General features: G+C 41.2%; 1 protein-coding gene across 3 annotated transcripts; it reads left to right on the top strand.

The window, feature by feature from the left end:
• Window positions 1–23,048: 23,048 nt before the first annotated feature.
• On the top strand, window positions 23,049–64,128 carry rhoh (ras homolog family member H). Of its 3 annotated transcripts, none has more exons than XM_063042146.1 (2): window positions 23,049–23,393; window positions 62,622–64,128. In XM_063042146.1, the coding sequence occupies exon 2, from the start codon at window positions 62,747–62,749 to the stop codon at window positions 63,311–63,313; it is 567 nt and encodes a 188-aa protein (XP_062898216.1). In that variant the 5' UTR covers window positions 23,049–23,393; window positions 62,622–62,746; the 3' UTR covers window positions 63,314–64,128. The 3 variants fall into 3 exon arrangements, with proteins under 3 accessions (XP_062898216.1, XP_062898217.1, XP_062898218.1); XM_063042147.1 differs by lacking the exon at window positions 23,049–23,393 and adding an exon at window positions 23,798–23,941; XM_063042148.1 differs by lacking the exon at window positions 23,049–23,393 and adding an exon at window positions 62,127–62,207.
• The last annotated feature ends 57,768 nt before the right edge of the window (window positions 64,129–121,896 follow it).

The raw sequence follows: 121,896 nt of genomic DNA, 5'->3' as shown, positions 1-121,896 counted from the left end.
CCAATGTTCAAGAAGGACAGCAATGACAACCCATGGAACTACAGGCTGGTGAGCTTGTCTTCATTTGTAGGGAAGCTACAGAAGGTATAGTTTGAGGGTCAAGATTTACCATCACTTGGATAGTGGCATGAGTTACAGGGCAATAGAGACATGGTGCAGTTAAAACAGAAAGCAACAAATACTGGACCAAGAGTGTTGTATTTGAATGCATGCAGCATAAGGAATAAAATGAACAATCTTGAAATTCAGCTACAGATTGGCAAATATGACGTTGTGGCCATCTCTGAAACTTGGCTAAAGGATGGCTGCCATTAGGAGCTGAACGTCCAAGCATATATGGTGTATCGGAAAGATAGGTTAGTTGGCAGAGGGGGTGATGTTGCCTTGTGTATAAGAAATAATATTAAATCATTAGAAAGGGATGACATAGGATCAGAAGGTGTAGAGTCTCTGGGTTGAGTTAAGAAATGGCAAGGGTAAAACGACCCCAATGGCAGTTGTATACAGGCCTCCAAACAGCAGCCGGATGTGGATTACAAATTACAGCAGGAGATAGAAAAGGCATGTCATGATAATTGTTGTGGATTTTAACATGAAAGTGGATTGGGAAAACCAGACCAGTACTGGACCTCAAGAGAGAGAATTTGTAGAATGTCTAAAGGATGGCTTTTTAGAACAGCTTGTTGTTGAGCCCACTAGGGGATCGGCTGTGCTGGATTGGGTATTGTGGAATGATGCAGAGGTGATACGAGACCTTAAGGTTAAGTAACCCTTAGGGAACAATGATCTCAATATGATTGAGTTCACATTGAAATTTGAGAGGGAAAAAATAAAATCTAATGTGTCGGTATTTCAGTGGAATAAAGGAAATTACAATGGCATGAGAAGGGAACTGGCTGAAGTTGAGTGGAAAGGAACATTTGCAGGAAGGACAGCAGAGCAGCAATGGCTGGAGTTTCTGCAAAAATGAGGGAAGCACAAGACAGATATATTCCAAATAGGATGAAATTTTCGAATGGAAGAAGGACATTACCATGGCTGACAGATGAAGTTAGAGCCAAAGTAAAAGCAAAAGAGAGGGCATACAAGGAAACCAGAGCTAGTGGGAAGATAGAGGATTAGCGAGCTTTAAAAAAACTTGCAGAGGGAAACTAAGAAGGTCATTCGGAAGGAAAAGATGAATTATGAGAGGAACCTGGTGACTAATATCAAAGAAGGTACTAAAAGCTTTTCTAAGTATATAAAGGGTAAAAGAGAGTTGAGGGCCGATATAGGACCAATACAAATTGATGCTGGAGATATTGTAATGAGAGATGCAGAGATGGCAGAGGAACTGAATGTGTATTTTGCATTTGTCTTCACAGTGGAAGATGTCTGCAGTATACCGGACATTCAAGAGTGTCAGGCAAGTGAAGTTTGTGCAGTGAAAATTACAACTGAGAGAGTGCTCAGGAAGCTTAATGGTCTGTGGGTGGATAAATCTCCTGGACCTGATGGAATTCACCCTCAGGTTCTGAAGGAAGTAGCTGGAGAGACTGCTGAGGCATTAACAATGATCTTTCAAGAGTCGATAGATTCTGGCATTGTACCAGATGACTGGAAAATTGCAAATGTTACTTCGCTATTTAAGAAGGGTGGGAGGCAGTAGAAAGGGAACTATAGACCTGATAGCTTGACATCAGTGGTTGGGAAGTTGTTGGAATCGATTGTTAAGGATGAGATTACAGAGTACCTGGAGGCATGTGACAAGATAGTCCAAAGCCAGTATGGTTTCCTGAAAGGAAAATCCTGCCTGACTAACCTACTGCAACCCTTTGAGGAAATTACAAGCAGGGTAGACAAAGGAGATGCAGTAGACATGGTGTACTTGGATTATCAGAAGGCCTTTGACAAGGTGCTGCACAAGATAAGAGCCCATGAAATTACAGGGAAGTTACTAGCATGGGTGGAGCATTGGCTGGTCGGCAGAAAACCGAGAGTGGGAATAAAGGGATCCTATTCTGGCTGGCTGCTGGTTACCAGTGGGGTTCCACAGGGGTCGGTATTGGGACCGCTGCTTTTTACAATGTATGTCAATGATTTGGACTATGGGATTAAAGGATTTGTGGCTAAATTTGCTGATGATACAAAGGTAGGTGGAGGAGCAGGTAGTGTTGAGGAAACAGAGAGCCTGCAGAGAGACTTAGATATTTTAGGGCAATGGGCAAAGAAGTGACAAATGAAATACAATGTTGGAAAGTGTATGGTCATGCACTTTGGTGGAAGAAATAAATGGGCAGAGTATTATTTAGATGGGGCGAGAATTCACAATGCAGAGATGCAAAGGGACTTGGGAGTCCTTGCACAAGATACCCTAAAGGTTAACCTCCAGGTTGAGTCGGTTGTGAAGAAGGCGAATGCAATGTTGGCATTCATTTCTAGAGGTATAGAATATAAGAGCAGGGATGTGCTGTTGAGGCTCTACAAGGCACTCGTGAGACCACACTTGGGGTATTGCGTCCAGTTTTGGGCTCCTTATTTTAGAAAGGATATACTGACATTGGAGAGGGTCCAGAGAAGATTCACGAGAATGATTCCAGGAATGGAAGGGTTACCATTTGAGGAATGTCTGGCAGCTCTTGGACTGTATTCCCTGGACTTCAGGAGAATCGGGGGGGGGGGGGGGGGATCTCATAGAAACATTCCAAACGTTAGAAGGCCTGAACAGATTAGATATGACAAAGTTATTTCCCATGGTAGGGGAGTCTAGGACAGGAGAGCACAAATTCAGGATGGAAGAACGTCTATTTAGAACAGAGATGCAGAGAAATTACTTTAGTCAGAGGGTGATATATCTGTGGAATTTGTTGCCACGAGTGGCTGTGAAGGCCAAGTCATTGGGTGTATTTAAGGCAGAGATAGATAGGTTCTTGATTAGCCAGGGCATCAAAGGGTATGGAGAGAAGGCAGAGGAGTGGGGATGACTGGGAGAATTGGATCAGCCCATGATTGAATGGCAGAGCAGACTCAATGGGCTGAATGGCCCACTTCTGCTCCTATATCTTTTGGTCTTATAATCTAAGTCCTGATCAGGAATAGTCACCTTGTTTTTGTGCATGTGAGGTCACGTCTGATCAATCCTTTGGAGTTTTTCAAAGAGGTAATTAAAGGGATAGATGCAGGTGGGACAGTGGATGTTGTTTATGTGGATTTTAATAAGCACTTTGAGAACAGCCTACATGGCAGGCAGATCTGCAAGTCTAAGTCACGTGGGATTCAAAGGGAGCTGGAAAGGTGGATTCAGAACTGGCTTGCTGAGAGGAAGCAGAGAGTGATGGTTGAAGGTCGATTCTCTGAATGGTGGCTTATGATTAGTGGGGTGCCCCAGGGATCAATGTTGGGACCTCTGTTATTCATTATGAATGTAAATTATTTGAATGTACATGACACAATTAACAAGGTTGCTGATGATACCAAATTAAGGGTTCTTGCTGATAGTGAAGCAGGTTATGATGAATTGCAAAGAAATCTTGATCAGTTTGGGAGATGCACTATGAAACGATAAGTGGACTTCAACTTAGGTAAGTGTGAGGTGATGCATTTTGGACAGTCAAACCTGGGTAGTACTCATACAGTGAGTGGCAGGATACTGATCGCGTTTTGTGGAACAGAGGGTCCGGGGGTACAAGTGCATAGTTCTCTGAAAGTGGCCCCACAAGTAGACAGGGTTGTGAAGAAAGCGTTTAACATGCGGCTTTCATCAGTCAGGGCCACAAATTTAGGAGTAGGGACATTATGTTGCAGTTCTATAAGCCATTGGTCAGACTGACTTGGTGTATTGTGTACATTATTGGTTACCCTGTTACAGGAAAGACATTGTCAAGTTGGAGAAGGTGCAGAAGAGACTTACAGGGATGCCATCTGAGTTATAGGATGAGGCTGGCCATGGGGAATCTTTGTTCCCTGGGCTGCAGGAGAATGAGGGGTGACCTCACAGAAGTTTATAAAATCATGACGGTTGTGGATCAGGTAGGTGATCATAGACTTTTCCCCAGGGTTGGTAAGCATTAAACTAGAGGGCACAGATCCAAGATAGGAGATCTAAACAGGACCGGAGAGGTAACATCCTTAACAGAGGGTAGTGAGTGCCTGGAACAAGCTGCCAGAGGAAATGGTCAAAGCATGTACAATGCATTTGGATAGGTACATGGAGGGGGACGTCTTGGGGGATTATGGGCTGAAAGCAAGCTACTGAGACGATGCTACAGGAAGGATGCTGTGGTCAGCGTAGACCAGTTGGGCCAAAGGGCCTGTTTCTGTGCTGTATTACTCAATGTCTCTATGACGATGAGTTAGCGAAAAATGATGCTTTGTACAGGGTAAGACTGAATGATCTGAGTAAAAACAAAGGCTTTCATGGTTCTGCATATAAGACAATAAAACCAGCACCTCAGTCAGTTGAGAATGAAATAGTTAGTTTAGATTTCTAGTATTAGGTTGACAAAGTGGAGTTTCCTCAATCTTTAGTTGTAAACATAGCAGGTGATGGGGACCGCAGTAAAATGGCAACTATTTTGACAAAAATTCTACCTCAAAATGTTAAAAAGACTGATGAGATTTTTAATACGCCTATTTCTACAAATGGTTTCACTATTTTTATTTGTGTGTTGATTGGATTCTGTGACCTCCTGAACAAGTACTTAACTGAAGAATTATTGCAGGAATTACCTAGTGCAGACGTTTATGGATAACACTTCATCAGTCCCAAACAACATGCAACAAGTGCAGCTGTCTCCTTCGCAAATGGAAAACGAAAGAATCTCCCAACCACAGATGTGTTGAAATGCAACTTACTCATTATGTTACTGACTACTGTCGGCTACTTGCATACACAGGAGTTACCATCACTATATAAGTCACACCTATATCTTGGAAATTATTTCCACATTTTTCCTATTGGCCCTCATAACTTAACAAAAAATATTAAATATTTTGTATGTGTGTTGCTTGAAAACTCATGGTGGCACAAATATACTTGGTGCAAGTATTCTTAAATAGTTTCTTGACATCTGGCTTTGTTATTCATCTGCTGATGTTAATGAATACCACAAAGTATTGCCACGTTGCACAAGGATGTGACAGGAAGCAAGCTTTGTGTAATGCCTCGTAAAGCTGGCTCTCGTTTTGCCACTGCAATGATCCGAAATTATTCAGACCCTTTAAAATATAAAAATATTCCCTTAAATTTTACTGAGAGTGATTCATGTAGGTCGGGAGGTTTGAAAATTTTCAACAAGTGTAAATGTAGTAACGGAATCGCCTTAGAGCTGGATTAAAAGGTAGAGCTGTTTACGAGGAAAGTGTGGGCTGTGGGCAGAGGGAACGCAGAAAAGTAATGGAGAATAGGGAGAGTGAGGGAGTGAGGTGGGGAGAGGACTGGCAGGTGGGCAAGTGGTAGTGAGGTTGAGGAGATGGCTATAGATATGGGCAGGAGATACATGATGACAGGAGGCCAGAAAGAGGAAAATGCCTGGAATAAATATGATACTTCAGTGTGGAGGGTATGATGGCGGGGGGGGGGGGTGGCACAGTTAATCAACAGCTTGTGAAGTCCTGAGTGAATGTGACAGAAGATCTGTAAACATGGATGATGCAGTGGGGGAGCTTTGGGGTTCTAATGTTTTTCTGTCATTTATTCTTTGGGGGAGTTTTCCTTCTGTTTCATGGATGTCGGTGAAGAGCAAGAATTTCGGGTTGTATACTGTATACATTCTCTGATATTAAATGGAACCATTGAACCACTGAATGTCTATGAGGGCTATCCGCTAGGGAAATTCCAGGCCGTCTCTAGATTAGGTTACCTGGTCGGCACAACATTGTGGCCGAAGGGCCTGTAATGTGCTGTAGATTTCTGTGTTCTATATTCATAGGGGCAGAAAGGGATAATATTCAAAGTAATCTTATTCTTCAAAGTGTTCTTCTAGTAGATGTATTATTGTGGTCTTACCTTTCCTACAGCTGAATCAAAGGGAAGTAGGTGACTTTATAAGAAATGTATAACTTGACCATATAAGTTTTAAAACTGAAAATAAGCATTGTTAATGTATGACAATTTATGAAATGAGCAGGTAACGTCTCTTCTGGAAATCCAATGAATACCCGATCTTTTGAATGACATTTAAACAGTACAAACCTTGGAAGAATTATTATTAAAGGTAACATGCAATTTCCATGATTAGTAACACAGAAACATTTTCCTGAACTGAACAGAGTATAAATGGGCTCATCTAGATGCTGTCAGTTTGCTTAATTTCTTGTAAACATTGCGGTTTCATTCTCTGACGAGTAGAATTCTGGCACCAGCACATTGCTTAGCATTGACAAAACTTAATACCGAGACTACTCTTATCATTGGATTCTTAAGAAAACACAAGGCAAAAAACTAAGTAAGAAACAGTCCAAGCAGAAGTCAGTGAAACTTGTTTGACTCACCGGGTTCATAGAAAATTATTTGGAAATAATAAGCAATAATACAAGAACTCAATTGCAATGCCAGCAAAGTGATATTATTTTACTATAGACTCATCGTTTTCTGATCAAGGTAAAATGTGCATGCATGCCAGTCGATTTGCCAAAATAGACAGGAATATTTTTATTCTCAGCCATGCATTTGTGAAGAGAACAGGTACCAACTCTTTTTAAATGATCCATGTCACTTAAGGTTACTTGGACTAGAAAAGTTTAATCAATAGTAAAAAATCTTGTTTTAATTGCATCATTAATGTTGTAGGTAAGTGCACATTGAACAGTTATAAGCAAAGGCTTATGTATTGAGTTGTAGAGTCATACAGCACAGAAAATTGCCCATTGACCCCCATATCCATGCTGAACCTATCTACACTGATCCCATTTACTAGCACTTAACAGATTGCTTTCTGCTTGTTAGAATTTCAAGTGTTTGTCCAGATATTTGATAAATATTGTCAGTCATCCACCTAAGCAGTGCATTGAAGAATCCAAGTGGGTGACCAAAAGCCTCCTCACCTCCCCTCTAAATATCTCATTCTTTACCCTAAACCAATGCCCTTCAGTTATAGACACCTCTGATCTAGTCACCATTTCCTATTATCTACCTTATTTATGATGCTCATAATTTCCTATACCTCAGGTCACAGCTCAGACTCTTCTACTTCAAGGAAAACAAACCCAGTCATAAGATCATAAGACAAAAAGCTGAATTAAGTTATTCAACCCATCAGGTCTTACCTGCTGATATCATGACTGATTTAGTTTGCCTCTCAACCCCATTCTTCTGCCTTCTCCCAGAAACCTTTGACACCATGGCTAATTAAAAACATATCAGCCCCCGCTTTAAAAATGCCCAATGACTTGGCTTCCACAGCCATTCTTGCAATCAATTCCACAGATTCATCACCCTTCCTCCCCACCTCTGTTCTAAATGGACATCGCTTTATTCTGAGGCTGTGCCCTCTGGTCCTAAACTCCCCCACTATAGGAAACATCCTCTCCACGTGCAGTCTATCTAGGCCTTTCAATATTCAATAGGTTTCATTGAAATTTCCCCCTCATTCTTCTAAACTCCAGTGAGTACAAACCAGGGCCATCAATTGCTCCATGTACATTAACCCTTTCATTCCAAGTCTCCTCTGGACCTTCCCCAATGCCAGCACATCCTTTCTTAGATATGAGGACAACTGCTCACAATACTCCAAATGTAGCCTGACCAATGCATTATAAGGCCTCAGCTTTTATATTCTATTCCTCCGGAAATGAATGCTAACATGGCATTTGCCTTCCTTACTATTGACTCAACTTGCATGCTAATCTTTAAGAAATTCTGCACGAGGACTCCCAAATCCCTTTGCACCTCCAATTTCTGAATTTGCTCTCCATTTAAAGTAGTCTATACCCTTATTCCTTATACCAAAGAAAGTATCTATCTGTTGTTTTTGCCCGTTTTCCTAATTTGTCCATGTCCTCTGCAGAATACCTGCTTCCTCAACACTGCCTGCCTCTCCACTTATCTTTGTATCATCTGCAAGCCTGGCCACAAACCAATTAATTCCATCATCCAAATCACTGACATATAATGTGTAAAGTGGTCCCAAAACCTACCCTTGCCAACCACCACTAGTCACTAGCATCCAACCGTAAAAGGCCTCTTTTATTCCACTCTTTGCCTTCTGCCAATCAGCTGATCTGCTGTCCAAGCTACTATCTTTACTGTAAGATTTCTTGAGTGGCACCTTGTAAAAGGCCTTCTGAAAATCCAAGAAATTTTCATGTCAAGTCCAAAATGATAATTTCTCCTACCCTCATATCAAATTAAATAGAAAGGGTCCCAGCATAGGTCTTGTTCTACATCATATGAGAATTATGTCTGATTATTTTTCTCTTACACTGATTAGGAAATTACCAACATGAAACTGTATACCTCTTTTCTGCTCTGCAGCCCAAATCCTTAACTATATTTCTTTCACCTCCAAAACTCTATTGCTTTCACAGAATCACAAATAAGTCACAGCAGTTGGCCTGTTGAGTTTGTACCAGCTCAATGCAAAATTCTTATCCCATTCTGCTTCCTCTTAGGTGCTCTCCCAGTTTCCCATTGAACATTAATATTAAATCTGTCTTCATTGTTTCTCTGCAGCGCATCCCATATTCTAACCACTCACTGCATATTCTATCCTAATGAAAATACTTGCTGTTTTTCAAGCTGGGATTAGTAGTAATCTATTCATTTCCACACAGAAAATATTAACTACCTATAACATAACTCTTGGTAAACATATATACATTCCAACAAATCTTAGCTGACAATTATTCTGGTTTTTGAGTGTGAGTGCATAGACAGCATTAATTGTAAATTAAACTTTTCCACACTGAAAAGTCCCTGTAGTAAATTCAGTGAATATTTTCTCAAAGTACCATTCACATAATTTATTTCAACATTTTGAGTGGCTTTCTGGTTGTGTAATTTCCCTGACCTCACTGATGAGAAAATCTAGATGCTTGGCACAATTCTTCACATACCATTCACTTACTCACTTCCACCATCTATTCATTTTACCTTGAACTACAGTCACCATAACAACAAAATGTTTTGATTTGTTAAATCTACAGATTAAGAAAAAAACAGTGAGAAACTTCCCAAGTCCTCAACAAGCTATAAGTTTAAATACCAGGAAAAGAATTAAGACTCTAAGTGTAAATACAGGTCACCCTTTGCTGCAGCATTTCGGGTAACAGAAATATGTCCTTATGGAATTCACAAATCAGCGCCAAAAAAATCTGAGTGGCAGAATAAAAAAATGCTCTCATTGAATTTATTGGTCAACTTTTACTTAATTTTCAACCTGCATATCTTGACACATGGACAGGTGGTGTGGCTTTGTGTCATGGAAAATTGTGAAACAGACAGTTTTCTGAGAAAGCATTCCTCCCTGTGTCAGGCCTACTCCTGCCGACACCTCCCAGCCTGCACAAGCAGGCACTTCCCAGTCGCCGTCCAGCTAATAGGACTCCACTTCCACTCGTTCCAGACTGCCGCCTTATTTAACCCCAGTCCTCATTCACAGGCCTTGTTCACTCACTGAACCAGCCAGCTGCTTCTAGCTTTCACTATCCCTGACTAAAGTTTACCATGTCGCCTGTTGTATTTAGTTTCTGTTCTCTCTTGTTTTGTGGTTCCCTGTGGCTTGTTACTTTGTGGTCTATTACTAAAGTTATTACTCACTGCTAAATTGTCTCTGCTGCTCTGCTTTTGGGTCAAGCCTCCTCCGCAATTCCTGACACCTTCCCCATATCACAGATGTCACCTGTAGATTAAACTGGTTGGGCTAAAGGGGTTGGATTTACAAACTGCAGGGCCCAATGTAGCCCAGTGGGTGCATTGGTATTGAAGGAATCATTCTGTTGAAAACGCAAAATCCAGTCCATAGAAATCCATGGAATTGGAGGCAGTTAGTCATCTTGTTAGGGATAATTTAGATTGTAGGAAGCAGAAGTAAAGCTTATGTGTAAATAAGCAAATGGATCTCGAGCCAGAACCTCAAATTTTCTCTATATATAAGTGACTTGGATTAGAGAGCTCCATATCTAGGACTACTGGCAACACCAAGTAATGTAAGTTCCATAGATGGGAGGCAGGATTTGAAATTGTGTATTGATAAATGAAGTATATTGACATAACTATGACAGATGGTGTCTAAGTAAGGAAAGAACGAGTTCACACACAAAATACTGGATGAACTCAGGAGACCAGGCAGCATCTATGGAAAAAAGTTCACTCGTCGTTTCAGGCCGAAACCCTTCGGCAGGACTTTTTTTCCATAGATACTGCCTGACCTGCTGAGATCCCTCAGCATTTTGTGTGTGTTGCTCAGATTTCCAGCACCTGCAGATTTTCTCTTGTTTGTGGAAAGAACGAGCTCATCCACCTTTTAACCTAACAAAGAGGTGTAGAGATGGCTTTCTATGTAACGAGAGGACATTGATTGTGAATGATTAGCAGAATTTTGGGGTCAGATTTAAAAATCATTGAAAGAAGGGGGACTGGTATAAAATAAATAAAGTGTAAATACAAATAGAATGCTTAAATGTATCTCAGGGGTGTTAAAATATAGCAAGGTGGAAATTATATCACAGTTGTATAGTGTTCTGGTTAGGCGACATTCAGAATACTGTCTGGTCTGGGTATTGTATGTTATGAACCTTTAGTAGCCTTATTTATTAATCTTAGAATGGGTGCAGCATAGATTAATCTTGCTGAGGAAGTATTAAATTGTGGTGGTTCATTATTCCCTTGAATATAAAAAAAGTGAGGGGAATCTAATTGGGGTTTACAAAGTGATCAATGAAATTCTTAAGAAAGATTGGAAGAGGGTTCCCAATCTGGTGAATGGAACAAAAAGACAATCTAAGGTTTGTACTCTCTTTGCTAAATTTACAGTGCCTATAAAAAGTTTTCACCCCCCCCACCCCTTGGAAGTTTTTATGTTTTAATTACAGTGGATTTAATTTTGCTTTTTTTGACTCTGATCAACAGAAAAAATACTCTTTCACGTCAAAGTGAAAACAGATCCCTACAAGGTGATCTAAATTAAATACAAATATAAAACACAAAATAATTGATTGCATAAATTTTCACCCACTTCAAGTCAGTACTTAGTTGATGCACCTTTGGCAGAAATTACAGTCTTCAGTCTGTGTGGATAGGTCTATATCAACTTTGCACATCTGGACACTGCAATTTTTCCCCATTCTTCTTTACAGAACTGCTCAAGTTCCATCAGATTTTATGGGGGTCATGAGTGGGCAGCCTTTTTCAAATCCAGCCACAAATTCTCATTTGGATTGAGGTCTGGACTCTGACTTGGCCACTCCAGGACATTAACTTTGATGTTTTTAAGCCATTCCTGTGTAGCTTTGGCTTTATGCTTCGGGTCATTGTCTTGCTGGAAAACAAATTTTCTCCCAAGTCACAGTTCTCTTGCAGACTGTATCAGATTTTCCTCCATGATTTCCCTGTACTTTGCTGCATTCATTGTACCCTCTACATTCACAAGCCTTCCAGGGCCTGCTGCAGTGAAGCAGCATGCTTCATGGTAGGGATGGTGTGTTATTGATGATGTGTGGTGTTTGGTTTAAGCCAAACATAATGTTTAGTCAAAAAGCTCAATTTTGGTTTCATCAGACCATAAAACTTTTTTCCAGCTAACTTCAGAGTCTCCCACATGCCTTCTGGCAAAACTCTAGCTGAAATTTTCTGTGAGTTTTTTTCAACAGTGGCTTTCTCTTTGCCACTCTCCCATAGAGCTGCGACTGGTGAAGCACCCAGGCAACAGTTGCTGTGGGTGCAGTCTTGCCCATCTCAGCCACTGAAGCTTGTAACACCTCCAGAGTTGTCATAGGTCTCCTAGTGGCCTCCCTCACTAGTCCCCTTCTTGCACGATTATTCAGTTTTTGAGGACAGCCAGCTCTAGGCAGATTTACAACTGTGTCATGTTCTTTCCATTTCTTGACGATTGACTTAACTGTACTCCAAGGGACATTTAGTGACTTGGAAATTTTCTTGTATCCATCTCCTGACTTGTGCTTTTCAATAACCTTTTCGCGGAGTTGCTTGGAGTGTTCTTTTGTTTTCATGATGTCGTTTTTGGCAGGATACTGACTCACCAGCAGTTGGACCTGTGTATTTTTACTATATCAGTTGAAACACCTTGAGTGCACACAGGTCTCAAAAACAGATAACTACTTATGAGATTTCTAAAACCAATTGGCTGCACCAGTGATGATTTACTGTGTCATATTAAAGGGGGTGAATACTTATGCAAACAATTTTTTGTGTTTTATATTTGCAATTAATTTAGATCACTTTGTAGAGATCTGTTTTCACTTTGACATGAAAGAGTCTTTTTCTGTTGATCAGTGTCAAAAAAGCCAAATTAAATCCACTGTGATTCAATGTTGTACAACATGAAAACTTCCAAGGGGTGGGGTGGGGGGGGGGTGAATACCTTTTATAGGCACAGATTTCTAATGGAGCACCAATAAGTAGCTAGAAATATTGATTCTCTGCAAAATTAGCTATGAGACTTTGCCTGTTTAATATAATTATTACAGAAGAGTATCAAAATGTTCTGATGAATGTGATTCCCTTTTGTTAATTCCACCAATAGTGGCCCTGGAGTACCATAAACCAAGTTACCACGTACTGTATGTGTGCCTGGAGAGTGAATGTTGGCTTTTATGTTAATGGCCTAATTTTCAATAGAAGGTATTGCAGGTGGACTTGATCTTGCCTTCTAACAATGTTCTTGGATGCGTTCTTTAAGAGAAAGATCATGAGGTAGCATCCACCCACAGAATTTTTAAAATCTTAAGTCTATATGTCTGTCGGGCAGGTGGAGCTCATCGGTCTTGGACAGCAGCCCACCTAGGAGAAGGAAAACTCTGATTTGGAACCTCTGCTGCCGTTTATGGCCATGGGAAAGGCTTCGGGAGTAAACTCCAAGGAAGAAATTTGGAGCCGGGGTCCCAAAGGCAGTTTGTTGTTGTTTACAACTTCACTCTGGCAACCTCTGCGACGACACTGGTGCCAAGCTGTATCGCTGCTTGCCCTTCCCTTGGATTACATCAGTGACATGGAGAGGGGGAACCTGCTGCATGGGCAACAGCCAGTTCTTCAATCTTCCCACCCAGGCTTGCTCCCTGGAGAGGACACAGTCCCCCAGAGGCACAAATCCACGATTCCCTGGGATCGATGGCTGCCTACTACGTCTGTCATTTGACATTTTATTAAAATCGTTCTATAACTCTTCTGTAGATTTCAATTATTACAGAAGTGATTATTCATGGTCATAGAAAAGAACAGCACAGAAACAGGCCCTTCAGTCCATCTACTCTAATGCTGAGCCTTTAAACTGCCTACTGCAATGGACCTGCACCTGGACCATAGCCCTCCATACCCCTACCATCCATCTACCTATCCAAACGTCTTTTAAATGTTGAAATTGAGCTTGTATACCTCACTTGTGCTGGCAGCTCGTGCCACACTCTCACACCCCTCTGGGTAAAGAGGTTTCCCCTCATGTTCCCCTTTCACCTTTCACCCTTAACCCATGACCCCTAGTTATAGTTCCACCCAGCCTCCGGGTAAATGCAAGCAGGCTTTTTCCACTATCTGTACTCTCATAATTTTGTATACCTTTATCAAATCTCCCCTTAATGTTCTAAGTTCCAGGGAATAAGGTCCCAGCCTGTTCAATCCTTCCTTGTAACTCAGCTCCTCCAGTCCAGGCAACATCCTTGTAAATTTTCTTTGTACTCTTTCTACCTTATTTACCTCTTTCCTGTAGACAGGTGAATAAACTGTACACAATACTCCAAATTAGGCCTCACCAACATCTTATACAATTTCAACATAACATCCCCCTGATCTCCTGTACTCAGTACTTCGATTTCTGAAGGCCAACGTGGCAAAAGCCTTCTTTACAATCCTGTCTACCACTGATACCATTTTCAATGGACTATGATCCTGTATTCCCAGATCCCTTTGTTCTATCACACTCCTCAGTGTGTAAGACCAACCCTGGTTGGTCCTATCAAAGTGCAACACCTCACATTTGTCTGCATTAAATTCCATCTGCCATTATTCAGTCCATTTTTCCAGCAGGTCCAGATCCCGCTGCAAGCTCTGACAGTCTTCCTCACTGTCCACTACACCCCCAATCTCTGTGTCATTTGGAAATCTGCTGGAACAGTTACCAACATAATCATCCAGATCATTAATATAGATGACAAGCAAGAAAGGACCCAGCTCTGATCCCCGAGGTTCCACTAGTCACAGGCCTCCAGTCAGAGAGGCAACCATCTACTACCACTGACTGGATTCTCCCACAAAGCCAATGTCTAATCTAATTTACTACCTCATCCTGAATGCTGAGTGTCTGAATCTTCTTGACCAATCTCCCATGTGGACCCTTGTCAAATAACTTGTCCATGTAGACACCTTGCCTAATAACTTCCTCAAAAAGCTCTATAAAATTTGTTAGAAATGACCTACCACGCTTGAAGCCATGCTGACTTTCCCTAATCAGTCCATGTGTATCCAAATACTCACATCTGTTCCCTTAGAATACCTTCCGATAACTTTCCCACTATTGATGTCAGGCTCACCGGCCTGGTCTATTTTCAGAGCCTTTCCTAAATAGCAGAACAACATTAGCTATCCTTCAATCAAAGAAGATTACAATACAGAAACAGGCCCTTCGGCCCTTCAAATCTATGCTGAGCCAATTCAGGTTAGTAATACCCATATCACATAAAAAGAGAAAAAAATCTTATTTGGCTTAAAGTGTTATATTTTCATATCAGAACATATAGAACATTACAGCACAGTACAAGCCCCATTAAACCCACAATGTTGAGCCCTCTATTTTTCTATCATCCATGTGCCAATATCATCCATATTGACTGAGCTGTAGGGATTTAGGCTCATTTTAGTGTAATTGAACTAATCGTGGACAACTGTGATGCAGGAGCAATGGAGGTAACCTAAGCTAAAAAGAAAACGAGCCTCTGGTACCCTATCCATCACTAAGGATGATTTAAGTATCTATGCTAGGGCCCCAGCAACTTCTGTACTTCCCTCCCACAGGATCTGAGGGAACACCTTGTCAGACCCTGGGGATTTATCTACCCTCATTTGCATCATGACAGCAAACACCTCCTCCTCTGTTATCTGTATAGGGTCCATGACCTCACCGCTGCTTTGCCTCACCTCTATAGATTCTGTGTCCATCTCCTGTCTAGATACAGATGAAAAAAATTCATTCTTCCATCTCTTTTGTCTCTATGCATGGATTACCATTCTGATCTTCCAGAGGACCAATTTTATCCTTTGCAATCCTTTTCCTCTTAACATATCTGTAGAATCCATTAGGATTCTCCTTCATCTTGTTTACTTGGGCAACCTTGTGCCTTCTTTTAGCTCTTCTGATTTCTTTCTTGAGGGTTCCCTTGCTTTTCTTATACTCCACAAGTACCTCATTTGTTCCTTCCTGCCTATACCTGCTATGCACCTCCTTCTTTTTACTTAACCAGGGCCACAATATCTCTTACAAAACAAGCTTCCCTAAACATGTTATCTGTACCTTTTATTCTGACATGCACATACAAGCTTAGTACTCTCAAAATTTCACTTTTGAAGTCCTCCCACATACCAAGTACACCTCTGGCAGATAAACAGCCTATCCCAATCCACTCTTGACAAATCATTTCCGACACCATCAAATTTGTCCTTTTATTCAATTTAGATTCTCAACCCGCATACCAGACCTATTTTTTTGCATATTTACTTTGAAACTAATGATGTTATGATCACTAGATGCAAAATGATCCCTGACAAAAACTTCTGTCACTTGCCCTGTCTCGGTCTAACAGCAGACCGAGTATCGCATGCTCTCTCATTGGGACTTCTACGTATTGATGAAGGAAACTTTCCTGAACACATTTGACAAACTCCATTCCATCTAGTCCTTTTACAGTATGGGAATCCTAGTCAATATGTGGAAAGTTAAATTCACCTACTGTAACAACCTTATGGTTCTTGTAGCAGTCTGCGATCTCTCTATAAATTTCTTCCTCTAAATCCCATGGACTGTGGGTGGTCTGTAATATACTCCATTAACATGGTCATTCCTTTCTTATTTCTCAGTTCCATCCATAATGCCTTACTTGATAAGTTCTCCAGTCTATCCTGATGGAGCACTGCTGTGACATTTTCCCTGATGAGTAATGGCACCCCTCCCTCTTTAATCCCTCCTGCTCTGTCATGTCTAAAACAGCGGAACCACGGAATATTGAGCTGCCAGTCCTACCCTCCTGCAACCAAGTCTCTCTACTGTCTTTAATGTCATAATTCCAGGTGTTGATCCATGCCCTGAGTTCATCTGCCTTTCCTACGATACTTCTTGCATTGAAATATTAGATTAGATTAGATTAGGTTCAACTTTATTATCATTTCCGAGTACAGATACAAAGCCAATGAAATGCAGTTAGTATCTAACCAGAAATGCAAAGAATAGTGTTATTTACAAAATAACTGCAAATAAAAAGTAAGTGCTACAGCACACAAATATAAAAGTACTGAGACAGTACAATACGGATGCAATACTGCTTAGCGCTGTGATGTGAGGTTCAGCAGGGTCACAGCCTCAGGGAAGAAGCTCTTCCTGAGCCTGCTGGTGCAGGAGCGGAGGCTCCTGTAGCACCTACTGGATGGGAGGAGAATAAAAAGTCCATGGTTAGGGTGAGATGCATTCTTGATAATGGTTTTCGCCCTGCCCAGGCAGCGTCGATGGTAGATGTTCTCAATGGTGGGCAATTGGGTGCTGACAATCCGCTGGGCAGTTTTCACCACACGTTGGAGTGCCTTGCTGTCCGATACGGGACAATTGCCATACCACACTGAGATGCAATTGTTGAGTATGCTCTCAATGGTACAGCGGTAAAAGTCTGTCAGTATCCTGGGACGGAAGTGAGCTTTCTTGATGCTCCACAGGAAATAAAGGCGCTGTTGTGCTTTTTTGATCAGGATGGAGGAGTTCAGGGACCAGGTGAGATTCTCGGAAATGTGGACACCAAGGAATTTGAAGCTTGATACACGCTCCACTACAGCTCTGTTGATGTAGATGGGGACGTGAGTGTGGCTCCTAACATCCCTGAAATCCACATTGATCTCCTTGGTCTTCTGGGTGTTAAGGGTCGGGTTGTTATCGGCACACCACGCAGCCAGGTGCTGGACCTCGTCCCGGTAGGCCATCTCATCATCCCCTCTGATCAGACCAACCACCGTGGTGTCATCTGCAAACTTGATTATGGAGTTAGAACCATGTACAGGAACGCAGTCATAGGTGAAAAGGGAGTACAGAAAAGGGCTCAGCACACAGCCTTGAGGCATGCCGGTGTTCAGGGTGAGAGTGGAGGGGGTGAGGTTGTCGAACTTAACTGATTGGGGTCTGTTAGTCAGAAAGTCCAAGGTCCAATTGCAGAGGGATGAGCTGATACCAAGCTGGCGAAGTTTGGCGATCAGCTTGGAGGGGATCACAGTATTGAATGCCCAACTAAAGTCAATGAACAGCATTCTGATGTAAGAGTTGAGGCTGTCCAGATGGGTCAGGGCAGAGTGAAGTGCCATGGAGGTGGCGTCCTCTGTTGACCTGTTGGTGCGATAGGCAAATTGATGGGGGTCCAGGGTAGTGAGCAGACAGAATTTCAGATGTGATAGAACCAGTCTCTCAAAGCACTTTGCAATGATGGGGGTGAGTGCAACTGGACGGGAGTCATTCAGGCTCGTGGCAGTGGAATGCTTTGGCACTGGCACGATGGTGGCAATCTTGAAGCTTGTGGGGACAACTGCCTGGGCCAGGGACAGATTAAAAATGTCCATGAAGACCCTGGCCAACTGCCCTGCACAGACTCTGAGCACACGGCCAGGTATTCCATCTGGACCAGCTGCCTTCTGTACATTCACCCCGCTCAGGGCGGCGCAAACATCAGAGGTGGAAAGTGAGAGAGGCAGTTCACCAGGTGGGAGATCCGCTTTGAGGGTGACCTCCTTGTTCTCTCGGTCAAAGCGAGAGTAGAAGTAATTGAGCTCATCAGGGAGGGAAGCAGAGCTGGAAGGGGGCACAGTACTAGGTGGTTTGAAGTCTGTAATGACCTGTATGCCATGCCACATGTGCCGGGGGTCCGAGGAGTTGAAATGCTCCTCGATTCTCTGTTAGTATGTGTGTTTAGCCTGAGAGATTCCCCTCCTCAGGTTGGCCCTGACTGAGCTGTCAGCCTCCCGGTCTCCAGACCTGAAGGCTGAATCACTGGCTTTGAGCAGGAGGCGAACTTCTCTGTTCATCCACGGTTTCTGATTGGGGGAAAACTTTTATTTGTTTTTGAGATGTCACTCTATCTACACACTTGTTGCTGTGCTCAAGGACAGAGTTGGTATATAAATCGATGTTAATCTGAGAGTCTGTGGTGGCATGGGCAGTAAACACACTCCAGTCTGTGTGCTGGGATTGGTGCTGAAGAGCAGAGTCAGCCCCTCCAGCCAGATCTTAATAGTCTTCATTGTGGGTTTTTCACGTTTAATGACCGGGCTATACTTGTGAATCAGAAACAATGAAAGATGGTCGGACTGTCCGTGGTAGGGGAGGGTAGTGGCTTTGTAAGCGTCAGCCACATTTGTGTAGACACGATTTAAGGTTTTATTTCCCCTTGTGGTGCATGATACATTTTGGTTAAATCTTGGAAGCACGGTATGTAGGTTACAATGATTATAGTCCCCAGCGACAATAAAGGCTCCGTCTGGATACAATGTCTGCAGCTTGCATCATTGAGGTCTTTCATGGCTACTTTAGCATTAGCATCCGGTGGTACATAAACTGCGACAGCAATGATGCATGTAAACTCCCGTGGTTGATAAAAAGGTCTGCACTTAATGATCAGGTATTCCAGATCAGCAGAGCAATAAGTGTCAGCAATGGTAGAGTTCGTACACCATGATCGATTCATGTAGATGCATAAACCACCTCCCCTACTTTCACCTGTTGCTGTTGCAGCTTTGTCAGCCCTGAAGACCGTGCACCCTTCCAGTTCGCTCAGGACACTAGTTGCAACATGCTCAATCTTTTGATTCCTGACTTTGTCTGAGGTCTTACCAACATCTTTGGTTCTGTCTTCACTAAGGAAGACATAAATAATCTTCCGGAAATAGTAGGGGACCAAGGGTCTAGTGAGATGGAGGAACTGAGGGAAATACATGTTAATAGGGAAGTGGTGTGAGGTAAATTAAAGGCAGATAAATCCCCAGGGCCAGATGGTCTGCATCCCAGAGTGCTTAAGGAAGTAGCCCAAGAAATAGTGGATGCATTAGTGATAATTTTTCAAAACTCTTTAGATTCTGGATTAGTTCCTGAGGATTGGAGGGTGGCTAATGTAACCCCGCTTTTTAAAAAAGGAGGGAGAGAGAAACCGGGGAATTATAGACTGGTAAGGCTGACATTGGTGGTGGGGAAAATGCTAGAGTCAGTTATCAAAGATGTGATAACAGCACATTTGGAAAGCGGTGAAATCATCGGACAAAGTCAGCATGGATTTGTGAAAGGAAAATCATGTCTGACGTATCTCATAGAATTTTTTGAGGATGTAACTAGTAGAGTGGATAGGGGAGGACCAGTGGATGTGGTATATTTGGATTTTCAAAAGGCTTTTGACAAGGTCCTACACAGGAGATTAGTGTGCAAACTTAAAGCACACAGTATTGGGGGTATGGTATTGATGTGGATAGAGAATTGGTTGGCAGACAGGAAGCAAAGAGTGGGAATAAATGGGACCTTTTCAGAATGGCAGGCAGTGACTAGTGGGGTACCGCAAGGCTCAGTGCTGGGACCACAGTTGTTTACAATATATATTAATGACCTAGACGAGGGAATTAAATGCAGCATCTCCAAGTTTGTGGATGACACGAAGCTGGGCGGCAGTGTTAGCTGTGAGGAGGATGCTAAGAGGATGCAGGGTGACTTGGATAGGTTAGGTGAGTGGGCAAATTCATGGCAGATGCAATTTAATGTGGATAAATGTGAGGTTATCCACTCTGGTGGCAAGAACAGGAAAACAGATTATTATCTGAATGGTGGCCGATTAGGAAAAGGGGAGATGCAACGAGGCCTGGGTGTCATTGTACACCAGTCATTGAAAGTGGGTATGCAGGTACAGCAAGTGGTGAAAAAGGCGAATGGTATGCTGGCATTCATAGCAACAGGATTCGAGTACAGGAGCAGGGAGGTACTACTGCAGTTGTACAAGGCCTTGGTGAGACCACTCCTGGAGTATTGTGTGCAGTTTTGGTCCACTAATCTGAGGAAAGACATTCTTGCCATAGAGGGAGTACAAAGAAGGTTCACCAGATTGATTCCTGGGATGGCAGGACTTTCATATGAAGAAGGACTGGATCGACTAGGCTTATACTCGTTGGAATTTAGAAGATTGAGGGGGGGTCTTGTTGAAATATATAAAATCCTAAAGGGATTAGACAGGCTAGATGCAGGGGACATCCAGAACGAGGGGTCACAGTTTAAGGATAAAGGGGAAGCCCTTTAGGACCGAGATGAGGAAAAACTTCTTCACACAGAGAGTGGTGAATCTGTGGAATTCTCTGCCACAGGAAACAGTTGAGGCCAGTTCATTGGCCATATTTAAGAGGGAGTTAGATATAGCCCTTGTGGCTAAGGGATCAGGGGGTATGGAGAGAAGGCAGGTACAGGGTTCTGAGTCGGACGATCAGCCATGATCATACTGAATGGCGGTGCAGCCTTGAAGGGCCGAATGGCCTACTCCTGCACCTATTTTTCTATCTGTCTCCAGAGCCTCTCCACTATCTGTTCTGACTCTCTGATTACCATCCTACTGCAAGACTAGTAACCCTCCTCCCAACTAACAAATCCCCTATTACCACAGCTCACCTCTTCTCCCCCTCTTCCGTTCTGAGTCACAGAGGCAGACAGTGCCAGAGACCTGACCACTGTGACTTTCCTCTGCTAGGTCATCCCCCCAACAGTATCCAAAGTGATATACCTGTTGTTGAGGGAGTTGGCCACAGGGGTACTCTGCACTGGCTATTTAACTCTTTTCCTCTTCCTGTCACCCAGTCTCCTGTGTCCTGCACCTTGGGTTAACTACCTTAATGTATCTCCTGTCTATCCGTCAGCCTCCCAAATGATCTGGAGTTCATCCAGTTCCATCTCTGACTTCTTAATGCAGAGGGTTAGTAGCTGCAGCTGGATGCACTTCTTGCAGGTGTAGTCATTAGGGACACGGCCTTCCCACATCCTGCAAGAGGAGCATTCAACTCTCCTGGCTGGCATCCCTACTGTTCTAACTGAGCAAATATAAAGAAGGGAAAACAATAAATAAACTGTGGGGGAAAAATCTACCTACAGCTTCTTGCTTTCTCTGACTGAAGTCAGTCCTCACTGAGACCTCAAAGAGGCTTCATATTATTCATTTTACATTTGAATCAAAATGATACAGAATATGTACTTTGATAATACATTTACTTTGAACTTTGATTTGAGGTTCATCCCTTTTCATTAACAAAGGTAGCCAAGTAACTAGTTCTATTACTGGTTACATCCCATTGCCCCTATCTTTGCTGTCCTTTTTAACATGCAATATTAATTTATTAGTATTTCCATCTCCATCTTGCACTTCTATCACCGAAGGGACGCTGAAGGACAAAACAGAACCATTTCCAGAAAGCAAATGTTTCAATGATTCCTTTCACACATCAAAATTGCTGGTGAACGCAGCAGGCCAGGCAGCAACTCTAGGAAGAGGTACAGTCCTGACGAAGGGTCTCGGCCTGAAACGTCGACTGTACCTCTTCCTAGAGATGCTGCCTGGCCTGCTGCGTTCACCAGCAATTTTGATGTGTGTTGCTTGAATTTCCAGCATCTGCAGAATTCCTCGTGTTTGCAATGATTGCTTTGTTGGTTTCCCAGGTTCAGAGTTCGGTATGCACCGTAAATCATACCAGTTCCTCTGTACAATTATGTATCTGTTTATTTGCTTATGTTGCAAACATGAATGTAAGTGTGTCAAATCACTCCTGTGAGTGTTAAGGTTGAAGACAGTGTGGGCAATCGTTCTGGCATCCATGGTGTTGAGTTTTTGTTATATGTTATTGCGGCCTCACCTATCCAACTGAATATTTTTGTAAATATTTCTGTGTTCAACTTACTTGAGACTTGGAGTATTTTATTCCACCACGCTCCAATGATGCACTTTGGGCTGTTTTACCTCTTTAAAAGGGCTTTATAACGCAAATTTTACAACATGGTTGTAGAGGACAGAGGATTTGATGGGTCAGGATGTGAAAGGGTCATCAGGGAATATCCAGCCTTAAATTATCTACATGAGGACAAACTGAGTCTGTTTGTGGTGAGTGGTGGCCCTGGTCTAGAAGATGCTGATTATGACGTTGATGTCTATGTAGGTCAAGAGGAAACAGCCGTACTTTGTTTGGGATACTGGTTGCTTGTCACTATAATGGTATTATTGATATTGTTTAGCAAATACATTCCCAAAGTGTTTCTGATCGATACGATTTCTGACTAAGTCTTTGATCTGAAATGTTCTCTTTCCACTGATGACACCTGATCTGCAGAGTGTTTCCACCATTTTGTGTTTTCCCAGTTACATTCGTCACAGAATGTTAGATCTGTTGAGTATTTCCTGCATTTTTATTTAAGTTGTTTCCCATTACCAGACTCCTGCCTGACTCGCAAGTGAATTGTCCGGAACAGTTGAGAGCTTCGTGGGTCTTGTTTCACTCGATCCATTTTCAAATCTCACGCAGGCGTGTTGGCAGCGAGAACTATGGTACCAATTTTGTCACATGCTGGAGCTAAAGCAACGTGAGACATTATTGATTGGCATCCACCTTGTAGCAGTTGTCTTTTAGCATTTCTGCGAAGCACAAACCACAAAAAAGGTTTTGTGAAGCTGCTGCTTACAGCTCTATTGTTTACAACACAGGATGTGCTACTGAGCTAGAGTGGAGGAGGCTTGCAGAGAAGTCAGCCTCCAGTTCCGACATCGTAACGCAGGGGTGCTCCGTTAGATGCTCCCTGTTCACTGCTGAGATGCTAGGTTTTCTTTGGGAACTAGCACTCACGCCGATCTATGTGTTGCCCTGCACGAAGGACGGGCCAGGTTACCCGTAAATGAGAAAAGACAGACTGAGTCTGAGGGCAGGTTCACCGGTTGGAGAGTATTCAACTGCCTAGATTTGGTGGCTGGGGTGTTCGACGCTAGTGGGGAGGACAGCGGAGGTAAGTCAGAGAAAGAGTGAAAAAAAATTGCAAAAGTATCACAGGCACGTGTGTACTGACAAATACAGAATATAAGTTATAAATTATACAAGCCTGTGGAATAAAGAAATGAGATACAAATCAGAATCAGTAACCAAGCCCTTCCTTCGGTTCCCTGGGTTTTAGCGGTAACATGTGTAATGAGACGCACTCCAAATTCAGGGTTAGGGTCTAAAAGTAAATTGTTTATGTGAATTTAAAAAAAACAATCTGAATTGAGTTTTAATTTAACCGTGGTTGTTTTAAAATTTGCTAAATAATTATTCGTACTGCTGGAACGGAGAGGGGGAAACGGAAATCAGAAAGAAGGTACTGCTCTATATAGTCAGGGAAGTCAATCCGGAGGCAGCCGAGCAGATCAGCGCTCGGCTTCTGTCTACCTCAGTAGCGGCGGCGAGGCGGGGTAGACGGGAGCTCGAGACAGTTTACAAATCCCCGGGCTGTCAGATTACGGTGGAAATCAACGTGGAAAGCTGGAAAGATTAGGTGTGGCAAAAAGAAAAGACCAGGTAGGATGAACGTTGTCATAATCTGCACGGATGGGATAATTTACAACACTAAAGAAACACCGATGAGTGTCCATATTGTGCACCATATTTGGATTTTATAATATACATTAAGTTTATAGTGTCCCACACCAGAAACTCAAGCCAGTTAATTCCACACTTAAATCTCTTAGATGTTTAAGAGACTTATAAGTACTGGGTAAACCTTCTAACAGTAATTATATATACTGTTATTGTTGAGCATTTTGCTAAATCAGTCCAGTTTGGTCGGAGGAACACATGTTTATTAATTCCTATACCCTAACTATTCATTCCCTCCACCACAACTACTGTGGCCTGCCTACATGTGTACTATTAACAAAGTGTTTTTGTATTTACCGCTCCAGTAACTCCGATGCCCCTCCCAAGCTCATTTCTACCAAGCAGGCCAAAGGAACACCATCACCTGCTTGTTGGTCAACATCCTGACTTGGAAATATGTGCTGCTCCGTCCTCATTCCTGGGTCTAAATCCTGCAGCTCCCTACCCATTGATACTGTAGGTGTAACCTTCTCCAAAAACACTACATCATTAGATAAATATGCCAACCTTCTTTTGTGGACCATCTTTGTTCATCTCATATGAACTTTCATGTATTACTGAGGATTAAATACAACATGACATTTGTTCACGTAGGCCTTGCTGCAAATGAACTAGTCTATTGGACAGTAAATGCATGTAAAATTATACTTCTTTAGGCTTGGTTTGTGTAGTAATGAACAATATAAATTGATCAATCTAAACTTTTTAATTTCCAGTAAGAGATTATTTTTGATGTTTTATTACATTGACAGTTCTTTTAAAGAATATTGGTAACTTAAATAGAATTCTAGACTATTGAGTCCAAACAGACGGTAACCAACATTAAGAACTGAAAAGAAGTGTGCTTTTCAAATATTTATATGTATATTAAAATGAACTATTTTACTGAATTAATTTTATTTTGCTTCGCTTAAAGACTGTGCTTTGCAGAGTCAGATGCTTGTAAGAAGGTTTGATGTGCTTATCATATTTGTTGTCGATGACTGTAACGCAGGAGGCTTATTGCGTATAAAATTCCATGGCCACTGCAAATGCATAGACATGTGGGTGGCTCGCAGTACTCTGTTGTTTAACATAAATGCTTTTTCCAAGCAGCTAGAAGACAAAAAATGGGTTAAGATGTCTAAAGTGTGATAGGTATTTTGGTTAACAAAAAGGAAAAGAAAATTTGTTGTGGGTGCATTGATACATGACAGGAAATCCATTTTGTTCATGATAACTGAAGGAGACATCTGTTAGAAGAACTATCTTATTAGAAGTCTCCAGCTGTGTTTCAGTAACTTGCCTTTGCCAACTCATATTTCAGGGTGTATCAGATTTCTTCAGTCTGCCAACATAGCAGGCTGAAGCAAATTGAATGGATTCAGATCTGAAGTATTGTAAATGTTTTGTAAAAATATCTTCTGTTGATGTGTATGGTGTCATCTGATTAGTCTAATAATGACAGTATAATTTGGCTTAATATTGGACAGTAGATGTAAAATTCTGAGTTGCTTTGTACAAAGTATTTTTGATAAACCTCATGCCTCTCAACCCCTTTTCCACAGTGAATGAGCTACTACATGCTAATAGTTCAGGTTTTAAAATTCTTTTGGAGGAGAAATTCATTTTTGTGCCTCCAACCTGTTGGGATTTGATTGGAATGGGTATTTATATCTGGAAAGGAGTACAGATGCTACATTTCCATTTACGTTAGTGAACAGTGTTTAATTTGCATTTTATTCTCATAGTTTATTATTGAGGATGGTTATATAATCTGGATTGTAGTATTTTTTAATTTTAAAGAAAATAAATTTTCATTATGCACTCCACGTCTTGTGTTCTGTCCCATAAACTGTAGCACAAAAGATCTTGAGCTCATAAATACACAGGCAGAAATTGTACAGGAAAATTTCTCTTAACACATTTTATATGGAGATTATGCTATTTTGATACAACAGCATGATTTGTAGATCTATAGTGACTTTTGAAGAACAGTTGAGATGATTTAGAATAGATATTAATATATTGCTTTATTTATTGTTAATGCATCTAATTCACAAGCAAAACAAGGAAGCAATTGAATCTCCATAATGTTATTCGAACTTTTCGTTGCCACTTTATTCAAATGTTTCAGTGCTCTTCTGACTCCTTTCTCAGGGAATCTGTGTTCCTCTAAAACTCTACTAGCTAGCACTGTACTTAAAAAGTAATTTACTTTTCATTGAGTTATAAAATGATACAGTACGGAGTCAGGCCATTTGCCTGAACTAGAACATACCAATCACTAAGCCGCTCTTTTACACTATTCTGACACTAATCTCTTTTTATCCTCCCCACAGCCCCATCAACACTTGTAGATTCTACCACTCATTTACATGCTGTAAACAATTTACAAATGAATACAGTCAGGGCAAATATATTTAAATAAATCCTTCAAACACTAATTACAGGACCATAAAGCTTTAGAAAGGCTATATGTTTTGACTCATAGGGGTTACTTCATATGAAAGTACTATGAGCTAATTAATCTCCAAACCTACATGTTTTTGGAATGTAGGAGGAAGCCAAAGGGAGTTGGTGGGGAGAACATGCAAACTCCATAAAAATGTCACTGGAAATTAGGGTCAGACCTGGATCGTTGGTCCCATGAGGAAACAACTCTACTAGCTGTGCCCATGTGCCACTCAAAAGATCCACACCAATAGGTTTAGGAGCAGGTATTACCCCTCAGCCATCAGGCTCTTGAGCCAGTGGGGATAACCTCACTCAACTTCACTTGCCCCATCATTGAATTGTTCCCACAACCTTTAGATTCACTTTGAAGGACTGTTCATCTCATGTTCTTGATATTTATTTTGTATTTGAACAGATTGTTGTCTTTTACACATTGGCTATTTGTCCATCCTGTTGGGTACGGTCTTAAATTGACTTGTGTTTCTTGGATTTACTGAGTATGCCTGCAAGAAAACTAATCTTAGGGTTGTATATGGTGACATATATGTACTTTGATAATAAATTTGCTTTGTACTTGATATCAGATAGACACTGAATCAACACTTATAGCCCTTCTAAAGCTTTATGGTCCTGCAGTTAACTTTTGAAGGATTTATTTAAATATATTTGCCCCACTGTATTCATTGATTATTGGATATTTATCACATATTAATGTTTCCATTGTGTACATAATTCATTGCTTCAATCCGAATATATATTAATCACACTGTCACACATAAAATTGTACATTCCATTGTATATGTTGCTCAATTCTGCTATGGTGTCCAGGTCATCTTGAAAATTTTCAGTCTTTATTGTTGACCAAGTCTTATTCTTTTGTGTTGTGAGTACATTTTGAGATTGTTGTCGGTGTTTGAATAAAATTAATCTGCAAGTATTTGGGACAAAGAAATAACTTGCTCCGCTTGCTTCCCATAACCCGTATCATTGATAGATTGATTGGCTACTATAACTCCCCTGAATATAGATGAATGGTCAAAACATTGGGTTGTAGTTGGGAATGTTAGAGAGAGAGAGTAGGTACGAAGAAATAAGTGAGGAATAGGATCACTGGAATTACTGAGAGAAGTGAAATGGTCATAAGAAATGATAGAGTACAGAAATAATGAGTTAATCTTTTGATCCAAATATCTGAATTGAATTGACTTTATTACTTACATCCTTCATATACACGAGCAAAAATCTTTACATTACGTCTTCGTCTAAATGTGCAATGTGCAATTTATAGTAATTTGTAATAAATAGTATGTAGAGCAGTACAGTCAATATCACACAGATATACAATTCCATCAGCATGAATTAATCAGTCTGATGGCCTGGTGGAAGAAACTGTCCCGGAGCCTGTTGGTCCTGGCTTTTATGCTGCCACTTTTGTTTTTGGATGCCATTATTTGCTCAACTTTGTCAGTACATAACAACATCAGCATCGCCCACAGAAGGCAGTGGGTGGTAGTAGATGGTCTGTCTGGAGGTGTTCTGCCAGGAACTGATCAGGGACTTCTTTTCTTTGTGATTTTTATAAATGACTTGTATATTGTAGAGCCTGCACAAAGATTGCTGGTGTTGAAAGAAGGTTGCCATTGGGTACAGTAGGAATCAGAGTTGGAGAGAAGTGAGATGGAGTTTATCTGTAGAAGTGTGAAGTGATGCACTTTGGAAGATTGATCTTGAGGGCAGAGTACAAGGTTAAATGTCAGAATTCTTAGCAGTGTGGAGAAACAGGAATCTTGGGATCCAAGTCCATAGATCCCTCAAAGTTGCTGCACAATTCAATAGGTGGTTAAGAAGCCTAGTGGTGTGCTAGCCTTCATTTGTAAGGGGATTGAGTTCAAGAACCGCGAAGTAATGTTGTAGCTCTATAAAACTCTCATTGCATCACATTTGTAGTATTGTTCTCGGTTCTGGTTGCCTCATTGTAGGAAGGATGTGGAAGTTATAGAGAGGATACAGAGGAGAAGTTGCCCGAATTGGAGAATATGTCGTATGAGGAAAGGTTGCGCATGGTAAGGCTGTTTTCTGTTCGGAGTGATGGATGATGAAAGGTGACTTGATAGAGGTCCTGACGAAGGGTCTCGGCCTGAAACGTCGACTGCACCTCTTCCTAGGGATGCTGCCTGGCCTGCTGCGTTCACCAGCAACTTTGACGTGTGTTGCTTGAATTTCCAGCATCTGCAGAATTCCTGTTGTTTGATAGAGGTATGTAAGATTATGAGAGGCTTAGATAGAATGGAGAACCAGCATCTTTTCCCCAGGGCAACAGTGGCTAATACCAGAAGCCATCTTTTTAAGGTGAGTGGAGGAATGTTCAGGGCAGATGTTGGAGGTAGTTTTTTTTACACAAAACCTGGGTAGTGCTAGAGGCTGATACCATTCAAGTATTTACCATTAGAAAGGCATGAAAAATAGAGGATTATGGGCTGTGTAGGAGGAAAGGGTTAGATTGATTGTGGAGTAAGTTTGAGTTGGCATGACATCATGGGCCAAAGGACTGTCAAAGGTTTCAAGAGTACATTTAATGTCAGAGAAATATATTAAATATACATCCTGAAATTCTTTTTCTTCACATCCATCCATGAAAACAGAGGAGTGCCCCAAGGAATGAATGAATTAAACGTTAGAACCCCAGGTCCCCCCCCCACCAGCTTCTCCCACCCACGCATAAGCAGCAGTAAAGCAACGACTCCCCTCCCCCACCAGCAAAAAAGCATCGGCGCCACCCAGTGAGCACTCAAGCGTGCTGCGAAGCATCAGTAAAGACACGGAGTTGCAGTACCCCAAAGACTACTCGTTCACCTGGTAATTTGACATACCACAGGCTCTCTCTCTTCTTACTAAGGGAAAAAGAGGTGTCTCTGTTTCACAGCGAGGGGAAACATAACAAACTGTGGTCTATTTGCAGGAGTAGGCCATTCAACCTTTTGCTTTGCCATGTAGTACGATGATGAGTGATGCTCTCTATGAACCATACTCTTTCCCATACCTACTGTCGTCTCATACCTCTTAATGTACTTTCTGTCTAGAAATCATTCAATAACCTGGTATCCACTGCCCTCTGCACGAGAGAATTCCATAGATTCATCACCCTCGTGAGTGAAGAGATTTCTCTTCTTCACCTCAATTCCAATGTCTTGCCACAAATCCTGAGACTGTGACTGTTGTTTTAGACATGGGAAATGTCTTTCCAGGATCCAGTCCGTCAAGCTTTGTCAGAATTTTGCTCATGCAATAAGATTCTCATTTATTTTTCTAACTTCTCGTGAATATGGGCCTAGATGACGCTATCTCTCATCGTGTGATGATCTGATCTCCCCAGAAGCCAGTCTTGCTCTATAGTAAGTTATCTTTTGATGAGGAGACCGGAGCTGCACACAACGAGCAGAACTGCTGGCTTGCCATTCCAGTGGAGCGACTCAAGTTCAATCCTGACTTTCAATGCTGCTTGCGTGGAGTTTACACATTCTCCCTGTGACGGGGCAGGTTTCCTCGTGCATCCTAAAGATACGCGAGTCGGTAGTTTAATTGGCCAAATGTAAATCGCCCCTGGTGTGCACGGAAGTGGTAGAATCTCAGGAGAAGTTTAGGAAATGCGAGTTAAGGAAGAATGGGATTGGTGTAAATGGTTGATGCAGATTCGATCGTCAAAAGGCCTGTTTCCTGTGTTGTGTGACACTACGACGGTGCTCTAGGTGTGGTCTCATCAAAGCTCGTCATCAAATGTTAGACTTCCTCGTTTCTGTACTTAAAACCTTTTTTGCAGCGAAGGCCAACTTACCGGTTGTCTTCTCATTATTTGCTGCAGCTGCATGTTTTCTTCCAGTACATTGGCACCCGGATCCCTTAGTGCATCAACAATTCCCAGTTTATCACTGTTTGATTAACACTCCCAAGTTCACATTTCTCCACATTACACCCACATCTGCCATCTGTTTGCATAGCTGCTCACCTTAGTTATCTCATCTTGAAGGCCCTCTGTGTTCTGACCATTCACAATCCCACATTGATTTTTTTATGACTTGGTCAACTTAGAAGTATACATTTGGGTCCTTTGTTTAAAATCATTGAAGTACTTTTGGAACGATCTTTTGAGCCTGATTGAGGTGATTGATAAGGGTAGGACTATGAAAACAAGGTGTTGTTTGACAAGTCCCATATGATAGGCTCATCCATAAGATTGAGATGTGTGGAATCCATGGTGAAATGGCCACCTGAGTTCAGACTTGGCTTATAGAAGGTATAGGGTAGTGGTAACTAAGAGACTTACTGAGGCAGGAGGTCTGTGACTAATGATCTTAAATAGGTGTCTGTATAAGAGGTTTGTGTCTTCTGCATTAGTGTCTGTGCAAAAGAGCAAATTTTAGATTTCCAGAAGTTAATTTTCCAAAAAATTAAATGTTAGAGAAATATTAGCACTTTATTAAAGAAGGGAACATTTTCGTAATAGACCATTTTTCAGATAAAAACATGATTAGTTCATAGGCATGATTAAACAGACAGGTGCTGATGATCTATGACAGAATGAATTAAATGAACTAAACTAATTAACTGAAACAGAAATGGGTATAGAGGGAATCAAACTGGGTGAAGGACAACCAAACTAAAGAGTGAGGGTGTGGTAGATGTGACAGTTTAACCTTCAAATTATCAAGTCGTGCACCATGGCAAGAGTGAGCATGGCAACCAGACACAACTGGTCATCCTGCATCACCAAGGTCTCTCTCTCCCAAGTAAAAGTTTGACTGCAGACAGGAGAGCTTTAAGATTTAAGTTGCTGGTGAACAAAGCGTTCATCAGCAACTTTGATGTGTGTTGCTTGAATTTCCAGCATCTGCAGAATTCCTCGTGTTTGAGCTTTAAGATTTGTTGTCCAAGCTCTTCTGAAGAAGTACAAAGAAACAGGCAAGGTTGAGGACTAGAAACTCAATGGTTGGCCATGGAGACTGAGTGCAGCAGAGGAAAGGTACATCAAACTGACATCCCTTCTGAATTGGAAGAAGCCAATTTATCCAACTGCTATCGGCTCCGAACTCATTAAAACCACTGGAACCCAAGTACACCTCGTGACAGTCCAGAGAAATCTTGCCAGAAGTGATCTTCATGGAAGAGCTGCTGCCAAAAAGCCATTCCTCTGAAATGGAAACAAAGCCAAGAGACTCACCTATGCACAAAAAGACAGGGACTGGTGCGCGAAACAATGGCGGCAAGTGCTCTGGACTGATGAGTCAGAACTTGAAACTCTTGGCTCAAACAGGAGGCAGTTTGTCCAAAGAAGAGCTGGAGTATACTACGTTGGTGAGTGTCTGTTGCCAACAGTGAAGCATGGCAGAGGTTCCTGCAGGGTTGGGGCTGTACTTCTGCAAATGGAATTGGTGATCTGGTCAGAATTAATGGAATTCTCAATGTTCAGAAGTACAAGGAGATTCTCATTCTTCATATGATACCATCAGGGAGGCATTTGATCAGTCCCAACTTCATTCTGCAGCAGGAGAATGATCTCAAACTCATGGCCAAGGTCATAAAGAAAAGAAACAGATGTTATGGCCTCCACAGAGCCCTGATCTCAACATCGTCAAGGCTGTGTAGGATTACCTGGGGAGACAGAAGTAAGTGAGACAGCCAAAGACTGCAGAAGAACTGTGGCAAGTTCTCCAAGATTCTTCGAACAACCTATCAGCCGATTTTCTTATAAAACTGCACAACAGTGTATTTAACAGATTCAATGCAATTTTAAATTCATAGGGTGTTCAAACCAAGTTTTGATTTGATTTAAGTTTTTACTGTTTGCTGCTCTTTATAATAATTTTTTGATATTTAGAAACTTGTTATTTAATTATTTTTAAAAGCATCTTTGCTTTACAGAATGTTTGCGTGTCTAAGATTCTTGCACAGTACTGTATATGTGTATATATGATATATATTATGTATGGACAAAAGAAGCTAGTTTAGTAGTTTTATTTATTAGTTTAACAACACATAAAATGTTAGAAGAACTCAGTGGGCCAAGCAGCGTCAATGGAGGGAAATAAATAATCGATGTTTCAGGATGATAATGAGTCTTGGCCCAAAATGTTGACTGTTCATTTCCCTGCATAGATGCTGCCTGACCTGCTGAGCTCCTCGAGCATTTTGAGTGCGTTGCTCAAGATTTCGAACATTTACAGAATCTCTTTGTCTCTGTACTTAATAGTTTAATTAGTTCAACATCATGGGCCAAAGGGCTTGCACCTGTGCTGTTCTATGTTTTAATAGCTGGGGCCTGCAGTACTTCACTAGTCATCACCTTCCATGCTGAATGTCCTTCTCTGTTTTCTGTGAACTAGTTTTCAATGGTTCCTTAAGATCGTTATAGACAAGGCTGGTTGTGGGGATAAATTCCCACTACTTATTAGATGCTCCCTATAGTGTGTGTCTCAATTAGCCCCTGACAACCAAGTGCAGGGAAGCTTCTAGCCTTCACATGTGACTTTGCTACTAAACCCAGTGGAACCATTTCTAATGACAGGAGAAGGGCAAAGCTGGGTTACCGGTGCCTTAAAACCAGTTGCTTTGGGCAGATAAAGTTCGGCTGCTGTGGTATGCCGCTCATGGAGGAGAAAGAAAACTCTGATCTCAAACCTCCACTGCCTTGCTCTCATGGGGAAGGCTTTGGAAATAAACCCCAAGGGGAAAAATGTAGAGCTGGACTCCTTACGGCAGTCTACGTTGAATTTAATGCTGACTGGCAACCGTTGTGATGCCACTGATGCCAAACTGTATCACTCTCTGCTATTCCTTCGGATTCATCAAAGAGGAGTCTGCTACATGGGCAAAAGCTTGCTCTCCATATGGTACTGCCCTGGCTTGCGTATCATGTAGACAGCTGGCACACAATATCCATGGTCGACCTTGGCCAGCTGAGGACCTCACAAAGCTTTCAACCCGTGGCAGTATTTTACACCTGACCTAATGTGCTTTCATTTTGTACAGTAATTCTTTCGTGCAACTTCACCATTGGCCTTCTGAAAATCAAAATACTGTACACCACATTTCCTGATTCTCCTGTATCCATTCTGCCAGGTACATCCTTGAAAGACTACAGTAGGTTTGTCAAATGCAACTTCCTTTCTTAATAATACAACAAAATGGAGGAGCTCAGCAAGCCAGGCAGCATTTATGGAAAGGAGCACAGTCGATGTTTTGGGCCAAGACCCTTTATCAGGACTGGAGGAATAAAAGATCTATTTTGACTTTGCCTAATCCTGTCGATAGTTTCTAAATATCTTTTAATCTTGTCCTTTAGAATAGATTTGTTTTATTAATAATTTATTTAGAGAGACAGCAGAGTAACAGGAACTTCTGGCCCAATGAGCCTGTGTCGTCAAGTTACATTCATGTGACGAATTGCCCTCCTAAACCACACGTCTTCCCCATGTGGTCAAGGGAGAACATATAAACTCCTCACAGACAGCGGCAGAATGGAACCCTAGTCATTGGTGGTGTAATAACAAGATCCTTCATTCAGTTGATCATGAATGTTGCATCCCAGCTGACTTGATTATATATGCAAGCCAGTACGCAAGCAGGGGCAATACGATATGGAGAACAGAGTTTGTTCACGCAGCAAGCTCTTTCTCTCCATGCTGCTGATGAACCCAAAGGAACGGCAGAAACTGATACAGTTTGGCACCAGCAGCATCGCAGGAGTTGCCAGTCAGCATTAAACTCAATGTAGGACTGCCATAGGGACTCCAGCTATGGATTTTTCCGCTGGATTTAATCCCCTAGGAAATATCCAACATTAAATACAGGTCGACCTTCACTAATCCGACTACCTGTAATCCAGTTCCTTTGATAATCCGGCGCGGATTATGCTTAATGTGATCCTTCTGTAATTCGGCATTTTCACTAATCCGGCACTCCTCAGGTCCCAATGGTACCGGATTAGTGAAGGTCAACCTGTACTATCATCACTTCAGAACTAATCAATAAGCTTCAAGTCCTAGACCTCAGTACCTCTGAGTACAAGTGGATTCTTAATTTGCTGAATTGCAGACCCTAGTCAATTAAGATTGGAGACAACATCTCCTCCACAATCTCCTTCAGCACAGGTGCACCACAAAGCTGTGTGCTTAGCCCCCTGCTGTACTTACTTTATAGTTATGACTGTGAGGCTGAGCACAGACCCAATACCACATTTAAGTTTGTTGATGACACCACTGTCATTGTCTGAATCAAAGGAGGTGATGAATCCGTATTTAGGAGGGAGACTGAAAATCTGGCTGAGTGGTGCCACAGCAACAACCTCTTACTCAATGTCGGCAAGACCAAGGAGATGGTTATTGACCTCAGGAGGAGGAAACCAGAGGTTCATGAGCCAGTACTGCTCTGGGGATCAGAGGTGGAGAGGGTCAGCAAATTTAAATTTCTCGGTGTTAGAATTTCAGAAGATCTGTCCTGGGCCCAGCATGTAAGTGCCATTACCATGAAAGCATGGCAGCACACCTACACATTCTTAGAGGACTGTGAAGATTTGCCATGTCATCTAAATTTTTTATAAACTTCTGTAGATGTGTATACGTTGGTTGCATCATAGTCAGGTATGGAATCACCATTGCCCTTGGACAGAAAAGCCTACAAAATGTAGTGGATATGGCACAATCTATAATGGGTAAAGTTGTCCCCACCGTTGAGCGTATCTACACGGAGCACTGTTGCAGGAAAGCAGCATCCATCATCAAGGACCCTGACCATCCAGGGCATGCTCTGGTCTCACTGCTGCCGTCTGGAGGAAGGTACAGGAGCCTCAGTACCCACACCTCCAGTTTCAGGAACAGTTATTCCCCTCAAACATAAGGCTCTTGAACCAGTGGAGATACTCAACTTCATTCACTCCATCACTGAACTGTTCCCACAATCTATGGACTCACTTTCAAGGACTCTTCATCTCATATTCTCAATGATTTTGCTTATTTATTATTATTTTTCTCTTTTTTTTGTCTTTCTCTTTCTTATCTGTACAGTTTGTTGTTTTTGCACATTGGTGGTTGTCTGTCCTAGTGGTTGAGGTCTTTCATTGATTCTGTTGCGTTTTTAATATTTACTGTGATTCCTGGCAAGAAAATGAATCTCGTGGTCGTAAATGGTGATATATACAGAATGTACTTTGATAATAAATATAATTTGAACTTTGAAGCCTTTCTCATGAATGGGTGTAGCCACAAAGCAGTGGAGGCTGGAGATCAGAGTTTTCCTTCTAGATGAGGCAAAGAAGTGGCAGATGGAATACAGTGTTGGGAAGTATATGCTCATGCACTTTGGTAGAAGAAATAAAAGGATAAACTATTTTCTTAATGAAGAGAAAATTCAAAAATCCGAGGTGCAAAGGGACTTGAGAGTCCTTGTGCAGGATTCTTTAAAGGTTAATATCAGGTTGAGTCAGTGGTGAGGAAGACAAGTGCAATGTTAGCATTCATTTCAAGAGGACTAGAATATCAAAAGCAAGGATGTAATGTTTATAAAGCATCGGTGAGGCTTCCTTTGGAGTATTGTGAGCAGTTTTGGGCCCCTTTTCGAAGAAAGGACATGCTGACATTGGAGAGGTTTCAAAGGAGGTTCACGAAAATGATTCTGAAATTGAAAGGCTTGTCATATGAAGAGCGTTTGATGACCCTGGGCCTATACTCACTGGAATTCAGAAGAATGAGGGATGACCTCATGAAACCTATTGAAACAGTGAGCTACTTGTTTCCCCTTTTACTGTGGAGGGACTGATACTGTGCTCTCCCTTGTTAGTGAGAGAGGGAGAGCCTGTGGCAGGTCGAATTGTTGAGTGAACAATGGTTTTTGATGGACTGCAGATCATGGTCTCTCTTTGGGGACTTTGCTATTGCTTGCTTGGTGGGTGGTGAGCGCTGATGCTTCCTGCTGGAATAAGAAAAGGGGAGTGTGACGGTTGATGCTCTTGCTTCTGCTTGTCTGTGGGGGTTGAGGCTGTGGGGTTCTTGCAATTTTTTTTGTCGTTCATCATTTGGAGTTTTTCTTCTATTTTGTGGATGTCCGCAGAGAGTAAGAATTTCAGGTTGTATGTGTATTCTCTGATATCAAATGAAGCCATTGAACCATTGTTGAAGGGCCCCGATAGAGTGGATGTGAAAAGGATTTTTCGTATGGTGAGGGAAGTCTAGGACCCCAGGATGCAACCACAGAATAGAGGGGCATCTTTTTAAAACTGAGGTGAGGAGGAATATCGTTAGCTAGAGAATGGTGAATCAGTAGAATTCGTTGCTACAGGTGGCTGGGGTAACCAAGCCACTGGGTGTACTTAAGGCAGAGGTTGATAGATTCTTGATTAGTCAGGGCAGAGCAGACTTGATGGGTCAAATGGCTTAATTCTGCCCCTCTATCTTATGGTCTTATGACTTGCCAACTTTGGCTGATGAGCCCCATCTGCCTGAAATGACGGGTCTTAAGGCACCTGTGACCCACCTTTGCCCCTTCTCCTGTCAGTAGAAATGGTTCTGCCGGGTTCAGAAGCTAAGCCACACATGAAGACCAGGAGCTGGATTTGGTTGTCAGAGACCATTTGAAACATGCTACTGGGTGCACTTAATAGGTAGAGGGAGTTTATCCCACCACCCCCACCGCCTCCTGGCTATGACAACCTTGGGAACCTTGAGGCAGCGTAATGGCATTATGTTAACCACTGTGCCACTTGCAAATTCTTGCATTTTCTCTATTTTTAACTTTAGGCTAACCACTCTGTAGTTCCCTGTTTTCTCTCTCTCTCCTTTGCAGTAAATGAGATTACAGTTGCTATTCGCCAATCTGTGTGAGCTATTCCATAATCTGTAGGATTCTAGAAGATGACAACCTGTTCATACACTACTCACTGTTGGCTGTAGTCCCTTTTTCAAAAATCCATGTTGTTGAACGTGACTTGCTTTTAATCACCAGGCACAGTTAAGTTTTAAATAAAAAAAATGTCTTTGTTTTTAAACACAACCTCTGGATAGTATTCATCTCAAAAACAGAATTGATTTTCTTTTGTATACAAAAGCAGTGGCTGGTCATGGTGATTATCAAAAATTTCATGCTGATTTGGCGGCTGACTAGAATTGTGTAAAGATATCACAATGTGGCTCCGATTAGGATGCTCTATCATTTTGCAGCTGTATTGCATGTCCCAGAAGAATTTTCCCACACTATTTCACCAGGTTAAAGCATGATTTTGGAGAGAGTGTAGAATATGTGATAATTAAAAAATAATGGCACTGCTAATTTAGATCATTACTCCAAAAAGCTACAACTGTAATGACTGTATTTTAGAAATGTGAACAAATAGTTCAATGTTTATATACGGTACATTCATATTGATTTATTATTTGAGTGGTAAGAAATCCTACATTTTTTCTCATTCCTTAATTGGAACCTTCCTTTCAATAAATGCATAACTGCTACAAATGTTGCTGTGAGTGAATGCACGGAAACAAATAAGAATAGTGTGAATTTGAATTTTCTTCCCCTCTCAGAATTTGGTAATAGCCAACAGTGTGCATGTTTGCTTTATTTTAACTGTCATTTGAAGTGTCGCTTTAAATTCATTCACTCCCAATTTAACAGCTGTAGGTTTCAATTATGATTTTATTATGGTTTTCAGAATTCATTGCATAATCATATGCTGCATCATGCCTGGACATGTTTCTACAGGGATAAGATCAGAATTAAAACCAGCATTCTAACTCTGATGACTGGACGTATTTCTACAAGGATCATGTTGTGCAATGTCCATTAATTCAACTATTGATGGACATTACACAATATGATCCTTGTAGACATATTTACAAGTGGTAAAGACACCTCCTGTGAAGGGTTGGAAATGCACTCATTTTCCATTTTGTCAAACCTTCCCCTCTTGCCAGATAGTAAAGTAATTAAACTATCTATTTATAGTATATTGGGTAAAGAAATGAAAATATATTTTTAGATGGATGGTGCTGGAAATGTTCAGACAGCTTATGAGGAAAGAGAAACCATTAACTTAATTCATGGAAAGCAACTGTATCAGACCAGTAATGTTACCTGAGATAGATACTGCCAATAACAACAGGATTCTGTTTGTATTTCAGATTTATAGCATCTTCAGATTTTTGATTTTTCAATAAAAGTACATTGGTAGAATGATACTGTAATACTACTCAATCAGTGAAAGTCAGCTTTTGGCCTGCTGGCACCTACACGGGACGTCCGTGATTACAAATAATCTTGTTACTTTCAATGTTCATTAAAGTAATTTAAATAACTCAAGTCATTAACAATTAAGTAATATGAGATTATTACAGAGTGAAGGATTAGCAAAAATTTAGTCAGATAATTCCCACAAAGGCAGTTCTTACAATGAACAAAATATACTCAAAAACAAATTAGGGTTCAGATCAGCTTCATAAACATTGCCTTTCTCTAAACAAAGCTTTCTTAAAATACAGTATCTGCATGTCAAAAATATGACTTGTCTTCAAATTCAGAAATATGTAGCATTTCAAGTAATTGTTTCTGAAGCATGTAAGCCAGACATAAAAGTTGAGAACAAGCTTATGGTGAATCAATTAAAATATATATTTCATAGTATCAGTACGTTTGTTTAGTACCACATCCACAGTGATGGAGTGTAAAGTCACACATTCAAAACGCTGGAAGATCTCAGCAGGTCAGGCGGCAACTTTGGAAAGGAATTAACAGTTGACATTTTGGGCTGAGACCCTTTATTAGGGGTGGAAAGGAAGGGGAGGAAGGCAGAATAAGAAAGTGGGGGGGGGGGAGGAGGAGGGAGAGGAAGTCCTTTAACATCTGCCAGACGATGCTGAGGATATTCTACCAGTCTGTGGTGGCCAGTGCTATCATGTTTGTTGTTGTGTGCTGGGGCAGCAGATTGAGGGTAGCAACAGAATCAACAAACTCATTCGTAAGGCCAGTGATGTTGTGGGGATGGAACTGGACTCTCTGAGGGTGGTGTCTGAAAAGAAGATGGTGTCTAAGTTGCATGCAATCTTGGTCAATGTCTCCCATCCACTACATAATGTATTGGGTGGGCACAGGAGTATATTCAGCCAGAGACTCATTCCACCGAGATGCAGCACAGAGCGTCATAGGAACTCATTCCTGCCTGTGGCCATCAAACTTTACAACTCCTCCCTTGGAGGGTCAGACACCCTGAACCAATAGGCAGGTCCTGGACTTATTTCATAATTTACTGGCATAATTTACATATTACTATTTAACTATTTATGGTTCTATTACTATTTATTATTTATGGTGCAACTGTAATGAAAACCAATTTCCCCCGGAATCAATAAAGTATGACTATGAAGCTAGGTGATGGGTGAAGCCCGGTGAGGTGAGGATGGGTGGGGGAGGGTTGATGAAGTGACAAGCTGGGAAGTGGTGGTGGGTGGAGAAGGTGAAGGGCTGAAAAAGGAATCTCAGAAGAGAGTGGACCATGGGAGAAAAAAGAGGAGGAGGGCACCAGGTGGATGTGAGGTGAAGAGGAGGTAGAAGATAAGAGGGGAGCCATTGTGAGGAATGGAAGAAGAGAGAAGGGGGAGGGAGAAAAATGAGCAGAGATTAGAGAAATTGATGTTCATGCCATCTGGTTGGAGGCTATCCAGTTGAAATATGAGGCGTTGCTCCTGCAGTCTCCAGTCTGATAGTGATGTCATTGTGGCAGTAGAGGAGACCATGGACTGGCATATTGGAATGGGAATGGAGTTTGGAATGAAAATCACAGATTTTCCAGGTGAGAGCATCCTTCAAGATGGTGAGCCCACAGAAAGCCTCCAGCCCAGATGGGGTACTTGGTCAAGTACCAAAGACCTGTGCTGATCAGCTGGCTGGAGTGTTCACTGAGATCTTTACCCTTTAGCTTTGGCAGTCTGAGGTAGCCACCTGCTTCAAGCAGGCTTCAATTATACTGGTGCCTAAAATGGGCCTGGTAATCTGCCTATATGACTATTATCAGTAGCACTTTCATCTACGGTAATGAAGTATTTTGAGAGGTTGGTGATGAAACATATCAACTCCTGCCTGAAAGGCAACCTGGATCCGCTCCATATTGCCTACCAACACAACAGGTCCACAGCAGATGCTATTTCACTAGTTTTTCACTCAAACCTGAAACAGCTGGACAGTGAAAGTGCATACATCAGGATGCCCTTTATCGACTAGAGCTCAGCATTCAATACTATCAACCCCTCAAAACTCATCAATAAGCTTCAAGACCTTGGTCTAGATGCCTTCTTGTACAATTGGACCCACAATTTCATCTCTTGCAGACCCCAGCCAATTTGAATTGGCAACAACATCTCCTCCACAATCTTATCGGCACAAGGGCACCACAAGGCTGTGTGCTTAGTCCCTGTTCTACTCACTTTGTACTTGTGACTGTGTGGCTAAGCACAGCTCCAGTGCCGTATTCCTGTTTGCTGATGACACCTCTGTCATAGGCTGAATCAAAGGTGGTGAAGAAATAGCATATAGGAAGTAGACTGAAAATCCAGCAGAGTGGTGCCACAACAACATGCTCTTACTCAAAGTCACATGACCAGGTGCTGCGTGTTGACTTAAGGAGGAGGAAACCACAGGCCCGTGAACCAGTCCTCGCCGGAGGATCAGAGGTGGAGAGGGTAAGTAACTTTAACTTCATTGGTGTTGTATCAGGGGACCTGCCCTAGGCCCAGCACGCAAGTGCAGCTGTGAATAAAGCACAACAGTGCCTCTACTTAGAAATTGCGAAGGTTCGCCCCGGCAGCTAAAGCCTCTATAGGTGTGTGGTGGACAGTATATTGACTGGCTGCATCACAGCCTGGTAGGGAAACGTCAATGCCTTGAACAGAGAGTCCGACAAAAAATGGATATGGCTCAGCCCACCACGGTAGTGCTCTCCCCACCACTGAGTGTTGTCACAGGAAAGCAGCATTCAGCATAAGGGATCCCTGTCACCCAGGTTATGCTCTCTTTTCACTACTGCCACCAAAAAGAAGGTACAGGAGCCTCAGGACTCACAACACCAGGTTCAGGAACAATTATTACCCCTCAACCAGCGGGGATAACTTCACTTGTCCCATAACTGAACTGTTCCCACAACCTATGGACTTACTTTCAAAGACTCGTCATCTCGTTCTCAATATTTATTGCTTCTTTATTATTTTTTTTCTTCCTTTTTGTATTTAAACTGTTGTTGTCTTTTGCATACGGGTTGTCTGCCCTGTTGGAGTGGTCTTTCATTGCTTCTATGATGGTTATTGTACTTATTTAGTATGCCTGCAGGAAAATTAACCTCAGGGTTGTATTTAGTGACATATGTGTACTTCAGTAATAAATTTACTGCGAACTGATGAAAGGTCTCGGCCTGTAACCTTGACTGGTTATTACTTTCCATAGATGTTGGCTGAACTGCTGAGTTCCTCCAGCATTTTGTTTGTATTACTCTGAATTTCCAGCATCTGCAGAATCTCTTGTGTTTATGATGGAGTGTAGAGTGAGGATACAACTCAGATAAGTTCTGCATTGAATTTTGGAATGTGCAATGGAAAATGAAGTGGACACTTCATACTGCTTGCAAGCAATCCTGTGGGACATCCTGGGCACTTTTTAATCTGAAATTGTTTAAAAAAATTGTTATTGTCCTATCTGAGCTGGATATGGATTATTAAGCATTTATAGGTGGCTTTATTTCCTTACACAAGGAATAGCATTAAGTCTAATTATGTTCAATCTGTTAGTCTTGGGTGAGTAGTTCTGCATAACTGCAACATAAGGGTTTGTGTGGCAATTTTACAGTTGTATCTAAAAGCATTTCATCAGGGAATCAAACCACATTACTTGAGTAAATCACAAACATGAGAAAATCTGCAGATGCTGGAAATCCAGAGCAACACACACAAAATGTTGGAGGAACTCTGCAGGTCAGGCAGCATTATATAGAAGAGTAAACAGTCGACATTTTGGGTATGCTTACAATTTGCTGTGGAATGTTAATTTAAGGTCTTTTTATATCATCCAGTGAAATGTCTGTTACCCATGAGAAGAACCTTTTTGGACGAAAAGGGATTTCTGAATTGGGTGTAGTATCACTGGCATACATCGTGAAATTCAATAGGTTCAATAGGTGCATTTGATGTCAGAGAAAGGTATACAACATACATCCTGAAATTCCTTTTCTTCGCAAGCATCCACGAAAACAGAGGAGTACCCCAAAGAATCAGAATCAGGTTTATTATCACCAGCATGTGACGTGAAATTTGATTAACTTAGCAGCAGCAGTTCAGTGCAATACATAAACTAGCAGAGAGAGAGAAAAAATAATAAATAAAATAAAACATAACAATAAACAAATAAATGACAGTTAAACGTTAGAACCTCAAAGCTGCCCCCAGCTCCCCCTCCCATATACAAGCAGTAGCAAAGCAACAATACCGCACCCCGCAACCAGCAAAAAAGCATTGAGCACTCGAGTGCAGCAAAGAATCAATAAAGACACAGATTTGCAGTACTCCAAAAACTGTCCTTTCAACTAGTCATTTGACATACCACAAGTGCCTCTTCCTAATAAGGGGAAAAAAAGGTGTCCCAGTTGCACAGCAAAAGAGGAAGCATAACAAACACCTCACTGATTTATCATGTTAAAACTCTGTTGTGTCACTTTTTCTGAGCTCTGTGCCCAGAGAGTCAGCACCAGGGCTCAGCTGTCTGGACACACTGCCCATGGCTGCTAACCTGCTGCTCTCGATGTTCCATGTTCTCCCACGATGCCTCAGTCAGGGGTACCGGCCTTGAATCAGCCTGTCTCCAGAGCCATGAAAATCGGGCACTCTGAAGGCATGCTAATATTCCAGGCCGCGTTCTTGGGATATCAAAAAGTGGCTGGTCGTGAGGCCCTGAGAGTCAGTGGGTCCCATTTCTGCAAAGAACCGAAGAGTGTAACTCCAGGTCAGGGTCTTGAATAAAAGAGATATCAAAGATAGAAATAGAGCTGTTTCCGAAGATACAAGCAAAAGAGTCGCTGTTTAGTGCCATTTGCTGTTACGCGCCAGCATACATTGCAGTGCGTAATAAAAACTGTAAATTAAGTATACAAGCATTAAAAAAGTTAAATGAGTAGTGCAAAAAGAGGAAAAAATAACAGTAGTGGGGTAGTATTCATGGGTTCAATGTCCATTCAGAAATTTGATAGCAGAAGGGAAGAAGCTATTTCTGAATCATGGAGTGTGTGCCTTCAGGCTCCTGTACCTCCTCCCTGATGGTCGCAATGAGAAGAGGGCACGTCCTGGGTGATGGGTACCACCCTTTGAGACATCGCTCCTTGAAGATGCCCTGGGTGCTGGGGAGACTCATGCCCATGATGGAGCTGATTGAGTTTACAACTTTCTGCAGCTTATTTCAGTCCCATGCAGTGCCCTCCCCACCATACCAGGTGGTGATGCAGTCAGTTTGAATGGTTTCCACGGTACATCTGTAGAAGTTTGCGAGTGTCTTTGGTGGCGTACGAAATCTCCTCAAACTCCTAATGAAATATAGCTGCTGTTGTACCTTCTTTGTAACTGCATGTTGAGCCTAGGATAGAGACATTGACATGCAGGAACTTGAAATTGCTCACCCTTTCCATTTCTGAGGATGGGTGTGTGTTCCCTCGTCTTACCCTTTCTGAAGTCCACAATCAATTTCTTGGTCTTATTGATGTTGAGTGCAGGGTTGTTTCTGCAACATCACTCAACCAGCTGATCTCCCTCATTCCTGTATGCCTTCTTGTCACCATCTAAAATTCTGCCAACAGTAGTTGTGTCATCAGCAAATTTATAAATGGCATTTGAGCTGTGCCTAGCCACACAGTCGTAGGTGTAGAGAGAGTAGAGCTCAGCGAGGTAGAGGTGTTATTTCCAATTTGCACAGATTGTGGTCTTCTGATGAGGAAATCAAGGATCTGGTTGCAGAGGGAGGTACGGAGGCCCAGGTTTTGGAGGTTTTTGATCAGAACTGTAGGAATGATTGTGTTAAATGCTGAGCTGTAGTCAACAAACAGCAACCTGACATAAGTATTAATATTGTCCAGGTGATCCAAGGCTGCATGAAGAGCCAATGAGATCACATGTGCTGTAGACCCAATGTGGCAATAGGCAAATTGCAGCCTGACACTGGCCTCTGAAACAGAGATCATAGGGTCACTGGATGCTGCAACGATCCTCATAGCTGTAGTTTTATTCCCCTTTCAAAGTGAGCATAAAAGGCGCTGAGCTCATCTCGGAGTGAAGTATCACTGTGATTCATGATGTTAGAATTCACTTTGTAGGAAGTAATGGCCTGCAAACTCTGCCAGAGTTGACATGCATCCAATTCTGCCTCTAACCTCAGTAGGAAATTGCTCTTGAGATGTCCCTCCATAAGTCGTATCTGGCCTTCTTGTAAAGTCCTGGATCACCACACTTGAATGCCACCAACCTAGCCTTCAGCAGACTACTAATCCCCTGGTTCATCCACGGGTTTTGGTTGGGGTATGTATTATATGTTCTTGTAGGCACACACTCATCCACACAGGTCTTAATGAAGTCAGTGACAACTGTGGTGTATTCATTCGGGCTCCAAGTTGAATCCCTATGTATAGTCCAGTCCACTGACTCAAAGTAGTCCTCCTCCGCCTCCCTTGTTCATACCTTCTTGGTTCTCTCTGCTGGTGCTGGGGTCTTCAGTCTCTGCCTATAGTTGGAGTAGAAGTACAGCCAGATGATCAGACTTTCCAGAGTGTGGATGTGGGATGGCGTGGTAAACACTCTTGGTGGTAGTATCACAGTGGTCCAGTGTTTTGGTTCCTCTGGTTCCACAAGTGTTATGTTGATGATAATAATTATTCAGAGACTTTTTCAAGCTGGTATGGTTAAAATCCCCCAAGATGATGCGGAATGCATCAGAGTACGCTGTTTCATGCCTGTTGATTACGTTGCTCAGTTCATCTAGAGCAAGGGTTCCCATCCTGGGCTCCATGGCATAAAAATGTTTGCGAAACCCTGGTCTAGAGCCTGTTTGACACAGGCCTGAGGTGGAATGTGCATTGGTACCAAGATGATGGCTGGAAACTCCCAAGGCAGATAAAATGGATTAAGCTCGATCGCGAGATGTTCCTTAAAATGGACGTTGCTTGATCGCGAGATGTTCCATAAAATGGGGGGACGATGCTCGATCGCGAGATGCTCCATGAAATGGACGATGCTCGAATGAGAGATGTTTCATAAAATGGACGTCGCTTGATCATGAGATGTTCCACAAAATGGACAATGCTTGATTGCGAGATGTTCCACAAAATGGACGATGCTTGATCGCGAGTTGTTCCACAAAATGGACGATGCTCAATCGCGAGTTGTTCCACAAAATGGACGACGCTCGTTCGCGAGATGTTCCACAAAATGGACGACGCTCGATCGCGAGATGTTCTTCCTTCAAATCACAATTTCTTATGAGTCAGATACGGTTGTTTCAAAATTTTATTTATTTGATTTCTGAGGTGCCTAGTAGAGATTGGAAGAAGTGGCAAAGTAATCTCAACTCCTGCTAATAGTGGAATGGTAGAAAGATTTACTGTGTAGCTCATCATGTTTACCCTAGACAAATGGAAGCATCCTAGCTTGCTCCCATATTCCAATACCAGGTCTGCATACCTGCGGGTCATGGTTCCTCAAGTAACCTCCAAATTTTGTTTAAAGGTCATAGAGCTATGCAGCACAGATACAGGCTCTGTGCTCAACTCACCAATGCCAACCAGTTTGCTTCACGGAGCTAGTCCCATTTCCCTGCGTTTGGCACGTATCCTTCAAAGCCTTTTCAATCCACATACCTGTCCAGGTGTCAATGTCGCATTTGTGCACACCTTTTCCACTTCCTCTGGCAGCACACCCCATAAACTCACCGCCCATGGTTTGGAAAATGTACCCTTTTAGTCTCTTGTAAGTCTTTTCCTTCCCACTTTAAATCTGTGGCTGCTTGTTTCTGACACCCTGTCTTGGGAAAAAGAGTGTGGCTATTCATATTATTTATGCTCCCTCATGATTTTATAAATCTCTGTAAGGTCACCCCTCAGCCTCAAACAGTCTTTATCAGTGCAATCTCTTTTTGTAACCCAAGCCCTCCAGTCCTGGTAACATCCTTGTTATTACTTTATGCATCCTCTTCAGTTTAATGACATCCTTCCTATTGCTAGAACTGCAGGCAATACTTCAAATGCGGCCTGTCAAATGTCTTGTATAATTATAACATGATGTCCCGACTCCTATGCTCAATATCCTGACCAATGAAAGCAAATAGCCAAATGGCTTTTTCACCAACCTGTCTATTTGTGTGTGAACTTCAAGAACTATGCCCTTGCAACTAGTTTTTTCTGTTCCTCAGTGCTCTCCAGGGTCCTACTACTTACTGTGCCAGTTCTGCCCTGCTTTGTCTAACCAAAGTACAACCCCTTGTCTTTATCTGGATTAACCTCTGCCTGCAATTCCTCGGACCACTGGCTCAGTTGATAAAGAATCCTCTGTGATCTTAGATAACCTTCCTCACTGTCCACTGTACGACTAATTTTAGTGTCATCTGCTAGCCGACTAAGCACACCACCTACTTTCTCATCTAAATCGTTCATATAATTGACTGTAAAAGCAGTGGATTCAGCACCTATCCTTATGGAATACTGCTGATGTCAGGCCTCAAATTGGAAATGTAACCCTCCACCACCGTTTCCTACCATTCAGCCAATTTTGAATCCAGTTGGCAAGCTTGCCCTGGTTCCCATGTGTTCTAATTTCCAGACTAACCTATTTTGTGGTACCTTGTCAAAGCCCTTCCTAAAGTCCATATAGATAATGTCCACTGCACTTTGCTCATCTGTCTTTTTGAATACTACGTCCAAAAAAAACACTCAACCAAGCTTGTGAGGCACAATTTCCCACATGCAAAGCCATCCTGACTATCTCTAACCAGTCCTTGCCTTCTAAAACCATTTAATTTTATCTCCCAGAATCCCTTCGTCACTTCAGAATCAGTGACTTAACTATCGCAGATATTAGGTTCACCAGTCTGTATTTCCTCGGTTTTCCTTATAGCCTTTTTTTAAGATAAAAGCACAACATTAGCCACTCTCTGGTTGTCTAGCAGCTCGCTTGTGGATGTCAGTGACACAAATATCTCCACCAGGGGACCCACAATTTTTTCCTTTGTTTCTCACGACTTCCTAGGATGTACCTGATTGGGCTCCAAGGATTTCCCTGCTTTTATGCATTTTAAGAGCTCCAGCACCATGTCTTTGGTAATGTGGACTCTCCTCAAAACACTATTCTTACTTCCCCGAGTTTCCGCGGGGAAGCGGTAATGAGGACCTCTGCCTCTACCACCCTTTCCAGAGGTGAGTTCCAGATCTCAGTTTGAATGAAACTGCTAATCCAACCTGATATCATTCTATTGATTATTTTAAAGCACAAAATCACAGAATGATCTCTGCACAGAGGTGGCAATTTGACTGTGTGTAAGAGCAGTCCAGGTCATTTGAGACTCTGACTCTCTTTCTGTGGCTCTGCAAGTTCTTTGTTTTCAGATATTCATCCAGCTCCCTTTTGGACACTACAGTTGTATCTACCTCCACTTGAATTTCTACAAGTGAAGAGCAGACCCCTCTAACAGAAGAGCAGACAAACCTTTTGCTGTGTAAAGACCTGCCCTGCCACTTTCAAGAAACATAGATGTGTACTTCTCTGTACTTGCCATCCTGTTGCATGAACTTCATATCCCTTTAGAATTGTGTTCTCCCTTTATATTGCCTCTTACTCTCCTAGTTAAAAATGTTAAATTGTCAGCATTAAATTTCATCTTTTGCTGTTCCTCCTAGCTTTCTGATCATTCTTTCTACCTTTAAGTTCTGTGTCATCAGCATATTTAGAAATTATGTTCTGTACACCCAGGTCCAAGTCATTAAGATGTATAAAGAAAAGCCTTGAACTGTCCATGGGGAGACTCCTAAGATCACTTCCCTTTGGTCTGAAAAAACAACATTTTACTACTACCACCATTATTCTTGCTTCCTGTTACTTAACTAATTTTCTATCCCTGCAGCAACAACCTCTTTTCTTTTTCTTCCCCATGAGCTTAAATCTGAATTATGAAGCCTTCGGCATGGCACTTTATCAAACACCTTTGAAAGATCATATTTACTGTATCAGCTGCATTTTCTATCTTGCAGTATTCCAACTGTTGGGCACTACTACTGAATCATATTGTCCCAATATGTCCAGAGCTTCTGCAATACCCTTACCAAGTGGTTTTATCAAACAAGCCTGGATCATATCTTTGGTGAGGTGATTTATTGAATTTAAGTACTGATTTCCATTTCTTCCACATTAAAACTTTTTTGGCTGGATCAGAAGTTGAACTATCACATTCTATCTCTCAGTTTACATTTTGTTGGCAGTATGACTCCAGTTTGTGTAGATGCATGCAGCACACTCATTTGGTGCTTCACCTAGTCCAGATGAAGATCTCCTTTTAGTGTCTAACGGACTTGCACTTCTGTTATTTTGCTTTATTATTTATATGTTAAAAAAAGATCTTTCAGTTTATCGTTAAGAGCTTTGCTGTTCTACATTCATAGTAGAGCAGTCATAGAGTCCACTCTCACGTACGGATGCGAGACATGGACACTCACCAAGACTGTGCGAAAGTCTGTAGATGGTTGCTATACACAAATGTCCCAGATGGCTCTTGATGTGAGTTGGCAACAGCACATGATGAATGTCGAGCTCTATGATGGCCTACCGATGCTCACCAATAAAATCGAGGCGGGAAGACTGCAACTAGTGGGGCACGGTCTAAGCCACCCCGAGCTACCTGCCAGCCTAGTCATCATATGGGAGCCCAAGCATGGGAGGATGAACCCTGGGCGCCCTCCCAAGACTATGGTCAACACGCTCCTAGAAGACAGCGGCACGTCTAATGTAGATGAACTGAACACACTGATGAGGGAGAGGGAGAAGTGGAGAGTCTGTCATCGTGCCGGACGCCGGCCCCCTAGGCCTGAGTCAACGTGATGATAGTAGTAGTGTATTACATTTATTCTGGATGTATTTTATACTGATCAGAGAAATGGATTTGCTGGAAAGGCTACCTTCTACATTCTTGAATGCATTCACACCAATGCACCCCCATCCCAAGCACAGCAGCTGAAAGTAGATTTAATGAGATCCCTTAAAGTTCCAGTGTAGTAATTGAAAATACCAGTGATTATCCCAAGATGAGATTCCGTTGTTGCATTAGCTTGAGGCACTCGGCCCAAATGTGGAGACTTCATTGCTATGCGCTATGTATTGGACTACCCTGTATAAAACAGACTGCATGCTGATGCCAGAAGATGAGCACCAAAGTGACTTGGAAATCAATGGCCATGAAATGGAGACTGAAGAATAGCAGGAGCAAGAGGGCTATAAAATAAAAAGAGCAAGTCCGACAGGTTATTCTCTCGTCCAGCATTTTTTTGCCTTCTCATCAAGTTGTGCAGATGTGGAAAGCATTGTCTGAACAGGATAGAAGGGACTCGCTTGATAGGAAAACACCTTTGAGAAATCTGCAAAACCATTGCCTTCAGTGTAAGCTTTGTTGACTGTCTCTCACTCCAATCAATACTACAAAACGTAGCATTCCAATTACTAGCTAAGTATTATATATTTTGCAGATTTTGACATAACATTGTAATGTAATCCCTACTGCTATTACATAAATAGTTTGCCACAACATCTCTAATTCGGATACCCTACCCCTAGCGTATGTTATCTTCAGCACTTATTTAATGGATCAGGATCCCTTTTGGTGGGTGTGAGAGGTGTCACCTTCTTTCCTGCCACCTCTATCTCTTCCATGGCAGCCATTGTGCACTGCGGCTGCCTGGCTGCAGTGGGATTGTGCTTCTAAGAACTGCACTGCAAGCTGTTGGGAGCTGCATTTAATTGAGTCGTGTCTTGTGCGACTCTGCAAGTCCAGTTTCCTCTGCTATTACTCAGCATAAACCATCCTAAGGGGTTTTACTGGGGGGTTTTTCTGGTCACTGAATTATAGGAAAGATGTCAATAAAATTGACAGAGTACAGAGGAGATTTACTAAAATGTTGCCTGGGTTTCATCTCCTAAGTTACAGAGAAAGGTTGAACAAGTTAGGTCTTTATTCTTTGGAGTGTAGAAGTTTGAGGGGGGACTTGATAGAGGTATTTAAAATTATGAGGGGGATGAATAGAGTTGACGTGGATAGGCTTTTTCCATTGAGAGAGGACATGAGTTGAGAGTTAAAGGGCAAAAGTTTAGGGGTAACATGAGGGGGAACTTCTTTACTCAGAGAGTGGTGGCTGTGTGGAACGAGCTTCCAGCAGAAGTGGTTGAGGCAGGTTCGATGTTGTCATTTAAAGTTAAATTGGATAGATATATGGACAGGAAAGGAATGGAGGGTTATGGGCTGAGTGCAGGTCGGTGGGACTAGGTGAGAGTAAGAGTTCGGCACGGACTAGAAGGGCCAAGATGGCCTGTTTCCATACTGTAATTGTTATATGGTTATATAGATCTCAGCCAGTTTCTGTGTGTGTGTGTGTGTGTGTGTGTGTGTGTATGTGTATGTATGGGGTGGGGGCTGATTTATCATGAGTCAAAAATAAATGTACAGTCATCCGTCGGTATCCATGGGGGATTGCTTCCAGGACCCTCTGCGGATACCAAAATCTGCGGATGCTCAAGTCCCTTATATAAAATGGCGTAGTATTTGCATATAACCTACACACATCCTCCTGTATACTTGAAATCATCTCTAGATTACTTATAATACCTAATACAATGTAAGTGCTATGTAAATAGTTATACTGTATTGTTTAGGGAATAATGACGCTTTGAAGGAAGCTCAATAATACTAAGGTCAGGATCTGTGGAGGTTGAGCGCTGAGGATCTTCAAGCATTGAAGGTCGAGGCTTCACAATTGCAGATGCTTTAGTTAAAAACATTGTTATAGGAAGCTGTTATCTTTTTTTTCCTTGCATCATCAAACAAATCTTGCAGTGGTTGTAGGCACGTTGTTATCCCTCGGGTGAAACGGAGTCTTCGTTCCATCGAAGGATCATACTCAAGGATCATATCCTTTAACACTTGCGTCTGTTGAAAAACTGCTGCAAATTTTTCAAGTGTCCAAATTGATGGCTCTGCCACCTCTAAATCTTCTGCATCATCATCATCTTCTGTAGAGGATTTCAACAGATTTTTGAGTTCCTCGTTGGTAAGGGTTTCTCTATGCTCTTCTATGTATTCCTCGACGTCATCCTTGATCATGTCAGAGAAGCCTTACCACCAACTTCCCTTGCAACATTCAAGATATTCCTGACTTCTGCATCAATAGTAGGGAAGCCCCTGAAATCATTGACTACCTCACTCCATAATGGCTTCCAACATACATTGACCATCTCGGGCTTTAGGGCATCTTTGGCCTCTGCAATAAGTACAATTGCAATTGCAATTGTGAAGCTCTTCCATAAATCCATGATGCTGCAGAATGAAGACGTTTCATCACAATTGAAGACTTGCTCTGGATGGTAGCCTTTCTCTTCTGTGAGTTTCTTGAGCTCCGCTGGGAATGTCGATGCTGATTCTCCCGTGATCTTTAAGTCCTTGAGCCTGTAGTGCTTGACATAGCTAGCCAGCCATCCCTTACTAGCCTTAAACTCCTTCCTCTCGCTCTCCTCAACCCCCTCACAGTAGTGCTCATAGAGGCTAAGTGCTTTTTCACGCATAATTTTGCCATCAACAGGGATATGCTTCTGTGACATGTCCTCTAGCCACACACTTAATGCTTTCTCAGTCTTTGCAAGCACTTTATCATAAACAAGAGAGACAATTTTTTCCATTGTAGGGGTAGCACTAACACTTCCACGAATTTCAGCTTCTTTCTGCTTTATTGTGTGAATGCTCGATTTGTTCTTACTGACCTTACGGCCCACTTAGGCAAGTGACATGTCACTTTTCAAAAGATCTAAGATTTTTATTTTCTCAGCAAGAGATAGCACTTTAGGCTCCCTCTTAGCCTTTGAGGAATTGCTTTGACCAGTTAATTGCTTTTTAGGAGCCATTTTTTCACAGAAACAATGGGTGCACAGATGCGAGGCGAACAATGCTCAAACAACGAGTGCTGGAGAGAGGCTGAGGATCTGTGAAATGGCAGGAGGTTACAGCAGAATATGCCTAAACATCAGTTCATTCGCGTGGATTAAATGTAGTGCTCTGCACACGGCAAATTCAAGTTTTGTGTTTTGGAACTTCCTGGAATTTTTTTCGAATATTTTTGATCCATGGTTGGTTGAATCCGCGGATGCGGAACCTGCGGATATGGAGGGCTGACTGTAATCCATGTCCTAAGTAATAAAGTCTTTCCAGGTTCCTAGGCACCTTCCCTTCCACACAGGCTACCCAGTGTAGCCATAATCTTGTTGAATGACAGTCCAGGTGGCCTATTCCTGCTTATATTTCATATTTCTTGCTGCAGTTCAGAAGTGCTGAGCCCAACTATATATTGTTGTGAAAGATATAAAATAATTCAACCATGAACAAAGATCAAATCTGGGTGTTTTCTGTATACTAACCAGTATGTTGCACTTATTCATTAAAACCGCTGAGGGTGCAATATCATATTCTGTCAAAAGTAAAAAGTACATAAATGCCATTCACAGTTGTAGCTTCCCACTACATATCAACTTCACCACATATACTCCCTGCATTGCCCACCTCTAGCTTTGATTCATTTTTGTTGCTGATACTCTCAATGCTTGACTACAATAACCCTCTACTGGCTGACCATATATTTTTGTGACCATACAACACACTGCTGTCCAAAAGTCATCATTGGTTCAAATGAAATTCAAAACTTTCCATACCATATACTGGTCGTGCCTTGGTTCAAAGGTACATTTTATTATTGAAGTAGGTATGCAGAATACAACTGAGATTCGCCTTCTCCAGATAGCCATAAAATCCAGAAACACCATAGTAGTTGAAAGACATCAACCCCCCCATGAATCGAAAAAGAAACAAAAACCCGCAAACCCCCATCCCCTCCCTCACAAAAAAAAACTAATATATGCCCCATACAGAGAAACAGCAACAAGAAATCAAACCCCAAACCCCTGCTTCATACAGAAAAATAATATATCTCCCACATGGCAAAACAGACAAGAGCATCAAACCCCAAACCCGTTCCTTACATAAAAAAGCTAATATATCCCCCATACGGAGAAACAGCAACAAGAACATTAAATCCCAAACCCCCCCTCGCCAATCGGCAAGAAGGAATGGGTAAGAACACAAAAAAAGCATAGAACGAACTGAAAGAGGCCAATTTGAACTACAGTCCAATCCATAAATTTCAGAATTTCGATAATATCTCCGAGAGCATCGAGGAGAGCGACCTTTTGCACCCAGCGGTCTTTCCAAGAAGAGCGAATCGAACCCAAGGGCCCTTCCGAGAATAGTGCCTCGAACCCAGCGCCCCTGAAATAAACAACAGATTTTGTCTATTTTGTTTTTCTCAACTGGCATTTCTTAAGGATTAGCAGATAATGTACCATTTTGTTTTGAGTGCTACATTCATTTTGTTTTGAGTGCTACATTCATTTTGTTATCTAGCAGTTCTTTTTTCCTTGAGAATTTTCCATGTTATATTCCACCAAAATGTTTGAACCAAGGCCAGCAAGTTTAATTACAAGTTGTAAATCTAAATAATCACTTTTTTGTTATAAATTAAATCATAAAAATATCTTAAATATATTTGACTTGCCTTTAAAATTGTATGTATCCATTCAGACTGAAGGCTGGAAGGTGATATGTGGAAACACAAGAGGTAGCCACTTGCAGATTACAGTAACTGCAGACACTTGTGTCTCCAAACACAGTAATGCAAAACCCTATTTCCCATTAACCGCAATGTTAGAAGTGGAGATTCATTCTGTCAGGATTTTTTTCCCTCAGCAGTAATGATAGTACCACGGTTACTGGTTCATGTGGTGGTTGGGGTGGGTAGAAGGCACTTAAGAGATCTCTTTTGAAAAGTAATAAGACTATATTTTAAGTAACATCATGAAAAATTATGATATAGAGGGTAGGAAGGTAACCATTCCGTAACAAAGGACCATGTGTACTAGTTGATGTTAGAGCAGCTTATGTGGCTGTTGCAGAAAAAAACTTTACAAATGCACATTTACAATCTCAAAAGAAAACCTAACAGACTTCAGTTAAGTGCTTCACTTAAGGTGAATTAATACAAGATGTGGCGATGCTGTCAATTAGACGGGCAATACGCTGCTCAGTTTGTTTCTTCAAAAAGTAGAAAACATTTGATGGGTGTTCCAGTTTTTATATCAAGTACAGGAGCCTCAGGTCCAACACCGCCAGGTTCAGCAACAGTTATTATCCCTCAACCATTAGGCTCCTGAATCAGAGGGGACAATTCCACTCAGCTTCACTCACCACAGCACTGAACCTGTGGACTCACTTTCAAGGACTCTACAACTTATGCTCTCGATATTTATTGCCTTTTATTTTCTTTCCTTTTTGTATTTCCTCAGTTTGTTGTTTTTTTGCACATTGTTGTCTGTTGTGTGCGGTCTTTCATTGATTCTATTATGGTTCTTGGATTTACTGAGTATGCCCATAAGAAAATGATTGATTCTCAGGGGTATATATGGTGACATGTATGTACTTTGACAATAAATTTACTTTGAACATCAATTGGATTAAGGGTGACTACTGTTTCCTGTCAGTATTGTATCGGAAGTGTCAGCTGCAGATTCGACATGCAGCTTTGCTCAGCCTTAAGAGAGTGGATAACCATACAGAGGTGCGAGAAAGTTAGTGAACTCTGTCGAATTTTTCTCTACTTCTGCATAAATATGACCTAAAATGTGATCAGATCTTCTTGTAAGTCCTAAAACTAGATAAAGAGAACACAAATAACACTAAAACATTATACTTGTTCACTTATTTATTGAGAAAAATAATTCAATACTACATGTATTTGTTGGAAAAAGTATGTGAACCTTCTACAAAAGCTATTTGGAGTCAGGTATTCCAATCTATGAGATGAGATTGGAGGTGTGGGTTGTAGAGGTGCCTTGCCCTATAAAAAAGACACACAAAGTGAGGTTAATGATAGACCCTGCTCTCCTCAAGAAAGATCAGTTTATGTGCACCAAGCCTTGATCAAAACAACTTTCAGAGGACCTTAAAAGAAGAATTGTAGAGATGCATGAAGCTGGAAAAGGCTACAAAAGCATTTCTAAGAACCCAAGGGTAACAGCAAAAGACCTGGAGAAATCTCTAGAACTAGCTAAGGTCTCTGTTCATATGTCCACTATAAGAATAACACTGAACAAGGATGGTGTTCATGGAAGGACACCACTGAGGGAACCACTGCTCTCCCAAAAAAAACTGCTGCAATTCTCACGTTTGCAGAAGTTCACCTGGATGTTCAACAACTCTTCTGCGCCAATGTTCTGTGGACAGATGAGACAAAAGTTGAATTTTTTGGCAGAAATGCACATCGCTATGTTTGGTGGAAAAAGGGCACTGCACACCAACACCAAACCTCATCCTAACTGTGAAGCATGGTGGAAGGAGCATCATGGTTTGGGGCTGCTTTCCTGCCTCAGAGGCTAGACAGTTTGCAGTCATTGAGGGAACAATGAATTCAAAATTGTGTCAAGACACTTTACAGGAGAATGTCAGGGTAGCAGTCTGTCACTTGAAGCTTAATAAAAATTGGATAATACAACAAGACAATAACCTGAAAGACGAATAAATCAACAGAATGGTTTAAAAAGAAGAAAATTCATGTTTTGGAATGGCTCAGTCAAAGTCCTGACCTTAATCCTATGGAAATGTTGTGGAAGGACCTGAAGCAAGCAATTCATGCAAGGAAACCCACCAACCTCCCAGAGTTGAAGCAGTTTTGTAAGGAGGAATGGCCTAAAATTCCTCTATGCTCATGCACAGGACTAATAACAGTTACTGGGAACATTTGGTTGAAGTTATTCCTGTATAAGGCGGGTCACACCAGTTATTGAAAGCGAAGATTCACATACTTTTTTCAACAAATACATGTCATATTGGATCAATTTTTCGCAATGTAACACACAGTAAGGTTTCAGTGCTAATGTACTAGCTGCTCTGTAATGTTCTACTACTAAGGTAATGGTTTCTCTGTAGCAGCAATGTTTGGGTTATGCCTAGAGATAATGGGGCCTTTGTATGTTAGCCAATGAGTGGGATGTTGTTCTTCCTTGTGGGCCTGGGAGAAGAGTCCTTTGTCGGCAGGAGATGCAGAGAGAAGACGCGTGTGGAGAGAGTTGGTAGACCACCAGATGGAGTAGATAGGGAGCGAGCGTCCGAAGGTCAGCGACGCTTGGAGGAGGTCGATGGTGGACGAATGGCCTTATCAGTGAGCTCCAATGTGCACATTGGACTTTTTCTTTAAAATGGGCCCTTTTTCTTTTTATTTTCCTTACTAACCCTATACTCAAATTGAGATTTATAAAGTTCAATCATTTAATTGCATATGGTGTACTATCTGATATTTTGTGGTGCAGATTTGTAACCGGGCAACACATCACATAGCATCCATGCAAATAAGATTTCTCGGTTTGGTGGGACCAGAGGCTGTCTTCCCCTAGACAAACACATGCTCGCCGAACCTGAGGGTTACATCAATAAAAACATGAACAAGTATGTTTTTTTATGTTCTTTATTTAATTGGGTTCTCTTTATTTAGTTGTCAGACTTGCGTGAAGATCTGATCACATTTTAGGTCATGTTTATGCAGAAATAGAGAAACTTCTACAGGGTTCACAAACTTTATAGCACCACTGTTTGTGGCATTTGTCCCTTTGGCACATGGTGTGTTTGTTATGTATAATAGGCCTGATTTAGTAGCATGTGCAGAAATGTGCTTAGCTGGTTTTCTCTGTGAGGATCAATGCCTTTCTTCCCTAATCTACTGGCTGAAAAATGCAGAATATCATTTTCAGGCCTTAAAATTAGAAATAATTTCTCTTTTGAAACTTCGACTGACTTTCAAATGCCTCTTTTGGACTACTTCCTGATGCACAGCACAGCACAAACCACAAGTTCACAGAAAATCTAACCATGCTCAACAAACCTGATAATAGATTCGACTAACTCTGCTCTTAAACGCATCTCCCCCATTTCACGTACATCTGCTCTCACTCCATCCTCCCACCACCCCACTAGGAATAGGGTTCCCCTGGTCCTCACCTACCACCCCACCAGCCTCCGGGTCCAACATATTATTCTCCGTAACTTCCGCCACCTCCAACGGGATCCCACCACTAAGCACATCTTTCCCACCCCCCCTCTCTCTGCATTCCGCAGGGATTGCTCCCTACACAACTCCCTTGTCCATTCGTACCCCCCATCCCTCCCCACTGATCTCCCTCCTGGCACTTATCCGTGTAAGCGGAACAAGTGCTACACATGCCCTTACACTTCCTCCCTCACCACCATTCAGGGCCCCAAACAGTCCTTCCAGGTGAGGCATCACTTCACCTGTGAGTCGACTGGGGTGATACACTGCGTCCGGTGCTCCCGATGTGGCCTTTTATATATTGGTGAGACCCGACGCAGACTGGGAGACCGCTTTGCTGAACATCTACGCTCTGTCCGCCAGAGGAAGCAGGATCTCCCAGTGGCCACACATTTTAATTCCACATCCCATTCCCATTCTGACATGTCTATCCACGGCCTCCTCTACTGTAAAGATGAAGCCACACTCAGGTTGGAGGAACAACACCTTATATTCCGTCTGGGTAGCCTCCAACCTGATGGCATGAACATTGACTTCTCTAACTTCCGCTAGGCCCCACCTCCCCCTCGTACCCCATCTGTTACTCATTTTTATGCACACATTCTTTCTCTCACTCTCCTTTTTCTCCCTCTGTCCCTCTGAATATACCTCTTGCCCATCCTCTGGGTCACCCCCCCCCCTGTCTTTCTTCCCGGACCTCCTGTCCCATGATCCTCTCGTATCCCCTTTTGCCTATCACCTGTCCAGCTCTCGGCTCTATCCCTCCCCCTCCTGTCTTCTCCTATCATTTTGCATCTCCCCCTCCCCCTCCAGCTTTCAAATCCCTTACTCACTCTTCCTTCAGTTAGTCCTGACGAAGGGTCTCGGCCTGAAACGTCAACTGCGCCTCTTCCTATAGATGCTGCTTGGCCTGCTGCGTTCACCAGCAACTTTGATGTGTGTTGCTTGAATAGATTCGACTAACCTCTTTCTTTTACCTCAATGATATCCATGTGGATCCTCTGAATGCAGGAAAATTGTTTTATTATATCTATGTTTCCTGCCATGGTTGCATGTGTGAAGACCACTATGATTCAAACAGCTGATAAAACTTCTGCCACAATTTATAGTATCTCTTTAGGGCTGGAATGGGTATAGCACCTCTTGAGATTATTTCTTTTGAGGATTATGTTTCTATTTGGTTAGGTTTATCTTTACCCTAAAGGATCCTGAGCCACACCCACAATGAACGTAGAGGAGTGTATCCCCACAAAATTATTCCTTTTGACACCCTAGAAGAACCATGAGTTCCACAATTTGCTGAGGCCAAGATCATTGACATTCAAGTCTGGCGACAAAGTTGTATACAAGAAGTCCAGGTACAGTACGATCTCTGGAAAGCCATCTCACGTGCAAAGTGGCAATTCCAGACCAAACTTGAATCACTGAAGGATGCTCGACAGCTGAGGCAGGGCTTGAATGCTATCACCTTCTACTTAGTGAAACCAGGCAACATACAGTTGGTGACAACAAGGGTTCCTTCCTAAATGAGCTCAATCCCTTTTATGCATCAAAACGTGGAGGTACCTTCACAACCTTCCACAGCACCTGATGACCCTATGATTTCAGTCTCTGAGGGTGACGTGAGAGCATCCTTCAGGAGGGTGAATCCATGGAAAGCATCCGGCCCAGATGGGAAACCTGACCGAGTTCTAAAGACCTATGCTGATCAACTGACTGGAGTGCTCTCTGATATCTGTAACCTCTCACTTTCGCAGTCTGAGATATCCATCTGCTTCAAACAAGCTTCAATTATATTGGTGCCTAAGAAGAACCTGCCTCAATAACTATCATCCAGTAGCATTTATGTCCACTGTGATGAAGTGCTTTGAGAGGTTGGTGATGAAACGTATCAACTCCTGCCTGAGAAGCAGCTTGGATCTGCTCCAGTTTGCCTGCTGCCACAACAGGGCAACAGCAGATGCCATTGGCTCTCCACTCAATCCTGGAACATCTGGATGCAAAAGACGTATACATCAGGTTGCTCTTCATTGGCTATGGCTCTGCATTCAATACTATCATCTCCTGAAAACTAAATCAATAGCCCATCACAGGTAGAGCCCTCCCAACTATTGAGCACATCTACATGGAGCCCTGTTGCAGGAAAGCAACATCCTTCATCAGGGATCCCCACCAGCCAGGCTTTGCAATCTTCTCATTGCAGCCATCAGGAAGAAGGTACAAGAGCCTCAAAACCTGCACCACCAGGTTCAGGGAGCGGTTATTACCCCTCAACCATCAGGCTCTTGAACCCAAAGGGAATAACTTCACTCAGATAACTTCAGAATCCTGCTGAAGGGTCTCAGCCCAAAACGTTGACTGTACTCTTTTCCATTGATGCTGCCTGGCCTGCTGAGTTCCTCCTGGGGGGATGTGACTTCACTCACTCCATCTCTCATCTGTTCCCACAACCTATGGACTCACTTTCAACCTTTTCATCTCAGGTTCTTGATAGTTGTTGCTGCTTATTTGTTTGTTTATTTCTTTTTCTTTATTTATTTACTTAGTTTTTTTTGCAGGTTGTCTGTTCTGTTGGATGTGGTCCTTAATTGATTCTATTGTGTTTCTTGTATTTACTGAGATTGCCCACAAGAAGATGAATCTCATGTTTGGAAATGGTGCATTATGTACTTTGATAATAAATTTATTTTGATCTTTGAGGTTTGTTTTGCTGTCCATACCCTGACAGACATTTTCCTATCACTTGTAGTTCATGCAGACAAATCAATGTCTCATTTTGAGCATCAGTTCCCAACAGATCTCATTCAGACTGATATCATTTCCTATAGCCTATATTGGAGCTAATCAATGTTTTCTGGCACTTCCTTAAAATGAAAGGTGCTTTGCTCTTTTCTTCTGAAAAGCCAGTTCCTCTTCCTTTGGGATTGGTGGGCAGGTGACTCTACTGGAGAGAAAGCTCCAGTTATGCTGAGTGAGCATCTGGTACTACAGCTCAGATGACTTGGTGCTTAGCTAAGGTACATTTTAATAGTGCTATTTCTGTATTGCTTTTTCCATTGAAGAACCCAAGATTTTATTGGATACATTTTGATTATGATTCTTGCTGTTACTATATTTTGTAATTTTTAAAGAAATAACTATATTTTACACTCCTTTTAGAACTTAGTTATTGGAACAATAAAAGGGATGTATTGGTTTGTAATGCTCAGACATTGACATATATACAAATCACCCTGAAACATTTTATAGAAAACTGCAGACAAAAGTATTCTGGCCATAGTTTGAAACAAAATCTTGATTCCTCTGCTGTCTTTTTACCTCCCAGAAATATTCTGAAGGAACAGTTATTGTTAGTAAAGTAAGCAGTTACCCAGAGATCAATTCTTAGTAGATTTGTAAGATATTATATTTCTCCTTTTATAATTCACTTTTGAAAGATTAACGAGGTCACGGTGTGGGAGGTGTGTAGAAAGTACATTGAATTCAATTGTCAACACTTTAATATAACCTCAACAGCAATCTAGAGAATCTTAATAAGAGAACACAGAGTAAATCAAATTTGAAGAGATGTTAACTGTTGAAAGATATTGTCACTGTAGGCATTAAAAAATACTGAATCTGCCTCTCAGTTGGCCTAGATAGGAGAGGTTGCCATGTTTGTTGCCAAGACTGCATGTTAGGGACTGCTGAAATAACCATACGGTCTTGATAGGAGCAGACAATTCAACATTATAGATCTTGTTGGAAGGAAGTTACCTCTAGGGCCGACACTGTCACTTCTTACAGTTGATCTTTATGTTAGGGTGTCAGAGGAGAAGCATAGCACATCTGTGAGTGATACCTCCTGTATCATCATCTTCCTGATGTGACAAATAGGGATTCTTTTTCGGTGAATGATTTCAACGTTCTTTATCATACCAGAAGAGGGAGGGGTTGGGGGAAATGGCTCTGAATCCTTTTCCTCTGCAGTGGAACTTTACCTAAGATTTAATCCCCACTGCCAAATTTCCAGAAATCAGTAGAGGATCCTGATCGTGATGTGTCTTTCTGTGAAAAGCAAACATTTCAAAATGGAGCAATATAACCGGCATATAAAAGGAACTGTCTAAGTTCATTTCCTCAGAACCTGGTACGTCAGAGTTGAATATTCTGGTCTGTCTGTTACTAAGGTTACTAGGAAGGAAGAGCACGTATATATAGAAGTAACGAGCAGGAACACTAAAGTGTGAAAGCTTCAATCCATTAACAGAAGAACATGCTGCATGTAGCTCTATTGCCAGAGCCTGTAGTGGAGATCCTTGTGGTTTATTAGAGGTAAAAACTGAAGAAGCACTATTTAGTTATGTTAAATAACCAGTGATTTTGTTAACATTTAAATTTCGGTAAACTTAGATTTCTGTTAATGACAACGTACAGCATAGAAGCTTTTAATCAATGTGCACAGTGAAGCTTTCTCATAATAGGATTTTTAACTGAGTAGTTGAATTTATTAAGTTACCTTCTTCATTTTCTTCATATTACAAACTTTACTGGCCTGTCTTTTGTGCTATTTTTTCATTAGTTTGAAAATTGTCTTCCTTCTTATTCCTGCAATCTGTAGACTTCAATACTAATTTTTTGTTTTTTCTGATACATCTATCCTAAAAATTTGCATATTGAAAGTGAAGTATCATTTGGATATCACAATTTTCTGGAACATTTTTTAATGTTTCTTTCTCTCTTCAACAGGTAGAAGAAAGTGTGACCGTTCTGTATGAATAGTATCATTAACTGCTGAGCTGAATACATTTGAAGAGCCTTGTTGTGAAAATTTGTGAGGACTTATACAACGCACTTTTGGCATTGAAGACACAATGAGCGCCATAAAATGTGTGCTTGTGGGTGATGTAAAGGTGGGAAAAACATCATTGCTGGTAAGATTTACTTCAGAGACTTATCCAGATATTTACAAGCCCACAGTTTATGATAACACCGGAGTGGATGTGTTTATGGATGGAACTCAGATCAGCCTGGGACTCTGGGACACATCAGGAAATGACTCGTTTCAAGGGATCCGACCTCTTTCTTACCAGCAAGCCGATGTGGTGTTAATTTGCTATTCTGTAGCAAACCCCATGTCATACTTGAACGTTAGGAATAAATGGGTGCCAGAAGTCCGAAACTTTCTACCGAAGACCCCAATATTGGTGGTTGCCACACAAACAGACCAACGAGACATGGGGACTTTTCGCACCATCACAGCCGTCGATGGTAAGAGGCTGGCAAGAGAGGTTAGAGCACAGCATTACCTGGAGTGTTCAGCCATTGCTAATAGAGGAGTTCAAGAAGTGTTTGAATGTGGAGTGAGGACTGCTGTTAGATATATAAAAAAGCAAAGCAGGAAGAAGATCATAGACCTCAATAACTGTGTGATAGCCTGACTTCTTCGACTTGACTGATACAGTAATTTGAATTGTTTGATTGCCCAGTTTCCAACAGTTGCAAACTGTCATCAACAAAACATTCAAGCTGGCTACGCTGATCGTGGTATCTGGGCTTATTTTGTTTCTTGTCCATTTATGATCCGTAGTAGTAAGGCTCTGATTAACATCTGCTGGAGTTCTTTAATCCATTAGGAAAGCACATGAACAATATATCTGAGAGGAACAAACTTCAGATTTGACTGACGTGGTAGTTAATCACTATGGAAAGATGTCTGCCAGTCTCGTTTTGAGTTATGAACTGTATTTAGTTTGAACTATACAGAGCACCATGCCTGACATCTTAAGGACGAAGACAGTGTATTAATGACTCGCTAACCAGCAGTCAGAAGAAATCCCACCATGCACACAGGGAATTTAATCTGAAAATAGTCTCAATATCAGGAATTATGAAATGACTGGATTATCGTAAAACCGTTCTGGTTCACTAATGCCTATTGGAGAAAGAGCCTGCCATCCAGATCATTCAATCCAGCTGCCTCAGTTCATGGACAGTAAGAGATGGACAGTAAATTTCAGAACTGCCAATGATGCTCACAACTTGTGAAGAAATGCCTACAAAAGCATATAGTGTAAGACTGTACTTAGCACTTTCTGTAAAGTGCGGCGAAAGTAGAAATCCATACTGAACTTCTGGTTAACTGTTCAGTTTTGTTGACTGATATTTAATAATTTTATACTTCATCTTGTTTCTCTTGAAGTAGAATTACTGGTTTAACATTTTACTTTGTAATACTATTCCATTTGTTTACAGAATGCACATGAATAAATTAATTGATTTTAGCTAATAGTTTGTTCCACTGATTTCTATATTAGTAAGTTGGATTTGGTACTAATGCGAGGTCATGCAAACCAAGAAGGATAAACACTGAATTCCACATTAGGTAGTTGCTCTCCTTTGCACCCTACTGGATTAGAGCTGGGAAATTAGATGGGAAATGACTTTGGATGATGTAAAAAAATGATCCATACTAGGAGGTGCATCTATGTGGTTTTTAGTGAGAAGGTTCAATTTGATTGTCAGGTCCCTCGGGAATTATTTTCGTAACATTTCCTTCAAAATGACTTTGGTGGGCATTAGAGATAAACGGAGCTTAAGGATCTGGATAAATAATGAAGGTGCAGAGGATATTTGTGGTAGGAGTTGGGTTACAATTTGTCATGATTGCAGCATATGTGAATAAAATGCTAGGGCATGGGAGTTAAATGCTAGTGCTTGGCAGATGCCGGAAACCCAGCAATTCTGAGCACTCGGCAGACTTTCTTCCAAAAGAGAATGATGGGCTTTATAACTGTTTGGCAAATTAATTTTTACATTAAGTGTTAGACACTGCACATCATCTGCATGTAAAGCTGAAAGAAGTCTACTTAGTTAACACCTTGATCACCAAATCTAAACAGAGTATGACGGTTATAGCATCAACAACAATATGCGTTTAAATAGAACCCATTAACTGCCCTAACCTTTTTTTTGGGAGGGAGGGACAGAGACAAAAATGGTTACCAACCAATGCAAAATAATTTTGGTGAGAATTGATAAGGAGGTAGATTTTGCAGGGCTTGAAAGGTGGGGGTGGGGGCAGTAAAGATAGAAAAGCTGAGGATTTCAGGAAGGAGATTACAATGGGAGGGGAAGATACTTGAACACTGTCCCCCACTGGGATGCAATGAAAGGGATGCAAGGTGCAGGAAAGTTTCAGTGCTAAACCTGACAAGCTGCAAAAGGAATAAAAGATTGAATTAAAATACTAATGTGATTGGGAGAATGGAATTGCTATGAAGGTGAGTAGGTGAACGAAGTGAGTTTTATGTAGGTGGCAGACTTTCGCTTTGTATGAAGTGTGCAGAATAGAAACATGTGAGTCAGTAAATGTGGATGGGAAGCTGGGGTTAAAGTGGAGATGTCCAAAATATGAGTTGACCTTGTTTTCCAACAGGAAAATTTCCATAGCCAAATGAAGAGACATAACAATATCTGTATTTGTATCAATAATTTTGCAGCTGTTAATAGTGACTGATTGGGCATCTCGAAGCAAAATTGGTTATATTCCCAGTGAAGTGTTATCTTCAGTTCTGGATCAATACAGGCTTAACTTGGAAATAAGGTTATACAAACAGTAAAACCTGTAGACAAATCCTTATATTTAATAAATGACTAAAAAAAATCAGAATGAAAAAAGTTGAAAAGGATCGTCTTGCACAAAACAATCTTATACTTGTATATATTTTGCAATACACAGAAGGATTCTAGAAATAACAAGGCTGTTAAGTTATAAGGGCAAAATAAGGAAGTTTAAGTTTCGTAGGTGATAGTGCCATTCTAAGGTTATGTTACTGAAACCAAATATTTCGCTATAATTCTAAAGTCATCATTACCTGGATTAAAGGTCATATGCTATAATGAAAAAGGACGAACGCTGGAGCGGTGAAGTTTACTAATTTTGAGAGACATAGACAGAGTAATCGTCTAATATCTTTTCCCCAGGGTTGAAGTGTTTAATAGTAGAGGATGTGCATCTAAATTGAGAGGAGAAGTTCAAAGGGGATGTGCAGGACCAGTTTTTTTATTAATTAGAGTGTGCAGGGTGCCCGGAATGTGCTGTCAGTGTGCTGGAGAGAGATCAAATAGAGACATTTAACAGGCTATTAGAGAGGCACATGAATATGCAGAAAGTGGGAGGAATATGGACCATGTGTAAATTGAAGGGATTAATTTAATTAAGCATCATAGCATAATTAGGCTGTTCCAGTGCTGTACTGTTCTATGCTTTAATGTGGAATCACATCCACAAATTCAGTCAGATTAAAACCTACATCTAAAATCTAGCAGCTACTGTATTTAACAATTCCCTCAGAATAAAGTGTGATTAATTCCAGCTTCCTCAAACACATGCTGTTGTGTCATCCCGCTGTGGTTATTTTCAGCTTTTTAAAAAAAAATGCTAAGAATGTTCTGCACTATTTCACAACTTTAACTTAGAAAATAAATCAAAGAAGCAAAAAAAAATTCCAGTGAACCAAGGAATACTTTGTGGTCTGGGTAGCTGACAAAATGCCACAGATGACAAGGTGAAAAGAATGGAGGATGCACGAATTGTAAGGACTACGGAAATGAGGCATGGGAAGTCCATAGAGGGATTAAATTAGTAGAATCAGATTTTAAAAAATGAATTGTAGCAGGATCAGAAGCTAATGAACATGAGAAGGATGTGTACAGACAAATTGTTGATAATGAGGGTCAACAAGAGGGAGATTGGAGTGTGTGAGTCTGGAGTGAACTAACACATGATGGATTTTCAGCTGGCTGAAGTCTGAGGATGTGCCAGGAATTTAAGGGCAGAACCCAAGGAACAGGGTTCAGGCCCTCGAGCCTGGTCCACCATTCATTTTTTTTTCTCCAAAAGCCCACCTTTCTGCTCCCTCTCCACATTTCATGAAACACACTGGTGATAATAAACACGCTGATTCTGAATTTAACCCTACTGATTAAATGTGTGTCCATCTTAGCTTTAAGTATATTCAATTGTTTAGCCAAATATAAAAAATTTCAAAGACTCACAACACTTTGAGAGGAGAAATCTTGTCTTGTTCATTTTTAAATAGGAATCCCCTTAATTCTGAGACTATTCCCTATGGTTCGTAATTCTTCTGGGGGAAAGTGGGAGCGGACACCTTCCAGCATCAAGCCCCTTAGAATTTTAAATGTTTTGGTAGGGTTGTTTCTCATTTGTCTAAAATCCAATGACCCAGACCCAACTTTAAACCTTTCCTTGTGAGGCACTTATCCTGTAGCTGGCATTTTCCAAGTGAAACTTTCTGGACTGCCTCCAATAATGTAATTTTCCTAAAATCAGAAACTACTCATGCTGCCGTAATGTGGCCTTTCCAGCGCCTTAGAGTTGTGTCATGACTTCCCTACATTTACACTCCAGGACTCTTGAACTAAAGTTCCATCAGATTTCCTTATTACCCATTGCTTTCCGTGTTTCTTGAAGGAAAAATCACTGCCCTCTGACTAAAGGCATTCTTGCACATCACTGTTCTAAATGGATGTCTCTCTATTCCAATGCTATACCCTCAGGTTTTAGACTCCCCCACTGTGGGAACATCCTCCCCACATCCCCTCTTTCTAAGCCTTTCAACACTCGATAGGTTTCGATGAGATCCTCACTCATTCTTATGAACTCCAGGGAATACAGGCTCAGAGCCTCTAAATGCTCCTCATGTGTTAACCCTTTCATTCCTGGGATTATTCTCGTGAGCTTCCTCTGGACCCTCTCCAAAGCCAGCGTATCTTTTTTTAGATAAGGGGTCCAAAGCACTTCATAGTACTCCACGTGCGGTCTAACCAGTGCCTTATAAAGCCTCAGCATTACATCCTTGCTTTTGTATTCTAATCCTCTCAAAATGAACGCTAACATTGTATTTGCCTTCCTTACCACAGACTCAACCCGCAAGTTGACACCAGTCATTGCAGTTCTGCCATCTTTCCTGCTAATCAACATTGGCCAGCTCACCTCTCATATTTCTGTAATTACCTTTACTCCACTGTAACATTGATACATCCAATTTTAGCTTCTCTTCCTCAAACTGCACGGCGAATTCTATCATTTTATGATCACTAACGTTTCCTTTACCTTAAGCTCCCTAATCAAATCTGGATCATAACATGACACCCAATCTAGAATTGCTGTTCCCCTAGTAGGCTCAACCACAAGTTGCTCTAAAAAGCTATCTCGCAGGCATTCTCCTGGATCCATCAGCAACCTGATTTTCCCAATCTCCCTGCATATTGAAATCTCCCATGATTATTGCAATATTGCACTTTTCACATGCCTTTTCTATCTCGCTTTGTAATTTGTAGCCCATATCCTGGCTGCTGTTGGGAGACCAGGATACAAATCCCATCAGGGTCTTTCTACCCTTGCAATTTCTTAACTTTACCAACAGGGATTCTATATCTTCTGATCTTATGTCACCTCTTTCTAAGGATTTGGTTTCACTTTTCTTTTTACCAACAGAGCCAGCCAACCCCTCTGCCTACTTGCCTGTCCTTTCCATACAATGTGTATCCTTGGATGTTAAGCTCCCAACTGTGATCTTCTTTCAGTCACTACTCAGATGCCCACAACATCATACCTAAAGATGTCTAGCTGCACTACAACATCATCTATCTTAATCCATATACTGCATGTATTCAAATAAAACACCTTTAATCCTGTATTCATCACCTGTTTTGATTTTGGCCCTTCCCCCCCATTACACTTTAATTCACCCTACTGACTGCAATTTTGCCCCCTCATCTGCCTGTCCTTCTTCACATTTCTCGCAACACACTGTGTATAGTTACATGCCAATTGCCTCATCTTCAGCCCTGTCATTCTGGTTCCCATCCCCCTGCTAAATCTCCCCAACAGCTCCAGCAAGCCTGCCCGCAAGAATATTGATCCCCCTTGGGTTCAAGTGAAAACCGAACTTTTTGAACAGGTCATGTCTTCCCCAGAAGAGATCTCAATGATCCAGAACTCTGAAATCCTGCCCCTGCACTAATTCTTCAGCCATGTAGTCAACTGTCAAATCATTCTATTTTTCCCCCTCACTGGCACATGGCACGGGCAGAAATCCAGAGATTACTACCCTGGAGGTCCTGCTTTTCAGCTTTCTACCCAAATCCCTGTACTTACTCTTAAGGACCTCCTCCCTTTTCCTACCTATGTTGTTGGTACCAATATGTACAGTGACTTCCGCTTGTTCACCTTCACCCTTTAGAATGCTGTGGACCCAATCCGAGAGATCCCTGACCCTGGCACCAAGGAGGCAATATACTATCCTGGTGTCTCTTTCACATTCCAGAATCTGCTTTCTGCTCTTCTAATATTGGATTCCCTTATCATTCTCTTCTCCCTCCTTCCCCCTGAGCCACAGAGCTAGACTGAGTGCCAGAGACTCAGTTGTTGCAGCTTGCCCTTAGTAGGTTGTCCCCCAGGCAGATCCAAAGTGGTATGCTTATTACTAAGGGAAATAGCCACAGGTATACTTTGCGCTGGCTGTCTACTCCCTTTCCCTCTCTTAACAGTCACTTCAGTTACCTGCCTCCTGCAACTTAGGGATGACTACCTCCCTGTAGGTCCTTTCATTTTCCCATGTGAGCCAAAGGTCATCAAGGTACAGCTCCACTTCCTTAACAGGATCTCTAAGGAGCTGCAGTTTGATGCACTTCATGCAGATGTAGTTATCAGGGAAACTGGAAGTCTCCCACAGCTCCCACATCTCACACAAAGAACAATATCTCTGGACTCATTCTCAGTGCACCAGCTATGTACTAACAGGGGGGAAAAAAAACTTACTAGAAACTTACTTAGAACCTCTGCCTGTGCTTGCCCAAACCTGTTCTCGCCTAAGCCTGTTGAGCTAAAGCCAGACTACTCTTACACTGTCCTACTCACACAATGACCGCAGCCGCAACCGCAATCTTTCTTTTTATTGGCCGAGTGCAGTTTGTAGCCTGCTGAAAAAGAGCCAAAAAGCACCTGAGCTCTTTTTAAACCTCGCTCTGTGTCACCAATGAATGACCTCTCGCACTGATTGAAGCCTGCCGAAGTGCCTTTGATTAACTTGTATAAGACATTGGTGAGGGCAAATTTGGAATATTGTGTGCAGTCCTGGTCACCTAACTACATGGCTAGGATATCAGTAAGATTGAAAGAGTGCAGAGAAGATTTACTAGGATGTTGCTGGGTCTTCAGGAGTTGAGTTACAGGGGAAGATTGAATTGGTTAGGACTTTATTCCCTGGAACGTAGAAGAATGAGGGGGGATATGATAGAGTAAGTGCGAGTAGGCTCTTTCCACTTAGATTATGAGAGGACATGGCTTTAGGGTGAAAGGGGAAAGGTTTAGGGGGAAGATTAGTTTAGATTATGAGGACACACTGTCCTCTTTATTGTCATTTAGTAATGCATGCATTAAGAAATGATACAATGTTTTTCCAGAATTAGGGGGAACTTCCTCACTCAGAGTGGTGGGAGTGTGGAATGAGCTGCCATCTGACGTGGTAAATGCGGGCTCCAAGCTTCAATGCTTGCAACTGCAGTGAACGAAGCAGTTCTGAACTGTCTTGCTGCTCATTTCTCACCAACTATCAGTAACAAGAATCACTGCTTTTTGAACACAAACGCACACAATTGATGAAAAACCTTCACTCGAAGCACAGTGTAGTGTCTAACAATCACACAAGTGCGTAACAAACAAGCCCAAAAGCAGGAAATGAATGGGTGACTGCCAGGTAAGGTAGAAAGCAGCAAATAAAGAAGTTCCCTGGAGCTGCCCCTCTAAATGATTTGGCCTCTACAGCCATACATGGCAATTAATTCCACAGATTCACCACCCTCTGGCTAAAGAACTTCCTCCTCATCTCTGTTCTAAGGGGATATCCTATTCTGAGGCTGTGCCCTTTGGTCCTAGACTCTCCCAGTTTTGGAAACATTCTCTCTAGGCCTTTCAATATTTGTTATGTTTCAAGAAGATTTCCTCCTTCCACCCCCATCCCTCCACAACTCTTCTAAACTCCAGTGAGTACAGGCCCATACATCCCTTAATTGTTAAGCATTCCATTCCTGAGATCATCCATGTAAACCTTTGCAGGACCTTCTCCAATGCTAGTATATCCTTTCTTAGCTAAAGAGCCCAAAACTGCTTACAATACTCCAAATGTGGTCTGGCCAGTGCCTTATAAAGCCTCAGCATTACATCCTTGCTTTTATATTCTAGAAGTCTTGAAATGAAATGGTAACATTCCATTTGCCTTTCTTACCATTGACTCAGCCTGCAAGTTAACATTTAGGGAATTCTGCATGAGGACTCTCAAGTTCCTTTGCACCTCTGACTTCTGACATTGTTTCCAATTTAGGAAATACATCAAGGATTCAAAGATTCAAGATTCAACATACATTTATTATCAAAGTATTTATACAGAATACAGCCCCGAGATTTGTCCTCCCATGAGTAGCCACAAAAGAAAGAAAAACACCTTGGAACCTGTTCAAGAAAACATCAAACATGCAACGTGTGAAAAAAGAACAAATTGTGCAAATGTCAAAAAGGGAGTGAGCACAAAAAATATCAAACATCAAACCAGGTGTCCAGAAGTATTCAGTTCATTGCCGTCGGCTACAGGACTTTCTTTGCTGAAGTGCCTCAGTCTGCATCGATCGTCCAGATCAAACAACTCAAAACAGCAAAAAAAAAGTGACCAGAATGCTAGGCTTTGCCTTTATCCCTTCCACCAAAGTGCATGAGTATACACTTGCCTACACTGTATTCTGTCTGCCACTTCTTTGCATGTTCTTCTAATCTGTCCAAGTTTTTCTGCAGACTCCCAGCACCTCAACACTACCTGCCCCTCCACCTATCAGCTTGTCAGCCACAGTTGCCTTATCTTCCTTTTAGAATGCTTCTTCTTTGGGATGAACTGATCCTGTGTCTTCTGAATTACTCCGAAACCCCCCACCATTGCTGTTCTGATGTCATCCCTGCAGGTATCCCCTGCTGATCAACCCTGGCCAGCTCCTCTCTCATACTTCTGTTTTTTCCCCTTTATTCCATTGTCATACCGATACATCTGATTTTAGCTTCACCCTGTCAAACTGCAAGGTGAATTCTATCATGATCACTGCCTCCTAAGGGTTTCTCTATCTTAAGCTTCCTAATTAAATCTGGTTCATTACACAACACCCAGCGCAGAATTGCCTTTTCCTAGTGCACTGACCCATGACCCAAAAGTAATCTCATCGACATTCTACAAATTCCTTTTCTCGGGATCTAGCGCCAACCTGACTTTCCCAATCTACCTGCATATTGAAATCCCCCTTGAGCATCATAACTTTGCCCTTTTTCCTGCCTTCTCCAGTTCCTATTGTAATTTGTACCCCACATTCTGGCTGCTGTTTGGAGACCTGTATATAGTTCCCATTGAATCCTATATGTTCAATCCTTTGTCAATTCTTTCAAAGGACTTGATTTCATATTTTACTAACAAAACCACTCCATCTCAATCAGATAACATAAGTTCAAGGTGAGGTTAAGAAGGAGCCAGAGGAATATTATTTTTCACTGAGAAGGTGGTTGAATTAAAACATAGAATATAGAACCTAGAACAGTATTACACAGGAATGGGCCCACAATGGCCCACAATTTTGAGCCGAGCCACATAAATTAGTAATCAAGTGGCTAATTAATCTAATCCCCTATGTCTATACAATGTCCATATCCTTCCATTTTCTTCTTGTTCATGTGCCTATCTGAACATCTCTTTAAAAATCTGTCATGCATTTGCCTCTACCACCATGCCAGGCAGCACATTCCAAGCATCCACCACTCTCTGTATAAAAACCTTGCCCTCACATCTCCTTTGAAATTACCCCCCTCACCTTAAATGCACACTCTTTGGTTTTAGACATTTTAACCTGGGGGGGAAAAGATACTGTCAATCCACTCTATCTATGCCTCTCATAATCTTATAAACCTCTGTCAGATTTCCCATCAGCTTCCATCACTCCAGAGAAAACAACCCACGTTTGTCCAACCTCTTGTTATGGCCCATGGTCTCTAATCCAGGGTGCATCCTGGTAAACCTCTCTGTAGCTTCTCCAAAGGCTCGACATCTTTCCTATGATGGCGCTACCAGAAATGTACGCATCACTCCAGATGCAGCTGAACTAGAGTTTTATAAAGCTGCACTATAGCTTACTGATTTTGAACTCAATGCCTTGACTAACGAAGGCAAGCATGCCACATGCCTTCTTAACCATCCTATCAAGCTGTGTAGCCACTTTCAAGGAGCTGTGAGATTGGGCCCCAAGATCCCTCGGCTCCTGAACAGTAGTAAGGATCCTTTTCTTTGTAGTGTACTCTCTCTTTGAATTGACCTACTAAGGTGCAACACTTCACATTTGGCTAGGTTAAACTCCACCTGCCATTTCTTTGCCCATATCTGCAACTGAACCATATCCAGCTGTATTCTGTGCCCGTCTTCCAGGTCATCTACAGCACCACCAATCATCATGTCATCTGCAAACCACCCATCTACAATTTCATCCAGGTAATTTATATATATCACAAACAGCAGAGGTCCTAGTACAAATCAGAATCAGGTTTATTATCCCCGGCATGTGACATGAAATTTGTTAACCTGTGTAACACCACTAATCACAGACCTCAAGCTACAATAAGTCCCTTCCACCACTATGCTCTGTCTTCTATGAATAAATTAGTTCTAAATCCAAATTGCAATTCACCGTTGATCCCATGCATTTTAATCTTCTGATGAGCCTCCCATGAGGGACCTTGTGAAATGCCTTACTAAAATCCATGTAGTCTAGACAATCATCCACTGCTCTACCTTCATCAATCACCCTCGTCACCTCGTCTAGAAACTCAATCAAGTCGGTATGATATGACTTGCCCTGCACAAAGCCAAATTAGCCCATGGTTTTCCAAATGCTCATAAGTCTTTTTCGTAAGAGTTCTCTCCAGTAACTTTTCTGCCACTGCCAGAAGACTCACATCGGTCTATGGTTTCCAGGATTATTCTTCGATCCCTTCTTCTTTTCCAATATTTTTTAATCGATCCCTTCCTGAATAGATAAACATTAGCTAGTTGCCAGTCTTCCTGGACCTCTCATGTGGCAAGAGAGGGCACAAAGATATTGGTCAAGGCCCCAGCAATCTCTTCATTAGGCTCTCTCAATAACCTGGGGGATATCCCACTTTAATTCTCTTTAGGAGACCCAACACTACATCTTCCTATACTTCAAAATACCCTAGCATATTAATAATCTCTGCACTGATCTCCCTACCCTCCATGTCCTTTGTCTTGATAAATATTGATGTAAAGTACTCACTAAAGATCTCACCCACATCCTCTACAACCAAGGAAATGTTCCTCCCCTCCCTTTATCCATGAGTGGTACTGCCATCTTCCTAGTTATCTTCCTGCTTTTGATGTATATATAGAATGCTTTGGAATTCCCTTTAATCCTACTTGTCAAGTACTTTTCATGGCCCTTCTGTCTCTCGTAATTCCTTTCCTGAGTTCTGTTCTGGCTTCTTTATAATCCTCAAGGCTCTGCTTGTTTTTAGCTTCCCTAGATTTACATACTTTTCCTTTTCAACTAAATTCAACACCTCCCTTGACATCCAAGGCTCTCTTACCTTGCTTTGCTTGTCCTTCCTTCTTACTGGACTTAAACAAGAACAGCTTTTCTTTATTAACTTTCCCTAATTCCTGCTTAGTGCTCTCTAAATTTGCCCTGCTCCAATTTAATACTCTCCCACTAGGTTCATATTTAGCCTTATCTATAGTTTCCTTAAAACTTAAGGAGCTGTGGTCACTGTTCCTTAACTGCTCATCCACTGAAAGGTTGGTCACTTGCCCAGGCTCATTACCCAACACCAAGTCCAGTACAACCCCTCCTCTTGTTGGACTATCTACATATTGATTTAAGAAATAATCATGAATGAACCTAACAAAATTTGCACCACATAAACCTCTTTCACTAAGGCCCTGTTTATATTAGGGAAACTGAAGTACCTCATGACAACAACCCTGTGGTTATTACACATTCCTGAACCTACCTGGATATCTGTTCCTCGATGTACTGGTGGCTATTGGGGGTCTGAAGTACAATCCCATCAGAGTGATTTCACCTTTCCTATTTTTGATTTCTACCCATAGAGACTCAGTGGATGAGCTCCCCAATATGTCCCCTCTGACTGCAGCTGTGATACTGTCCCAGAGGGTTAGTGCAACTCTGACCCCCCCCCAATCTTCTCTAAAACATTGAAACACTGGAGCATTAACCACCTATTCCCTCTCCCAACCAAGTCTCTTCACTAGCCACAACATCATAGTTCCATGTTCTACATTCATCACCTTTACCCATGATATTCCCAGCAATAAAATACAAACACTTCAAACTATCCATCCCATCGTACCTAATACTTTGCTCCTGTCTGTTCTTATTGTCCTGACATCTGCCTTCCTCTCCATCCCTCTGCTTGCTAACTTGGTGCTTTGGATCCCAACCCCCTGCCAAACTAATTTAAACCCTTCTGTGTAGCACTGGAAAACACCTAGCCAGGATATTGGTTCCCCTCCAGTTCAGGTGCAACCCATCCCTCTTGTACAGGTCACTGCTGCCCCCAGAAGAAGTTTCAGTGATCCAAGAACCTGAAATCCTGCCCCCTACACCTGTTCCTCCAACACTCATGTACAGTATCTGTGCTATCATCCTATCCTGACCTGATTAGCACGTGGCACCAGGAGTAATGCAGAGATTACTACCTTGGAGGCATTGTTCTTCAGCCTCTTTCCTAACTCCCTATACTCTCGCACAGCACCTCTTTCCCCCTTTCTACCTATGTCATTGGTGCCAATGTGTACATTTGTACATGCTGACTGAGAAGATGGTTGAGGTAGGTACTCTTACATTTAACAAGCATTTGGATAAGTGCCAGAATTGCCACCATTTTGTAGCCACAGATCAAGTGCTGATAAATAGGTTTAATACAGACAGATTGTTGATGATCAACATCTAAATCTTTCCTATCTATCCACCAGTCCACATGTCTTTTAACTATTGCAATTGTACCTACCTCTACCACTTCTTCTGACAGCTTATTCCTTATACCCACTACCTTCTGGGTAATAATGTTCTTGCTTAGGTCCCCTTTAAATTTCCCCCCTCTCATCTTTAACCTATGCTTTCTTGTTTCCCCTTCCCTAGGAAAAATAGTGTAACCATCCATTTTGTCTATGTGTCTCATGACTCTATAAACCCCTATACAATATAGTCACCTCTTAGTCTCCTTAACACCAGGAAAAACAGTCCCACTCTATCCAGTTTTACCTTATAGCTCAAGTCCTCCAGTCCCAGCAATATCCTTGTGTATATTTTGTGTCCCGTCTCTAGCTTAGTTACATCTTTCCTAAAGTTTGACAACCAGAACTAGGCACAATACTCCAAGTGTGGTTTACCAATTTCTTGTATAACTGCCACATGACGTTCCAATCTTGTATTCAGTGTCCTGACTAATGAAAGCAAATATGCTCTATGCCACCTTCCCCACCTGTCACCACTTTCGAACTATGTACTTGTACCCCAAGGTCTCTCTGTTCTACAACACGCCCCAGGGCCCGTTCATTCACTATGCATGCCCTGCCTCAGTCTGGTTCCCAAAATGCATCACTTCACACTTGCTTGAATTAAATTCCATCTGAACTTCTCTTGTCCATTTTCCTGGTTGATTGGATCCTATCTTCACTGTCGGCTTCACTGAAGAAGCCTTCTTCACTGTCCATTACACCACTGATTTTGGTGTACTGCACAAAAATACTAATCATGCCATCTACATCCTTATCCAAATCATTATTATGTTTGACAAACACATATAGAAACTGAATACTATGCCCTTGGATAATATTGATAAGGGGAAAGCATACAATTGTGAAATTGAAAGAGGTGAGATTGAACTTAGAAGATAAATGGCGCATGAGTCAAAAGGGACCCATTAGGAAGGTCAGAGTGGAAGCAAATGAGGTCCGTCTAATTGAGCTGGACAAGAGAAGAGTGAAGTTTGAGGTGTGTGTCAATGTTGCAAAGGTTCCAAAGAGGGTCATAGAGGACGAGGAAGAAAAGAGTCGGTAATGGTGGAGAGCAGTGGATCTCTTTGTTAACATCAAAGCAGACCTTGAGTAATTTCACCATTTACTGAAGAGGATGAGAGTGGAGGATACAGGGAAGGTATTGAAGGAAATGTTCAGTAGTGGAAAGAAGAACTTGGAAATATTTTGCTCTGTAAAATGATCCTGAAATATTGAATGATTTTGGCAGAGTAGAGTTTATTTTGATAATACTTACCATGTTGCAATTTTTAAAAATGGTCTCAATTTAGAAACTTTCAAATGACCCAGCATCCAAGTGTCCCAGGTTTCCACAAATGTTCATGAAGAAACATGCAAATGACTTCACTCTTCAATGGTATTGCTCTAATTTTCTGTTTGTGCTTCCTTGTTCTAGACTCCTGCAGCAGAGCAAATAATTTAGCTGTATCTACCCAAATGAATTATTTTAGATAGTACAGATCCAACTCTAAACAATCTTCTAAATTCAAGAGTGCATAAACCTAATTCAGACAATCTGTTCTCACAATTACTCCTTTTATGTATATTATCATTGGTTTGACTTGTCCTTAAGCAACTTGAGGACCGAGATGAAATTCCCTGATGTGGATATGTGCTCCATTTGACGCCTTTTGGAGGACAGATAATGGGAAGTAATTACCACACATTTACAGAGGGAAAATAAAATGAAATTTAAGTTTAGAAAATATTTGAAGTGATGGTTGCCGAACAAGGTTCCCTCTAATTTTTTTTACAGTTGCGCGGACCAACTATTACTCTGGGCAGGAAATTTTTACAGGGTCTGAAAACTGCGGTATTTTAAATGTTTTTTTTTGTAATATGCATACAAAGTTACTAATCATGCCATCTATATGATGTTACTGGTTATATTACAGATTGGAGCATTTGCTGAATAGCATAATATCACTCACTTGGTCCAGCATGACGTTTACATGCAGCGCTGATGAACTGCTATATTATCTGAGTGCTGTCTTTTGAATGAGACACTGGCTTCTAATTTAGATACAATTAATAAACCCAATTTAGCTAAACTATAAAGAGCAGGGGAAATACTGATTCTCCCAACCTTACAACCTTTTGTTGTATGGTTTATCCATGCAATGTTAAAATAGTGAAGCCAAAGAATACTGTATCCATTTCTGGGCAGCAAACCCCCTATGGCAAGGTATCAAGGGCTGGGAGATAGAGAAAGTGAGTTTACTAAAATGACATCGATAATTATAGACTGCTATTGGTGTCTTTGTAGTAAGGAAGGGCACATTAGGATGAATTGGAGGTTAACATTTTGAGAAATTAAGTCCATTGAATATTGAATGCTTTGTAAAGTGTTGCAGATATGCAATAACATTTCAGGTGTTCTCATTTTACAACTTTACAAAAGTTGAACTGGTTAAAATATAGAATTTGTATTTTCATCCTAAAGTTAAGATACCATTAGTTTTCACATGGTTTAGTTACACCCACAGATTTAGTGAATTATATATTTGTGTATAAAGAAATGACTCATTACTTAGAAAAAGGTCATTTCTAAGGAAACTATTAACTGGCATGAGTGCTTATGAGTGGATAATTATGATGATGTCATAGAGTACAACTTAGCTCTAGTGGGCTGTCATGCTCTGACTTCTAGAATATTTCAATACTCAGCTGATTTAAGAGATTGGAGGTAGATAACAAGTAATAGATTTGATTTTTTAAAATATTCTGTTAATGGGTTTCATTGGCAGTGCCTGGATTTAATTCCTGTTCATCATTTGCTCGTGAGAAATTGTAAGCTACTTTCTTGTACCTCTTCTAAACTCATGGTGAAAGTACTTCCACAGTGTTGTTATGTAAAGAGTTTCAGGATTTTGTAGCTCATGCTATTGTAGTTTTTATTTGTGAAACATGAGGAGCTGGTAAAAAGAGTCATGCAATAACCATGCAGGATTTTACAATTCATAGAGCAGGCATAACAATCTGGCAGAGGTAGTAGGGAAACTGAAAGCATAGAAAGCATTCAGGCATTAAAGGGAGCTTTTAGCACATTGGTCTTCATAAATCAGAGTTTTGAGTGTAGGAGTTGGGATCTTATTTTAAAGTTGTATGAGACTTTGGCGAGGCCGAGTTTGGAATATTATATGCAATTCTGGTCACCCACTTATAGAAAAGGTATCAATAAGCTTGAAAAGGAGTGCAGAAAAAACCTACAAAGATGTTGCCATGACTCGAAGACACGGGTTATAGGGAATAGTTGGGTAGATTAGGATTTTATTCCCTGGAACACTGGAGAACGAAGGTAGATCTTATAGAGGTGTACAGAATTATGAGGGGTATAGATAGAGTAAATACTGTACATGCAGGCTTTTCCCCCTCAGGTTGAGTGAGATTAGAATTAGAAGTCATAGGCTTAGGTGACAGGCAAAATATTCAAGGGGAACTGGTGGGAAACCTCTTCACTCAGAGGGTGGTGAGAGTGTGGAATGAGCTGCCAGTGGAGGTGGTGGATGCAGGTTCAATTGCAACATTTAGGAGAAGTTTGGATAGGTATGTGGATGAGAGGGGTATGGAGGGCTCTGGTCAGGATTCATGTAGATGGGTCTAAGCAGAAGAACAGATGGCACAAACTGGATGGCTAAAGGAACCGTTTTTGTGCTGCAGAACTTTATGACTTTATGACTCTATTGACTGGACAATTATGGAATCAAATAGACAGCAGGCTACTTTGTATATGGTTTTGTGAAATATGAGTTATTTAGTGATCCTCTGGACAATACTGATTGTCATATCACATGATAGAGTTTTACACACATTTGAAGCTGATGTCTGGCTTAGAGTTAAATCTATTAAATACATGTATATGAGGGGTGAGTTGGCTAATATAGAGTGGAAAATTAGGTCAAAGTGACTGAATGACTTTTTTTTAGGTGATCCCTTGGGTTCAAGGGTGGTGACTGCTTATGTTGTGGTTCTGAGTTCAATCTGGAAAAGGTAGATTGTTCCATTGATGGGGCAAGGGGTAGCTGAAAAGGTGCATAGACTTCATAGTTTGTAAATTGATGTGCTGCTTCTGCTGTCTATATAGGGTCCCCTTGTGCTTCAAATGCATGGTCTCAATGCCATCTAAATGCTGCTCCTCCTCTTTGAGAGGTCATGGACTAGAGGTTCCAAGGACTTAGTGGGGATGTTACGTTTCTTCAAAAAAGCTTTAAACATACCCTTGATTCATTTCCTTTTCTCCACTGCTAATCTCTTCCTTCAAACAGAGCTTGGTGCAGAGTGACACACACAAAATGCTGGAGGAACTCAACAGGCCAGGCAGCTGACTGACCTGCTGAGTTCCTCCAGCAGTTTGTGTGTGTTACTTGGATTTCCAGTGTTACGTACCCCGTAACTGGGTTGCCAAACCAGCAGAAATGGACCACTCAGTTGGAGTCTGGATTACTGGAACTAAGAAAGTTTTATTAAAGAAATAAGCCACACAGTACTCTAATAGTAAGGATATAAATGCAACTGGTTAGCAATGAATAAACACACATGTACACAGAACTAGGATAACAGGATCAATCAAGCTCTATCGCAGTCAAGGGGTAAATGACCAGTTTCAAGTGACGCAAAGTTCAGTTCAATTGAGTTCAGTTCAGTTCGCAGTAATCACTGTTGTGCCGTTGGGCGGGGAAAAGGAGAGAGAGTGAAAGCGAATGAATATTCAAAACGGATTCCACACAGACCTTCGATATCCCTCGTAGTTAGCTTTCGGGCGAGCCCTTTGTAATGTCTTCTGAGGTCACTGACTGTGACCCTTCCGTTCCAGACACGATCGTTCTTCAGCGGTGAACCCGGCACCCAGGCAAGGGCGGACACACACCAGGTTCCCGCCGACCGTATCTTTCCACCCTGTGCGTCTATGGCTGGTCCTGTGACCAGACCTCCAAAACTCCCACCGACTTGTGGGGGTGCACCGCTTCCAGGGTCTCGTTACCTCGTGGTGTCGTGTGTGGTGTCTCAGCGAACCTGCCCCTTTTTATCCCCCTGCTGGGGTATCGCCTGTCCATCACACTTCAAACAGTTCAGGGTTCAAAAGAAGCCGGTCTTGACAATACTCAGACCGGTGTCTCCTTCCGTTAAACTCTCTCGTCTCTTCATTAACATTTCCAAATGCTGTTCCATTGTCTTACTTATCTCTCTCTCCTGAAGACAGGTGGCAAATCAACTGTTGATCTCACTGGTGCTAGCACAGGACAGTTAACATCTTAGTCTATGTGTACTTTTGTAACCCTCTTTCGTCACACCAGCATCTGCAGATTTTCTCTTGTTTGTAGGTATGGAGTGTCTGCTTTTGGGAAGCTAGTCTGGCATGCAAGTAATGACAGACAAGCAATGGCTAATATTTAAAGAAAAATCTGACATTTTGCAATATACAATTTTTACTTTGACCACCTAGAAGTAAGAAATCTCCACAGGAAGTGAATCATCAGCAGCTAATTCAAGAAGCTGAGTTTAGTATTAGAGTAAAAGAAAAGGCTTATACTGTTGACAAGAGGAGCAGTAAGACTTAGTGCTGGGAGATTAAGATAAAAAGTAAAGAGAATAAAAATAAACCAGAAATAACTATAAAAACAGAACTATGAACACTTCCACAAACATATAAAATGGAACAGTTTGGTTAAATAAATGTGGGTCATTTCGATGCAGATGACAGAAAATGCTCATCGGAAATATAGGGGTCAGAAAGGTCAAATGAGAATGAGAATTTAGACAAAAGACCATAAGACATGAGCAGAGTGAGGCCATTCAGCCCTTTGGGTCCATCATGGCTGATTTATTATCTCTCTCATTCCTGCCTTCTGCCCATAACCTTACTATCAATCTCTGCTTTAGATATACCCAGTGACTTGGCCTCCACAGCCACCTGTGGCTATGAATTCCACAGATTCACCACTCTGAGGCTAAAGAAATTCTTCCTCATCTCTGTTCTAAAGTGATATCCCTCTATTCTGAGGCTGTGCCATCTGATCCTAGACTCCCCTCTATAGGAAACATTATCTCTAGGTCGACTCTGTGTAATCCTTTCAAAATTTGATAGGTTTCAAAGAGATCTCCCCTCATTCTTCTATTCTTCAGCAAGTACAGACCCAGAACCATCCAATGCTCCACATACATTAACCCTTTCATTCCTGGGATAATTCACATGAACCTCCTTTGGACCCTCTTCAATGCCAGAATATCTTTTCTTAGATAAGGGGTCCAATGTAGTCTGGCCAATGTCTCATAAAGCCTCAGTATTACATCTCTGATTTTATATTCTAGTGCCAGTGGAAGTGGTTGAACAATTACAATGTTTTAAAGATAGTTGGATAGAGATATAGATAGGAATGGTTTAAAGGGATATGGGCCAAACAAATGGGACCAGATCAGGTAGGCGCCATGGTTTGCATAGACTTTGGGTTTCAGCGCTGTACAGCTCTATGCCTCTAATATTAGAAAATACATAAATGCTGAATAATTAATGTAAATGAAAACCACCTCAGGACCTGATGACTTGCATATGGATCTATAAAAAATATCTGCAAACTTTGTTGTTACGACACTAGTCAACCAGTTGACTTATCTCTTTCTTGTATGCCACCTCATCACCATCAGTGATTCTGCCCACAATAGCAATGCCATTGGTGAATTTGTAGATTGTTTTGCCATGCAGTATATAGAGAGTAGAAAGTTGGGGGGGGGGTTCCACCCACAACCCATGTTCAGTGTGAAGGAGGTCAGGCTTCCTGTCTACAGGGATTGTGGTCTCCCAATGAGGAAATTCAGGATCTAATTGCCGAAGGGAGTACAGGGGTCCAGGTCTTGGAGCTTCATGATAAGTTCAGAGAGGATAGTGGTGTTGAATGCTGAGCTGTAGACAATGAACACCAGCCTGCTGTCTGTACCTGTTGGATAAAGGCTGTGCAAAAAAAAAGTGGAAGAATACGTTCTCAACTTGGCATGCTGCAGCTAGTGGGTTGTTGATAAGGGTCCCAGCAATCTACAATTCATTGCAATGACATAGATGAAGGGACTGTATAATTGATCTAAGTTTGCCGTTGATGTAAAACTAGGTAAGAATGTAAGATGTGAGGACAAAACAAGGAGTTTTCAAAAGAATCAGTTAGAGCGAGTGGGCATGAAGCTTGATAAATGGATTACTTTGAGATGAATCATAACTTCTAAAGAATTGAGAATCAATAAGCTTGCCAGCTACAGGAAACCAAAATCTTTAGCAGTGCTTTGTTTCAAAGGTTGCAATGACAGGGCACATGATTCAATTTCAGCTTAGTTCTGTAAAGAAACATTGCAAGCATTGTACTTAATGCACTATGATGTTGCCTGCTGTAGAGGAGAAACACATAGACTGTAGACATGTCAAGTATGGTTCTCCGGATGTCATGGAAGATGGGAGAACCTCGCAGCTGACACTAAGTAGGCGTAGGTGAAGGTGGCCACAGATGTTGAAAGCAGGCCTGTGTTCGATCATTCCTCGATTCAGTTCCTGAAATGATTTAGATTAGATTATGAGGACACACAGTCCTCTTTTATTGTCATTTAGTAATGCATACAATATTCCTCTGGTGTGATATCACAGAAACACAGGACAGACCAAGACTGAAAAACTAACAAAATCCACATAATTATAACATATAGTTACAACAGTACAACAATACCATAACTTGATGAAGAACAGGCCATGGGCACAGTAAAAAAGTTCAAAGTCTCTCGAAAGTCCCACATCTCACACAGACGGAAGAATTTAGTTCATTAAATCAAGAAAGGAAAGCAAATTGGAACGTTTTCCTTATGTCTTCAATATGCATGTTAATCAAGTAACCTTACTTTAGTTTCTTAACTCAGTTTTAGCACATCATCCCTCAAACCTGCTCACCCTGGTAGGTACATCCTCCCAGGCACCGGGTCTCAACTTAATGATGCATTATACCTCTTCTCTCCTCCAAAACCATTCAGCCCTGCACCAGAGGCCTCTTCTTACACAGTAAGAGAGCACAGCACGTCATGAAGAGGTGGAAGAAAGTGTGAGGTTTGGCAGCTGTGCTTTGCTATTTGGTTTTCAGTGAACAAGATTCATAAAATGATGTTCCTCCATGGAAAGGAGTGGTGTTCTGTAGCACCACACATGCCCTGCCCTGTCCAAGGGGCTCATGATAGGAATGCCATCTTCAATAGAAATGCAGGCATTCTAGTTCTGTCCACTGGCCTGCGGCAAAGTGCTCTGCATACTTCCCTGCAGCTCACTGCTGGCTGGGAAACGTGGGAGGGACAGAGGGTGTGGATGGGTGGGTCACCTCCCCTGCTCACTCATTGTCAATGATCCCACCTCACAACCTCACATTGTCCTGGCTGCTCTAATGGCTGAGCCTTCCTCCTCACAATTACAGTGGATTATGGAAGGCCCTTCATTTAACACCTGGATAATATTGATCGAGAGTATCATAGCTGGCAGACGGGATCTGAGCATCTTGTCACTGGGGTTTCAACACACAAGGCTTTTATGGAGGGAAGGTACATCTTAGTACTGGCAAAGCTGATAATTTTACTACTAATATCCTCTCACAATATTCTCTAATGTTTCCAAAGACCTAATAGAGCTCTTGTTATGACAGCCTTTCACAGGGCCATAGAGCGAAGCAGCTATGAAGCCACCACATTTATTGTCAGATTGGAACATCAAACCTGTCCATCTGATGGGGCCCTACTGCTGGCATGGCGAATTTCAAGGAGGTCAAGAAATTTGTAGGCCTTTGTCTAAGTTTACAAACCACTGTAACCTTTTCTTAATCAGCAATTAACATAATTAAATTGGAAATCTGTCTCTCTCAGGAGTAAGTAGGACTTGCTTGCTATCTTGGTTCCCTGGGCTAAATTTCAATGTCATCAACTTGAGGCTTTTTCAGCAGAACCTGATGTTTCTGTGGATTTATTGAGAAGTTCATCCATACTCTGGGATTAAAACTACCTCCTGCATTTCTCCTGTCCTCATCAAAATCACTACAATGTGAGAAATACATGGAAACATGAGGTTATTTTCATGATGGAAGATCAGAAGCACAGAATATTTTTTAAATGATGAGTAATCATTTAACCTTGGTATACCAGCTTTGGTTCTTGCATACAAAGCACAGGAAGTTAAGATCAGGTATGGCAAACAATTAAGAAAGGGGTTGTTAGGTCAACCTTTATTGTAAGGGGCTTGACTGCAAGACAAAAGAATTCTTGTTAAATTTATATACTCCTTTAGTGAGCACTTGTGTTGTTGGGCCTCCATTTCTAAGAAGCCATGCGACCAAGACTCATTAGGTTGATTCAGGGAGTTAAATTGAATTAGCCAGTAATCCTTTAACTTTCAAAGAATGAGACATAAAATTGTGACTCAGCAGAGTACATTATAAAGGGCTGCTTACCTTAGCTGGAGAGACTAGAACTGAGGGGCATTGTTTATATATGGAATATGTTTGCTAAAAGACATGACACGTATGGCTGTATCAGTGTAATCAATACCATGGTATACTTACATCTGCAAACAAAATTTACTCTAAAATTGTTTGTAGCTTTTTTACACCTTTAAAAATAGTGAGCTCATAACAGTAAACTCAACACAAAATTGCTAATTATATTTGTTATTTGGCAATTTAAAATATTTTAATATTTTATGTTCACTGTAAGTAAATAAACTGTAATCACAATTAACAAGCTAATTATTATGCAATTTATTATGTATATTAGCCTCAAATAGCCTCTGACAACCAAGTCCAGCTCCTGGCTTTCACTTGCTTAGCTACCAAGTCCAGCGGAACAGTTTCTACAGATAGGAGAAGGGGCAAGGGTGGGTTATTGGTGCCTTAAAACCAGTCGCTTTGGACAGATGAGGCTTATCAGTTGTGGTTGGCAGCTCATCTAGGAGAAGGAAAACTCTGATCTCCAACCTCCGCTGCCTTGCGGCTATACCCACTCATGGGGAAGGCTTTGGGAGTAAACCCCAAGGGAAAAATCCAGAGCTGGAGTCCCTAAAGCAGTCAGTCTTACACTGAATTCAATATTGACTGGCAACTCCTGTGACGCTGCTGGTACCAAACTGTATCGGTCTTTGCCATTCCTTTGGGTTCCTCAGATGTGAGGAGAACAGGAGCTTGCTACAGGGGCAACAGCTTGCTCTCCATATTGTAATGCCCAGGCTTGCGTATCTGGACAGCTAGGATGCAGTACCTGTGGTCACCTCTGACTGACAGAGGCCTCAGCTCAGCAGATTAAATGTGTTAAATTAGCATCCCTGGCTAAAACAAAACTTTGATAGAGGAGAATGAATACCACAAATTTAATTTTGATAGTCCTTGTGTCTGATTTATAATACTCACAATTTTCTGGTCATTATTTATACAGTTCTTATATTAGGTGTGTTAATTTTAGCATCTAAATTACTGATAATGTATTAATTTTCTGAATTTGATATGTTAAATAATGGAATAGTATTCCTCAGACTAATTATTGAATAGAAAATTTAATTATGAGATAAAAATAATAAAAAATGGCTAGATATGGAATATAAAGTCCAAAAAGAAAATGTTGGAAATGAATGGCAAAATCTTCTATAAACTCTATAGATCATAATCCATTTATCCTGTTTAGTGCATTTTGAATAAGATTTCTACACAAAGTATGAACCTCATTTCAAGTGCAGACTATATATATTCACTATTTTTTAAAATTTTAGTTTTGCCTTTTGATAATGCAGACATCAGTGCGGGATTTCTTCCATTATCGTCTTCTGCTGCATTGATGTTTAAAGACGTAGTCGATTTACTGCAGATGTTAGAAATTTGAAACAAAATAGAAAATGCTGGAAAAATCTAATTAGTCAGACAGCAAGAGAGAGTTAACATTTCAGACCACTGACCTTTCAGTAGAAATGGAAAAAAATAAGAATTTACGTGAGAGTAGTGTTGTGGAAAGAAAATTTTACACATTTCAAAGAGTAAACATTCGATACTGCTTCATTTCAATTTAAAGAGTTGGTGAGGGATATTTATTTATTTATTTAGAGTGCAGGTAGAGTGGGTAGGACCAGCAACCCCTACCCTTTCCTGTTGAACAGAGTGACTGGCTAGATTATTTCTGAGAGTCAGTTGCATCACTGTTGGTCTTGACTCACATACAGGCCATTCTTTCCTGAAACATCTTTAGGTGGTAGAAAGAGAAAGCTTGCACTAATATCTATAGTACTGTAATGCAAAAACAATTGAGTTATCTCAATTGCATTTCTAACAGCACATGTGAGCTCCCATAAGCAAAGGTTTGAGATTTATCTTCAGTTTTTATCATGGATGTTGAAACAGCTGCAGCCACTGAATTCAGTTCAACCTTTTGTTTCTTCATTACAATGTTTTCACCTGTTGTGAAGTGGTGTAGTCCTCACCACCGTTCCACTAACTTTGAGTACAGGTTTCAATCTCGCTCTGCTGTTCTGGGCAGGAAATTGGTTAGTTTGTCGCTTCTCTCATAAGCCCCAATTATGCCAATGACTATAATGCTAGCGCTTCTGTTGAACAGCTTTGAGAAACCGCAAGAAAAGTTATGCTTAACAGTCAGTTTAACCCACCTCTTGTCAGCTTTTTCAGTAAAAACTGAATCCATGTTTTGAGCCTCCCTCCTGTTTAATAAAGAGGTTAAATAAATCATGGATTTTAACTATTTCACCTGTTTTTTAACCATAATTTATTATTTCTCCTGTTTTACATTACGTTTACCTACTTTAACCTTTCTCATTAATGAGTGATTCTGCAGGTGCTGGTAACTCATCATGACCTGCCTAAATGACCTTTCCTTTTCCAGGAGGAAGAGGTCAACATAACTGAATTCACCACCCTGGATCAGAGATTATTGACAGCGAAACAAGATCCATAACTGAATTCACCACCCTGGATCAGAGATTATTGACAGCGAAACAAGATCCATAACTGAATTTACCACCCTGGATCAGAAATTATTGTTAGCAAAACAAGATCCATAACTGAATTCACCACATTGGATCAGAGATTATTGATAGTGAAACAAGATTATTGCTGAATCTTCAAAATTGCAAGCCTGAAACGTTTCAAAAATATTTGCGAGATCTCTTTTGCTTTATTATAACTGATTGTATATTATTGTGTAGTTTTTAATATCTGTAAGAGTTCAATTCCTTTCATTCAAAGTTATTGCATTGCATTTTACAAACCTCAGAACCAACAATAGAATACTAAAACTAACTAACAGGAGCAACTTTCCTTAACTATTAACAACATACATGTAACTTCATGTTTGTAGGTGTCTGGGTGTACAAGTGAAAAGAGGTATTTGTTAAATTTTCACCTCTGGCATTCCAGCGCATTTATCAAAAGAACAGATCAGGAATTACAGCATTCACTGGTTGTAATTTTCTTTCTAACATATGCAGAAAATGTTTGCCCAAGTTCTCGATATACATGTCTGAACATAGAACATAGAACATAGAATAGTACAGCACAGTACAGGCCCTTCGGCCCACAATGTTGTGCCGACTCTCAAACCCTGTCTCCCATATAACCCCCCACCTTAAATTCCTCCATATACCTGTCTAGTAGTCTCTTAAACTTCACTAGTGTATCTGCCTTCACCACTGACTCAGGCAGTGCATTCCACGCACCAACCACTCTCTGAGTAAAAAAACCTTCCTCTAATATCCCCCTTGAACTTCCCACCCCTTACCTTAAAGCCATGTCCTCTTGTATTGAGCAGTGGTGACCTGGGGCAGAGGCGCTGGCTGTCCACTCTATCTATTCCTCTTAATATCTTGTATACCTCTATCATGTCTCCTCTCATCCACCTTCTCTCCAAAGAGTAAAGCCCCAACTCCCTTAATCTCTGATCATAATGCATACTCTCTAAACCAGGCAGCATCCTGGTAAATCTCCTCTGTACCCTTTCCAATGCTTCCACATCCTTCCTATAGCGAGGCGACTAGAACTGGACACAGTCCTCCAAGTGTGGCCTAACCAGAGTTTTATAGAGCTGCACCATTACCTCACAACTCTTAAACCCTATGCCTCGACTTATGAAAGCTAACACCCCATAAGCTTTCTTAACTACCCTATCTACCTGTGAGGCAACTTTCAGGGATCTGTGGACATGTACCCCCAGAACCCTCTGCTCCTCCACACTACCAAGTATCCTGCCATTTACTTTGTATTCTGCCTTGGAGTCTGTCTTTCCAAAGTGTACCACCTCACACTTCTCCGGGTTGAACTCCATCTGCCACTTCTCAGCCCACTTCTGTATCCTATCAATGTCTCTCTGCAATCTTTGACAACCCTCTACACTATCCCAACATCACCAACCTTTGTGTCATCTGCAAACTTGCCAACCCACCCTTCTACCCCCACATCCAGGTGGTTAATAAAAATCATGAAAAGTAGAGGTCCCAGAACCGATCCTTGTGGGACACCATTAGTCACAACCCTCCAATCCAAATGTACTCCCTCCACCATGACCCTCTGCTTTCTGCAGGCAAGCCAATTCTGAATCCACCTGGCCAAACTTCCCTGGATCCCATGCCTTCTGACTTTCTGAATAAGCCTACCATGTGGAACCTTGTCGAATGCCTTACTAAAATCCATGTAGATCACATCCACTACATTACCCTCATCTATATGCCTAGTCACCTCCTCAAAGAACTCTATCAGGCTTGTTAGGCATGATCTGCCCTTCACAAAGCCATGCTGACTGTCCCAGATCAGACCATTATTCTCTAAATGCCCATAGATCCTATCTCTAAGAATCTTTTCCAACACCTTTCCCACCACAGACATAAGGCTCACTGGTCTATAATTATCCAGGCTATCCCTACTACCTTTCTTGAACAAGGGGACAACATTCGTCTCCCTCCAATCCTCTGGTACCATTCCCGTGGACAATGAGGACATAAAGATCCTAGCCAGAGGCTCAGCAATCTCTTCCCTCGCCTCATGGAGCAGCCTGGGGAATATTCCGTAAGGCCCCAGGGACTTATCTGTCCTACTGTATTTTAACAACTCCAACACCTCCTCTCCCTTAATATCAGCATGTTCCAGAACATCAACCTCACTCATATTGTCCTCACCACCATCAAGTTCCCTCTCATTGGTGAATACCAAAGAGAAGTATTCATTGAGGACCTCGCTCACTTCTACAGCCTCCTGGCACATCTTCCCACCTTTATCTCTAATCGGTCCTATCTTAACTCCTGTCATCCTTTTGTTCTTCACATAATTGAAGAATGCCTTGGGGTTTTCCTTTACCCTACTGGCCAAGGCCTACTCATGCCTTCTTCTTACTCTCCTTAGCCCCTTCTTAAGCTCCTTTCTTGCTACCTTATATTCCTCAATAGACCCATCTGATCCTTGCTTCCTAAATCTCACGTATGCTGCCTTCTTCCACCTGACTAGATTCCTCACTTGTCACCTATGGTTCCTTCACCCTACCATTCTTTATCTCCTCACCGGGACAAATTTATCCCTAACATCCTGCAAGAGATCCCTAAACATTGACCACATGTCCATAGTACATTTCCCTGAAAAAAAATCATCCCAATTCACACCTGCAAGTTCTAGCCTTATAGCCTCATAAGTTGCCCTTATCCAATTAAAAATTTTCCTGTCCTTTCTGATTCTATCCTTTTCCATGATAATTCTAAAGGCCAGGGAGCAGTGGTCACTGTCCCCCAGATGCTCACCCACTGAGAGATCTGTGACCTGACCCGGTTCGTTACCTAGTACTAGATCTAGTATGGCATTCCCCTAGTCAGCCTGTCAATATCTTGTGACAGGAATCTGTCCTGGACACACTTAACAAACTCTGCCCCATCTAAACCATTGGAACTAATCAGGTGCCAATCAATATTAGGGAAGTTAAAGTCCCTCATGATAACAACCCTGTTATTTTTGCACCTTTCCAAAATCTTCCTCCCAATCTGCTCCTCTGTATCTCTGCTGCTACCAGGGGGCCTATAGAATATTCCCAATAGCGTAACTGCTCCCTTCCTGTTCCTGACTTCCACCCATATTGACTCAAAAGAGGATCCTGCTACATTACCCACCCTTTCTGTAGCAGTAATAGTATCCCTGACCAGTAATGCCACCCCTCCTCCCCTTTTTTCGCCCTCTCTATCCCTTTTAAAGCACTGAAATCCAGGAATATTGAGAATCCATTCCTGCCCTGGTGCCAGCCAAGTCTCTGTAATGGCCACTACATCATAATTCCATGTATGTATCCAAGCTCTCAGTTCATCACCTTTCTTCCTGATGCTTCTTGCATTGAAGTACACATACTTTAACCCTTCTGCCTACTACCTTTACAGCCTTTATTCTGCTTCTCTTTCCTCAAAGCCTCTTTATATGTTAGATCTGGCTTTACTCTATGCACTATACTTGCATAGTTCTCGCATGACCTTTATCCTCCTCCACCTCACTATCTGCTCTAACACTCCGGTTCCCCTCCCCCTGCAAATCTAGTTTAAACACTCCAGAGCAGCACTAGCAAACCTTCCCACAAGGATGTTAGTCCCCCTCCAGTTCAGGTGCAACCCGTCCCGTCAGAACAGGTTCCACCTTCCCTGAAGTCAAGGCCCAATTGTCCAGAAACATGAAGCCCTCCTTCCTGCACCAACTCCTTAGTGACGTATTTAGCTGCATTATCTTCCTATTTCTAGCCTCACTAGCACGTGGCACGGGTAGCAATCCTGAGACTGCAACCCTGGAGGTCTTGTCCTTCAACTTTGCACCTAACTCCCTAAACTCTCTTTGCAGGACCTCCTCCTTGTCTGGTCTATGAAGCTATAAGCATTGGCATTCAAAATGTGTTAGAGACTAAAGTGAGACTAAACTGAGACTAAACTTCAAACTTAGCTCTTGGGGAAAAACAGCAAATGATTGCACATCAAACTCTTCTTAACCAAATAACTTAGTGGTCAGTACATTTTGTCTAATTGTTAGTTGAATTGCAAATAAATATTACTATTAATATTTTAATTATAATTTGACAAAATCTGCAAATGTTTCACATCTACCATGTCTAGGTCTTTCAATATTTGGAAGGTTTTAATGAGATTTCCCCCCCCCCCATCCTTCTAAATTGAAACATGTACAGACCCAGAGCTATCAAGCATTCCTTGTATGATAACCTTTTCATTCCCAGGGATGTTCAAATATCCTAGTCAAAAACTCCAAATAAAATCATCATAAAATTATTTATTTTAATTTTCATTAATAATATAAAATCATATTGCAGACTTTCTCTCACTATGCCAACAGCTATTCCAATTTCACTCCTAGGTATAGTAGATGGAAATAGATTTGGAATCACAACTGATTTCTCTTCACTTCTGCCCCATCATGTTCTGTTAGAGACACAATCATAACCTTTCCTGTCTCCTAAGCTGCTACACCTGCATTGTGAATGATAAAGATACCATCAAGGTTCTCTTTATCAGAGATTAACCACACAGACTGAATAAGTCTTCAGGTTGTCATCAACAGTATCCTGTCAGCATTGATACACAGACCTCTAGTATTTTTCAGAGCGATCTGCTACTTCCTGAAACTGCTTAGTGAAAAGGCATAATGGATTCTTTTCTGCCTGACCATCCATAACACCAAATACTCCAGATCAACAGCTTTCAGATAACGTGATTAGAAATTAATGTAATATAGAATGACCCTGTGGCCAGAGTAAGGTTTGGTATTGTTGGAGTTGCAATACAGAATGCAAGAGTATTGATCTGGAGATATGCGTTTGAATGCCATTGGGAAATAAATTCAAATAACTTAAAAATAGAATTAAGAAGTTCAATTAGTGAGCTTTTTTTGGGTTATTCTTTTCTACCATCACCCAACTTATAGTAAGTATATAGAAATGCTCCCTACCGAATTTATTTATCTTTTGTACTTAAAATTCAGATCTGTTGCTAAATTACAATAAATACCTGGCACAAAATAGCATTGCTACTGTTCCGAGTATTTATTTCCTTGTTCCTAGATGCCAGGAGGGGATTAAAAGTCCCATCACAAGCCAGAAAAACTCTGCAGATGCTGGAAATCCAAGCAACACACACAAAATGCTGGAGGAATTCAGCAGGCCAGGCAGCATCCTGCTGAAGGGTCTCAGTCTGAAATGTAGACTGTACTTTTTTCCATAGATGCTGCCTGGCCTACTGAGTTCCTCCAGCATTTTGTGTGTGTTGCTGTGGTCCCGTGTAATGTAAACTGGGTTGGTACATGAGGAAGACATAAAGCTGTGAAATATAATTGTTGAGTGTTCTTTCAAAAACCTAGAAAAGCAACAGTTAATCTTTAAAATGCGAAAACAAAGAACTAAAATTAACTTCAGGATAAAATAAACAACAGAATGTCCCATATAATGCATGTAATATACTAAAGCCTGGCTATGCTGTTGGGTGAAGTAACGAATAGGGGAACCAGGTCCTTCACGTGGAGATGGTGAAAGAACGAGGGTACTTGAAACTGAACTGTACAACCCTTCAACCTCCAAAAGATGGGTGACACTCTCATCTACAAGTTGAGAGGTTAGAACATAGAACATAGAATAGTATAGCACAGTACAGGCCCTACGGCCCACAATGTTGTGCCAACCCTCAAACCCTGCCTCCCATATAAGCCCCCACCTTAAATTCCTCCATATACCTGTCTAGTAGTCTCTTAAACTTGTAGGTTCAATTCCCACTCCAGAGGATCAAATTCAAAATTCTTGGCTGACGCACCAATACATTAATGAAGAAGTTCGGTCCAATTTGTCGTGCTCCTCTGCCTATCAAAATATTAAACCATGGTACTATTTCAAAAAACACATAACTTATTCCCAGTACTGCAGTGATAAAACAGGAAAAGATAGGAAAAGGTAAAATTCATTATTGGCAAAGACTACAGATGATCTAGGTAAAGTTTGTTAACAATCGACTCAAATTCAGCTTATTTTATTGACTGGTAAACAGGACATCAAAAGTGAATGTACATAATAACAAATAAAGTTTGGAAACTAAATTGAGCAGGGTTTTCCAAGGATTTTTAGAAAATTGTTCCAATTTCCATCTTACTCACTCAATAGAAAGCAGAAACTATGCGTTCATAGTTTCTGAAACAACCACATGTCAAATTAAAGAGGTTAATTTGAACCTATTAACATACATACTGTACTTGATGTCGAGCCAGAGATGAACTGGTCCATCAAAATATTCTATCATATATGAAAATATGGATTTAAGTCACTATAAAGTCTAAGATGTGGGAAAGATCATTTTACTTAAAATGTTAACCCATGTATTTAATGAATATGATAGAACGTTCCTAATTGTATGGCCAATTAAATTAAGAAATGTACTTAATCCAAGACTGTCAATTAATATCTCAGTTAATGAAAACAATTCACATGAAGGTGGGATGTATTAAAGGGTTAACAATCGTTTGCATTTGAAAAGTTACATATTTGTATAAAAGTTACAATAAATACAGTTGCATTGCACACCTCTTCAATCCATCAGGCAGCAGGCTAACTCTGGGCTCAATCTTGCAATAATTTGTAACTAAGGGTTTTCGATTGCCCTTAGTTCCTCCATGTTAAACAGTTTGTTTCTTTTTGACTGTTACACAGCAACAACATTAAGTCATTCTATTTCAATGCTGCCACAATCTGCAGTTCCACTTCCGGCTTCGCTGCAAAACACTTTCTTCCTCCCTTTCAGAGATTACAGACAGCTAATTTGCCTACACCTCCTCACCTTGCTGCCTACTGAGGACTCCATTCCATTCTCCCATTTTCTCCGGCTCTAACATGCATGTTCTGATGATGAGACATTTCACACAGGTACTTCTATGATACTTCCTTTTTTTCTTAACCGTGGTTTCTCTTTTATCATTGTTGATGGTTCTCAATTCTATTTCCCACACATTTGTGCCCTTCCTTTTTCCTCTCATCCAGAGCAATGAAAGACCTCCCTTTGTCCTCACCTTCTACGCCACATTCAATAATCATCTTTCAATGAGACACCATCACCAAACCTGTCTTTCTCTTGCCTTCCCTTCCAGCATTCTGAAGGGACTATTCCCTCTGTGACTCCCTGGTGCGCCCTTCCATCTCCATTTATCACTTTTCCATGCCACTGCAGGATGGTCAACAAATGCCTTTCTCCTTATCATCATCCTGCATCCAAAACATTCATTCCAGATGAAATAGCAATTCACTGCCACATCTTCTAATTTATCCAACTGTATTTGAATGGCAGATTGGAGAAACCAAACACAGAATAAGTGACCATCTTGCAGAATGCTACTGTTCAGACTGCAGGGGTACCCCTGGGTTTCCAGTCACCTGTTGCTTTATTCTGCATCTTATTCTCTTACTGATCTCTCTGAATTTGAACTTCTGTGCTGTTTCAATAAAGTTCAATGCAAATTTGAAAGGTCAGCTTCTCATCTTCTGTTTAGGCACGTCACAATTTTGGAGACTGAGTAATGAGTTCAACCACCAAAGATAAATGATCTCCATGTTTATGTTAAAACCGTTCTCATGTACGGTCATCAACTCCTACCATTAATTCAAGTTTTCCTCTCTCTCTAAAGATGCTATCTGATCTTCTCAGTATTTCTAGCTTTCTCTCTTAGTTCTAAGTTACATGAACTGCTGTTTTGTGTCTAACAGTTTAAATGCAGGCAGATAGGACTTGGTCAGGAAGACACATTGTTTGACATTGATGTGTTAGACCAAAAGGCTGTTTCTGTGCTGCATAACTTTATGACTCTGACCAAGCTGAAGCCTTATTTTTTCTTTGCTTTACTTATTCTTCCCTCTCTCCAACCCTTCACCAGCTGTCTTGGGCAGCACTATCAGTATTTATGTTATCTACGTCCTCTTGGTCACCACCCTATCAGATATTCTTTTTGCTTTCACCACTCATCCCCCTCTCTGGAATGGGCTTGGTGCCTCACTTTTCCAGGTCTAACTGAGAACTCACCAACATGCAATCCTGTCTCTCTCTTCACTGACAGAACCTGACTTTTGTGGATTTCCAGAACTTTCAGGTTTTAGTTCAGATATGTAGCATCTGCAGTTTTTGAAGATTTGTGGTGATAGAGCTTCTACTGATCATGAAACACCAGAGAAATTCATTGATGAGTTTGCCAAGATCATCGCTGATGAAAATCTAACACGCTGAATGGCTGCATCACTATAAATGTGTGGTGAACAAGAGTAAGACATAGACTGCTTACCGGTAACACATAAATTCAGAGTCGGGAACGATGGCAATGCCAAACAGGCACTGACTGTCCACTTGGGTGGCAGAGGTAGTGGTATTAATATTTTTAATTATTATATAAAACTACCTTTATGGTATATGTATATGTAATCTAAATGAAGTTTGTGTTTAGACTTAGGTCCCACCCTCAAGCTATCTCATTATATTGGTGCAAATATTCCAAATCCAACAAAATCCAAAATCTGAACGTTCGGACAGGCATGTGGATAGGGAGAGAATGGAATTAGAATCAGAAACAGGTTTAATATCATTGGCATATGTCGTGAACTTGTTGCACAGCAGCACTACATTGCAATACATAATAATCAAAACTGTAAATTATGGTAAGAAGGACGTATATATTAAAGAAGTTAAATTAGTTAAATTAAGTAATTAGTACAAAAAGAGAGGAAAAAAAGTAGTGATGTAGTGTTCATGGGTTCAATGTCCCTTCAGAAGTCAGATGGCAGAGGGCAAGAAGCTATTCCTGAATAGTTAAATGTGTGCCTTCTGCCTCCTGTACCTCCCCCCTGATGGTAGCAATGAGAAGAGGGCATGCCCTGGATGATGGTTGTTGTAAATGATTTATGCCACCATCATTAAGGAAGGATATATAGACCATGTGAAGACAATGGAATTAGTTTCAATTGCCATCATGACTGGCACAGATATTATGGACCAGAGGGCCTGTTCCTGTGCTAAACTGTTCTATGTTCTATTCTTGAAATCCAGTGTGGCTAGCTTCTGACCAATTGATTGACTCTCGAACTGATGGGTGGTATTGCTGACAATGCTGTTGAGTAGCACATGTCAGTAACGTGCTCACCAATGACCAGTCTGAGCTTCCCTTGGGCCACTGACCTGCACACCTCATCATTGTGTCCAAGCATGTATCAGAGAGCTGAATTCCAGTGGTGAGGGGAGAGTTAGTGCCCTTTACATCAAGCTGTATGGCCCAATATGGCATCGAGGAGCCTTGGTGAAACTAAATTTGGTGGAATTAACTGCCACACTCAGAGTATTTGGTATCTGGAATTAACTGCCTGAGGAAGTGGTGGAGGCAGGAGCAGTAGCGACATTTATGACCCATTTTGACTGTTACTTGAATGAGTCAGGCATAGAGCAGGGACTCCCAACCTATTTTTATGCCATGGACCCCTACCACTAATCCAGAGGTCTATTGAGCTCTACCTCTAACCGAGAGGTCCATGGACCCCTACCTCTAACCGAGAGGTCCATGGAGCCCTACCTCTAACCGAGAGCTCCATGGGCCCCTACCTCTAACCGAGAGGTCCATGGAGCTCTACCTCTAACCGAGAGGTCCATGGAGCCCTACCTCTAACTGAGAGCTCCATGGAGACCTATCACTAACTGAGAGGTCCATGGGCCCCTACCACTAACCGGGAGGTCCATGGAATCCTACCACTAACCGGGAGGTCCATGGATTCCTACCTCTAACCGAGAGGTCCATGGAGCCCCATCTCTAACCCAGAGGTCCATGGAGCCCTACCACTAACCGAGAGCTCCATGGAGCCCTACCTTTAACCGAGAGGTCCATGGACCCCTACCTCTAACCGGGAGGTCCATGGACCCCTACCTCTAACCGAGAGGTCCATGGCTCCCTACCACTAACCGGGAGGTCCATGGACCCCTACCTCTAACCGAGAGGTCCATGGAGCCCTACCTCTAACCGGGAGGTCCATGGACCCCTACCACTAACCGAGAGGTCCATGGAGCCCTACCACTAACCGGGAGGTCCATGGACCCCTACCTCTAACCGAGAGGTCCATGGCTCCCTACCACTAACCGGGAGGTCCATGGACCCCTACCTCTAACCGAGAGGTCCATGGAGCCCTACCTCTAACCGGGAGGTCCATGGACCCCTACCACTAACCGAGAGGTCCATGGAGCCCTACCTCTAACCGGGAGGTCCATGGACCCCTACCACTAACCGAGAGGTCCATGGAGCCCTACCTCTAACCGAGAGGTCCATGGACCCCTACCACTAACCGAGAGGTCCATGGACCCCTACCTCTAACCGAGAGGTCCATGGAGCCCTACCTCTAACCGGGAGGTCCATGGAGCCCTACCTCTAACCAAGAGATCCATGGACCCCTACCTCTAACTGAGAGGTCCATGGAGCCCAGGTTGGGAACCCCTGGCACAGATGGATATGGAATTAGTGCAGACAAGTATGAATAGGCACAGTGGCTGGCATAAACATGTTGGGCCAAAGGACCTGCCTCTACACTTTAAAACCCTGTGTTTATGATTCCACAGCAGGTATCACACACCAAACGTCGGAGCCATAAACTGATTACCTGCTGAGTGCTTTTCATCCTGCAATGCAAACACGTCTAGGTACTTACACCAAAGTATATTTCCTGAGGTTCATTACTACTGTGCCAGCACACTGGTCCAAACTCTCACTTCAGCTGGAGCTCCTGAAGCAATGGACATGGAGCATAGAACATGGAACACTACCCTTCAACCCACGATGTTTTAACCGTCTCTAATGTCAATCTAACTCTTCCTCACCACATAACTCCCCATTTTTCTTTCATCCATGTGCCTATCTTAGAGAGTCTTTAATGTCTCTAATGTAACTGCCTCTATCACCACCCCTGCTGGTGCTTTCCAAGCACCTTCCACTCCCTATGTAAAAACACTCTGATATCCTCCTGTGCTTTCCTCCAATCGCCTTACAATTATCCCCACCCCATCATATTTATCATTTACGGCCTGGGAAAAAGCCTCTGGTTGTCCACTCTATCTATGCCTCTAATATTGTGCACCTCTCGGCCTCCCAATCTCCAAAGAGAAAAACCCTAGCTCGCTCAACCTGTCCCCATAAGAGATGCTCTCTAATCCGGGCAGTATCTCGTTAAATCTCCACTACTCCCTGGAATGCCCGTCTCGCTGCTGCTCAGGTTGGTTCTCAGTGAGCCTTGCCTGTGGCACAGGCGTTGGCTGGTCCGTGGTGAGCAATGCAGCTGCAGAAAGTGCGGTAAGTGTGGGCGCTGCGGGGAATGACAGTGACTGCCCATGTGTAGACGGGACTGACCAGATCCCGACAGTCTCTCACACCAGCAGCTTACATTGCATCACTGCCCATGTGTAGACGGGACTGACCAGATCCCGACAGTCTCTCACACCAGCAGCTTACATTGCATCTAACAGGAGATGGGGGGTGGGGGGGCGACCGTAGAATCCAGGCTGGGTGTCTCTGCATGTAACTGGTACCACCAATCCTCAGCAAGCCCCAAAGTTTTCTGAAGATATTTCTGAAAAATTGTCAACTCTGGAAATAACATAATTGAAAAATAAATATAACCAGAAAGTTAGAGCATAGAGCATAAAACATTACAGCTCAGTGCAGGCTCTTTGTCCCACAATGTTGCACAGACCTCTTAACCTACTTTAAGATCATTCTAACCCTTCCTCCTACATAGTTCTGCATTTTTCTATCCATGTGCCTATCTAAGAGTTTCTTAAATGCCCTCATGTGTTTGCCTCTACTACCAGCCCTGGCAGGGTGTTCCGTGCACTCACTATTCTCTGCATAAAAAACCTCCCTCTGACATTCCCCCTAAACTTTCCTCCAATCACCTTAAAATGATGTCCCCCCCAGATTAACCATTTCTGCCCTGGGGAAAAAGTCTCTGGACATCCAAAATTTTTTGAAGATACTCTATTTCAAGGGAACAAAAGAAGTAGCTAACTCAGTAATATAGTTACTCAAAATCTCCCTTGAATGAGACTAAAGAAAGCTACTACTTTCATGACAGCTCTCAAGAGAACAGTTGCTTTTGCTCCAATTCCCTCTACTTATTTCCCTTTACCCTTGTCAGTTACACTGGACAAAGTGCTGCTTCCTGAGAATTTTTTACTGTTTATTATAGACAGCCTGAAGATGAACACAAATATAATTTCAGACTACTTGTATCACATAGGAATTTGGGGAAACAGGTAATTAACTTTTATTGAATTATAATTGCATAATGGTGCTGATGTTTTGCAATAGTTCAACTAAGCTAAAAATGTTTTGTTGATGATTTTCATTTGTACTCAGTGTCTAAGGCTTCTCACTTAAGTTTCCAACAATAATCAGCCAGCAATGATGGATTCCATTTGCCCTGATACCGTTTTTCCATGGCCCCAATGTCCTGGTGAAACGTTTCACCATGTCCATCACTGACAGCGCCAAGATTTGCAGGGAAGAAGTCTAAATGGGAAGGCAGAAAATGGATCTTTAGTGACACTTTGCACTTCATAGTTTTATATGCTTGAAGCATGTTTTCAACCAGCTATGCATAGTCGATGCTCTTTAGTTGCCAAGAAAATTCTCAATAACATCGTTGAATATCTTCCATGCAATTTTCTCCAGTCCCACTAAAAGTTGTTTGAATTGCCTGTCATTGATGACCTGTTTGATTTATGGACCAACAAAACTGCCTTCTTTATTCTTGGCATCAGTTATTCTGACTTGGATTATGAATTAAAATAACAAATATAGACGATTTAAAAAAACGGTGCTTGATAGGGAAATTTCATGGTGATTTTCATGATCAGCAGCCTAAAATCCATAAGATACACCCAAAAGTCTTCAGGGAGCACAATCTTTGTTGTCCATTGTTATTCTCTGGCACATCCCTATCTATTCCCTTTTGATTTTTTAAATGTTTTTAATTTTTTTAATGGGAGGAAATCTACACTCAGGATTAATACACAGTTCCCAATAAACCTGCCAGCTACTTTTGGGATTTTCTTTGAAATAGGAGCTTCCAGAGGAGATCCTCACTGTAAAGGAGAGAACATGCAAACTCTGACACAGACAGATTCATACAGATTTTAAATACTGAAATATTCTTTCAGCTGTTTAAAATCTACCAGCGCCCCAAGATTCCAATTATCTATTGATCCATATTTACTGATTTATTTTATTTAGCAATACAGTGCAGAGGAGCTCCTTCTAGCCTCTTGACCCATGCTGCACAAGCAATCCCTGACAATCCTAATTTAACCCAAACGTAATCACAGGACGATTTACAATGACCAATTAACCTACCTGGTGTGTCTTTGGACTTTGGGAGGAAACTGGAGCATCCGGGGGAAACACACACATTCCACAGGGAAGACGTGCAGAGACTCCTTGCAGAAGGTGCCAGAACTGAACTCTGCACTCTGACACCCTGAGCTGTAATAACGTCGCGCTAACCGCTAAGCAACCATGGTATGTTCCTGTCAACCCGCGTTCATTTCCAGCCGCTGCCCGTAGGAGTCTGTACGTTTTCCCCATGACTGTGAGGGTTTTCTCCTGGTGCTCCAGTTTCCACCCACAGTCCGAAGGCGTGCTGGCTAGAAGGTTAATTGGTCATTGTAAATTGTCCCATTATTAGACTAGGACTGAATCGGGAGATTGCTGGATGGCGTGGCTCGAAGGGCTGGAAGAGCCTATTCTCTCCTGCAGCTGAATAAGTAAATACATAAACAAATAAATAAACAAGGTGCCATTTGGCTGAGTAAGGGAAAAAAGTGAATGGATTAATTGAAAATTCTTGAATTATGTATTTTAGAGTAAATCTAATATTGGCACTTGAACAGAAATTATCTTGACAAAATAATTGAATGGATAAATCATTTAATTACCTTGGCAGTACAAACATTTGGAATAAAACAACATTCAGCTCTTCTCTGATAAAACCACAATATCGACATCAACTCACAAAACTACTCTCTCTTTAAGATTCTTAGTTTCCTTTTACTGAGATAAATGCATTCTACCGTTACAGCCCTGCCTGTTTGTTCTCAAGTGTTCCTTTTTTCATCATTATGACCTGATTTAAAATAGATCTTGAATGGATATACTGATCACGTTTTAATATCAATCTAAATGTCTTGAGGATTTCATAATTTGCAAGCATCTCTCTGTGTTACTGAAGTATTCTCTGGACTGTTCTCTGACTTTATGAAGCTTCTTCCTTGTAAGTATCAGATGCATGCAGTCTTTCAATGCTGCAACACTTTATTGCTGAGTTTTTGGTCCCACATTAATTACTCTATGAAACTAAAACCAATTATGTTGTTTGTTGTCTGTTCAATATTCACTTTACGAAAAGGTAGCTGCATCTTAACTTAATGGCTCAGATCACTACCAATTTGCCTGAAACTGTTTTCTAGTGTATTGGACTTAAATGAAATTTGATTAGAAAATGAAAATTAAAAAACTGTTAAATATTTCATTAGGATTTGTTATAAAACTGTGATTAATACAGTGAACACAATATTTAATGTAAATTTTATTTGAGAGCATATATTTTATGTAATTCACAATACAAACTTCTTTTTCTTTTTAAAAAAAATCATCACAAACTTAGTTAAAATAATAGCTTTCACTCTCTGAAGTGTTCACAAATATATTAATTTACTGCTAAATTAGTGAAAACATCAAGATAATGTTAGATTTAAAAATTATTGAGTAGGAAAGATTGATTGGTAAAAAAGTACATTCTAATATATGTGGTAGTGATAAGCAGTCAAGTTTAATTAACACTGCATATCCTGTGATTCTTGACATGTGTCAACAATTGCTGTAGTGAACTGCAATTACTAATAATGCACATCAGCTTTCTTAAATGATTTTAAATGATTTTATGTTAAAATACATTTTTTGGCATTTTAAAGTAGTAATTAATTAGTGTAATAGTGATTGATTGATTAATTAATTAATTAGTGATTAAAGTAGTGTTATATGTACGTCATACAAGATTTTTATACAAAGTGCTTATGTGATGGCGATAAGATTATTAGTTCATAGTACTAATACCCTACTTCACTACTTCATTTCTTCTTGAGAGTTTTATATTTTAAATGATTTGAATGAAATCTGTTGAACAATTAGAAAGAGTATAATAGGTAGATGTTAGAAAGAATATCTTTAATGTTGGCTGAGTATTTAGATCTCTCATTTAGGAATCTATATATTTTATTTTCTATCTTTGATAATAATTAGATTGTATCTATTAAATATAAAGTTTAATTTAGTTATTTCAAGTAAAATGTAGATAATACAGAGTGAAATAAAAAATGCAGTTGCTGGAAATCTAAAATAGAAATAGAAAATGCTGGTAATACACAGCAAGTCGCATCAGTGGGAAACAATCACTATTACAGTTCAGAGACCCTTCAGATAATATAAAAATCTGCTCAGTTTTAGTGGTCTAATATATTTCAACAATATTTATATTTTCAGAACTTAAAATGATTCATACATTTTTTTCAAGTTGCAGTTTTAATTGAGGAAGTCAAGGAGACTTCTTTCTTGTGCAGCATACAAAATGCTGGAGGAACTTAGCAAGTCAGGTAGCATCTATGGAGGGGAATAAGCAGTCAATATTTTCATTGTGTTCTGGTTGTATGATTTGGAATACATTGGCTGAAAGGGCACTGGAAGCTATTTCAACAGTAACTTTGAAAAGTGAACTGGAAATATAACCAAAAAGAAATAATTTCCAGGGCTATGTGGAATGCCCTGAGGAACTAAAGAATTAGCATGGTGTAGGTTCAGATGTCCCAGCTTATGCTTGTATGATGTTATACTACTACAAATATTTTTGGGATCAGAACCTGCTTTTTAATCCCTGACATACAGTATGTCATGTCATTTGTTGTTATGTGACAGCCATATAGTGCAAGGGATATTAATTAGTACAACAATACCATGAGTTAAGCTTTCTTTGTTGTCATCCCTCTGTTTACATGCCATTAGCTGGAAATATTTCTGTATCAGTTGCTTTTGTTGCATAACATAATTGCATTCCCATCTTTCATGCTGCTCATATGTTACTAACTTTTTGATAAAGTAACTTGGGAAGAAGCACATAGTCAGCATTTTTATTGACAGAGAGGAATTAGTTTAAATGGTTGCTAACATAGCCGATATTTAAATTGCTTTCACAAATTGTCTTTTAAAGATGAGATGCCTTCTTACACCACTCTGGTCAGTCTGAAGATATTCCCACAGTGCTGCTCTCCCCGCTGGTTTTCCTGGTGGCAGATGTTGGGGTTTTGTGAAATGAGAGTGAAATGCAAATGGCAAGCTGCTATAGAGCATCTCCTAGATGAGCCCAGGTGTGTTGCCAATACAGAGAATGAATATTTAAGGAGGTGGACAGATACCAATTGAGCAGGGTGTTTTATCCAGAATAGCACTGAGACTCTTGTGTGCTATGGAGATGCATGCATTTAGGCAACTGAAGAGTATTTCATCACACTGCTAAATTGTGCCTTGTAAATGGTCTGAGGTATCTGGAGTTTTGTCACATTTACAAAACACAGAGTCTTTTGCAAACTCTCCATTTATGTGCTGGTGCAGTTAAGGTTCTGGTAAATTGTGACCTCCAGAATGTTGGTGTTGATCTCTAGAGATTTGGCGATGGTTAGATAATTACTGCAGGTTCAATATTTTTGGGACTGATTGTTACCTGGCGCTTCTGTAGCGTGAATGTCACTTGGTTGAAAGTTGACTATAAAGAGCATTAAATGGCCGAAGTTTGACAACTATGATAGCATGGACTAGAGGAAGAGGTTGTGATATCTCAACCACTCAGAACCTCAGTTTGAAATCACTACTGTGCAAAATTCAAATGTAGCATATTGACTGCAAATAATATATTACAGGTGTTTTAACATGAAAAGTAACATTATAAAATGTCCCACATTTTATGGTTTGTTAGATGAAGAATATTTTTTCATTTCATTAGAAAAATCTTTAAAAAATTCTCAATGGCTTGTTAATTTAAATTTTTAGAAATGATTAATGTGTTTAAAAGAATTTGTTTTCATACATTTTTAATAATTAAGTTTAAAAAAATTTTGAATACTTGAGAATTGCTGATAAGTGAGTAAAAGTTATAAGCCTTTGACAATTCCTGCTCAGTCTGTAGATGCCGCTTAACTGACTGTCGATTTATTTCTATTATTTGGATCAGGATGGTTTTGTCCTCACGTTTTGTCCTGTTTATGCCTCAGGTTCCGAAATCATTGAAGGTCTCGGCCTGGTGATTATTCATGTAAGATCTTTTCTAAAACTAATATCAGCAGCAAACAGTGATGGATTGCCGTGCACTGCAAGATACGGATGAAAATGACTTTTCTACCAAAATTGATTTTTCACTGCAGTGAATTGTGGATTGCTTTCCATTAAGAAATTAATCTGGACATAAAATGATAAGATTCATGTCTTGTACTGAGGAACATCAGAACAACAATGTCATAACCACTGTAATTTTGTATGAAAAAACATTTTCTCAGCTTTAATTAACCTCATTAGAATTAACTTTTAAAATTCGATAATTTAACCAAAACAAGAAAAAAGCTAAAAACCATTAGAACCCATTAAATAATCTGCACATTTGATATTTACTTAAATAATCCAGAAAGCTGAGAATGCCTGTATTTTACAAATATTTTTTCACTACAGTGTTAAAGCTGTCACAAAGGCTAAATTATTCACATCTATTTGTGTAGTTAAAAGACATGATCTATTTTATGCCTTTAGTTCTGCTTGTTAAAATTTCTTCTGTTACCTACTATAAACTATTTGTCACATTTAATTATAAATAGAAACGCAAAAAAATGCTTCTTTATTTATTGTACATTTACATTAGTAGGGATATGATTTGTAAAATATTCTGCTGTTCACTTTCATAATTAGGTATTCAGTAACCACAGAATCCTTTGCTCGTTGTTATCCTCCCTAATAAGTAGGTGTTTTTTGAACCTCCCCCACTGGATGCTTTCAATGGGTTGGTGACATTTCCTTTTTTGTTACTGTATTTGTGTTTAATTCCCCTCAAATTCATGCTGCCTCAGCTCAATCAGAGTATATGTTCATTCTACATTTCCCATGGAATGCCCCATCTCATAGACTGTCTTGAATCTTCAACTTTAGCATTTTTACAAACTTTCGGTTCAACTTCCATAAGCTTCTGAAATCAGTCCAACATTTTAGGTATAAAATGCACATGCTTTCTGCTCCAAAATAATTTGCACATTCTACCTTACTCTTGTGAAAGTCTCCCTCAGTCACTTCTTTTTTGTATATGAAACAACATTTTGTGGTGTTAGCAAATACTGTATAGTACAAAATATTAGTTTGATCACAACCCAGGTACTAAATTCAGAACTGAGTTTCCACTATGGAAATCACAATACATTTACAAGATGAGCATATTGTACATTAACTAATTAAGATCAGAAATGATAAGTTATAGTTACCAGAAGAGTTGGTGCGATTATTTTAAACAGAAAAAGCTAAGAGGAGAATTAGACCAGTTTTTTGAAATCATTCTAAAGTGAATGGGGGAAACCTGTCTCTTCCATTGAGGGGAGAGTGATGAAGAGGGAATTTAGATGAAATTTCTTTACACACATAGGAAATGTACTTTAATTGATTTGAAAGGAATGAATTTCAGAGGGGAAGTACAATGCGCTATGCGACTATTCCAGGTGTTTGGTTCTGCCAGCTGGGGATAAATTTCTCGGCACCAACATTTTGCTACTTGAACTGGTTGATTCAGAGACCATTACATCTTTCAGGGAAACTGAGAAATATCTGAATCACAAAAACATGCAGGATTGCTGCAGAAATGCAGGCAGTGCTTTTAATTCCATGGAATTGTAATGGGGTGGCACAATAGCAAAGCGGTTAGTGTAACGCTACTACAGTATCAGCAATCACAAATCAGGGTTCAATTCCCGCCACTGACTGTAAGAAGTTTGTTCGTTTTTCCCGTGACTGCATGAGTTTCCTCTGGGTGCTGTGTTTCCCTCCAACATTCCTAAGGTACACGGTTAAGGTTAGTGAGTTGTGGGCATGCTATGTTTGTGCCAGAAGCTTGGCGACACACGTGGGATGCCCAGCGCACTCCTTTCTGATTTGGTTTGACGCAAACAGTGCAGTTCACTCTATCTTTCGATGTTTCAATGTACATGTGACAAATAAAGCCAATCTTTTTTTCTTTCTAATTTGTACTGCTTCAGCATTAGTCAAACATACACAGTTTTCATTCTTATTAACCTTTCATGGATCCATCGACTTTCAGCAGGTGCAAGTTTTTCCTGACAAGAGTTGATACTACTTCAATGTAAGTTTTTAAGTGGCATTAATTCCCATGGTCAGAGCTTAATTAACAAGTGGTATATGCTCAGCCCTTTCATTCTGCCTGATGTTTTGTAGCAAAACTGGAAATTTAAGATGTGCAGTAAGTAGCACATTTATATTCCATAAATCTATTTGTATCACACACAGACATCCCACCCTGTAAAAACTCATTTCAGGGAGGTAGCACCATCAATTTACGGGAGACTCCCAGAACTTCCGGGAGAGGTGAGAAGCCTGCGATAGAGTAGCTCCTTAGCAGCTAGCCAGCTAGTTTAAATAACGTTAGCTATGCTAATGAACGAATGACACCCATTAAACTCACCTCAACATGTCTTTTACAGTCTTAACCCACCATGGGCAATAGAAAAGTCACTGTTGCAAACAGTGCAGCGAGCAACACTGTCATTATTTTTGACCCCTATTAGGCAGGGGTACACTTTAGTGTAGTCTGTGGTGACGTACGTTTTATATTTTCTTTTTTTGGAACACTCTGCCATGGCGTGCTCTCTCTCTCTTTCTCTCTCTCTCTCTCTCTCTCTCTCTCTCTCTCTCACTCGCTCTCAAAAAAAATCGATTTCCAGTATATTGTATATAATTTGCGGGCATCAGGAAGCCACTATCAATATGCGGGAGACTCCCGGAACTTCCGGGAGAGGTGGGATGTCTGCACACACAAAATGCTGGAGGAACTCGGCAGGCCAGGCAGCATCTACGGAAGAGAGTACAGATGATGTTTCGGGCTGAAACCCTTCAGCAGGATCGGAGTGAAAAAAAAAGGGGTCCAAGTTAGAAGGTATGAGAAGGGGAGGTGGTGGGACGGGTGAAGTAATGAGTTGGGAAGTTGATTGGTGAAAGAGATACAGGGCCAGAGAAGAATAGGAGAGGACAGAAGGCCAGAACAAAGAGCACATGGTTGAAGAGTCAGAGATCACAGGGGGGGAGCAGTGAGAGAGGGTTTCACTGAACTCCCATCGAAGGGAAGATTTAAACTTCTTCAGTGTAGGCAACCCTGGAAGAAACTTCACAGTGTAGTAATCCATCACAAAAAAGAGAAAATCTGCAGATGCTGGAAATCACAACACACACAAAGTACTGGAGAATCTCAGCAGGACAGGAAACATATGCGAAAGAGTACAGTTGCATTTGGGGTTGAGACCCTTTATCTATGGAAAAAGGTATAGTCAACATTTTGGGACAAGACCCTTCGACCATGTGCTCTTTCTTCCATGGCCTTCTGTCCTCTTCTATAGATCCCCCCCCCACCCTTCTCCTGCCTAGTATCTCTTTCACCAATCAACTTCCCAATTCTTTACATCACCTCTCCCCCTTCCCAGGTTCACCTATCACCCTGAGTTTATCTCTCCCCTCCCCTCCCCTCACCCTCTAACTCTGATTCCTCTTTTTCCTTCTACTCCAATCCTGCTGAATGGTTTTGGCCCGAAATGTCGACTGTACTTTTTTCCAAAGATGCTGCTTGGCCTGCTGAGTTCCTCCAGCATTTTGCATGTCTTACTTGGATTTCCAGCATCTGCAGATTTTCTCTTGTTTGTGATAAATATATTTGTGACTGGTTTTGAAAGTTCTAAGTTAGGTCAATGATCTGCAGTCCACGTTGTACTGAAGAACACGATATCCATCATACAACCTTAAAAATTGATGTAAGCTTAAATTCTGAAATGAAGTGTCAGATCAGCAAGGATTTACATGACACTTCAAATTAACTTTAAGTGTCTGGAAATCCAACCAATAAGATAAGATCATGGAAAAGGTGCCCTAGGTTTCAAGACAAACATATAGAGGAATGTTTCCTTGCTTAAATATTTGCAATGAACTTAGTAAAACAGTTTTTCCATTTTCATTGTTTGCCCAAGCCAAAGAACTCATCACTAATGGAATAAAAAGAGAAATTGCTGTACTCATCATGTCTGACAGTATCAATGGATGGAGATCAAAGAATAGGGAAAATTCTGGGGTCTTGGACATTACTCTCCTTGCCATCAAACCACATTATTTAATTGGTCATTTTGCTGCTGTTTGCGAGCTGCTCTGGCTTTTACCTGTGTTGGAATATTAATCACTGACATAGTTCACTGTGTGATACAACTTGAACAGCTTTACTATTGTGAAAAGGTGAAATGCAAATGTACGCCTTTTCAAAAAATTGATTGCTGTTTCATACTTGATGATTTCATTTCAATTTCTGTGGTCATCCCACCCTTAAATTCACAAAACTGACTGTTATCACTAAACCTCCCTCTATCCATAAGCTCGTCATTGCCCTCTCAGAACTTGGCTTGGTGATGGAGCTAGGGGGTGGTAGTTGAGGGTTGTTTAACAGATTGGAGGCCTCTGACCATGGTGTGCTGCAGAGACTGGTGCTGGGTCACCTGTTGTTTCGCATAAATATTAAAGATTTGAATGAAAATGCATGTGGTATGATTAGTAAGTTTGCCGATGACATCAGGTGGTGAGTTAGCGGACACTGAAGAAGGCAGTATAAGGTTACAACTGAATATTGATCAACTGGGAATGTGGGCAAGGGAATACAGATATAATTTAACTCTGCCAACTGTGAAGTGATGCCTTTTGGGAAGTTAAACCAGGGCAGAACCCACACTATGAATGTCATAACAGACAACACCGAAACAATGGGATACACGTACATATTTCTCTGAAAATGGGAATACATGTAGGTAGGCTGGTGAGAAAGGCAAATGGCATGCTTGCATTCATTGGCTGAGTTATTGCAGATAAGAGTTGGGACGTCATGTCACCAACGTACAAAATGGTGGTTAGGCCGCACATGTTAAGAAAGTTGTAATGAAGCTTGAGAGGGACCAAAAAAAAATTGACAATGATATTGCCCAGATTAGGGGGCTTGAGATATCAGATGAAATTAGATAGTTAAAAATGAGAGGGAATAAGCTTAAAGGGGCATCTGGGGAATATCTTTTTTTTGACACAAAGAGCAGCTGGTATCTGGAATGAGCTGCTGGAGAGTTGGTGGAGGCAAGATTTAACAACATTTAAAAGGCATCTAGACAGTGAGAAGACCGGAGAGGGATACGGAAGTAATGCAGAAAAGTGAGATTAGTACGATAGGCATAAATACAGTTGGCCAAAGGATCTGCTACTATGCTGTTCAACTCTCACGCAAACCTGCAGTTTTTGAGGCCCCTCAATTTTTATTTTTTGGTATCTTCTCTACCTATAAACTCTTCTATCATTTCCAGCTCCACCGTTAGATCTGACACTGCTGGAAGTTGTTTGACTCTTTGATCTGTGTCCTATGAAACAAGTGGTGGAATCTGCAAAATTTTTGGCTGTAATAAAAACTGGGATTGAAATGAGACATATAGGTCTTTCGAATACTTTAAGATCTTCAGCAGTCCTTGCTTCTCGTGAAGCCACCTTAGATGAGTGAGGGGAGAACCTGTGGAAAATTGGACAAAAAATTAAGCAATGTTTAATTTAAATATATTGTGCTCCTTAAGTAATTATTGCAACTTAATCATTTGAATTAGCCAGCCTCTGTGAATAGCATTATTGTTGAAACTTTAGTAAGCTCAAGCTGGCTGACCACAAGGGGAGATGCTTGTCTTGTACAGGAAACACCTGCTACAGTGTTGAGTGGAGATAAAAAAAACTGCCAAATGTTCTTCGGAGATCTAAAACACTGTAATCGTTTCTGTACAAGTTCATAGATAGAAAACAGAGCATTTTGAGGTGTGATGAAGCTTGCTATCAATGAAAAAAAAGTCTGAAATTCAGAAGTACTCTTTTGTGTTACGTGCTTCACATGCACCACCAATGGTCAAGAAGATCAAGTGGGGAAGAGAACTGAAACCCATCCATCATCTGTTCAATGCCTGAGCCTCTATTTTTTGATGCTAGAAATTTCTTATTACTGGAAGAAAGCAGTAGAGTTCTTCTGAGAAAGCATCTGCATTCACACTAAGCGTCTGTGTCTGACATGGAGTCATAGAGCACCATAACACAAATACAGGCCCTTCGGCCCATCTAGTCTCTGCTGAACTGTTATTTTGCCTAATCCCATTGACCTGCTACTGGATCATAGTCCTCCATACCTCTCCCATTCATGTGCTTAAAAAAAACTTCTCTTAGAAGCTTGCAATCAAGCTCACATCCACCACTTTATTTGGCAGCTCATTCGATACTTGCACCACCCTCTGACTGAAGAAGATCCCCTACAGGTTCCTCTCAAATATTTCTTCCTTCACACTTAATCTATGCCTTCTAGTTCTCGTCTCGCCCAATGGCAGCGGAAAAAAGCTTGCTTGCATTAGCCCCATCTATACCCCGCATAATTTTGTATACCTCTATCAATTCTCCTCACATTCTCCTTTGCTCTGGTGAATAACGTCCTTACACATTTTCTTTACTCAGAATGAACTTTCACTAGGCCGCTCAATGGAACTTGTTTAAAACAGCCAGTGACCATAGAAATGGTGAAACTGTCACTTGTAATGCTAGAGAGCTGCGCCTTGAAGTCCAGATTTTCTGTTGAGTGATCCAACACAGCTGAATTTACCATCGGTGAGCTGGGGATAGCACTACAGAGTAAAAGGAAGGTGTGCTGTCGCTTTCAGTAATGAGAATACTGAAGCTGCAAACCGCAGATGACCACGTGAATGCAATATCAGACACACTGAAACACACACAAAAGTGCTGGAGGACCTCAGCAGGGCAGGCAGGGTCTTGGCCCGAAATGTTGGCTGTTTATTTCTTACCATGGATGCTGTCTAACCTGCTGAGTTCCTCCAGAATTTCGTGTGTACTGCTCTTGACTTCCAGCATCTGCAGAATCTCTTGGGTTTATAATTTCATCTCCAACACCAAGTGGCAGATCAGGATAAAGTAACTGATACATTGGTGCTACTTTCTAAGTTCAGCAGATCTCCAAGCACAGAACAGAAAAAGCTAAGAGTACTTTCAGCAGAATTCTTGGTGTGTTATTTTCCAGAAATTTCGGCTTTATTTGAAATTTCCTTTGCTAGATGTTCTTCATAAGTTAAACACTCACTGAGAACATATGCCACAATCTGGCTACCAAGGTAGCAAAGAATCACAGCCATTGAAAGTAATGAGGATCGGACAGGATAGTGTGACTGTATTGTTTACGAGAAGTTTAGATAGGGTAGATAGTCCTTTTCCCAAAATGGAAATGTTTAATGCTAGGAGGCATCAATTCATGGTGAGGGGAAATGTTAAAGGAAATTTGTGAGGCAAGTTTTTTACACAGAGCGTGGTATATGCACTATCAGCAGAGGTGGTGGAAGCAGATATGATGATAATGTTTCAGATCGAGCAGATAGAGAATGGAGGGATATAGGCTGGTTCAGGTAGTTTAAATTAGCATCATGGTCAACACAGACATGGTGGTTCAAAAACCCTGCACTGGACTATCCTGTGTTTTATATTCTATATTCATACTCAAGAATGGAGGAAGTGAAAAAGATACTGCACTGAAAATGAGTGTGGATAAAAAGCCAAAAATGGTAATTGTTGAAGTGGTAGACAACACAAGATAGGAGGGAATTACCAATCAGTGATATCAGAAACCTCAGTGATTACAAAAAGACATAGGAGATCTTCATTGTTAATCTATTATCATGGCAGAGTCCACTATTAAGGACCTCCTGCACCCAGGGCATGCCCGTTTCTCACTGTTACAATCAGGTAGGAGATACAGAAGCCTAAAGGCGCACACTCAGTGATTCAAGAACAGCTTCTTCCCCTCTGTCATCTGATTCCTAAATGGACATTGAAGCTTTGGACACTACCCCACTTTTCTTAATATACAGTATTTCTGTTTTTGCACATTTAAAAAAATCTATTCAATATACGTAATTGATTTACTTGTTTATATATTATTATGTTTTATTTAATTTATTATCATTGCTTTCTCTCTCTACTAGATTATATATTGCATTGAGCTGCTGCTGCTGCTGCTAAGTTAACAAATTTCACGTCACATGCCAGTGATAATAAACCTGATTCTGATTCTGGTTCTGAGATAGAGAGAGTAAAGGTGCTTCGAATGAGGCCTTATGTGAGTGCAAAAAATTAACCCTGTTAATAGAAACAGGATTAGAAACTTGAGTGATAATGGCAAAAATTCAGCCCTGCCAAAGGGTCTTGGCCCAAAACGTCAACTGTACTCTTTTCCATAGATGCTGCCTAGCCTGCTGAGTTCCTCCAGCATTTTGTGTGTGTTGGCAAAAACTACTTGCTAGTGGGACAATTGACATTCTATTTAACTAAGTTACACAGAAATCACAAGCAACACACATCAAAGTTGCTGGTGAATGCAGCAGGCCAGGCAGCATCTCTAGGAAGAGGTACAGTCGACGTTTCGGGCCGACACCCTTCGTCAGGACTAACTGAAGGAAGAGTGAGTAAGGGATTTGAAAGTGGGAGGGGGAGGGGGAGATCCAAAATGATAGGAGAAGACAGGAGGGGGAGGGATGGAGCCAAGAGCTGGACAGGTGATTGGCAAAGGGGATATGAGAGGATCATGGGACAGGAGGCCCAGGGAGAAAGACAAAGCAGGGGGGACCTAGGGGATGGGCAAGGGGTATAGTCAGAGGGACAGAGGGAGAAAAAGGAGAGTGAGAGAAAGAATGTGTGTATATAAATAACGGATGGGGTACGAGGGGGAGGTGGGGCATTAACGGAAGTTAGAGAAGTCAATGTTCATGCCATCAGGTTGGAGGCTAGCCAGACAGAATACAAGGTGTTGTTCCTCCAACCTGACTGTGGCTTCATCTTTACGGTAGAGGAGGCCGTGGATAGACATGTCAGAATGGGAATGGGATGTGGAATTAAAATGTGTGGCCACTGGGAGATCCTGCTTTCTCTGGCGGACAGAGCGTAGATGTTCAGCAAAGCGGCCTCCCAGTCTGCGTCGGGTCTCGCCAATATATAGAAGGCCGCATCAGGAGCACCGGACGCAGTATATCACCCCAGCCGACTCACAGGTGAAGTGTCGCCTCACCTGGAAGAACTGTCTGGGGCCCTGAATGGTGGTAAGGGAGGAAGTGTAAGGGCATGTGTAGCACTTGTTCTGCTTACAAGGATAAGTGCCAGGAGGGAGATCAGTGGGGAGGGATGGGGGGGATGAATGGACAAGGGAGTCGCGTAGGGAGCGATCCCTGTGGAAAGCGGGGGCGGGGGAGGGAAAGATGTGCTTAGTGCTGGGATCCCGTTGGAGGTGGCGGAAGTTACGGAGAATAATATGTTGGACCCGGAGGCTGGTGGGGTGGTAGGTGAGGACCACGGGAACCCTATTCCTAGTGGGATGGCGGGAGGATGGAGTGAGAGCAGATGTGCGTGAAATGGGGGAGATGCGTTTAAGAGCAGAGTTGATAGTGGAGGAAGGGAAGCCCCTTTCTTTAAAAAAGGAGGACATCTCCCTCGTCCTGGAATGAAAAGCCTCATCCTGAGAGCAGATGCGGCGGAGACGGAGGAATTGCGATAAGGGGATGGAATTTTTGCAAGAGACAGGGTGAGAAGAGGAATAGTCCAGATAGCTGTGAGAATCAGTAGGCTTATAGTAGACATCAGTGAATAAGCTGTCTCCAGAGACAGAGACAGAAAGATCTAGAAAGGGGAGGGAGGTGTCGGAAATGGACCAGGTAAACTTGAGGGAGGGTGAAAGTTGGAGGCAAAGTTAATAAAGTCAACGAGCTCAGCATGCGTGCAGGAAGCAGTGCCAATGCAGTCATCGATGTAGCAAAGGAAAAGTGGGAGACAGATACCAGAATAGGCACGGAACATAGATTGTTCCACAAACCCAACAAAAAGGCAGGCATAGCTCGGACCCATAGCTAGGACCCAATCACAAAATCATTCCAACCCTGTGCCGTGAGAGATTCTGCAAAGTTGTAAGTCTGATTTCTATATTCAGGGGTCTTGAGAAACAACTGCAGATATATAGTTGCTCTGTAAGATCTGCTTTGGCTTTCCTGCTTCAGTTCATTTCTTGACCATGCACTGCTGAACAAATTTGCATGTAGACTGAAGGACGAGCACACCCAGTTTAATACGTAACATTGAAGATTCAATATTCAGTTAAGCATACAAAATAGCTACCTTTGTACATCGATGGAAATGATCTCTAAAAATGGGAAGGAATTTTGACCTTAAAAGTGGTGTAGCTTAACGTAGTAACTCCCACACTAAGTTTGGGCTGGGTGAATGTGAATGGTATGAAGAGCAGATTTTGTGGGAAGAGCTGCTACTACTTCAATGAGACTCACTCAGGTCACCCAAGTTCAGAGCAGCCATGTGGTTAACTTATGGGAAGCAAGAACATGTAGCTGGAAGATGTATAAATAAGATGTGATTAATGGATTCTTAACCTCTAAGGGTGTCCAACGTTGTCCGACATTGTCCAACATGAGGATTTCAGATGAAGAGTATACATTATTCAAACGTTCTTCACAGAGTATATCTCGTATTTACTATAAAAAAAGGTGTAACTCAGAGAGCAGTTAGATACATGATACAATCTGCAGTAACAACCACGGTTTACAACTGATAATACAGTGACTGCCGGATCTGCACTCTACTTCCTTCCATATGCACAGCAGGTATGTATCAGCATGAAGAAAGGAGTGTTGTTATGAGAACAGCCATTCTATCAGTGAGTGTCGGCTGCAAAGGTTATGCTTGATGAATAGGATGCAATTGGTGGTCAATGGCCGATTTCATTTTGACGGATTTAATCCATTTCTATTTACACTGACAGTTGTGGAGTGGCTTTTGGGGTTGAACTCTTGAACTCTGGGATATATACATTGATTGTATACAACCAGTCTTCAGCAATGAATATGATGAATCTGCAGAACAAAGTTTTAATCACCTATATGAGCTGTGGGACTTCAATTTGGCTAGGACTGCAGTTGTGTTAGACAGTAGGGAGTGTAAATGGTGACAATTGTTTGTTATACAGGCTCTTGGCCACAGTGATAGACAATGCTCTAGGTTTTTTTAATCAAATGGCAGAGGCTAAATTCTACTTCCTTGCTGAACTAGAGCCTCTGCAAAGGCATCTGTTCTCTTTCATTGCTATGTGGCTGTTCTTGGGGCTGGAGATACAGCATGTAACATTGGGCCTCCTTGGGTAATGGAAGGACCGACCTACAGGAATCTGACCTTAAGCTGATTCTCACATCATTTTTAAAAGAATTTTAGAATAGGAAAGGTAACTACAAAAATGCAAACATCTTCTGAAGTTATAGAATAGGGGAGGGAGCTGGTTAATTCACACGACAACCAGTCTTCAGAAACTGCTTACATGTAGTCTCTCCATAATAGTCAAACAGACACCATTGTCTTTTAAGACCAAAGCTGCCAGTTTACAGCAGGAGTTAAATGGAGAGATTTACTTTGGGAATAAGTTAAAGTAAGTTATCTAACAATGTGACATCCCTTGGTACATTAATGCCATTGAACTTCTCTATTGGATGTGGGACACTTCTGATTCTGTATCATTGTAATTACAAAGGGAAAGATAATAAATAAATGTTCATGTTAATTGAAATTGTTCCTTAATTTTAGAAAATTGGTCTATGGACAGTTCTCAGTATTAGAACCTTATTGTGACCTTGAGACTACTGTTATATGAGCACATGGTCACTGTCACTAACTTTAAGAAGAATAAGCTTTGTCTTTAGGGAAATAGAAAAGTGATATCAAACTCCCAAAGCAATATTACGTATAGCCAATGACAATAGTTTACAGACTGACAACAGGCATCAAGCAAACAATACAAGAGCAGGAGTTTCAATCTGGTCCTGAAACACAATTTTTTGCATGACCTGCTTTAGTTTTCCGTCAGTGTAAGCACTTACAATGGTAGCAGCTTTAAAGCTTATAAGCAATTGCTATTTTTTATTGTCAATTCCCATTAAATTCTTGTCTTTTGCATTTTCGATAGTAGTTTTCATCCCCCAAATCTAAGCATTTTATGTTATTCTTCCTTCCATTCTCTCCGTTTTCTCCCTTCTCTCCCTTTCAGTAGCTGAGTCTTCAATTGGTCAAAGTCCTGCTTCCACCAGTTCTCCTCTGGTACTTCATTTCAACCTTGCAGGGAGGAGAAAACTAGACAGAATTCTATCTGATGCTGTTGAACTACACCCACTGCTAAAGTGTGTTTAAAATGATATCGGCAACTTCCTGCTGATCAGGCTTTTACTTTGTAAATCATAAATCAATATTAGGAAGGCAGGGAAAGGCAGGAGAGTATGTTTGTAGAGCAATGGAGTTCTAATAAAACCTGGGAATATGGAGGTTTAGCTGAATTTAACTACAGGAAGTCCACTTTTATAATCTCCTTCCTGCCTGGCTTTCATAACTGTGAGATTTATACAGGTTTATATGAACTATACAGCAATATAATGTCATCACATTGGCAGATCTGGGTTAACAGGTTTCACTTCAAATTCTTTGGCTATCCCCAATGCTGAGAAACATTCACAAACTGTTAAAAATCAATAAAGCAGTTCAGTAAAAATAAAATTATTGTAAACATTAAATAAAATAGAAAACTTTAAAATATTTCAAATAGTTAGCAGATTTATATACATTCAATTAAATAAAAAAATTAAAATGACATATATTATGCATGACCTTCAGAAGCAGAATCAGTGGGCAGGTTTGCCCTCTGGGGAGTTTCAGCAATTTCATTGCCTCTTTACAACTCTGTTCTCAGTATTAATGTTTTATTTGCACATTTTGTCTTCTTTTACACATTTGTTTGTCAGTCTTTGTTTATATATAGATTTTAGTAAATCCAATTATATTTCTTTATATTCCTGTAAGTTCCTGCAAGGAAATTAATCTCAAGTTAGTATATGATAATATATATGTACTTTGATAAAAAAAATTGGACTTTGAATTTGAAATGTGTTTGGGAATGCCTCAGCATACAGCAGCCAGCAAGCTCAGGACTTCAGTACTGATAGGAGAATCACATGTCAGTGGTGCTTACGCTGAGAAACACAGGCACTTCAGAATAGTTAGCATTACCTGGAAGTTTCTGGCCCTCATGTCAATCTTTCTATGTGATCTCTGCTTGTCAAAAAATCAATCATAACCATACATAGCAAGCTTAAGGTAAAGGAACCCTTAGGAGACAGTGATCATAATATGATAGAACTTGCATTGCCATTTGAGAAAGAGAAGCTGAAGTTAGATATATCAGTATTACGGTGGAATAAAGGGAATTACAGAAGCTTGAAAAAGGAGCTGACAAAGTTGATTGGAGGGGGACACTTCCAGCGATGACAGCAAAGCAGCAATGGCTGGAGTTTCTGAGAGCAATTTGGAAGTGTCAGGATAGATACATCCCAAAGAAGAAGCAGTATTCTAAAGGAAGGATGCTGACAAGGAAGAATGCCGTGGCTGACAAGGGAAGTCAAAGCCAACATAAAACCAAAAAAGAGTGCATACTTCCTCAGAATTTTTTTTGTTTATGATAGACCGCTTGAAGCTGAGCACAAATATAATTTCAGACTACTTGTATCACGTAGGAATTTGGAGAAAAAAGGAAGTACCTTTTAATGAATTATATGTTTAATTGCACAACAGTGCTGGTGCTTTGCATTAGTTCAACTAAACTAAAAATGTTTTGTCAATGATTTTTGTTTGTACTCACTGTCTGAAGTTTCTCGCTTAAGTGTCCAACAATAATCAGGCAGTATTGATTAATTCCAGTTGGCCTGATACCGTTTCTCCATGACTGCAATGTCCTGGTGAAACCTTTCACAGTGATCTTCATGTTCGGTAGCCCATAATCCATAAGTTGCACTCAAAGGTGTTCAGGAAGCATAATCTTTGTTGTCTAGTGTAATAAAGCAAAAAATAGTGAGAAGTTAGAGAATTGGGAAACTTACAAAAGACAGCAGAAGGTAACTATAAACAACCATAAGAGGAGAAAAGACTAAATCTGAAGCTAAGCTCGCCAATCATTTCAGAGAGGGTACCAAAGGTTTTTTCATATATATAAAAAGAGAAGCCAGTGTAGATATTGGACCCCTGGAAAATGATACTGGAGAGGTGGCAATGGGGGACAAGGAAATGGCAGATGAACTGTATCAGTCTTCGCTGTGGAAGACACTAACAGTGTGTCAGAAGTTTGAGAGTGTCAGGGGGAAGAAGTGAGTGCTGTTACTATTACTAGGGAGAAGGTGCTTGAAAAACTGAAAGGTCTGAAGGTAGTTAAGTCAACTGGACCAGAAGGACTACACTCCAGGATTCTGAAAGAGGTAGCTGAAGATATTGTAGATGATTTAGTAATGACCTTTCAAGGACCAATAGATTCTGGCATGGTTCCGGAGTACGAGAAAATTGCAAATGCCATTCCACTCTTCAAGAAGGGAGGGAGGCAGAAGGAAGGAAACTATAGGCCAGTTAATCTGACCTCAATGATTGGGAAGATGTTGGAATTGATTGTTACGGATGTGGTTTTGGGGTTCTTGGAGGTACATGATAATACAGGCCAAAGTCAGCATTGTTTCCTCAAGGGAAAATCTTGCCTGACAAATCTGTTGGAATTCTTTGAAGAAATATTAAGCCGGATAGACAAAAGAGAATCGGTGGATATTGTGTACTTAGATTTTCAGAGGCCTTTGACAAGGTGCAGCACATGAGGCTGCTTAACAAAATAAGGGCCCATGGTATTGCAGAAAAGATACAGGCATGGATAGAGCATTGGCCGATTGGCAAGAGGCAAAGATTGGAAATATAGGGAGCCTTTTGTGATTGGTTGCCAGTGTCTAGTGGTGTTCCACAGGGGTCAGTGTTGGGACCACTTCCTTTTACATTGTATGTCAATGATTTGGATGATGGAATGTATGGTTTTATGTCCAAATTTGAGGACAATACAAAGATACTGTAGGTGGAGGTGCAGGTAGTGTTGTGGGAGCAGGGAGGATGCAGAGGGACTTAGACAGATGAGGAGAATGGGCAAAGAAGTGGTAGATGGAATACAGTGTCAGGAAGTGTATGGCCATGCACATTAGTAGAGGGAATAAAAGCAAAGACCATTTCCTAAACGGGGAGAAAATTCAAGAATCCAAGTTGCAAAGGGAATTGGGAGTCCTCGTGCAGGATTCCCTAAAGGTTAATTTGCAGGTTGAGTCAATGGTGAGGAGGGCAAATGGAATGTCAGCATTCATTTTGATAGAACTAGAATATAAAAGCAAGGATGTATTGCTGAGGCTTTATAAGACACTTCAGAGGTCTCACTTGGAGTATTGTGAGCAGTTTTGGCCCCTTATTTAAGGAAGGATGTGCTGAGATTGGAGAAGGTTCACAGAAGGTTCATGAGAATGATTCTGAGAATAAAAGGCTTAATTATGAGTAGTGATTGACGGTTCTGGGCCTGTACTCGCTGGAATTTAGAAGAATGAGAAGGATCTTATTGAACCCTATTGAATGTTGAAAGACCTAGCCAGAGTGGAAGTGGAGAAGATGTTTCCTATGGTGGGAGAGTCTTGGATCAGAGGGCACAACCTCAGAGTAGAGGGATGTTCATCAGAACAGAGATGTAGAGGAATTTCTTTAGCCAGAGGGTGGTGAGTTTGTGGAATTTATTGCCACAGGTGGAGGCCAGCTCATTGGGTGTATTTAAGGCGGAGGTTGATAGGTTTGTGATTAGTCAAGGTGTGAAAGGCTGTGGGGAGAGGGCAGGAGATTGGGGCTGATAAGGAAAATGGATCAGCCATGATGAAATGGCAGAGCAGTCTCGATGGTCTGAATGGCATAATTCTGCTCCTATGTCTTATGGTCTCAATGGTCTTATAACCAACACTACGTATGACTGAAAAAGAGTAACAGGAGACACAAGAGCCTGGAATGTGGAGGGCTCTATCTTGAAAGTAGCCAAACTACTGGAGGAACTAGTTAAGCAATGAACTCAAATATGGACTGTGGATTAAATCTGAAATGCATTGCTGTACAACAGGTGAACTAAGTTAATTGGAAAACACTGCGGTTAATTGGAAGACCTGACAATGCTGATTTAAATTCACTATTTGGGTGCCTGTGGTGTGGATGTGAAATTTGTGTGCAGTTCAAAGGAAGCATTGTGGATGAATTGTAAATATGGAATTGTCCTTTGATCTTTAGCCCATAAAATGTTGTGTAGTGTTGGGTTGAGGAGGCCTTTTCCCCTGAGAGGAGTACCAATATGATGACTGCTGTATCTCATTTTGTCAAATAAAGAGAGTGCCTTGTATCTATCAGTACTTCTCTCCAGTGACTTTGTTCATGCAACAATTTTTGTGTCAGAAGTGGGATATC

The sequence above is a fragment of the Mobula hypostoma genome, chromosome 3 (genome assembly GCF_963921235.1).
Source record: "Mobula hypostoma chromosome 3, sMobHyp1.1, whole genome shotgun sequence".
Taxonomy (NCBI): Eukaryota; Metazoa; Chordata; class Chondrichthyes; order Myliobatiformes; family Myliobatidae; genus Mobula; species Mobula hypostoma.
The sequence above is the reverse complement of the archived record's forward strand: the minus strand, read 5'-3'. Positions and strand labels throughout refer to the sequence as shown.

What these genes read in the sequence shown, in the direction of transcription:
- rhoh (XM_063042146.1), top strand. Translation starts at nt 62,747, where the DNA reads ATGAGCGCCATAAAATGTGTGCTTGTGGGTGATGTAAAGGTGGGAAAA.